General features: G+C 40.6%; 3 protein-coding genes, 1 long non-coding RNA gene and 1 other non-coding gene across 6 annotated transcripts; 4 read left to right on the top strand and 1 right to left on the bottom strand.

Annotated features, from left to right (window-relative positions):
* Positions 1 to 41,956: 41,956 nt before the first annotated feature.
* On the bottom strand, positions 41,957 to 74,124 carry Aldh7a1 (aldehyde dehydrogenase 7 family member A1). The gene is made up of 18 exons (XM_003477369.5): positions 73,888 to 74,124; positions 72,660 to 72,713; positions 72,080 to 72,145; positions 66,114 to 66,194; positions 65,499 to 65,622; positions 62,186 to 62,318; positions 61,416 to 61,460; positions 58,020 to 58,097; positions 56,589 to 56,686; positions 53,995 to 54,036; positions 51,906 to 52,000; positions 51,106 to 51,190; positions 50,328 to 50,434; positions 48,231 to 48,347; positions 47,139 to 47,236; positions 46,903 to 46,976; positions 43,736 to 43,811; positions 41,957 to 42,204 (listed from the first exon to the last, which is right to left on the bottom strand). The coding sequence occupies exons 1-18, from the start codon at positions 74,077 to 74,079 to the stop codon at positions 42,150 to 42,152; spliced, it is 1,620 nt and encodes a 539-aa protein (XP_003477417.1). The 5' UTR covers positions 74,080 to 74,124; the 3' UTR covers positions 41,957 to 42,149.
* Positions 74,125 to 74,234: 110 nt separating this feature from the next.
* LOC106025154 (uncharacterized) lies at positions 74,235 to 87,771 on the top strand. 2 transcript variants are annotated; one of them, XR_002788464.2, is made up of 4 exons: positions 74,235 to 74,423; positions 80,467 to 80,541; positions 84,659 to 84,771; positions 85,123 to 87,771. It is a non-coding gene; the product is annotated as an uncharacterized LOC106025154 (long non-coding RNA). The 2 variants fall into 2 exon arrangements; XR_010041693.1 differs by lacking the exon at positions 84,659 to 84,771 and having other exon boundaries at positions 74,271 to 74,423.
* Positions 87,772 to 88,091: 320 nt separating this feature from the next.
* Positions 88,092 to 88,230, top strand: LOC111753750 (small nucleolar RNA SNORA48). The gene has a single exon (XR_002788542.1). It is a non-coding gene; the product is annotated as a small nucleolar RNA SNORA48 (small nucleolar RNA).
* Positions 88,231 to 104,197: 15,967 nt separating this feature from the next.
* Phax (phosphorylated adaptor for RNA export) lies at positions 104,198 to 120,148 on the top strand. Its single transcript, XM_003477368.5, has 5 exons — positions 104,198 to 104,355; positions 107,007 to 107,620; positions 111,822 to 111,942; positions 116,870 to 116,953; positions 119,138 to 120,148. The coding sequence occupies exons 1-5, from the start codon at positions 104,260 to 104,262 to the stop codon at positions 119,405 to 119,407; spliced, it is 1,185 nt and encodes a 394-aa protein (XP_003477416.1). The 5' UTR covers positions 104,198 to 104,259; the 3' UTR covers positions 119,408 to 120,148.
* Positions 120,149 to 120,327: 179 nt separating this feature from the next.
* On the top strand, positions 120,328 to 129,074 carry Spmip10 (sperm microtubule inner protein 10). The gene is made up of 3 exons (XM_003477367.4): positions 120,328 to 122,530; positions 122,981 to 123,089; positions 125,590 to 129,074. Exons 1-3 carry the CDS (start codon positions 122,418 to 122,420, stop codon positions 125,797 to 125,799), a joined length of 432 nt encoding a protein of 143 aa, XP_003477415.2. The 5' UTR covers positions 120,328 to 122,417; the 3' UTR covers positions 125,800 to 129,074.
* Positions 129,075 to 144,179: the final 15,105 nt, after the last annotated feature.

The following is a 144,179-nucleotide window of genomic DNA, read 5'->3' as shown; positions in this document are numbered from 1 at the left end:
CATAATGAAAGACATGCATAGAGACTAGAGAAGATACAGATTTTAAAATAATAAAGGCAGTTAGAAAAGTGATGAACACTATAAACACCAAACATAAGAAAGAAATGGAATCCATGAAACAGATTAAAACAGATATCCAGGAGAGTGACAATTCCATTAAAAAAGAAAAAGAAAATTCCATTGAAAGTGTATTCAGAGTAATGTGCCAATGTGAGGGCAGAATCTTACTTATGGAAGACAGGATTGCAGTTAGTGAAGAAAAGAGTTCTTTAAAAGGAAGAGTTCTTATAAATAGCAAGGGACCATGAGAATCAATCCAGCAGCTGCTAGATATGCAAAGGAGAATAATGTAAGATTGATCAAAGTTAATGAAAAATCAGGAGATAGCACAAATGGCATAAAAACCTATTCACAGAAGTTATGGAAGAAAACTTCCCAAGCAGGGAAAAGGGATTTGACATACAGATAAGCAAGGCATATAAAACTCCAGTTAACCATGAACAAAAAAAAAACCTATAACAAGGCATATAAGAGTCAAGATATAAGACATCTGGGTTTGCATCAACACAAGAAGAGAATATTAAAAACTGTTAAAGAAAAGAAATGAATCACTTATAACAGGAATCCATATATGAAGGAAACCCATCAGAATCACAGCAGATTTCTAAAGACAAACCCTCAAGTCAAGGATGCTTGGAATGAAGTATTTCAAGTCCTAAAAGCAAACAAACTCCAACCTAGATTGTTGTATCTACAAAACTTATCTTTCAAAATTTATGGAAAAGTAAGATACTTGCATGACAAAAAACATGAGAAAATTCATGACCACAAAACACTTCAAAATGCTTGAAATATATTCTAGTAGTGCAGGCCAAGAGAACCAGGAGATCTTCCTCTGCCTGCCAAGCACCACCACCAGAAGGCCCTTTCTTCCATATGCTCAGTGCAGATCGAGGGAGACAGACAGATCCACCTCTGCCTGCTATTTGCTGTCACCAAAAGGCCACCCCTACAGGCAGCCAACATGGGCAGAAACCAGAAAAATCTGCCTTCACCTTCAGGGAGCTGCCCCCAGAAGGCTCCTTCCTGCAGACAGTCAGCAGGAGCAGGGACACACAGCCAGGTAAGCCCTGTAAATCTGTAGGCCACTTTTGGAGGCCCTTGTTCCCTCAGGCAGCAATCACCCACTAGAAGAATCAGACAAACACACTCCAGTGTGTCTGCCATCATGGGAGTCCCAGTGTAGACACACAGGCTGAGAAGCAGCCCTACCTCCATGCACCCCTGATCATCAGGGAAGCCCCAGTATAGCTGCACAGGTCTGGGGAAGGCTGCTCCACACTCTGCTACCTCTCTGTTAATCTGGGATTAGAAAAACCCAGATACCTGTCCCATCCATCTACACTGCCTAGGGGCAGCCAACATGGGAAGAGCCAGGGCCCCACAACCAACTTGTTGGGAGGAGCCCAGGAGAATATCAAGACAAAGGAGCAAAAGGCAAACTGAGACCTCTAGACACAATAAGTCTGGAAGATACGATCATGGAATAAAATGCAAGCCACACATCTGAAATCTCTGAGAGGATAGGAACTGAAGTAAGGAAACAACTTATGAGATTTTAAAAGCAGTAAAATCAGAAATAATGTCTCAGGTAAAAGAATAAATCACAAACATATTGAAAGAATCATTCAATGGGTCTAAAGAAGACAGAGACAATAAAGAGGAGCATAGGAAAATGATGGAAATCTTGAACGAATGTAGAAAGGAATTACAATGCATGAAACAGATTCAAAGAGAGATGCAGGAAATTAAAAATTCAATCAAAATCTGGCAAAACTGCCTGAAAGAGACTTTAAAATAGACTTTCAAATCTTGAAGACAGGATTGCAGCTAGTGATCATGAAAGAGAAGGTCTCTTAAAAATATCACAGAATCAGGAAATAACAACTCAATGTCTACAAGATGATGTAAAGAAGCACAACCTAAGAGTGATAGGTGTAGGTGAAGAATGAGGGTTCAACACAAACAAAATTAAAAGAATATTCACAGAAGTAATAGAAGAAAACTTCCCAAACATGGGAAATGGATCTGGAATGCAGATAAGTGAGGCATATAGGATTCCAACTAGTCATAACCAAAGTAAATCTACACTCAGACATATAATAATCAAGATCCCAGAAATTCAGCACAAGAATAGAACATTAAAAGCTGTTAGAGAAAAGAGACAGATCACCTATAAAGGAAAAACTAGTCAGAATCACAGCAGACTTATCAACACAAACCATCAAGTCAAAAAGAGTTTGGAGTGAAGAAACAACAACTTCCAGACCAGATTGATCTACCCTGTAAAATTATCTTTCAAAATTAATGGAAAAATAAGATACTTCCATGATAAAGAACAACTAAAGGAATTCATGACTACCAAACCAACCCTACAGAGGTGCTAAAGGATATTCTACAGAGAGATAAAGATGACCATGGTTCCAAAAACAGCAGCAGTGAAGGATCACCAAACAAGATAGGTAGTTGAATAAAAGGGAAAAGTGGAGGGCCAACCACAGGAGGACAGCAAGACAGAGACAAACCAATGTATGCTGGTTGTGACAATATAGATGGGCCTCAGGTCAGCAATAAAAAGCAACAAAGGGAGAATGGATCAAGAAACAAGATCTATCGGTATACTGCATACAAGAAACACCTTTAACTGGGAAGGAAATTCATAGACTGAAAAGGAGAGAAAATAATTGTTCCATGTGATAGGAGACAAAAAAAAAAAAAAAAGCAAGATAACTTGCCCATCAACCGCAGAATGGATAAGAAAGACTGATACTTTTACGCCATGGAAAGCTACTCAGCTATAAAGTAGAATAATCTCAAGGCTCCTGTAGGTAAATAGACACAACTGGAGATCATGTTCATGGTTGAAAGAGTTCAACTCATATGTGTGAACCCTAGCATAAGAAACAGAAGGAGTTAATGAGATCCAAAAGCAAAATAGTTCATGTAAGAGCAAAGGGGAGGAAATATCTGAGAGAGAAAGGTAGAAACTACTATCAATTTCTTATTGTCTTATCTTGAACTCTTGCATTGTTTACACAATTTTGTTAGGTTTGGCTTTGTTGTGTCTTGTTTTGTTAGGCTTTATGCTGTCAGATGGTAGGAGCAGCTATTTTGAATATAATGGAATATATTATGGTTTCCTATTATATTTCTTTGAAGTCTTCTAATGCTTTCATTCATTTGTTTGATTTGTTTTATTCTGTCTTGTTTAATTTTATTACGTGTGATGGTGTGAATAGCTATTTTGAAGAAAACAAGACATTATGATAGCCATTGCTGATTTACTATCATCTTGTTTTGAAGTCCTACCATGCTTTTGTTCTCCTGTTTTGACTGGTTGTATCTTGTTGTGATTTATTATGTGTGATGGTACAGACAATTTTTTTTTAGGAAAATGAGATATTATAGTAGCCTTTGTTTATTTCCTGTTATTTGGCTTTAAAGTCTTGTAATGCTTTGTGTGTGTGTGTGTGTGTGTGTGTGTGCGCGCGCGCGCGTGCCAGGGATCAAACTCACAACCTTGTGCTTACCAGGCAGGTGCTTAGGCCACTGAGCTAAATCCCCAGCTCAATGCTTTCATTCTTTTGAATGGTTTCATACTACATTGTTATGTTTGATATTATTGTATGTGAAGTTATTCTCAACTATTTCAAAGAAAAGAGACATTATGGTAGCTACTGTTGATGTCTGGTTGTCTTGTTAGGAAATGCTGTGTTGCTGGCATTGTTCTGTTCTGATTTGCTTTGTGCTGTTCTCTTTTGTTTATTCTCTTTAAAATTTAAAAAAAAAAACAAAATAAAAAATGCTCTGAAATATATTCTAGAAACAGATAACAAAGATTACAACTCTAAGAACCCCAACAGAAGGAATCTACCAGCAATTAAATAGTAAAGGGGGAAAAGAACCAACAACAGGAAAATAACATAACACAGATAAGTCAATAGCTATCAGTCATAACCATCAGTGTTCATGGTTTCAAGTCACTAATCAAAACAAATAGAGCAGTAGAATGGACTAAAAAGCAAGATCCAACAATATGCTACATACAAGAAATACATTTAATTCATAAATAAACACATACACTGAAAGTCAAAGGATGAAAAGCAATGCTCCATGGGATAGGAACCCAGAAAAAAGCAGGGATACCTATTCTATTTGCAGACAAAGTGAATCTCAAGCCAAGACTGATTAGAAAAGATGAAGAAGTTCACTGCATCTCTGTAAAGGGAACAATCCAAGAGCAAGAGATAAAAGTCAAATATGTATGAACCAAATACCAATGCAGTCAGCTATGCAAGACAAATATCAAATTTGCTAATTTGCATAAGGTGAGAATGAAATAGAGGACTTACTCTCCACTCAACAGTTGGCTCTACCTGCCACCTCTGGTGAGCTGACCTCTCTAGAGCAGCTGGATAAAAAGCAGATTTGTTGACACAGTCTAAGTCCAGGAAGAACAAAAGTGGATTGCTTTTGAATAAGAATGAAAAAAATTTTTAATGGTGGTATTATGGAAAATTCCAGGAAAAGGATTGAAGGTCAGATTGTTCTTGCCTCATAGTATTTGATCAGACTTATCAGAAATCTATTTATTTACCAAGGATGAACTCCAATAAACTGAACATGAATGCTTTTATAGAAAGCTTTTGAACAAGTATGGAATTAAGATAATTTCTCAGACTATCCCTTTCCAAACTTTAAAAACAGAATATAAAGCCTATGAACCCAACCTCCAACTCCAGAATACTTTCAACTTCTTCCTTACTGATGAAAGAATTAGGCGACTTTTGTACTTGCACATAGGAATACATTCTTGTCAAAGAAATAAAGTTCCAGTACCTATAAACCTTCTGGTCAAGCATTTATCAGAAGACATCAACAGCTCCCTAGGTGGGACTGTCTTAAACATCTCCAAAAGTGGTTTTCATAGTTCGTATGCACTGGTAGGATGCGAGCTGAAAACATCACTAAAAACGCTGTTGCTGTGGCACAGTCTTTCAAAAAAAATTGCCAGAGAAGTGGGAAAGTGTGAGACTCCTGTTCATGAAAATTGAGTTCATTTCCCTTCCCGACTTTTCCTCATTTGTCTCTTATCAAAATGAAAACAGCAAAATGTTAACATGTAAGCTGAAGAAAAAGACCCTAAGAGAAAAGAGGAAGAGCAAAAACTTTGTGAAAAATGAAAGGTGAAGAGGGAAAAAAAGTTAAAGGAAAAAGCTAAGAAGGCTACATCAGTCCTAACTAAAGGTGGCGTGGCACCTAAAACTAAAGGTGCTTACATGATAAGGAAGGAAAAGGGTAGAATTACTACAGATCTCATGGAAATTCAGAAGATCATGGATACCTACTTCAAAAACCTTTACTCTTGTAGGGTGGAAAACACAGAGGTAATGGACAGGTTTCTAGAAACATACGAATTACCAAAGCCCAGTCAAGAAGATATAACAATTTTTTATAATCCAATAATCAGCTACTGAAATTGAAAAGCTCAGGTTCTTATAGATTCTTGGCTGAATTCTATAGGAAATTTAGAGAAGATTTAATGCCAATACGCCTCAAACTTTTCAATGAAATTGAAAGGGAAGTAATTCCTCCTAACTCGTTCCTGAAGGCAAGTATTAATTTGATACCAAAACTAGAGAAAGACTCAACCAAAAAGGAGAACTATAAGCCAATCTCCCTAATGAACACTGATGCAAAAATCCTCAAAAACACATACTGGCAAACAATGCAGCAAATCATCAAGAAGATTATACATCATGAGTAGTGGGATTTATCCCAGAATGCAGGGATGGTTTAACATATGCAAATCAATAAATGTAACACACCATATTAACAGAGCTACAGACAAAAATCACATGATCATCTCAATAGATGCAGAAAAAGCTTTTGATAAAGTCCAACACTTATTCATGACAAAAACCCTACAGAAAATTGAAATAGATTAGATGATTTCTACTACAATGCGATAAGAGCCATCTATGATGGTTGGATGTGGTGGTGCACTCCTGCAATCCTAGCAGTCAGGAGACTGAGGCAGGAAGATCATTACAAGTTCAAGACCATCCTGGGCTACGAAAGTGAGCCCAAGCCCAGCCTGAACTGAATAGTGAGACCCTATCTCAAAAAGACCAAAAAAAAAAAAAAAAAGCCAGCTATGACAAACCAACAGCCAATGTTATACCAAATGAACAAAAACTGAAAGCTTTCACTTTAAAATCAGGAACAAGACAAAGATGTTCACTATTACCACACCTACTTAATATAGTTCTGGAAACATTAACCAGAGCAATTAGACAAGAGAGAGAAATAAAAGGAATAAAGACAGGAAAGGAAGAAATTAAATTATCACTATTTTCAGATGACTTGATACTCTACATAGAAGACCCCAAAAAATACACCAAAAGACTACTAACTAAAGAGTTAATAAGCAAATTCCAGCAGTTGTAGCTGGATACAAAGTCAGCACTCAAAAATCAATAGCATTCCTGTATGCAAATAACAAACTCATTGAGAGAGAAATTCTGGAAATAACACCTTTTACAATAGCATCCAAAACAATGAAATACTTAGGAATCAACCTAACAAAGAATGGAAATGAACTATATGTTGAAAGCTATAATACTCTAAAAAAAAAAGTTAAAGAGGATATCAGAAAATGGAAAGATATTTCTTCCTCTTTGTTAGGAAAAACCAACATTGTGAAAATGGCCATAGTCCCAAAACTGTTACACAGATTTAATGCAATTCCAATCAGAATCCCATTAACATACCTTACAGTTCTAGAGAAATGATTCCTAAAATTCATTTGGAAATAGAAAAGATCTTGAATAGCAAAGGCAGTTCTGGGCAACAGAGGCAAGACAGGAGGCATCCCAATTCCTGACTTGAAGTTATACTACAAAGCTACAGTGATAAAATAGGATTAATACTGGCAAAAAACAGACCTGAGGATCACAGAACAGATTAGAAGATACAGGCACAACTACAAAACACTCATCCACCTTATCTTTGACAAAGGAACTAAACATGTTCACTGGAAGACAGATAGCCTCTTTATTAAGTGTTGCTGGAAAAACTGGCTCTCCACATGCTGAAGGCTGAAACTAGACCCATGTCTATCATCATGCACTAAAGTCAAAATGAATCAAAGATCTAAATATTAAAACAGAAACAATCCACTGGAAGAAAAGGTAGGTAGAAATCTTGAAGACATGAGAGTAAGCAAAGAGTTCATGAACAGAATACAAACCACATGGGAAGTACTTCAAAGAATCAACAACTGGGATCTATTCTTATTAAAAAGTTTTTGTATTTCAAAAGAAATCACCAACACAATGAAAAGAAAGCCCACAGAATGGGAAAGAATTTTATCTAGCGGTCCCTCAGACAAAGGACTTATATTTAGAACATATAAAGAATTGAAAAACATCAGGCCCTCCAATTCGAAGACCCAATCCAAAAATGGGCATCTGAGATGAATATGTACTTCTCAGAGGAAGAAATACAAATGAAAAATAAATACACAAAGACATGCTCAGCATGGTCTTTTGAGAAATGCAAATTAAAATAATGTTGAGATTCCATCTCACTCCAAAAAGAATAGCTGCTATCAAGAAAATCAACTGACACTAAATGTTGATGGGGCTGTGGGGAAAATGGAACACTTCTTCAGTGCCAGTGGGAGTGCAGACTGGTGCAACCACTATGGAAATCAGTTTGGAGATTCCTCAAAAAACTAGAGTTGGAAGTTCCATTCAATCCAGCTGTTCCCCTCTTGAGTATTTTGCCAGAAAAACTGAAAAGGTCATGTCACAGTGATATATGTGTACCCATGTTAATAGCAGCACACTTTGTGATAGCTAAATCTTGGAAACAACCAAAATGCCCATCAGCTGCAGAATGGATAAAAAAATTGTGGTATTTTTATATAATGGGATACTATTCAGCTATAAAAAGGATGATCTTTGGGCCTTTATAGGTAAATGGAGGAAATTTAAGACCATATCTGTAAGTGAAATAAATCAAGCTCACATTTATAAATACCATATTGTTTCCCTAGTATAAAAAATAAAAATCTGCAACAGAATTAAGATCTTAAATATACAATAGATATTATAATAATGAAAGAGAAAGGAAGTGCTCAAAAGTACAAAACAACTAGGATGGGGAAAGGAAAAAAAGAAGAAAGGAAAAGATTACATGTATGTTGATAAGCATGTATGAATGTATGTATATACATGTATGCCAGGTAGATAACTATACTAGTAACCTTTGTTAGCTCATCAAAAAAAGTTTGTGCTGTTACTATTTGACTGATCAGTTTTATGCCTAGATATTGTAACCTGAGCAACAACTTCTAAGAAAACAACATGCAATATATTAACTAGTGTTAATTCCCTACATTTTTTGAAATTCCGTATCATTTCTATTTTTTTTTTTTTTGGCTTGCTTTTTTTTTTTTTTTTCTTTTTGAGACAGGGTCTCACTATACAGTTCAGGCTGGTCTTGAGCTCACTTTGTAGCCCAGGCTGGTCTCGAACTCGCAACAATCCTTCCACCTCAGTCTCCCAAGTGCTGGGATTACAGGCATGAGCCACCATGCCTGGCTTGTTTTGCTTTTTTGAAAAATTTAAAAAATTAAATATTAACAAACACGAAAAATCAAATGAGCACTAATACAATTGTAATGGGAGACCTCAATATATAATTGTCACAAATACATCATAGACAAAAAATTAACAAGGAAATATTAGACCTGAACTGAACTTTTTTTTTTCCTTTTTTATCGGTACCGGGGATTGAACTCAAGACTGCCTGCTTGCAAGGCAGGCGCTTATGCCGCTGAGCTAAATCCCTAGCCCCTGAACTGAACTTTTAAATAAATGAACTTAGTAGATGTCTACAGAGTGTTCCACCCCACAACATCAGAATATACGTTCTTCTCAGCTATACATGGAACATTCTGCAAAATAGACCACACACTAGCTCATAGAAAATTTTAAGTACATGGAAAGTAATTGAAGTTATCCCATGAATATTATTAGACCGTAGTGCAATGAAATTGGAAATCAATGGCAAAAGAAACCACAAGAACTTCATAAACACATGAAACTTAAACAACAACTCCAGAACTACCAATGGGTCACAGATAAAATTAAAGAAGAAATAAGACCATTTCTAGAATTAAATGATAATGCCAATAAGACATACAAGAACTTATGGGATATAATAAAACCAGTTTTACAAGGGCAATTTATAGCAGTGAATTCCCATATCAGGAACATGAGCAAGCTCAAATAAACAATTTAATGTTGAACCTCAAGCTTCTAGAAAAAGAAAAGCAAGTTTAAAACAAAGCTGGTACAATGAGGGAAAGTCTAACTATCAGCAAAAATTAATGCAATGCAAACTAAGAAAACAATACAAAGAGTGAATGAATTGATGAGTTGGTTCTTTCAAATATTAAATAAAATTGATAAACCTTTGGCCAACCTTATCAAACAAGGAAAGAAAAGTCTCAAATACATTCAATTAGGGATGAAAATCACAAAAGATCCTGTAGAAATCCAGAAGATTATCAATACCTACTTCAAGAAACTGTATTTTAATAAGATGGAAAACACAGAAGAAATGGATGGATTTGTAGATACACATTAGTTACTAAGGCTAAAAATCAAGAAGATATAAAAATTCTAAGTACGCCAATTTCAGTCAATGAAATTGAACAAGTAATTAAAAGCCTATGAAAAAAGAAAAGCCCAGGTCCTGATCAATTCACAGCTGAACTCTATAAGAAATTTAGGGAAGAACTAATGCTGTTATTTTTCAGTCTTTAATGATATTGAAAGAGAAGCAATATCCCCAAATTCATTCCTGGAAGCAAGAACCCCCCCCCCTTATACCAAAAGCAGAGAAGAGTCCAACCAAAAAACAGAACTGAACTATAAGCCAATCTCCCTAATGAATGTAGGTGCAAAATTCCTCAATAAGATACTAGCAAATAGAATGCATCAAATCATCAAGAAGATTATACACCATAACCAAGTGGATTCATCCAGGAATGCAAGGATGGTTCAACATATACAAATCAGTATATGTAATAAACCATATTAACAGCATGAAGGACAAAACCCACATGGATCATCTCAATAGATGCAGAAAAAGCATTTTACAAATTCTAACACATATTCATGATTTTTAAAAACCTATAGAAAGTTGAAATAGATGGTCTTTATCTCAATCTGATAAAAGCCATCTATGACAAACCAACAGTCAACATTATACTAAACAGACAAAAAGTGAAAGCTTTCACTCTAAAATTAAGAACAAGACAAGAACATTCACTGTCATCACTATTTTTCAATATAGTTTTGGAAACACTAGACAGAGCAATTAGACAAGGAAAAAATAAAAGGAATAAGGATAATAAAGTTAAGAAGTTAAATTACCATTTGTGAGTGATGTGATACTCTACACAGAAAGACCTCAAAAACTCCACCAAAAGACTTCTAGACTTAATAACCAAATTCAGTAGCATAACTGGATTCAAAGTCATCACCCAAAAATTAAATAGTCTTTCCATACATGCATAACAAACTCACTAAGAAAGAAATTAAGGAACCGGGAGAACATGGCGGACAGATAACAGCAACTACCGGAGGCTCTCTGAAAGGCTCGGCTCAGAAGTCAGGAATGATGCGGACTAAGGAGACATGAGCCGGTAGAGATATGCTCTGCTGACACAGGAACGAACTGGGCTGAGAGAAACCAACTTGGAATGCAGTCCTGGCGCTAAAATAGGAACAGAAAAGACTTGGTGTGGAGGCTGGACCCCGCGCCATTGGAAACCGCGATTTGGGTTTCCCACTGCTCGGCGGCTGGCTGCCTCCACAGCGGCTCAGCAAGGAGAGACGCACAGAAGTTCTGGGAACGGGAGTCTGAGAATGGAGTCGAAAACAGGACGGACAAGGAGGCGTACACTGACTTGTGGTGAGGTGAGTGAGAGAAACTGACACTCTACCACAGTTTGACTCCAGCAGAGGACTTTCTGGGCTCAGGCAGTCCTGTAAGAGCAGGGCGCGGTGGCGACTCCAGCCACACATTCCCCTCTCGGATGGGATTGGTGAAAAGTGCCTGGCCTGAGTGACGCTGCTGGCGGACTTGGTAGTCTGGCCTAACCCAAATCCCAGAGCCTGACGGTGGCCCGGAGGGGCGACTGACTCCCGCGTAGGCTGCCTCGTCCGTAACTCCCTGGTGCGCAGCGGTGGGCGGGAACAACTAGCCAGCGCAATTTGATCAGGCTGTGGCTGGCAGGCAGGGAAGCTGGGCCTCCTATGTAAACTTGCATATATATAAGGAACAGAGAATATGGGGAAGGGAAGCAACAAGAAAGGCTCCTCGGCCCCCAATTCTGAGAAACAGGCAATGGTGAACACCACACCAATAGACATTAAGCGCCATATAGAGAGCCTCATAGACCAATTCAGGAATGAAGTTATCAATGACCTGAAGCTAGAAGTATGCAGAATAGTTAGAGAAATGCTAAGCACCACCCAGGAAAAAACAGATGGTGGAATGGAAGAACAGAAAAAAAGGGCAGAATTGTTTGATGGAGAAAACAGAGAAAACATAGAGTACGTGAAGCAGGTTCAAAGGGACTATCAAGAAATTAAGAAGTCTATCCAAGACTGGCATAACAGCTTGAAAGAAACTAAGGACAGACTATCTGAACTGGAGGGCAGACTTGTAATATGGGAGAATGAAATGAAAAACTTCTTAAAAATAACAAAGAAACACAGCAATAATACAAAGACAAGAAGATGATAAGAGGAGCCATAACTTAAGGATTAAGAACATAAAAGAAGAAGTAGGGACACAAACAAGTGAACTACAAAAGCTACTCACAGAAATAATCCAGGAGAATTTTCCTAATTTAGCAAAAGGTAAAGATACTCAGATGTATGAGGCATACAGGACCCCAGCTACCTACAACCCTAACAGAGAAACACCCAGGCATATAATAATAAAAATTCCAGAAATTCAATACAAGAACAGAATATTAAAAGCTGTAAGAGACAAGAAACAGACCACTTACAAGGGAACACCCATCAGAATCACAGCAAATTTCTCTACACAAACCATCAAATCATGAAGAGCATGGGGGGAAATAATTCAAGCTTTGAAAGATAATAATCTCCAGCCAAGATTGAGATATCCTGCACAACTGTCCCTGGAAATTGATGGAAAAACAAGGTGCTTCCAGGATAAAGAGGAACTGGGGGAATTTGTAACCACCAATTCAACCCTACAGAAAGTATTGCAGGATATTCTAAAAAAAGAAAAAATACAAAGAACCCAGAAATAGTGGCGGGGAGGCCACAACGAATGGAGCAGAGAACAAAATGAAGAAGACAAACTGACAGCTACTGACAGAAAAAGAGCTCAACAGAAATGAGACAGAGAAGATTGGATGACAGGAACAGCTATTTTGGAGAAAATGACATCATAATAGGTAATACTGATTTAGTATCATCTTGTTTTGAAGTCTCATCTAGCTTTTGTTCTTCCGTCTCCAATGGTCTAAACAGGTTGTATCTTATTGGATTTTATTATGTACGATAGTATAAGCAAAAACCTTTTAAAGACAAGGAGATTATACAGAAACCATTGTTCATTTTCTGTTAGTCGATTCTAAATACTCTGTAATGCTGTCATTCTCTTAAATGGTTTTACATTGTTTTGATATACTTAATGCTACAGTATACGAAATTGTACTCAAGGACTTCAAGGAAAGAGTCAATATGGTAACTACTTTTGGGTCGGAATTATCTGGTGGTGAAACACTATTCTGCTTAAATGGTTATGTTTTGATCTGCGCTGTTTTGCTGTTATGCCCTCTTTTTTCTCAATCTCCACTCCATTATTTACTTTTTTATTTTTATCCGTTTAATTAAAGGGAAAAAAATAGCAGGATATAATATAGTAACCCACTTTGACTTTCTATTATCTCGATTTGAAGCCCTGTATTACTCTCACCATCTTGTTTTTGACTGATGTTCCCCTATTCTGTTTTGCTGGATAGTATCAGGTTCAAAAGTTTAGGCATCAGCTGTGAAGATAATGAGATTCATCATAATGCCCATTCTCGTTGACTTTTATCTACTTTTGAAGACCTACAATGTCTCCAATGTTTTGGTTTTGTCGGTTTTGTTCTTTACTGTTTTGTTCAATTGTATTATAACTAATGATATAGGCAATTCTATTAGAGATAGCGGGAGGCATTATGGTAACCATTGTTGATCACCTTGTATTATGTTTTTATATTATCTATTATGTCCACCCTTTCGACTTGACCGATTCTGTTCTGTTATGTCTCATTTGGTTTTACTCTCTTCCAAAAAAGCAATAAGAACCGTGGGAGCAATGAAACCCAAAATGTGTAATAGTCATTGTACAAAAGAGAGGAAAAGAAAGTGCTCTAAACTATATAACTGCATGTATATTTAAGTGTATAAGATAGAAAATGATATCACAGAGTTTTATTGGATCATTGAACAGAACTGTTTGCAGTATCATTGTTGGAATGTCCACTCTACAAGCTTTAATTTTGTGACTTGAACAATTATTTCTAAGATGGCAATATGTAATCCATTAACTAATGATTTCCTACTGTTCATTTTTTTCTTCTATAAATCTGTATAACTTGTACCCTTTCACTGTTTTTTTTCTTTTCTCCTTAAATAAAAAGAAAGAAAGAAAGAAAGAAAGAAAGAAAGAAAAAAGAAAGAAAGAAAGAAAGAAAGAAAGAAAGAAAGAAATTAAGGAAACAACACCTTTCATAGTAGTATTCAAAAAAATGAAATGCCTATGAATCACTCTAACAAAGAAAATAAAAGACCTCACATTGAAATCTACAGTACTCTGAAAAAGGAGATTGAAGAGGATATCATAAAGTCAAAAGATTGCTCCTGGGTAGAAGAAATATAAGTGAAAAACGCCATACAAGTTATACAGATTTAATAAATTCTGATCAAAATTCCAGCAGCATATCTCACAGAATTAGAGAAAACAATTCTCAAATTCATCTGGATCCAGAAGAGAGCTAGAAAAGCAGACAATTATGGGCAATGAAACCAGGTCGAGGAGCATCACAATCACTCACTTGAAAGTATAACACAAAGCTACTCTAGTAACAAGAGCACAGTACTGGCAAAACAAAACAAAACAAAACCAAAAAACCCTGAGGATCAACGGAACAGATTAGAAGATGCAGACACAACTCCAGACACACTCAGCCACCTTATCTTTGACCAAGGTGCCAAACACATTTACTAGAAGAAAGATATACCTTTAATAAATGGTGCTGGGATTGGTTTTTCACATGATGAAAATTAAAACTAGATCCCTATCTTTCACTGTGCCCTAAACTAAAATAAAAATGGACCAAAGATCCAAATATTAAAACAGAAACACTAATTCTGCTGGAGATAGAATAGGTGGAATTCTTGAAGATATAAGTGTAAGTAAAGACTGCATAAACAAAACCTCAGCCACACAGGAACCAGCACAAAAATCAACAGCTGGAATCTCATTCCACTGAAAAGCCCCTGCACACAAAGTGTAAAGAGGCAACACACAGTGTGCAAAAAAATTTTGCCAGCTATTCCTCAAAGGACTACTATCTAGAATATATAAAGAACTAAAAAATCAGATCCCCCAAATTTAAATATCCAATCCAAAGATGGACATATAAATGAATACAGACTTCTCAGATAAAGAAACAGAAACAGCTAATAAATATATGAAAAAATGTTCAACATCACCGATCATTTGAGAGATGGAAATTAAAACAGCACTGAGACTCCATCTCATCCCAGAAAGAATGGCTGCCATCAAGAAAGCAATCAGTAACAAATGCTGGAGGGGCTGTGCGGATAAAAGAGCCCTTGTCCATTGTTAGTGAGAGTGTAGATTGCTTCAACCACTGTGGAAATCAATGTGGGTATTCTTTTAAAAACTAGGACTAGAGGTTCCATTTAATATAACTATTCCTCTTCTTGATATCTTCCTAGAAGAATTAAAAGCATCATAACACAGCAATATATGCACACCCATGTTCGTTTGGTTTGGTTTTGTTTTTTGCACACCCATGTTTATAGCAGCAGTTTGTAATAGCTAAATCTTGGAAACAACCCAAATGCCCATCAACCAATGAGTGGATAAAGAAGGTGTGATTCTTTTATACAATGGAGAACTACTCAGCTATGAAGAAGGATAATCTTGAGACACTTCTAAGTAAAGGGATGCACCATGAAACCAATCTCTTAAGTGAAATAAATCAGACACATGTGTGAATAGTGCACTTTCGCTGGTATGAGTAACTGAAAGTGTAAATAAGGACTAAAACATAATAGATATTGTGAAATATGAAGAAAATACTCAAATGGGAAAAGAAACTGGTGGGGGGATAGGAGAAAGAGAAGAAGGGAAAAGAAAAAAATAAGAAAAGAAGGAAAAATGGAAACAAAGCTTTTGTAAATAGAGAGGGGAAGAGGCATTAAAGGGAGGGTAGAGGGATGGAAGAAAAGAAAAAGAATCAAGACACATCATGTACCACATAAACTTTCTATGATAAGTATGATCATTGTATTTACCTAAACCAATAAATTTAATTAAAAGTAATAATATAAAGACGGTAAGCAAAATATGACTAATCAGTGCATATAGGCAAGCTCCAATTTAAGAAATAAAGAACTCCACTGTCAAGGAAGTTCTTATTTATATAAACTAGGTAATAAAATTTATATCCTTTAAAATAAATCAGGGGAGAGAAATCAGCTTCTGTGACATAAACATAATAAGAGCAAAGAATTTAAGGGATAATTGCCTGCCTTAATCGCATGTGTGGGAGTGAAAAATAATAATAATAACTAAAGTTGGCATGTTAATTTCCCCCTTTGTTGCCAGCTGTCCTAACACAGGTATTTTGACAATAACATAAGGCATCTAATATATCACCATGTTAGTGTTGGTGGTACAGTAAATTGCCATCTTGATGTACTAGTATGTTATTTATATTTCCAAACCAAAGGGTAAGGGGAAAAAAGGGAAGTTCCCATGTTTATCAGGGGTTTGACATGGAGTAAATTAGCAAAGACAGTAACCTCAGCTGCAGATGTCATGAGATGCTGAACACTTCTAATTGGTACGACTTTCTACTGTCACCTCAATTAGACATAGATTTCTAATTCCAGTGTTTCCTTGCTTTTCAAAACTGCAAAGATTAAACCTACACACCTGTTATAATTAGTCTGGTTGCAAGTAATAACATACAAAATTATAACACCACAGACAGAAGATTATTCGCTTGTGTCAGATGGAACAGTCTATTTTCACATGGCCCCATCTCAAGCAAGGAGCCAGGAAAATGCTGATTTCATTACAGCCAGCCATGTGCACACTATGGCAGGGGGAGGATGGGCACTAGAGCAGGAAATGAGCTGTCTGTACCGCAAACCAAGCATCAGAAGTCAAGCCAGTCTGGTGGCACATGTCTGGGCTCCCAGCAGTCTGGGAGGCCGAAGCTGGAGGGCCACAAGTTTGAGTTTGACCTTGGTAGCTCAGGGACTTAGTGTGACCCTATTTTAAAAGATAAAAGGGGGTAAAAGGGTTGTGAATATAGCTCAATGCAAATTCCCTATACTAACATTACATACACACACACACACACACACACACACACGGTCACACACGCTTGGGCACACACAAATACTGCACCCTCTGCAAACCTTCCACTTACATCTTCATTTGCTTATTCAACAAATGTAACTGATTCTGTCACCAGCTAGCATGGATCCATAGTTCACTGATAATGGAAATTAAAACTGATGTGACGACATGAATTTACAGATAAAGGCTTTTCTTGAAAGTAAGAAGATGGGGGTGGGACTTCACCTCGAGACAAGTTAAAGGAGGCACCACCCTGACAGATTTGTGGGGAGCTGCTGAGCTAGTGATGGAGCTGAGAGCCTGAAGTGCCTGAGGAATACCCTGAGGACCCTGCGCACCCCAGAGAACAGGTGTTCCAGCCCTGGTAGCAAGAGGCCAGCTAATTAAGCAAAGGGATGTCACATGACAGACCGATACATCAACACACTGCGGAGGCTGAGCAGTTCCTTTCCTCCTATTTAGAGAGAGGGCTCCACCTGACCTCAGCTTCTGTATGTTGTCTCTTACCTTTATTTCTCCATCCTCTTGCTGTCCATCCCCCCAGGAATTTTGGGAGCTGCACAGGATGCAGCAGAAATTATGCTGATCTGTCAGTAAAGGGAAAAGGTCAGTTGTTATGGAACTGCTGAAGTGGGCTAGGATCTGGCTTATTGAAAATCCAAATATCAAGTTCAGTCATCCAAGTAGTGTAATCTTCTTTCTAGTTTTCCTCACAATCCAAAAAGTTATATTTGTAATTCCATTGAGACATTATTGGAATCCCAGCAAGTTAATTCCAATCTACCATCACCAATCCAACCCACGGTGAGAATAAAGACACCAAGACATGTTTCAACTTAAGGGCAGCCAATCCTAAACCCAATCTCATGAGGACACGTGAGCAAAGGCCTGGATCCTAGGTTTCTCCCAGCATTTATTACCTTGTGAAGAAAGGTGGCTCAGGGATGAGTGACAGTGAGGATAGTGGGGATTACTGAGTAACTTGACCTGGCTGGCCAGGTGCAAGAATGGCATCTCTGTAATTTGCAGAGATAAAGATATGCAGAAGGATCAATTTACATAACCCAATTAAGGTAGCAGTGGAATTGTTTTGGGGGCTATTGCTTTGATTTCTGATATGCAAACTCTTGTGTCCTGGGAAGTCATAGCCTCCTATCTTGAGACTGTATCCAGTTGACATTCCTGGAGCTATTTGCTCTAACATCTCGCCAGCTTGATCCTGTATTGTGGAGAGCACCATGTGAGGAAACAGGACTGTCTGATGGCTATAGACTGCACATTAGCACCTTGGCTAGCCTTATTTGCAATACTCAGAGCCAGTTGAAGACAGAAGGAAATACCCTAGCCAGCCTTTCACATATCAGTATAAGGAAATGAGTCTCCAAATAATCACAGCAATTGTTTTGGATTCAAAGGGAGTTACTGGAGTTGTGTCCCATACTGGTTGATCACTATCTATTCTGATTTTTGAGTACAGAAGAATTCTTATCATCTGAGGGGCAGTTCAGTACCTGTGAGATGTTCGTTTCTGCTTAGGTAACAGTCTTAGATTTTGGAGGCTTTGTTGGGATCTCAGGTGACCTGAGGTATAAGGCAGCAATGGTGAACCTCACAGAGCTTTTAATGATGACAAACAGCCTGTGTGGCATGCCTGCATAGGTTCACCACCACTGGTAGACAATGACTGGAGATTTTCAGGCATCCATTCCAGGACATCTGAGGCAGGAAGGTATAAATGCTCATGACTGAACATCTCTATAAATCTCTTATCTTCGTGCCCTCGGTTGTAAACGAGATTGAGATAGATCAGGTAAATTCTGCACTTATAATTTGGTATTACCAATTTTTGGACAATCTTCTAATGATTTTGATAGGACATTTTTTATCTAAACCATAACACCTGCTTTCCTGTCACAGGTCACAGGGGCAAAATGCCTGATATCCACAATTTAAGAAGTTTACTTGGGGTTGGGGATTTAGCTCAGTGGTATAACCTGGCAAGCACGAGGTCATGAGTTTGATCCCCAGTACCACCAAAAAAAAAAAAAAAAAAAAAAGTTTACTTTGGCTTCTGGTTTCAGGGAGCTCAGTCTCTGGTCACTGACTCCAGGGCAGAGACAGCATCATGCAAGGACATGATGGAGGATGTGGCTCAGGAAGCAGACAGAGAGAAATCTAGAGAGCCAGAGCCAGAGACACCAAGCACAATCAAAATACACAATGAATATTTAGTTTGGCTTTTTAAAAAAATCTATTACAATAAAAAATACATTTGTCATTAATTCCCTCAAAACAGTTCCTGCTGTTTCAAATACACATATCCCACCATTTTGGTCACTTTCTAAAGTGGCTTTGGAAGTCCTCTTCCTTGAGTATTTTTACAATCATAAGTATAGTATAGATCAGAAGTACAGTAAATGCTAATGCTGAGGACACTCATGAGAACATTACAGTATGTCCTCCTCCACCTTATTCACCAGACATGACACCGTGCAGCCCTAACACCAAGATGACCATGGAAGGAAACATTTTTAATTGATTCAGGATATCAAGGCAGTCACCACAAACTAACAAAAGACATTCAAGAAAAAGGACTTCCAGAAGTGCTTCAAAACGTGACAAGAATGATGTGATAAGTATGTTCAAAGCCAGAGAAGTATTCCAGGGGTCTAACAGCAGTATGTCTTTTACTGTAATGACTTTTGTAATTTAAAGATTCACCATATGTTTTCAATCACAGGGATGCGCCCCAGACTCACCCTCATGAGGTAACCACTCTGCCAGACTGTGCTTCCTCCCAGCAGTACATGAGTCTTGAAGTCATCAATGGGTCAATCCACTGACGACTACAGAACCCCTCCATCCCATCACCCTCCGCAAGTCCCGATTTCGAACATACAACATTTGGAGGCACATTTTAGATCTAAACTTTAGATCTACCTCTATGCAGAGATCTTAAAACCAATGTTTTAAGATAATAACAGAGACTGATACAAACCAGAGGCAGAGGTGCCAAGCTCTGTACTGTTTTTTGTTACCTACTGAGCATCTATAGGCACAAGTGGAAAACTCACTGGTTTGGTTTTGTTTTCATTTGTGTTTGTTTCTTTGTTTAGCAGCTTTTAAACTCTGAGTGCACCAAGAGGAGACATAAGTCATGATTTTTCATGAGTAACAGGTTAAGGGCCTAGGAATTTTTGTTCTCTGTTCCTCTGATGATGCCCAACAGTTTTATTTTGTTTTCCATCAACTTTATTCTTGGAGACACTATGGTGAGGGCTTCCTAGTTTTAATGACACACCTGATTTCTCAGGTAGATAAAACTGTTTGGAAGAGGGAAAGGTTAAGAAAGAACACATTTCACGCTATTAATGATAACCGGCCCAGTAGTGGACCTGCCCTCTCCCCACCAGTAAGGTGGTCTCTTACTGTCCACACTATTTCCCAAGCATCACATTAGATGCAGGAGAGATGAAATCTTGTTCTCATGGAGCTTTTATTCACTGCATGAAATCATAAAAGCATGCAGGTCAAAAGCTATCAGGTCAAAAAGACAGAGATGTCAAGCACAATGGTACACATCTGTAATCCCAGACACTCAGGAGGCTGGGGCAGGACAATCAAAGTTCAAGGTCAGCCTGAGAACCTGGCAAGATCCTGTCTCAAACAATTAAAAGAGGCTCAGTGGTAGAGCTCTAGTCTAGTTACATAGTGCTCTGGGTTCCCCAGCACAGAAAAAAAAAAAGAGACAAAGGAATTAATCTGAATTTCAGGTGTAGATGGTTAGAAAACCATAAACTGTAACCTTCCTTGCTGTTGTTATATGATGTACACAAGAGTAACGACCAAAGTAAGCCTAATATCTGCACTAATAACCCTGAAGTGAATTTGCTTAGTGATTATCGAAGCCAGGCTCCAGCTAGTGAAAGGCTGCTTAATACGGTAAGCAGGAGGTTAGCCAGGGCACTTTGCTAGTGGGAGAGAGCCTGTTCAGTTAAAAAGCTCCTTTTGTTTCTGAAAGCTACTGAAAAGCCAAGCCCTTCAAGTCATTTAAGAAACAGCTGACGGAACAATTATGCTTTCACAGACTTTAAAGAAACCATTTTATGGAGAAAAATCCTCTTAGTGGACAGAGAGGGTGGCCTATTGCCTAGGTTATTTATGCAGAAGCAAGACTGAGCAGATGTGGTAACTCCAGTCATTTGTCAGAGAGGCTCAGAGGTTGTAAACTTTGAGGGAGGACACACTTCCTGCCTGGGTCCAAAGTTCTGGGTGGCCTCAGTGCCCTCCTGGGAAGATTAAGCCTGCATAGTTCTGTGCTTTCCATGAACAGGAACAAAATGAAATCCCTCCAGGAGGAAGAGAGGCAAGGTGTTCATGAATAAGTCACAGTGAAATGTTGCAGCAGTCAAAATGTACAAACAGAAAATCAGCCGCGAGGTGCCAGATTTACCTGCGGTCACGGGAAATACTAGAATGATCCGTGATTGACCTGCAGCCCAAGTATATGACAGTAGGCAGGGGTAAGAAAAGACCTTGTCTTGGTCTGATTCTTTTTGTGTGGAGCCAACACATACTCATTGAGTTATTGCTGAGACATCTGTAGATCAGAAATTGTAGAGTGCTTCTTGATAGCTTTTCTCTAAAAGTTCTTTTCAATTCCAAGAAGTTAAAACCAGTTGGTCACTATTTTAGGCATCGGGAGTTTGAATTTAATTATGATAATAATGCATCACTTTTTAAAGCAGGAACAAGAAAAGAAAACTCAGAAGAGAGACCCTGTCTGAAAAACAAAATGAAATAAAACAAAACAAAAAAAGAAAGAAAAATCTTCAAGGAACCATGTTGCTTCCTCTCAAACACTTTGTTAACAGGTTCAGATTAAAGTTGTTCATACTGTGGAATGTGGTACAAAACAAACATCTGCTTCTCCAAGTCTGCAGTATCCAGTGAAAACAAGGGCATCCCTGAGACCCTTGCCCACTCAGAAAAGACCCCTGGCCCTCAAAAGTGCACGGCACACTGACTATGGGTGCGTCTCCCACATCCACAAGGTGCTACAGAGTCCACCTTCCCAGCTCCCTGCTCACCGTCTTCCTGTTGGCAGAAAACTCAAGTGGCCCCGCTGAATGAGAGCAAAGCTCTCCTCAGCCACTCGAGGTTTTCACAAGGAAAGTTGAACAACCTGAATATTCAGCGAATAACTTGCATTCCAAATAAAGAGGTTCAAACTCAATTAGCAGGAAAAAAAATGAAATTATTCACTACAATCCAACATCAAAACAGTTTCAGCCCAGGTTCATAGGTCTGTAGAGTGGCAGAGTCTGCCTTGCCAAAATATGTTACTTTGGCAGGACTATTTTGATCCGAAGGCAATCAAGAAGGAAAAAATATAACAAAAACGCTCTGCCCTTTCTGTTTGTCCTATCTGTCTTTAGGCTGAACATGAATTTGCAAAGATTTTACTCTCCTTTCTACCAGTAAAAACAAAAGTCAGTCACGGTAGACAGCTTTAGGCCCTTACAGTATTGTAAGAAGCTGCATCTCACACATTACTAACAAGCTTTCATACACCATTTATTTTCCACAGTTTCCTTCCCTAGAGACACAAGGTCCTGTTAGTCTTGTCACTTGTGTAAAAATCTATGGGTCCTTTGTTAAGATGCAACACTGCCAAAGCCCACACAACCTCAGAGTTACTCACCTCTGAGTGCTTCTACGAGTCACTGTGATGCTCATGCTAATAAAACCCTGTTAATTTTCCTTTTGTTAATCTGTCTATTGTCAGTCTGATTTGTAAGGCCCCAGTCTGAGATCTTAGGAGAGTAGCAAGAAAAACAATCTTTCTTCCCCTGAATGTCTCTCTCCAGAATCCTGGGCTCTGCCATCATCTGAGGCAGCTCTAGAGCCCCCCAGGTAATGTCAGTGACCCAGATAACCTGTGACCCAGCCTACGTCACTGATCCCAAACCCTGGATCTACCAAATAGGGGCTAACCCACACTGAGTGATCCCCAACACACTGTGTGCTCAAGAAATGAATCTTGAATCACTCCAGTGGCACAGTAACCCCATCAGTGCAGATTTCTAGGCCTCTGTTAATTAAAGGGATGCCCCAGGGATAGTCCCGGCTAAGCCCAGCTTCACACAGCAGGCAGAGCGCTCTAAGTACTTGCACCAGGGACGGGGTCTGCCTATTTACACACTCAACACTGCACTTGTACTTGCCTGCTTTAGGAAGAGGACTATGGTAACTAGGATTATTAACATTTTACAGCTGAGAGTACTGGGCCTTGGACGAGATGTGACTCCACCAAGAATTACATGGCTTAGCCCTGGAAATCCAACCCAGGTCTCTTGGCAGCACAGGTGCTGCAGAGTAAGAATCCTCTGAGCCAGGAAATAGAAAACAGAGCAGAGGCGCTTCAGAAGGAAGCTCATCTGAGGTCACGAGCTTGTTTGTCTGGATTCTATTCTCTTTTATCTGCATCACTTGGTGCAGGTATTTACATGTTCCATTCTGCCCACTGACTGCCGAAGGGTTTCCTGCCTCTTCCAGCCCTACAAGCTGTCCCACATGTCCAAAATCATCTCTTGCACCTCCTACTTTTTCCTCTAGAACTTTGTAACCTTTCCTCATTGGCTCCTTTCAGGAGGGGAGTACTTGTGTCTTTTATTAAGGGATAATTTATGGATAGCTGGGAAATGACAGCAGAATCCAAATGAATTCTCGATTGGCAGACAATCAGCATACAGAGGATGTTCCAGCCCGTGGGCAGAGCATGTTTCAAACAGATACCATGGTGGAGGCTGGTAGTTTTCTCTCCCCTACTATTTATTCTGTCCTCTCAACATGGTAGAACACCAAATTCTTTTTCTTTCAGTTCTTATTTTTATTAGTACATGTTTACAGTATATAATGGCCACATTCCTTGTGGGGAGCTGACACATTACACCCTTTCACATCCCCTTTCCCTGCCCTCCCTCCCCTACCTCCATCCCTTGATCCCCTTCTCTTTTAAAAAAGATCCATCTCCTACTTGCTATGATCTATCTTTTATTATGCTCTTTAGTTATATTTTGGATATCTCATATAAGAGAAGCCATGTGATATTTAAGTCTGAGTGTCTGTTTCACTTAACATTTTGGTCTCAAGGTGTTTCTGACTCCTCACAAATGATTCAAGTTTATTTTCTTTATGGCCGGGTGGTACTCCACTGGGCAAAAATGCCACATTTTCTTTATCCATTCATCTACTGATGGACATATAAGCTACTTCAAAGACTTAGCTATTATGAATTGTGCTGCTAGATACTTGAATATGCATGTATCACTGCAATATGATGTCTTTAGCTCTTTCAGGAAGATACCCAAAAGGCTATTGTGGTTAAATGGAATTTCTAGCTTCAGTTTTTTGAGAAATCTCCATGCTGATTTTCACAGCGGTTGTGCTAGTTTATACTCCCATTCTTTCCCCACAGTCTCGCCAGCATTTGTTATTCTTTGATTTCTTGATGATAACCACTTTGCAGAGATGGAATCTTAAGTTATTTTCATTTGCATTTGTCTATGACCAGAAACATGCGATCTATTTTATGTATTGGCCATTTGTACTTCTTCTGAAAAACATGTTTATCTCATTTACTCATTTTTGACTATATTTTACGGGGGGGTCTAATTTTAAGTTCTTTGTGTGTTCCAGATGTTAGACCTCTGTCTGAGGAATAGATGGCAAAAGTTTCTCCAATTCTGTAGGTTGTTTCTTCACCCTGTTGGCTCTTTCCTTTGCTGTCTGGAAGTTTTTAATGTGACATGATCCCCATTGTTGATTCTTGGTACTATTTCCTGTGCCATTGGAGTTCTGTTCAGTCTTTAGCTACACCATGTCTTCAAGAGTTTACCTATTTTAGCTTCTAATACATTAAGTACAGTGCTGCATTCCTGACTGAGTATGTGGCTTCCAAAAATAAATACTTATTTCTCAATCGCTCATTAGGCTTTTTACGCCATGTGACTAAGTTCTGCCAGAAGAGGTGAGTGGAGGTGACAAGTGCCACTTCCAGTCACACCCAGAGGCTCTGCCCTCCCGACTACAGGCTGAAACCAGGGCAAAGCAGTGAGTAATCCCTGACTGCACAGAGTCACAATGCAGAGAAGCCAAGGCTTCTCGTGAACTCTTTACACCTCGCCCGTGGTATAAGAAACTACCTCCACCTATTATTATTATTTGGGGTCTCCATTATAGCAGGTGAAATATGTCCTAAATAACACGAAGGCCCTGGACAGAAATTTAGTCTGTCTCATTCTTCTAAGTAAAAAGACTATTCTTTGCCTAGAAGGAGTAACTGGAGATTTGCCTAATTCATTGTTGCCGAAGAGTAAAGCCATCACATCCTTGAGCCAGAAGGGACTTGGAGGTCACTTAGCCTGGACTAAGTAGTATAGGGAAGATGATCTGAGCTGCGGCCCTCCTGTGGCTGATTAGGGGGCAGAGCCTCCACCTGAAGAGACTTAAACTGGACTCTTGTGCAAACTGAGTCCCAAATGCAGCACAAAGTTAATTTTGGCTCATGGGACACCAGTCATTCTCTGTTCATTAATTTATAATTAAGAAAGCTGGACAGAGAAATCATTATTTCTCTAAGGTCACTCGGTTTCTTAGAGACACCTAGAACATGGGTGACCCATCTCTGAGACCTATGCCCACAGCACCTCTCTATTCTGCCAGCTGAAGCTACAGGCATAGTGCTCCTTACACTCAGCAAATAAGCGGAAAGAGAACAGAAAATCAAACCCTAGCTTCATTCTGACACAAAAATCTGCATTTACAGAAAAAATATTCCTTATTTTTAATGAACCCAAGATGTGAGTCAGCTCTTTTTCATTTTTTTTATTTTAAGATAAACTCTTGATAAATCACTAAGTTGCCCAGAATAGGCTCAAACTTTCAAGCCTCCTGCCTCAATCTCCCAGAGTGCTAGGATTATTGGGGGTGTACCACCATGCTTGGCTCAGATTTCTCTCACTCTTTTGCACAATTCAGTCTGGCACACATTGGACAGTTGCGAAGATAAACTGTGTATTTCCAGATTTTGATGGTAGACCATAGTTACAGAGGAAAGCATCATCCTTCGTGGGAGATACACACTGAAGTATTTGGGAGGGAAGGGGCATCATATTCACAATAGAGTCAAATAGTTGGGGAGGGGCAAGTTCTGTATCTATTACTTGCAACTTTCCTGTAAGTTTGTGATGTCAAAATGAAAATTAAAAATATTGCAAAAGAAAAAGAGAAGAGTTATTAAGAAAAATAGCCAGGAAAGGAGTGCCTCTAAGAGCTTTACAACTTCAGGTACACTGTTCGCATTCACGAGGGCTGGGCCCAGCCACTGGGAGTCAAATCTCAATCCATCACTTAGCCACGGGGAAAGTAGCTCAACTTCTCTGTACCTCAGTTTCCTCTCCAATTAGAAGCAACTCAGTGTAGTGTCTGCTTCCTAGGGTTGTTATGAAAATTACCTGAGTCTATATTTGTTAAATGCTTCAGAAAGGGTCTGAAATACAGAGTTGGGCAAATGTAAATAAGGACAACAGAATGTCCAGTGGAGTTATCCAAAATGGTCAGGCCTCACACATTCTCACTGTGAGGAAGAGGGAGTGGGAGGAAAGTAAAAGGCTTGACCTACATGTATTAAATTTTAAAAACAAACCTCAATTATAGACAACATTTTTTCTCTTTGACACATCAGGGCTTATGGGTTTGCCTGAGGAGAATAACCCACAGAAGCCCTAGTGATGTGTGGAGAGAACACAAGGCTGGTAGGACAGTTAGCTGCCAACAGTGCTGCAAAGAAAAGCAGCTTGGCCAAAAATGGAAGGCCTTTACTTTAAAATCAGGCACAAGACAAGAACGTCCCTTCTCACTGCTCCTATTTAATATAGTACTGGAAATACTAGCCAGAGCAATTAGACAAGAAAGAGAAATACAAGGCATAAAGATAGGAAAAGAAGAAGTTAAACTATTGTTATTTACAGATGACATGATACTTTACATAGAAGACCCTCCAAACTCCATTGAAAGACTCCTAGATATAATAAATAAATTCAGCAATGTGGCTGGATACAAAATCAATACTCAAAAATCAAGAGCATTCTTATACACTAACAACAAAATCACAGAGAGAGAAATAAGAGAAGCCACACCCTTCACACTAGGAACCAAAAAAATGAAATATTTAGGAATTACTCTCATGAAAGAAGTGAAAGACCTATACAGGGAAAATTATAATACACTGAAAAATGAAATTGAAGATGATCTCAGAAAATAGAAAGACATCCCTTGCTCATGGATAGGAAGAATAAATATTGTGAAAATGGCCATTCTCCCAAAACTGTTATCCACATTCAGTGCAACCCCGATAAAAATACCATCAACATACCTCATAGATCTTAAGAAATAACTCCTAAAATTCATCTGGAGTGAGAAGAGACCCAGAATAGCAAGGACAATTCTAAGCAGCAAAGGCAAGGCAGGAGGCATCACAATCCCTGATTTGAAGTTATACTACAAAGTAACTGTAGTAAAATCAACATGGTACTGGAATCAAAACAGAGCTGAAGATCAATGGAATAAATTAGAAGATACAACCACAACTACAAACACACTCAACCACCTTATCTTTGATAAAGGAGCCAAACAGGTTCACTGGAAAAACGACAGTCTCTTTAATAAATGGTGTTGGAAAAACTGGCTCTCCATATGCTGAAAACTAAAATTAGACCCATGCCTATCACCATGTACTAAAATAAAATCTAAATGGATCAAAGATCTAAATATTAAAACAGAAACACTAAATCTATTGGAAGACAAATTGGATAAAAACCTTGAAGACATGGGAGTAGGTAGAGAATTCATGAACAGGACTCAAACTGCACAGGAAATACTTCCCAGAGTAAATAATTGGGATCACTTCTTATTAAAAAGTTTCTGCACATCAAAGAAATCTCCAGCATAGTGAAAAGAAAATCCACAAACTGGGAAAAAGTCTTAGTGAACTGCCCCTCAGACAAAGGACTTTTGTCTAAAACATATAAAGAACTAAAAAAAATCAGACCCCCAAAATTCAAAGACCCGATCAAAAATGGGCATCTGAGATGAATACACACTTCTCAGATGAAGAAATACAAACAGCAAATAAATACATGAAAAAATGTTCATCATCATTAGTCATCAGAAAAATGCAAAATAAAACCACACTGAGATTCCATCTCACTCCTGAAAGAATGGCCAGGATCAAGAAAACCACCAACAACAATTGCTGGAGAGACTGTGGGGAAAAAGGAACTCTCCTACACTGTTGGTGGGAGTGTAGACTGGTGCAACCATTGTGGAGGTCAGTCTGGAGATTTCTCAGAAAGCTAGGATTGGAAGCCCCACTTGACCCAGCTATTCCACTTCTAGGCATATTCCCAGAAGAACTGAAAACATCATACCAAGTGATGTAGGTGCACCCAATGTTTATAGCAGCACAATTTGTAATAGCCAGATCTTGGGAACAACCTAAGCGTCCATCAACTGAGGAATGGATAAAGAAGTTGTGGTATTTTTATACAATAGAGTACTACTCAGCTAATAAAGAATGATCACATTGAGATATTTATAAATAAATGGACACAGCTTGAGACCATACTCATAAGTGAAATAAATCAAACTCACATGTATGAACACCAAATAGTTTCCCTTGTGTAAGAAATGATAAGAATACATAAAAGTATGTAGTAATCATGATTCCCAATCATATTGGTTTGAAGCCATATAATGTTTTCACTCATTAATTGGAATGTTTTTAAACTGGGTTGTTCAATTTTATTGTCTATGATAGTACAAATAGCTATTTTGAAGAAAACAAGACATCATAATAGCTAGTGCTGATTTAATATCATCTTGTTTTGGAAGTCCCATCAAGCTGTTGTTTGTCTGTTTCCATTGGTTTTAACATGTTGTATCTTATTATATTTACTATATGCAATAGTATAAGCAAAATTTTTATAGGCAAAGAGATAATATAGAAACCGTTGTTTGGTTTCTGTTACCTGGTTCTAAAATACCCTGTAATTCTTTCATTCTCTTGAATGGCTTCACACTGTCTTGATATGTTTGAGCTATAGTATATGAAGTTATACTCAAATAATTCAAGGAAAGAGACACTATGCTGACTACTATTAAGTCAGGTTATCTGGTGGTGAAACACTATGATGCTTAAATCATTCGGTTGTGACCTGTGTTGTTCTATTACAATGTGCTCTTTTATCTCAATCTCCCCCCTTTTTAAAATTAATTTATTTTTTCTTATTTTTTTAATTAAGGAAAAACTAAATTTAAAAATAGCGGGATATATTATAGTAACTTTTTTGTTTTCCTATTAACCTGATTTGAACCCCGGTATTGCTCTCCCCATCTTGCTCTGTCTGATTTTACTATATTCTGTTTTGTTTGATAGTATCAACTTTGAGGGTATAGGCAACCACTTTGAAGGCAATAAAATTTACTATGATGCCCATTATGGTTTGACTATTATCTTCTTTTGAAGTCCTGTAAGGTCTCCAGTGTAGGTTTTATTGGTCTTGTTCTGTACTGTTTTGTTCAACTCTATTATACCTGATGATATAGGCAACTCTTTTTAAGATAGCAAGAGGCATAATGGTAACCACTTTTGATCACCTGGTACTCTATTTTTGCATCATGTATTATGTCCATCCTTCTGTTCTGATTCTGTTTTGTTTTGTCACATTTGGTTTTATTCTCTTCAAAAAAATTAATAAGAACTGTGGGAGTAATAAAACCCAAAAAGTGTAATTGTTATTGTAAAAAACAGAGGAAAAGAAAGTGGTCTAAAGGATATAACTGCATGTATATTTAAGTGTGTAGGATAGAAAACCATATTACTGAGTTTTTGTTGGATCATTGAACAAAACTGTCTGCAATCTCACTGTATGAATGTCCACTTTGTATGCTTTAATTTTGTAATTTGGACAACTATTTCTAAGATGACGATATGTAATCTATTAACTAGTGATTCCTTACTGTATATTTTTTTCTTGAAATTCTGTATTACTTGTATCCTTTTACTGCTTTGTTTTTTCTTCCTCCTTTCTTTTTTCTCTTTAAATAAAAAAAAAGTGCTCTACAGGACATAACTGCATGTGTGTTTTTCATATTACCAAGTTTTTGTTGGATAGTTGAACAGAAATGTTTGCAGTCTCGCTTTTGTAACTTGAGCAACTATTTGCAAGAGGACAATATGTGACTATCAACCAATGATTTCTTACTATTTTTTTTGAAATTATGTATTATTTCTACCCTTTCTGTTTTGTTTTGTTTTTGTTTTTTTCTTTAAATAAAAGAATACAGCCTTAAAAAAAAAAAGCAGCTCATAAAAGTGCAGCATCTGAGGGCTGGGGACGCAGCTCAGTTGGTGAAGCCCTTGGCTTCCATGCACAGAGCTGTGGGTTTCCTCTCCTCACCACACACACTCAAAGTGTGGCGCTAAGCTCACCCAGTCGGCTGAGGGAAACACGCCTAGAGGCCAGAATCAGTTCGACGCCTTTCCCCCAACAGACGTTTTCTCTGCCCAACAGCGACACCTACGGACTGTTTGATGTACCTAAATCTGCCAGATTCCTAAAACCCTGCGATTGGCAGATTATAAGGACTTGCAGCAGCAAAAGCAAACTGTGAGCAGCTGTTGGATCCATGTTTCTATTTTCAAGCCTAAACTAACTTGGAAAATATATATGCTCTGCAAAAACATATGCATAAAGTGGGAGGGATCCTATTTACAATAACTGAACTCATAAAACATACAGGAGTAAATTTAAAAGTTAAGACAGTGCCTGAAATAAGCTACAAAATTATGCATGGAACCCTAAATCTCTGAACAAATCAATATACACACCGCATGTATAAGTCATAGCCTGAAAAATGTTTCTAAATTTTTAATGAGATAACTAAGATATTTATAACTACAAAAATCAACATGGAAAAACCCCAGAGAAGATGCATTAGTCAGTTCTCGCCTTGCACTAGGCAGGATGCCCCAGGCACACTATTACTTTTATAGTTCTCTTTAATCTTTACAGTTGTCTGTGACAAGTATCACTGTTTCCATTTGATGGAAATGTGTTGGCTAAGCTGAGTAGCATCCATGTTTCTTACCTATGATGACACTCCACTTTAGAGGAATTATCTGGCCTTGATCTCAGCATTGATCCAGGTATTCTGCTCCCCACTGGCCAGTGGGCAGGTAAATTCCCTCAAAGGTATTAATTATCCATGTTATTGCTTGCTCCTTCCAAGAAAGTTTGAGTAATGAAACAAAAAGCCTAAGACAGTTGAAATTTTCTCATTCCAACAAGAAGGTTGATTATTACATGCTATCTGACCCATGGATAAGGAGACAAAGTCCTTAGCAGCATGCCATTTCAGCCTACAGACAGAGGAAATGGAGCAATGTTAGCAGGATCCACAGCAGCAGGGCTGACACAATGTGGTCATAAAATCATTGGTAATAGTTACTAAGGGCTAGCAGGAAGGAAGTGGGAAATGAATACCATGACCCTCTTCTGCTCTGATTTACTACCACTATTTACTAACACAGTCAAAAGTAAGCAGACCGAGGCTGGGGCACAGCTCAGTTGCAGACCATTTTCCTAACATATACGTGGCCCTGGAGTGATCCCCAGCACACAGGAACAAACATAGCCCAAATTAAACAGTTCTTAGTGATCAACCCCAAAGGACACAGTATAGGAGAGAAAATGTTGAAAGAAAAAACTGAGTGTGGCTAATAAGCCTTCTAAAACATTCCATCTGTGCTAAAGACAGAACTGGATTCTTTACCTTCCAAAAAGAAGCCAAACTATTATGGTCCACAGGCCAGTCCAAAGGCAGGCATGAGCCCATGTGCCTGAAATGCCAGCTATCTGGAGACTAAGGCAAACTTTGAGGCCAGTGTGATAACCTAACCTTGATCAACATAAAAATATAAAAAGGACTAGAGATTGAGCTCAGCACTGGAGCCTAGCATGAACAAGGATTTGGGTTTTTAAAAATGGGAAATAAGAAAGGTTAGATCACTTTCTGAAGGTCACATAAATAATGGTTATGAGATTCTAAAACAAATTTAATAAAAAGAATTTTAAAGGCTACAATAATTTATTCAGTACATGTGTAAACACACACACACACACACACCAATTAGTGAATCAGAGCACAGCCTAAAAACATACTGGTGTGAATTAGAATACATAATAAGCCTCACAAAGGAAGAAAAAACCCCATTTGTCAAATTAGCATTGAGGAGATTGCTTAAATATTTAAAGGGGAAATATTTAAAGGCGAAATTTAGACAAATCATAACATTTATTCAAATTCTAAATGGATTAAAGACTAAAATATCAATATACTACAAAATATTTATGAACTATTCCAATGGAAAAACAAAACTATTTCAAAATTTTATGTCCCGAATATCACCTGCAATCGATGTGGAGATAGTCTTTTCCTTTAATGGAAAGACTTTTTTTTCAAATTACTGTACCCCAGTCTTGGTTATGTTTCTCTTGTTGTTGAGACAAAACACTTGGTGCCCAAAGTGAAGCAAAAGAAGGTTTATTTAGCTTACAGTTTTTGGAGGTTTCAGTCCATACTAAGCTAGCTTCAAGGCAGAGTGGCATGGCTGAGGGATAACTGTTCACGGCAGCCACAAACAGAAATAACAAACAGGGTAAAAGAGGGAAATCATGCCTCTTTCCCACCTTACATTGTATGTCAGCTCCACCTCTGGCTGTGTGCAGCACTGATACCACCAATCCCAATGCTAGACAATGAACCAATCATAAATGCTATATTCAGCTGTGTCCATGATTGCATGAGGCTTGGTGGCATCAGAACACAAACCATAACAATCCCCAAAATAATCATTGCTAGGAAATTTCTACAGGATTTTTTCCAGCAAAAGAGCATAAAGGGAGAGGAAAATATGAGATCCAGAAATACAGAGGCTCTATTATAGGCAGACAGCATAGGGAAGCTAAAGTCTGGCCCTTGTGCTTCAGAACTGCAATCTCCAAGCTTTCTGGCACCATGCACTGGTTTCATGGGAGATTATTTTTCCACAGACTAGGAAGGGAGAAAGTATTTTAATAGTAATTCAAGAGTATTACATTTATTACATACTTTATTTCTATTATTACACAATGTATAATGTATAATGAAATCACTACACAATTCACAATAATGCACACTCGGTGGGAGCCCTAAGCTTGCTTCCCTGCAACGATACAGTTCTATCTGGGGGTGATGGAGGTAGTGACAACCAAAGTGTCTTGTGCATGTCCAGTCTACTCCATAATTTTGTTTTTCTAAGAAAACAGAAAACCCTACTTCACAAAGATAGGATGTTGGAAATTCAAGACTTTTCAGTGCCTTAGTGGCAGTCTCAGGATAATCTATCTTAACTTTAACACAAAAGCATAGGGGGCTTTGAAGTTGTCTCAGACACACTTTTAATTCCATCATTTGTAGTCACATGCCATTGAGCCTTTTCAAACAAGGACAGTCACTGAGTTTTTAATTCAATCCTTACCAACCCATAGGGCTTTTATGGTTGAGAAGTACTGTTAAACTCTTTTGAAAGCCAAGTGATCATAAACCTCCTAGTTTAAAAAAAAGGGGGGCCCTGTCTCAGTCTCTCTCAAATTTTCCACTAATATTTCAAACATCAAAAATCCCAGGCTTGGAGGTGACTGGCAAAGATAGTGGATAGATAACAACTGGCTACGGAGGCTCCCTGAGATAGTCAACTTAGAATACAACATAATATAGAGTGGGGAGCCCCAAACAGAGGGAGATGAATTCTCTCTTCCCAAGAGGAAATTAAGGTGAGAAGAAGCAACCAAACACACAGTCCTGGTGCTATGATTGGAACAGCTAAAGGTTCAGCGTTCCTGCCATTGCAGGCAACTTGCTGAGCTGTCCGAGGTCCCACCATGACTTGCCAAGCTGTCCAAGATCCCACTGCTTCAACTTACTGGAGGGAAGTTACACTGACGTTAGGGGTCTGTGAGCCGAATGGAGAGCTGAGTTGGCAGGGTGCCTGAATCGACCTGTGGTGAGTGACGGGAGTGGAGCCATTCCACAGAAAGGGAGGCTCCAGCAGATGACATTCTGGGACCAGGCAGGACTGGCAAGTACAAGGGGCAGCAGTGACTTCAGCCAGTTGTTCCCTTCCCGAACAGGATTGGTGGAGTGAGGCCTGGGTCACATGACCTGCTGAGACCCTATAGGTTATCCGAAATCAATTCCCTCTGGCAGTGGCACACACTGACCCAGGGAAGCCTCAGAAGTTTGACTGACCCAGAGGGGAGGCAGCACAAAGTAATAGAGTGCAGGCCACAGCAGCTTGACTGACCCAGAGGGAGGGGCCAGCATGCGCTGTCCCTGTCTGCAACTCACTAGCACACAGCAGTGTAATGGGTCATCTTGCCAGCATGATTCAGAAGAATTGTAACCAACAAAGAAAGAAACTGGGGCCTCCTGGAAGAAACAAAAAAGATGGGAAGAGGAAACAACAACAACAACAACAAAAAAAACCAACAGGTCCCAACCCTGAGAACACTGACCTAGGATAGGTAAATACAAAGGAGAATGAGAACAGCAAACATGCAATATCAGACACGGCGCCAGTGGACATAAAGAGATATATTCGGGACCTCATAGATGAGTTTAAAAGTGAAATATTTAGCCAAATAAAGCAAGATATAAGAAGATTAATAAAAGAGATAATAAGCACCCCTCAAGCAGACACAGATGGAAGAAGGAAGGAACTCAAAAAAGGAGAGAACTATTTGATGAAGAATATAAAAAAAATAGAATACATGAAGCAAATTCAAAGAGATCACCAGGAAATTAAAAGCTCTATGGAAAGATGGCAAATCAGCTTGAAAGAAACTAAGGACAGATTATCCAACCTGGAGGACAATTTTGCAATGTGGGAGTATGAAAGGGAAAACTTTTTAAAAATAACAAGGAAACAAGCAGTAACAATATAAAGGCTAGAAGATGACAAGAGGATCGACAACTTGAGAATAAAGAATGTGAATGAAGAATCAGGGGTACAAACAAAGGAACTACAAAAGTTATCCACAGAAATAATTAAGGAAAACTTTCCAAATATAGGAAAAGGAAATGATATTCTGATATATGAGGCATACAAAACTCCAGCCACCTACAACCAAAACAGAGCTACCCCTAGGCATATAATAATCAAGATCCCAGAAATTCAATATAAGAACAGAATATTAAAAGCTATTAGAGACAAGAAACAGATAACTACAGAGGAAGGCCCATCAGAATAATGGCAGACTTCTTGACACAAACCATCAAGTCAAGAAGAGCCTGGAGTGAAATATTCCAAGCCCTGAAAGAAAATAACCTCCATCCCTGATTGATATACCCTGCTAAACTGTCTCTAGAAATTAATGGAGAAACAAGATGCTTCCAAGGCAAAGAGGAACTGGGGAAATTCTCAACCACCAACCCAACTCTACAGAGAATACTGCAGGGCATGCTAGAGAGAGAGAAAAGTACTAGGATTTCAGGAACAGTGGCAGAGAGGCCTCAATGAATGGAGCAGAATACAGAATGAAGGGGACTGGGGATTTAGCTCTGTGACATAAGCACCTGCCTTGCAAGCGTGTGGTCATGAGTTCAATCCCTGGTACCCATAAAAAAAAGAGAGAACAGAATGAAGAAGATAAGCAGACAACTGATGGCAAAAAAAACAGCATAACAGAAATGAGGCAGAGAAGATTGGTTATAATCTCTGATATAGATGGCCTTGATACACTAAATTAAAAAAAAAAAAAAAGAACCACACGTGGAGTAGATCAGGAGGCAGGGTCCACCAAGATGCTATTTATAGGAAATACAATTAACATGAAAAAGAATACATGGATTGAAAATCAAATGTGAGAAAACAATGTCTATGTGACAGAGAACCAGAGAGTAATAGGGGCAACTAGACCAGTATTTGTGGATAGGTTGGAAAGACAGGCTTTAATAGATAAAGGAATACAATTAGAGATCAAGTCCAGGAGAGAGAAGGTTTGGAAACACTTAGGTAAATAGCAGGTTGCTCTCCCCACCCCAGTTTAAAACCAAGGGTCTTGGTCAGACCCAAAAATGCACAGTGTACCCTGGGGAAGTGAAAGGGGGAAGGGAGTCTTAAAAAAGATGGCAGAAGATATTCTTAATAGTATATCAAGATTTAAAACCAACATTACTCTCACCACTCTACTTAGATTTTATTCTATTTTTTCTGATAGATTTTATTCTGCCATAGTTTGTTTACTTGCATTAGATTTGAGGGCACAGACAGCTATCCCAAAAACATCAGGATATAGCACAGTAATCATCTTTAATTTCCTATTAACTTAATCTGGAGCCCTGTATGACTTACACTGTTTTATCATGACTGATCTTAGTTAAATCTGGTTTGATTGCTGTTTGATATCGACATTTTATTCAAAACTGATATGATTGATAGTATCAAGTCTGAGAGTATAGGCAACTACACTGAAGATGACAAGACTCTACGATACACATTCTGGTTTGATAACTGCCTGTTTTTGAAGTTCTATACTATATACAAAGTTGTGTTTTTATTAATATTGTTATATACTGATATATTCAATTATACTATGTCTGATGATGTAGCCAATTCTATTGGAGATAACAAGAGACAACACAGGAACCATGGTAGAACTCTTTGTACAATGGTCTTATATGTTTTTTTCACTTCATGTGTTTACAGGAATATATTTTGTTTTGTTTTGCTTTGTTTTGTTTCTCCCTCTAATATAGAAAGGATAGAAATACATGTTAAGATTCATACATGTGTAGAATCTATAAACAGTTTATGAGAACAGATCTTATGATACATGATGAAATGAACACATACTTTGAAGAAAAAGATACTAAAGTACCTAGTGCTGATCCTAGCGTGTCATAATGTGAAACCCAGCAAAAGTATTATTCTTTGTTCAGAGTGATATTAGCCTGCTTGGGTTTGTTCAATCTCAACATAATTGAAAATATGGGTAACTGCATGTATGTTTAAGTGTATAGGATTGACAACCATGCATGTTACTAAGTTTTTGTTGGACAGTTGAATGTTTGAATTCCCACTTTATATGTTCCACTTTTGTATCTTGAAAAACTATTTGTAAAACGACAATATGTAAACATCAACTAGTGATTTCTTATTTTTTTCTCTGAACGTATGTATTATTTCTACCTATTTTGTTTTGTTTAGTCTTTCTTTAAATAAAATTTTTAAAAAATCCCAGACTCCAGTCTTTTTCCATGAGTCAGCGTCATTTGCAGACTGTGATGGAAGAGAACAAGAAGTGAACAGGCAAGCCCTCCCTGCAAACCAGCACCACGCACAGCCTGTCACTGTCAGGGGACAGCCAGAACCCAGCCCATTCTGCCACACGGGCTGGGAAACAAGAAGAGCCAATACTACCCACCACCACCCACCACCCCCAAGTGACCAGCTGATCTGGAAAAACATGCTGCAATGATAGTTATTGAGGTGAAGTACAATTTGAGGCTCATTTGGAGTTTCTCTGACTTTACAGGTCTGGGGCTGGTATCTGATGATCATCTATTCAGAGGATAACAGTATGCATCCTTTGGGTATAACAGAGTGGCATCTATTGGGGATCTCTTTCTGAAGATGGTAGCCATTGTTAACTCTCTATTATCTTGAAGTCCTGTATCATTTCCATTGTTTTGTTGGATTGGGTTTGTTTTGATTTTGTTATATCCAATGGAATGGACAGCTCTTTCAAAAACAGCAAGATATATTTTGGTAGTTATTTTGAACTTACTATCGTCTTGTTTTCCAGTTCTTTACTGCATTCCACTGATTTGTTATTGGTTGTATTTTATTGTTTTGATTTTTACTGTCTGATGGTATCTGCAGCTACTTTGAACACGATGAGAGGTATTATGGTAACCATTGTTGATTTCATATTCTTTTGAAGTCCCATGTCACTTACACTGGTTTGTTTTGATTGGCTTTATTCTGTTTTACTTTACTTGGTTTTATTCTCTTTAAAATAAAAAGAAAACAAATCCCAGTGTTCATTCATCACCCCCATAGTTCCAATTTGGCTTTGAATGCAGCCACCTTATCTTCTGACTTGAACATAGTTGTCATTTTCACCTGAAGGAACAAATTGAGTTCACTGAACAGGTTAAATATGTCATACAACCAAGTTTAGGACCCATTTGAAGCCATTAAAATGTGCTGCCCACAGTGATTGCTTTTCTAAAAGCTCTGGCATGGCTCTCATAACTTAAAAAAAATAAACTCGAGCCAGTGAGCTACCTTAAGAAAGTTATCTCACTTCTTTGCAGAAGAGAAAATATGTGTACTCTGTACCCACTTTCTCATGGAACAGTGAACCTGTAATTTAAGTAGGGCTCTTATGCTTTCTTTAAATGCAGTTTTCTTTCTGTTGGTAGTCTTAAGAGTCTTCTGATGAAGTTCCTCAGTGATTTTGTGTTTTACTCATTTTGGCTAATTACCTGGTAGGTTTACCAAAACTGAGACACATGTGCAGTGTGAGAAAATGGTATGGCATTAATATGCGTAATTTTTGCTTTTGTGCATTGGTTAAAAAATAAATTAAAAAAGAAATACAGAGATAAAAAACAGAAGAAATTTTGGTAGATCAGGTGAGTGGGCACAAGTGGTAGGATAGAACATGAGGGAAAATGGGTCATATTTTAAAATAAACATTCTCTCTTCTCACTTGAATATTTAACTGGGTACAAGTATTATTGGGTTTTGAAAATACATATCAAAATTAATGCAAACTACAAGCCCAGTGCTGGCTTCATCACCCCCACAGTTCCAATTTTTGAATGAGGCCACTTTATCTGATGACATGAATATAGTTGTCATTCTCACCTGAAAAAACAGATTGAGTTCACTGAACAGGTTGAGCATGTCACACAATAGGCTTTGGGACACACTAGAGGGTCCCCATTGTTTGGGATCCATTGGTGGGCTTATAGTCCTGGACACCTGGGAGCCTAAGATCAGAGGATCACTTGAGCCCAGAATTTTGAGATTATCCCTAAGACACATAGCAAGACCCCATTTCAGAAAGGCAAACCAAACCAAACAAAAATGAACATGGAAAGCATTTAAAAAGAACACAGAGGGAAATATTAGTAACCTAACTTTCTAAACTTAAATTGGAAAAATTATTGAAAAATCAATAGGTTCGACTGTGTGAGAAATTCAAACTTTCAGTGCATCAAGACAAACAGTTTCTGGGGCTGATAAATAACAGCAGCCACTTAATCTTTTCGTGCATCTTCAACATTAAAAACCAACACCACAAATGAAACTGAGCTTGAGTGGTAATGCGGAAAGGACAGTAAGTGTGAAGAGGACAGAAACTGCAAAACAAGTGACCATTACAAATGTCTCCAGAAATCAGGCAAATAAAAAAGGGAGCCAGGACAAACAAATGGGTCGAGCCAGGTGTAAGATATCTGTGAGCATAGCAAATGAGGAGTCTCATCTAAAATATTAAAATTAAAAACAGTCCAAACCAACTTCCCAAGTTTGCAACCTTTCAGAGTGAAGTTATTCAGCCAGTGTTGGGGCAAGAGCCGGGGTGAAGCTTAGTCATACAGCATTTGCCAAGAATCCACAAGGCCCTGGATTCCACTCCCAGGAACGCAAACAACAAAAACAAAAAGCGCCCAGAAAGAACAGAACAAGGGTGTAGTCCTGGGTCATCTCAATATTCCCAAGAGACAGAACGTTACAGTGTTCCTTGGTTACAGAACAAGACAAATGAAGCTGGAGACTCGCTTAGAAAGGAATGGATTTAAGGAAAAGAACAGTTAGTGCTCATATTGTTTGATCAAGTTTGCATGGCTGTGTCTGGTAATCTGAACTATTTTGAAGATAAAAATATGCAATATAACAAACATTGTTAAATTCCTAACACCTTGTTTTGAAACCCTGTATCACTATTGTTTTTCTTTTGTTGTCATTTTTGTTGTTTGCTTTTCGATTTTTTTCACTTAAAAAAAAAAGGAATGGAAGATATTATACAATCCATCCCTGTTTCCTTTGAGAAAAAGGCCTCCTGCCCACTGTGTGAAGTCTTCACTGGGAGCACTAGGAACCAAGTCCTTCTAGCTATAGAACCGCAGGGCCTCTCTGTAGGCTCCACCTGACTGGGTGCTCTGTCCAGGGACAGGAGAAGTACAAGACTCTACGATTGCTAGGGTTTCATGTGGTGGCAAAGGCAAGCATACTCAATTCTTCACACACAAAAGGAGGCTGGAACTGTCGGTAGTGGTGCCACAACTTAGGAGGAACCACACAGCCATGCAAAGTTCCGTATAACCAGCAATATGATACCTAGCACCTTCAAATACACAGCTGGCTACACCTACAGGTGTATGTTTTTATTTTTATGGTTAAAAACATTGATAAGCAAAAGAACAAAGAGGTATAATTTGAAAAAAAAAGTCCTTCACAAAATAAAAATGGCCCATTACGCAATAAAGTGCTTCAAAAATAAAACAGGGTAAGAATTCCTACACATTGTGATGAAAAAGAAAATTTTAAAAAACACTTTTTAAATTAGTGCCCAAATGGCATGACTTTTTAACTGCTTACTTTTAGGAGTACAACTCTCAATACAAGATGATCAAGTCTATACAAAACTTGAAAATACGGAGGAAAAGTTGGCTTTCTGTAAGATCACTTCATAAAATATTTTAAAGTTGTCCTCAGTTCAATAATGGAGCAAATAAATACACACATATGTGTGCTAGAAGTGGAAGGGGGTCTGGAAATATAGGGTTCCAAGTAATCAGTTCTCCAATGTCACTTTCCTTTGTGTTTAATTTTTATGTTTTTTTTTAATTTAAAGAATCAATCCTAGAACGTACAGCCCTATTTTAATAAGCCTGTGTTGCTACTGTTTGCTTTAGTAATTTTAGGCACTATTGATTTTAATTACAGAAAACAAAGAACTGTTGTTTTTCACCTCCCCTCATCACCAGTTTCTCCCTCTGAACGTCCTTTCAATCGGTACGTCACAGATATCCAGCTTGCATTCATCGGTGACCACAACACAGTAGATAAACGCCATCCACAGCAGGCCACACGACATCATGAACACCTTTCCTTCCCTATGGCACTGACAGTTGTTTACTTTTTCATTTGCTTATTTCTCTGTGCCTTAACCCCAAACTCTTCATGAACTGCACAAATCACACATCCTGACGGCCTCTCCAAAGACCTTTGTCCAGTCTAACCTGACACCAGTTAAAGAGGTGGCAGCTGCTTCACAGCAGGAGAGCACAGTGCCAGGAAGACGGGGTTTCCAGGCAGAAGTGGTTCAAAAAAGTGCAGACTTCCAGCAAGGAGCCAGTCTCTCATCAAAGACCAAGGAGCTATCCCCAAGTTCTCTGTGAGCATGTGCTGCTGCAGCAGAGGAACACAGCTCAGCACAATTCCAAATGGAACAGCAGAAGCCTGAGAGCTAAAGAAAACGGTACAGGGCGCAAGAGGCGGCCAGGGGCGATGCACTGGAATTTTGCACAGGCATAGCTTCAGCTTCAATGGCCTTGGCAGGCAGCAGGTTCTGGACCAAGAGTGAAATCTGTGTTTATTCTATAAATCTCTTCCACACTTACACAGCCATCATGGGCCAGAGACATAACTGGTGGTAAACACCCTTTGTCATTTTAAACACAGCACAACATTCAATCCCAATATCGGTCCCTGGCGTCTAAGGACACATCTTTCTTTGGGTCACACTTTTTCTAATGCATGCCATAGAAAGCTAACATGAATCATTATTCAGCACGGAATCCCTTCTTGCCTCACAGGCACCCTTTATCTACTGCCAAGACTTCCATTTTTTCTCTACTCTGTTCTAAATTCCTAGTGTGGCACATACCTGTTCTAAAGTGGCTTCAACTTGTAAAAAAAAAAAAACATTTTAAAAAACAATTGGGGACAAAAATCCATCCACTCATTAATTTTCAGTAAACATTGTTAGGGTGGGAACATTTTTATTTTTTAAAAAATTAGTCTCCTGATTTAGTCAGCACTTGGGGGTCAGAGGAGATTAGCCACTGTCATATTCAAAATGATACATTTATTCAAGGCAAAGTTTACTATTCTTGGTCTTCGGGGTAGCTACAGAATTCCTACAAAACATTAAGAAATGTCAGCTGAAACACATTTACTCAAACTTGAGTCCTTGGGCTAGTGGAAGGTCCTTACTGTAGTTGATGGTACTGGAGGGGGAAAAAAAACAATATTAAATGACAGTACATGCATAAAATATATTCTTTCACACTGTTAAAATATATAGATCTTTTATATTAACAAGTTATAAGTTAGTGAAGAAAATAATGTAGGACACAAAATAATGTCAGTATGTATCCCATATCATAAAAGAGAACCACAGAAGTTTGGAGGGCGTGTATATATGTACATGTTACTCAAATTTTTTCACACAAGAAAAATGTTCTTTTGAGCAAGGTCTGTAACTTTATCTCTCTCAATGATCTGTATTGAATTAGCAGGGAAAACATAAACATTCCCATTTCAATAGAAAGAAAATATTTACAATTTAGAAAAAAGGGAAGCTTCCCTATTAACTCGTGACCTGCAAGACATCTCATTTTCTTTTGAGAGGAAAATGTCCCCACTAAATGGTTCAGAAAAGCCACAGCTAAGTGTATGCCAGTCTAGTCCTCCAGTACACAAGAAAAGTAAGTAGGACGGGGCAGATTTGGAAGCATGAGAAGCTAACAAAGAGCATGCACGTGTCAGGGATTGATACACCTCAGCTAACGTCCCTCAGACACACCTGAGGCTGTCAGGAGCTGAAGAACAGCCCAGGGTCGGACTGACAAGCAGCAGCAAGCTCGCTTCCGCCAGGTACATGTAGGCTCTCTGCCAAGTACTCTTTCTACATTACAGCACCCTGTGGAACTAACCCCACATACTGCGCTACTGCAAGCAACAAGTCCTGACCGAAACTTCCCAGAAGCAGCCTCTCCCGCTATGCATATGTGGGCAGTGACCTCATCCTTCTCTAGGGTCCCACACACTACGGAAGCTGGCCTCTCCCAATGTGCCAGGCTTCTCCCTCGGCTTCCACAGACCGCCCAGGTGGAAAGTACATTCAGGGAATGACAGAGACAGCTTCCTCCTCCTCCTCCTCCTGCTGGTGGACCTACATGTGTACTGCCCCTGCACTGTCGGCCAGATAAAAGTCACCGCCAAGGCAGTCTCAGGTAGGGTGCTGGGCACTGGCCGAAGCAGCACAAAATGCTAGAAAACTAATTCAGCTGGAGTACCCTTCTGTGAAATGTGTGGGATCAGAAGTGTTTCAGATTCCGGGGAAGTTGGAACATTTGCATAGCTATCAGATGTCTTGGGAATGGAACCCAAGTTTATCATGAAATTCATTTCTGTTGCATATGTACTCCACATACCTGCCCTGATGGTGCGCAACATTTTTAGTTCAGCTGCATTCTGACTCTGACCTGTCACATGGTCAGGTGGAAAATTACACATAAAGCACCATGTCAGGGCTCAAATAATTTGAGATTTGGGAGCATTTTTGGTTATGGATGCTCAATCTACCGTGCAAAATGGAGGGGGGAGAAACTGGATTCTCTGAGAGGAAATAGCTACCAAATGTTAGAAAAAATAAAGTCCAGTAAAACTACATGAAGACAAAACAGAAAGTACAAGAGGGTAACACATATTTCCACATCTCTAAGACCAAACCAGTTTCCCGAAGCCTGTGCATACCATGTGGATCTCCTCATGTACTGTTTCCACGCGTCGCTGCCAGACTCCCGGCCTCCACCAGTGTGCTTTTCCCCTCCTACAGAAACACAAAAGCATTGCACAGCTTTGTAGCAGGTTTTTACACCTTTGTGAACTTTTGCTTAGTATCACAAGGAGAGGGGCTGGGGATTTAGCTCAGTGGCATAAGCGCCTCCCTTGCAAGCAGGCAGTCGTGAGTTCGATCCCTGGTACCGATAAAAAAAAAAAAAAAAAAGGAAAAAGTATCACAAGGAGACCAGAACTACACAACCAGTTACTCTATATTTAGCTAAGTGTATTTCCTATACAAACAAATAAAAAACAGAAACCATAAATAAATGAAAAAAAGAAGTAAAAAAATCTAAGGAATTAAAAATAGAAATGTATCAAGAAACAGAAGAAACCCTTAAGTAAATATGTACATATAAAAATAAATTAAGGAGGCCACATCAGGAAGCAAGCCCAGTCTGGGAACCAGCACCATGCACAGGCTGCTGCTGGACTGGAATAGTCAGACCCCAGCCCCTTCCGGCACATGGGCTGGCAAAGAAGTACAATCGCTACCCCACCACCACCACCACCAGCGACTGGCTTATCCGGAGAAACACAGGCTGTGATGGCTGCCTGTCACGGTGCACTGGTGTTTCACTCACATTGAGGTCTAGGGCTAGTGGTCTGATCGTAGGTTTAGTGGATAGTGATAGCAATGTGACATCTAGGGGAATCTCCTGAGGGCTGCAACCACTGTTGATTCTTTGCAGTCTTGTTATGAAGTCCTATATCATTTTCATTGTTTTGTTGGGTTGGGTTTTATTTTCTTTTGTTTTGTTTGATTACATCAAATCCAATGGGCAATTGTTTCAACGATAGCAAGACATATTATGGTAACTTTGGATTTACTATAGGCTTGGTCTGAAGTACTTTACTGCGTTCATTGTTTTGTTTTTATTGCTTCTATTCTATTATATTCTATTCTGCTTGATTTTTTACTATGGCTGAAGTTATCTGCAGCTATTTTGAAAATACCAATAAGCATTATGGCAACTATTGTTGATTTCATAATGTTTTGAAGTCCTACATCTTTTACAGTGGTTTGTTTTGATTGGTTTCATTCTGTTTTATCCACTTTAAAAATCAAATAAAAAATAAATTAATTAAGTGCAAGTACAAGTTCATGTGTTTGATCCCTGCTACTAAAAAAAAAAGTGTACAAAAATTAATGTATTGAATGGAAATATCTAGACAGTTGGAAGACAATCTTATTTTTGTTTATGCTTATCTATTTTTTCTACTGTATACGTATATTCCCTACTGAAAAATGTTAAAAGCTATTTTAGTAAAAGTTTCCAGAAGATAATGACTCCTTAAACAAGAAAAGGATACTCTTTGAAAGCATGCCATCAAAATATAAGCAGTAAGTCTTAAGAGTTCTTTTTAATAATAGAAGTTAGAAAAATCAACAGAAGAAAAATTTTAGGAAATCTCCCACAAAGACAACTAAAGAGATGGAAAATGGAAAAGAATAGAAAATGAAATCAGATAATCAACTCTTTGGTAACAGTCTCATTTATGAATTTAAGACTCCACTTGGTTTAAACTGTTGTTACTGTAAATAGTGTGGCTTATGTTAAACATGTTTGCTCCTTCTGGGAATCTGGGATCTCGGTATATGCTAGACCGAAGGCGCCTCTGTGATCAGTCCTAGAAGAGCCTCGCCACACCATCCCAATCTGGCACTGGAGGAATTAAGCACACCTATGTAATTCCCTTGGAAAGAGCTCCTGCAAGTCCATGCGCCCTTTTCCCTGGACCTAGGTCCATGCAATGCTATGTCATAAACTGGGAAAATACAGCGAAAGCAAGAAGAAGGCTCAAGGAGTTAATCTAGAGGGTCAATAATGTCATTTATCAGAGACAGCAGTTACATTACATTATTTAGAAAAAAAAGATGTAAATTCAAAGGTAAGTTTACTTTTTTCTTCTAATAAGAACAGTCTAAAAGTAGCCGCTGGGAAAGAGGAGGAATAAAGTATGGGTGAACTGTTATTTCCATTGAAAGACTTTCTCAAAATTCTTAAAAACTAAGTATGAAAGCTTAAAGGAAGAATAGTCCATCAGACAGTGTAAGAAATGGGATAGAAATGCCCAGAAGCAACGGATGGACTCCCATGAATTCTGCTGCCCCCCCAGGAGGCAGGGCTGGGGCCTGACTAGAAATGGGAGCCTTTGTCAAATCCTCACACTGAAGCGGAACTGTAGAGTTTGATCTAAAAACATAAAATACTGCCACTCGTTATATAAACTCTTACAGGTAGTGTTACATGTTTATTGCTGGTCATAGTGGTGCGAATCTATAGTCCCATCTTTCTGGGCAACTGAGGCAAGACAATTGCCATTGTGAGCCCAGCCTGGGCAACTTAGTGAGACCCTGTCTTAAAATATAATAAAGGAAGGGCTGGGGATGTAGGTCAGTTCAAAGGCCCTGGGTTCAATCTCCAGTACTGCAAGAAACCAAATTAAACAACAACAAAAGTTTGTTTTGCTTTTATATTAAAAATAAAAGATAATCTCTTATTATACTTTGGATTTGTTTAAGCAAAATTGAATATAAGATTTTAGAATGAGTTTTTTTAAAATAAAAGCAACAACAAAAAAAACCTCTCACTAAGTTTAAGCATTAATAGCTCCTGGCTTATTGTTACAGAGAAGTACGGCCCAGCAAGAGAAATTGGAAAATGAATACTGCATTCAGTATGTCATCTAGTGAAAGACAATACATTTAAATTCATTATGCCCACTTTTCAAAGAAACATCAAAAATTTTATGTGAAGTTTTCCAGCCTCAAAGCATTTCTAAATCATTTTTGGGTTTTAGATTTTCAGCCTGGAAGACAAATACCACATTTCAGGGGTTCACACATCTCAGGTTAAGGGACCCTGTCTAATCTGCTACTGTATCTGAGCAGAAAATACAGGATTTTAGGCAACAACTTTAGTTGGAGCGTAAGCTCATGTAAGCATGTTAGGTGATGCAAGACTGATGCAGAATCTCAGCCATGGTTCCGTTTCTACACCACACTTCCCCTGATACCATCCCCTGATTTCTCTTTCCCTCTCAGCACAGAGGAGGAGAAACGATTCTCTACGTACCAAATGCTCCTCCGATTTCGGCCCCGTTGGTTGGAATGTTTACGTTTACAACTCCACAGTCCGATCCTTTAGGCCTAGGTGTAAACCAGAGGCACAGTGAGAGCAATGCACAGGAAACTGAAAGTGAAAACTCAACACCCAGACTCTGGGCTAAAAGAATGAATTCATCTTTTTTTTCAAATTCATTCAACACATAAATCCGACTTATACAAATGTTAAAATCAACAAAGCTGTACCCAAGCCAGCGGAAGATTCTGCCCAGATCTTTGGTAAAGATGCTACTGGAAAGTCCCTGTTTCACTTCATTATTCCATGCGAAGGCCTCTTCTTCATTCTAATAGGATGAATGTTGGAAGCCATTAGATGTTAGAACATTCACGCAAAAGCTCACTGATGTTAAATTCATTTCATGAGATACACAAATAATTTTAGCGAGCAAGTGAAAAGCAACAAGCAACATTTTTCTAATTCTATGTTTCTTTTAAATTTAGATCAGTTTTAAACTTTGGGAGTGTTTCCTCATAATTCCAGAAATAAAAGGCTAGTACATTTTTCCATTTAAACTACTAAATATTAATAATAGCTAATATTTGAGTCTTTAATATGTACAACACACAGAACTGTGACTGAATGTACACTTAGTTATTTAATCTACGACATGAGTTTTATACAATAACCAAATACAGATTTGCCAACTAAAGCCCAGAGAAACACACACTTTTCAGGACATGAATTATACTTGCTAGCACTATTTGTGAAACAGTGATACACAATTTAAGGCAAAGCATAAATAAGTGCAATCATGTAACCGCAACAAGGTACAATTACTGCTATTCTTTAGCTGCTCATAATGCTACATTCAATCCCTTCAATCTCACGATGAATCCTTAATATTTTGCTGCTGAGACCAGGGCCTCTCTCAGGCTGGGGAGCTGTCTTTTCCTGTTAAAACCATCCTGATATGGCCCGGAGGTAGTTTATAACTATGTGTCCATAGATTCCGTAAACATCTTCTGATTTGTCTCACATACATAGAATTTAGGCTATGGAAGCATCCAGGCCATGTGCCAGGAGATGCCAGCTCGATGGGTCACACGGTCCAGAGTGAGGTGACATGGGGGATGAGAACCATACACTCCACAAACCTTAGACACTATAGTTTTAAAGTCCTCCTTTCACATTCAAACTAAACCTCCAAATTTCTACTGTTCACAATGACTTTAAACCCTTCCTAAAGGAGAATCGACTGAAATCTAACAGATCTCCATAGTTTCCTAGTCTCGTCATTTATTTCAATCTTAGACTAGAGAAACAGAATTCGTTTCTACCTTAAACTTAATGACATAGAGAATGGGCGCAAACGTCTCTGTGTGAACAATGGGTGCATCGTGCATGAGACCGGTCACGATTGTGGGTTCCACATAATTTCCAGGGCGATCCATAACCTTAAGTGGAGAGATGAAATAAAAAGAATGAAAGCATTTCGTTTTCTAGGACTTGGGGTCAGAGGACACCATCTCTGCCTATACTTGACAAGAAAAAAAAAAAAAAAAAAAAAAAAAATATATATATATATATATATATACAGCATTTATAAGTCATCTCTTGAAAACAATATTTCATTTTGAATGAAAACTATCTCTTCCTCCTACTCATCCTAAATTGGTCAGAAAAAAACATGTTAAAGGGAGGAAAGTTTGAAGAGAGGTGTGCTGTGTGCCACAGCCCAGCTATAGCAAAGACAAAACACTGTTAAAAGTGGTTAATTTGGAAATAAGAAACCTCTATTCACTGTGTTGTAGACTGAACTGGGGCCTGCCTCAATTCCTATCCTGAAACCTTGGTACTCAGTGTGAGCACACTTGGAATAGTACCCTTAGGGAGGCAATTAAAGTCACTGGCTAAACTCATCACAGCAGGGCCGGTATCTTCCCCATCTTAGAAAGGTCACACAAGGGTGCAAGAAAGGACTAATGGCCACACTATGACCGGAAACCAGCCCTTAGCACCTTTATCTTGGAACTCCAGCCTCTGGAACTGGGGAAAAATACACTGTTGTTGTGTAAACTGCCTGAGCTGTGGTATTTTGACAGCAGACTAATGCACGTTGTATAAAACCAAAAACTCTAAGAAGATATACTACAGACACTCTCACAACCAGTCACAACGCAGCTGGGTTCCTAGGTCAGCTCCACTTAACATCTTTTTTTTTCCCCTTCTATGAAATGCAGCTAATGTCCACCACCAGCAGTTCTTGGTCCATCCACTCCCCAAGGAGCCTCTGAAGTCCTGCTCTCTTCCCCTGGGCTGTACACATATCCAGAGTCAACTGTATTTACTCTCAATCATGTGGATGGCAGCTGTATTTGTTACTGTAATACTACACTGCATTATGTAACTTAAATATTACACGAAGAATAAAGCTATTTCTATAAAAATGGGTCAAATGCATCAGAGAAACCACAATATAAGAAAGAGGAAAAAAAAAATCCAAGCACAGTGTACTCCTACAATCTCAGCTCTCTCGAGATTAGGTAGAAGAATCACGAGTTCTAATCCTGCTCCGGCAATTTAGCAAGACCTTGCCTCAAAATAAAAAATGAAAAAAAACAAGGTTAGGGATGTAGTTCAGTTCAAAGGTCCTGGGTTCAGTCGCCAGTACTCTCAACCCCCCCCCCCGCCTCCAAAAATGCACACACAAACTTGACAATTAGAGGTGGACGTGTCAACAATTAAGACTAGAGAGAAGACCTGCTGTGTTACAAGAGTCAAATCTCCATGAATATTAAATTAAGTGAAGTAAAACTATAGCCTTGTATTTTACAGGTACGGGTTTTATAGACAAATTCTTGCATGCCATGAAGAAAGCACCTTGAAGTGTTTCCCTGTCTGGGTACTGTGGTGCACTCCTATAATCTCAGGTACTTGGGAGGCTGAGATAGAAAGATGCTAAGTTCAAGGCCAGCCTGAGTAACTTGGCACACACAACACTTGCCTCAAAATTCAAAACATAAAGGGGAGAGGGGTGAGGAAGTTAATTAGCATTCCCCAAGTTCAATTTCCAGTACACTGGGGTATGATCACAAAAGTAGTTCTGTGGGCTAAATTAAAATAAAATGTTAATGGCATGTATTTTTGTGATTCCCGACCTTCACTGTCTAAAGTAGCCAATAAATATGGGAAGCAACAGTTCTGGACACAATGTCTTCTACTATGCTATGTCAAGGTCTCTGCTCCGTTAGAAGGTTCTAGGGACCCAACTCAAAAGCTAACATGCCTCTGAGACTCTTGTGCAATCTCCGAGAAACATTCCAGGAAAAACCCTTGTAAAAGAAACTGGGAGAAGAACAGCGTGAAATGGGGACCCGTCACCAACTTGCCCAGAGCCCTGCAAGGATCTACGGGAAGAAAGGACTGTCCCTCACCTTGCCCCCACAGACCACAGTGCCGCCTCCTTTCTTTGCTTCTTCCACTGCTCCGAGAAACTTGCTCACTGACTGCTTGCTGTGCAGAGGCCCATACAGCACATTAGCTGGGGAGACAAGCAAATCTCTTCACATTCACGAACACCAGCTTTCCACGGGAACTGTTCACCAGCCCTCCCCACAGTCTTCATTAAATGTGGAGGCTCAGTCTATTCATTACAGCGTGACCAGTGTCCGGGAGCATCAGTCTACAGCTGCTGCCCGATCAGGAGGAGAGACTGGCGCTGCCCTGTGTGGCCGCTGTAGGGCTGCTGGAAATACAAGGGAGAACAACCAGGGCAGGCCTGTGACGAGGGCAGCTGAGCAGAGCCAGCTGTGGGAAGAGCTGAGCGAAGGGTGCCTCCAGCAGTGCAGCATCTGATGCATTTTAAAAATAATCCCTCTGGGTCCTGTCAAAGGCAGCCACAGAGGTGGTAAAGTCGGTGAGGGGACAGCAGCCTTCTGAGAGGATGGGCTGGCCTGGACGAGGGCCTGAGTGATGGGCAGGAAAGCTCAGCTGTTGTCCCAGCCTCACCACCAGCACATGGCAGGCGCCCGGATCCTAATATCAGCTGTGTCACCCCAAATGCCTCACAGCCTGCTTCATGGGCTCTCAGACCTCTGCACTGTTTGTCCAGCTGTCCCGTGGCAATGATGCCGCCAAAAAGCAGAAGATCAAGAATGCTTTAACATCTGCTGTGGAAAAGGGCTATCTTCAAAAACAGAACCAGATACTCACGTTCCAGGGGGTCCCCGACACGGATCTGCGCATAAGCCTTTTTGAGTTTGCTTATGACTTCATCATGGATGCTTTCATGCAAAAACTAAGAGAAAGAAGAGACATTCATGGAACTAGCAGAGTAAATGCATCACTATTGAAATAATAATTTTCTTAATAGCGTTAATAGTTTTTGAAATACTGAAATCTCTGAAAACATAAAGCAAATAAAATCATGACTTTAGGGCTGGGGATTTAGCTCAGTGGCATAAGCACCTGCCTTGCAAGCAGGCAGTCATGAGTTCGATCCCGGTACCAGTAAAAAAAAGAAAAAAAAATCATGACTTTAATCATATAATTTCTATTTAACATTAACTACATGAAGATGTTAAAATCCTGAGTGTCAAGGAGACCACTGCTAGCATGGAGTGGGAGAAAAGGTAGAGTGCCTGGCTGACTAACAACTGCCGTGAGTACAAGAGCATAACGGGGGCACATTGCTGCAAACCGTATCCAGGAAACATATTTTTTTTTAGCAGTATTTGTACCACCTGCTTGTAAGAGACTTCACTAAAATGTGGAGTCTTGCCAGGGGTGATGCACATGCATAAGCTAAGCACTCTGGGAGGCTGAGGCAGGAAGAACACAAGCTCAAACTCAGCCTCTACAACTTAATGCAACCCCATTGCAAATTTAAAACAGAGAGGGGCACCAGGGATGCAGCTCAGTGTGGAGGCCCTCGATTCACTCCCCAGTACCCAGGAAGAAAAGAAAAAAGCAAGTTATATCTCAAACCCAGGACAATCTCCAGACACACTTACCAGTCTCCTCGCAGTGGTACACCTCTGGCCAGCGGTGCCCACAGCGGCAAAGAGGGCTGATGGAACAACTAAGTTGAGATCTGCATCCTCAAAAACTTAAAGAAGGACAAACACATGCCCATCAGTTTGGTGAAGCAGGCAGACATGGATTTGCTAGCTCTTAAGGAATGATACTTTTAGAAAGCAACAGAATGTCCAAAGTATCAGACAGTAAGCATGCTCCACACTCACTTCGAGGAAAGATGCACTTCTTTTTCCAGCAAATGTTATACAGGAACAGAGCACTGAGCTCTATGGGCGTCACCCAAATACACAGGTGAGCGGAGGCTCTCACACTGACCCTTCCATCTTTCGTCTCTCCCAGTTCCAATGCACAGCCATCAGCTCTGTATCCTTCCTGTGGGCTCTCTTTAGGTCACCATCCCTTCTGTCAGCACTACTTGCTCTTAGTGTCCATCTGGTGGCCCGTCCCACCTCGTTGGGCCCACAGACAATAAAAGATGACAGATTGCCCTCAGATTGTTGCCACCTAAAAATCCACGCCCTTTGGCAACCTCTTGAGCACTGACATGCGTAAGTCAATTCCTGTTGCACCCCACAGAAGCTTTTCCAAATACAGTTTCCCAAATCTTCGAAACTTTTTTTTTTTTCAGTGTTTGCAGACAGCGTCTCATTGTATGGTTCAGGCTGGCCTTGTATTCACTATGTAGCCAGGCAGGCCTTGAGCTGTTGGTGACCCTATCTCTACCTCCCTACTGCTGGAATTACAGGTGTGCAATGCCACCCCCAGCCAAGCACCTCTGCTTTCCGCTGCTGCCCCCACAATCTCACCCTGTAATTCATGGAAAAATCTGGGCACTCGTAAGCCCCCTCCGATCTGCATAGTCACTTCAAACTCCTCTCGACTTTTACCTACTCCTCTTCCTCTTTTGCCCTCAAGAAAAATATTAACATAATCTTTACAGGATTAACCCTGCTATTTACATTATCTGTAATTCCTTGTAGCTCACAAAAACTCGCTTGTTGTGTAACAGTTTCCTCCTGGGAATGATACAGCTGAAAAAGTGGTTTGTGCAAAGAGAGTTCTTTGGCATCCTCGTCACTTTTTACTTGTGTTGTTTCAACTCTTAAGCCTCAGTTTCTTCTTACAAGGGGGTACCAATGTTTGGGGAGCTTTCGTGTGCAAGTGATAAGGCAGGAAAAGCACTGTACCCCAAAACTGGGTTGCCAGGACACAGTGGTCAGTTGCTATCACCTGCCAGCCTATTGTCTCAGCGCCATTCCTTTAAACCTCAGAGTATAAGCTCAGAGTATAACCTCAGATAAGGCTGAGGGTCCTTTCCATGCATCTGTTGTAGGGAGTAAATGAAATAATGGGCTTGAACAGCTGAATACAGTATTATCTGGCAGATATCCACAGTTTACAAAGGACTAAATCTTCTAATGAAGTCTCAAGTTCATCTGGAACCATGTATTTTTAAAATCTAATGTCTGTTCCTTTTTATCACAAAATCTGTGCATCTATTAAATCTTAACCTACTAATTTCCATTACATTATCCAAAAGTTAAAGCTGACAGACCATCTCCTTTTGTGTCAAACTCAGACAACTGGGCAGGGGGAAAACCAATATAAACACTCAAGCCTACAGATGAATAAAAAAATGCTCCTGTATTATGTGTTCCTTCCCAATATAAGAGCTCCCAATATTCCACTAAATATCAATTAATATTGCTGAAATCTAAAGGAATTGACAAGTCACATTATGAGCTACTCTGCTATTCTAGGGAAATAGTTTTCAGAAAACAAGAGATGGAAAAACACAAAAAAATAATGCTACACTGCAGTCAACAGATGCCTCATACATAGGCCTAGATAATGTTTTCCAAACATGCATACTTTTCCATCTTAGTTTTCTCTACCTTAAGCCAAAACTTGTATCCTATCTGCTAAGTAAAATTCCTAAACATGGGAGTTAGGTCACAGGCATGCACAACATATAAAGCATGTGATCTAAGCGATTTTTATGTGTTTAAGATGGTTATTGAGAATATTATGAACAGAAAACAGAACTAAAGGGAGCGGCCTTACCAATAATGGCATTGTTTCCTCCAAGTTCCAGCAAACATTTCCCTTAAAAAAAAAAAAAAAAACACAAGTACAAATCAATTTCTATTTCCACATTTATTCTGCATTGTTACACAGCTTCAAATTATGGGATTATCCCTCAAAAATGGGATAAGCCCCTTATTTCTAAATTTATTTCTTGGTGTATAACGTAGCACGCCCTGCGTCAATGTCCAATTTCCTAATTTTGACAACTGTAGCACGGTTCTATGAGAAAGCATCTATGTTCTTAGGAAGCACAAGGAAACACTTACTAGCAAAACAACATCCTCAACTTACTTCACAGTTCAGCAAGAGGAGTACACCCTGTGTATGTGCACATGTGTGCATACAGTCACGTGTGCATATATGTTGCTGGACAGAGGGAAAATAATAAAGGAAATAGAGCAAAATGTAAGCAGTTGGTGAATCCAGTTATGGGGTATAAAGAATCCTTTGCTAGTATTGTAACCTTTAAGCTCTCAATTAGTTTCAAAGAAAAAACTACAAAGCAGGCCATCTATTGTGGAAAACAGTATGGCAACTCCCCCAGTATTACACACAGTATTACCTTATGACTAGAAATTCAATTTAAAGGTATATAAGCAAGAGTAGAGAAAACAGAGACTTGAACGGCTGTCTAGACACCAATGCATTTAGTTTTATTCATAAAAGTCAAAAGAGAAACATCTCAAGTTTCCATCCACCTTTGTATGGATAAAGAAAACACGATGTAGGCAGATAGGTGAATTATGCAACCTTAGCAGAGAAGAAAATTCTATCATGTGCTACACACAACATGGATGAACCCTGAAGATATTATGAAAAGTATAATAAACCAATCATAAAAAGAGAAATTATTGTAAGATCCCAACCACCTCTAACTTCTAAAGTGTCAAAATCCAATCAAGGGGCTGGGGATTTAGCTCAGCGGCATAAGCACCTGCCTTGCAAGCAGGCGGTCGTGAGTTCGATCCTTGGTAAAAAATGAAAAAGACAAAAAAAAAAATCCAATCAAGCTGGATAGTGGTTGCCAGGGAATGGGAAGGAATTAGCACTTAATGGGAATAGAGTTTCCGTTTAAAGTTCAAAGCTGAGGTGGCAGCTCATGTAAAGCTGCTTGCTTAGCCTGCACCCAAGCAAGGGTTGGGTTCAATGCCCAGCCCCCCAAAAAACCCAAAAGATGCGATTTGCTAGTAGGAGCAGTGACACCGGCGATACAGACCAACTTTGCGTGTTTATTACTGTACACCTGGAATGGCTATCCAAATCAGTCCCCATTTTTAAACCAATTATTTGCCTTTTATATTGTTCAGTTTTAAAAGTACTTCATATATTCTAAGCCTGAGTTCCTTATCAGATATAGGATTGCAAACTTTTTTGCCATTCTATGGGGTGCTCTAGTCACTTTTTTCCTGGTATTCTCCAGAGCACAAACGATTTTAGTTTAATGAAGTCCAGCTAATCTACCTATTTGTTGTTGCTGCCTAAGGTGTAGGCATCATATCTAAAAAACCATGGCCTAACCCATCCTACCCTGTTTTAATTTTTTAAAATTATTTGGTATTGTTAAGACACCAGCTCTCCCCAAGCGATCCACCAGTTCAGTGCAACCGCTATCAAAATGTCAGCTGCACCTGGTCCTCACGGCACGCACCTGCGATCCCAGCCCCCCAGGCGGCTGAGGCAGGAGAACAGCAAGTTCAAGCCCAGCATGGGCCACTTAATGGCTTAGTGAGACCCTACCTCAAAACTGAAAAACAACAAAAGGGTTGGAGATATTCTTCAGTGCGAAGGCCCTGGATTCAATCCCCAGTACACAAAAAGGAAAACCATGAGTCAAGAAGCAGATCATATGAACTATGATGATACAATTCTTTCAACCCTGTACTCATTGGCCTTAAACTGTGATTGTTTTCTTTCATATACTAAATAGAAAGAATATGAAAAACATTTTATATATATAAACATAAGGCAGTTAAGATAGTTTATATACCTGGTTTCTCTTGGTTCACTGAGTGGGAAGTTTGGTGCTAGTGATTTTCAGATAATGTTTCATGCCTATATCTCGTACTCTCAACAACTACTGTGGATATAACAAAATGCAATGTGTTGATGATTGTTGTTACTCTCCTACTAGCCTGTTTTGAAACTGTTTTGTTCTTACTTTTTTGTTTAAAATTTTAAAAAAGAAAAATGAGTCAAGAGACTTTCTAGAGAAAGAAAAAAATCTAAAAGGACTAGTGAACATTAAAATATAAAATAATCTCGAGTACATAAGTGAAAAATTCAAGTTAAAATATTAATTTCCACAAGATGAAATTCATGTGTCAATTCCATTATGAAAAATACATTTGCATATATTATAAGTTAAAAAAAAGGTGACTGGTGTAGGCTCTTTAAAACATATTTTAATTTTCCCAATCTAAATATGGGACTCCCCTAATAATCACCTAACCGCTGAACACACAGGATCAGTATCTCCATGGCAAGAGTAAAGAAAAACAAAGCCCTCCTGATACAACTTATACCCGTACTTCTGAAAGATTTGAGCACCTAGAGAGTAAGCTGCCACTTACCGAATCTCTCCTGTACCATCAGGGCCACCTGCTTTCCCACCTGAGTGCTTCCTGTGAAGGACAGCAGGTTCACCCGCTCATCTTTGGCCATTGCTGTGCTGCAGGGGACAGCAGGGGAAGAGACGCGGTCACACAAGCACAGAAACCCAGAGACAGCAGCACCTAGTAGTACCAGCAAGAAGGCACTCACCAGATCCTGGAAGGGGCTGTCAGTCAAGGCTACAAGGAAGGCCAGCGCACATGAGCGAGGAAAAACCACAAAAATGAAACGTAGTGGCCACAGTGGAAGCATGTGGCTAAACAGGCCAACCTGCTCTGAGTGACCTGCACACAGAAATCACCCACAGAAAGCAGCTCTCTAAAGGGAAAGTCCTACACGAACAGTGTGACCAGACAGTACAATCCCAGCGTTTCCTTGATGAACGTTCCAGCTGTTTTTCAGGCCCATAATCTTATACACATTCCCTTTAAGAATTAGAAAGCTAGGATGGCTGTCAGGAAATACCCTACAGTATTCTTCAAAGAAGCTGATTCATAAAGGAAGTCCTGGAATTTCCAGTTGCTCCTAAGGAATACAGATTGGTGCTATTGATTTGAACTTCTTTGTTTAGAGCTTTGTGCTTCAAAGGGTTCAATGTGAGCTGAGTGGTGCAGTCACAGCATCGCTCTAATGCAGGGCTGGACAAGCCACTTACATTACCCAAGGAGGTTTCGCCAGGTTCGACATGCAAACTTGAGTACCGATACTCAAGGTGGCCCTTGGTTATTGCGCTCCTGCATACACTACTGAGCTTTTCCAAGCCAACAACATGTAGGACTGGATGCCCACAGCACACCAACAGAGCATACAATACTTACGTTTTACATGACATTTACACAACACTTCGCCACATACTTAGCTTTGTGTTTTCTAATACATTCCCATCTGTATTAACACAGAGTAACTAATTGTTCTTTTTTGAGATTGTCCACTAAGCACAGCAGGATGGTAACAGTGTTAGAGAAAGATTAACACTATAGCAATGCCAGGACGGCTTGTAAGATTGGACTCTGAGGAAACCTCACCTCAAGTCTAGGCTGGTAAAATGACCTCAGCTTTCAAAACACAAAAGTGATGCTGCACAACAATAAATATTATAAAACTTAAGTTGGGGCTGAGGATGTAGCTCCGTGGTACAGTGCTTGCCTAGCATGTGAGAGGCCATGAGTTTAATCCCTAGAACTGCAAAAACAAAAAACAAAATTACTCATCCTGCCACAGAGGCTATACACTAAGCAAAAGACCAATCAAGTCTATAATAATGATGATGCCAAAAGGACATTCTCATCTTCTTAGTTGTAGGAAATTCTGTTGTTCTAGTAAAGAAGATTCTTGCAAATCAACCTGGGGCCCTTCAGCAGAAAGAAGATGTCCTCCATCTGTTCACCTACCCGATATCTGCTCCACCACATGCCAAGGAACAAATCGCTCCGGGCAGCTTGTTTTCCTCCAGAACCTTAGCGACTATCCTAGGAAGGAACAGGAAATTATCAGATAATAATTTTAAGGTTTTTTTAAATGAATAAATTCCAAAAACCTAAATCTCCTTTTTTCCTTCCCCTCATACCCTTCAGACATTCAGTGCTAGATTTCTCCTCACATACTAGAAATAGTTTTCAAACACTTACAGGCAGACAGAATTTTTCTGACTCTTAAGAAGAAAATACATAGGACATTAATAGAAGACAGAAAGCATTGCTCGAGTAGATCAAATGATCATTCAGTAGTTTCGTCCAAACTAGGAAGACGTCTGGTCCAAGATGGTAGACTAGGAGGAGTTGGAGATAAGTTCATAGGCTATTTTTTTGTTTTTTGTTTCTGTCCCCCACTACAATTCCATTGAATAGGAAATAAAATGAAAAAAGATTGAGATCTAGAAAGATAAGTATATTTACAGATAGACCCATCAGCCATCAAGACATTTGAACACAATGCAAAACCGAACTCAGAGAAGTGGTAAAAACGAAACTGAGAGGGAGGAGGTCCCCGAAACCTACATGGCACAGAGGGACAGAAAGGGCAGGGTCTGCTCTGTGCTACCCTGAGGTGACACAAAACTACTACTGTCTGCTGGCTTCGCATGAAGCCATTTTAGTCAGGAAATATCAGTAACCTCACGATTAAAACCTTGTAAATAAGCAAAGATAATTCTCTACCAACTTAAAACATTATAACTAAAATAAGACTACAGTTAAATACTACTCAACTGAGTTGTAAAAAAAAGAGGGGGGAGTTTCAAGTAATTCTAGTTTTCTAGTTCTTCCAAAGTGGATTCTTCCTTCCATTTTTGCCCAACAGGGCAAAATCAATCACTCCAACTTGCTGGTTATTTTTCCAATTTGTTTAACTTTCAAAAAGTCCCAAATCACAAATTCATCTCCATAGAAAAGACACCGTCCTCATACCTAATTAAGTTCCCCAACTGTCTTCCATAAATATCCTTTAGAGCTATCTTTTTGCCCTCTAATTTAGGATCCAACCGAGCATCACACCAAGCAGGTGTCACCCCTGAGAGCAGTTCCCAGGGGGTACAGTGCTTTCCACAGACTCCGCGTCCTCCCTGTCTGCATGGGTAGGTTACACTCCCTCTAAAGGCAAGGATCTGGTTTGCTGTGCTGAAAGGTAAAGGGTAACACACTCTTTCCCTGAATGCCCAAGAATCTAACCTTGAGTCAGCATCTCACTCTGTTCTCCAGGTCACCCATGAAAAGGGTGAGGGTGTGAAGTGTTCCTCAGACAACATGGCTTATGGTAGCAATGTCCTGACTGATCAGTTGCATCTGGACTAAGGTTGACGATCGGTGATTTACACTACAAATGGGAACCCCCACTCTTTGGCCTTCCCTGACTACAGTGACATTTACAACTGTAGGTCCTTTGTGGCACCTGAAAACTATGCTTATAGAATTCATACAAGAGATTTTTGGCTGCTGTGGGCACTTGGCTTTTAAGCCCAGATAACCCCAATGCCTGTGCAATGCAGAATCAGTCAGTCAGTCTCTCTCGCTCTCTCGCTCTCTCGCTCTCGCCCTCCTGTCTCCCCTTCTTGTGGGACTACTATGAAGACATGCAATGAAGACAAATACCTGATGCTGATGCTATCCTGGAAAAATATGCTCCTGTCCTATAGTCTCCTGAAGGGACACAGCCAGCGTACATGGCCCACAGTCATCTCATGAGGAAGAACTCGGGCGTAAATTTGAGAAGCCAGCCAGCATATACCACCCTCGGCTAATCTCAGCAAATCTGGCATCATGGTACTTACTGTCTTTGATTGCAAAAATTAAATACTGTTGATTTTCTTAAAAATATTAAGCAGAAAAAAAAAAAAAAAGGGGGGGGCTGGGGATTTAGCTCAGCGGCATAAGCGCCTGCCTTGCAAGCAGGAAGTCCTGAGTTCGATCCCTAGTACCGATAAAAAAAAAAAAAAGATATAAAAAAAAATATTAAGCAGAATGTATTAAACTCCCATGTAAACATTTTGAACTCTTCCAAATTGCTGGGGGTGGGAGTAGAACAAAGCAAAGCTAGTATCAGAAATAACAGCTGCTTAGTAACATGTCGCAGGTCAGCTCACGATGTCCACATTAGATGTCCTGCGGTTTTTAAAGTTTATTTTTTTAAATGCCTGAGGAATTTCATTTTTATGTGTTTTATTAATTTGACAAGTCCAGGTTTATAAGAGATCATTTCCTCAACACCACATACTTCTTTTGAATTAAATAATAACGGAGACTGCCCTCTCTAGGTCACTTTTCAGTTCATAAGTCACTACAGTATTCCTAAAGAATAAACTAAAATTAAGAACCCTCTGCCAGTCACAGTAGCACACTCCCAGCTACTAGAAAAGCTGAGGCAGGAGGATCACAAAGTCAAGTCTAGTCTGGGCAACAGAGCAAGACTCTGCCTCAAAATACAAATATAAAAAAGGGTGGAGACATAGCTCAGTGCAAAGACTCTGAGTTCAATCCCTGGTGGGGGGGGGGGGTCATTTTTACATAAAGACTACAACAAGCACCCATCACCATTCTCGAATCAGACTGCTGACCATGCATCCACTGGAATATCAAGGGTGCCTGCTAGCCTAACAGGGGAAGACACCCAATCTATGTAGGTTCCAAACTCCAGATTGATAGATTTGTAACACTGATTTTATCTTCATCAGAGCTATCAAGTTCACAAGTATGAATAAAATACTAGTAAGTTCTTAACCAAAACATGCAATATCTTTTCAAAAATGTTAGATACCTCAGTGGATTAGCATAATCAATTCTTTTTCTTTTTCTGTAGCACTGAGGATCAGACCCAGGCCCTCCCGCATATGAAGTAAGTACTGCACCATGAGCTACACCTTCAGTCCTGTTTGCTTTGTCAACAGTCTCATAGCAAAAGTAATTAATAAATAAATAAGCAAGTTGGATAGAAATCTATTCTCAAAACCATTGGCCTATAAACTAGTTATCAAATATAACTCCTAAACTGTTAGGATGTTTCTTATCCACTAGATATTTTTTATTTTCCAAGTGATAAGAAATGTCTAAGAGAGTTCAACATTTATGTTACCACCTGACATGTTTCCAGGGAGATAAATTAAATGATAGGGCTATGACAGAGCTGTGTAAACTGCAAAATGACCTAACAGTGTTACAACAACCAAAAGAGAAAGAGGTGACCCAAATTCCATACTTAAATACATGACACTTTCACATCAGACAAAACTCAAGGCCTATCAATCATTCTTTCAAGACCATGCCACAACCAGGAAGAAGAAAGCCACACATACTTACTTTGTGACAGCTACACTAATGAGGGAAGTCGTTGGGGCTCCTTTCCTGGAGGTAGTTGAAAAAAAAAAATGTAATGAGGAAAACCATAAATATCTTATATGAATAAGCAGAAGCAAAAGTCATTTTGATAAAAAGCTCTATCCAATTATGCAACAAAATCAGTCTAGTAACACAAAGAAATTCATCCTTCAGGTGATGTCCCTGGGACTCCAAGAACTACAAAACCTTCATGAATAAAAATGCTCGAAGACATGGTCAACTTACTGCTGCACTGAGCCCGGGGCCTCTTATGTTAACCTGTACTAGTTAGGAGTCCACCAAATAAAGTGGGGTTCTTATCAACTATACAACTAGCTACCTGCCCTAGAATGCTGCGAAGCACAGGTGCCTTTGGCAGCGTGGTGCCATCACTAATCCTTGCAGCTGTTTCTTTTATAGGTAGACACTGTGTATATTCAACTGAGGAAGTGGGGCACAGCCTCACTGAGGACTGAGCCCTGAGCCTATAAAAGGGACCCTGACACAAAGTTAGCATCAGAACTGAATAATACAGCAACCAGGAATGGAAACAGAGCTGGAGGGAGAGGGAAATTATTTTTTTTTAAAAAATCAATTCAGTGACAATGAAATATGCAAATATTTAAAATCAGCACTTCACCAATAACGTGTTAATTTGTTAACTGAAAGAGCAGGTATAGGAAACATTTCGATACATTTAAAATATTTTGGTAGTGCTCCTTACTCCTGGAGAGGAAAGTGAGCAGTCTTACCACAGGCAGACATTCCCAGCGACCAAGGCGATGGCATTGTTCCAACCATACACTGCCACTGGGAAATTGAATGCAGTGATGATTCCAACCAGGCCCACGGGATTCCACTGCTCAATGAGCACATGACCAGGCCCTGGAGAAGAGGGTGGGCAAGGGACATGCTCCAGCATGTGAATTTAATGCACATGAACCTATTAAATTAATTTAAATGTTATTAAACGTGGGTTTCCCATCTCAGGCTTCCATAAAGTCTTGAAATTTTTCTGTTTTGGAGCAGAAGTACATACATCAGACCAGAGGGGATTCTAGACGCTTTGTAATGGATCACTTTACATAGCTGTGGGAGATGCGTACTTCATGTAAAATAGAAGCCTTTCATACTATGGGATGTCATAAATCATGACACTCATGATGCTTCTGACCTTACAGGGACTGTGCAGACCAAGACAGTACCAGTCCCATCTGGGACACAAGGAAGCTTCAGAGAGGTGCCAAAAGACACCCTGAGAGATGTGATAGCACAAGACAAACCATGACCAGAATGCAGGATTCACGAGTCTTAAATCCACATTCCTTGTTGCCTCATGAAGCCCTGGGCCAACCTTTCTAAGTTCCAGCGGTTCATTTCTATGCTCGTGTTGACTGCATGATTACAAAAGCCTCATATTCTCTGTAAGAAAGCCAAGAATAGAGTCAGCCACACCTGTAATCCCAGCACCCGGGAGGCTGAAGCAGGGTTGCAAGTTAAAGGCTTGTCTGGGCTACAGAGTGAGTTCAAGGAATACCTGGACTACATAATGAGGCTCTGACTCAAATAACGACAACAGAAATAGAAATGTTTATATTTTAAAAACAAACTTCAAAGTCAACCCTAATTCTGTAAAGGCTTATTTTAATCAAAGGCAACTGGAGTAATAAGAACAACAGCAAAAGAAGGTGAGGGCTCCCACACCCTGGTTAAACCCACAGACCAAGTGCAAAGAGCACCCCATCCACCCACCTCTCCAGCCACACTCACACTGTTACCTAGGCCTGGGGTGTCCCCAGTTGCAGCACATCCCAGGCCCCGGTGGTCCATGTCTCCAGCCTCTCCTAGCTCCTCCCTGCCTCTTCCTCTGCCTGACCTCTCCATCCTACTGAGGTATCTTCCTTTGCTCCTAGCTCTTTGGTGTTTGTCAGGGCTCAGCACAAAGTGCAAACTCCTCAGGACCGTAAGTTCCTTCCTGAGGACCGTTCTCCCCAAAGGGGACCTTCCAGTGGCACTAAGCTAAGCTGGTTGCTCTTGCACTTTAAACTTTTACAGGCTTCTTGTTGGATGAAGCAATTCCAAGCTCCAGCCTCCATCCAACTCTGGTCTGTAAGGCCTTTCAGGCACATAGAGGCAAGCACAGGGCTGCTCACCATCCTGTTCCCCACCAATCAGAGCAACTGTGCAATATTACAACTACCTCCCACTCTAAGACATAAGCAACTTTAAGGCTGAGAACAACATCTCACTGACTAAGTGTCACCTATTAAACCTCCTGACATGGGCTGATATTTCATAAGCTTTTGCTAAGTTAATAAAGTCAGTTACCCCAAAGCCTCCACATAGATCACTAAGCTTTTCTTAAAGTGTGGCAGTAATTGAAAAAAAATTTAGTTGGTGATATAGGTCAACAAGTTACTTACTTCCCCACATTGGTTGTTTACTGACTTTTTAAAACTTGAAAACACTGTTGAAACTGTTCAATAGCAAAATTAATCTTGGATAGTGGCAATTACTCTTCTATATCTAATTAGGACATTAACAGTACATGTAAAGAGGTTTCTAGTCAGGTATCTGACCACATCTGTAATCTCAGAGGTAGGAGGATCCTAAATTCAAGGTCAGCCTGGGCCCTGAGCAAGACTATCTCAAACAGAAAAAATAAAATAAAAAGGTGAGGAACACAGCTCAGTGGTAGCACACAGGCCTCGCACATGTGAGGCCCTGGGTTCAATCCCCAGTACTGCCCAGTATCCCAAGAGAAAAATGCCTTGTGTGAGACATTTCTTCTCCTAGTTATAAACGTAAAATATTGTGGAAATTTTAGAAAACAGATGATAATAGTAACCTCAATAATCCCAGGACAGAGATGTTCCATCCACTCTGCAGATGCCCTTATCCCCATCAGCAAAACCGCCTTGGAGTATAAAGTTAGTCCCAGCAGCGCAGTTTGTGATAGAAAATTGAAATTGCCCCTAAATATCCACCATTTGAGAACTAGACTGCAATTCTTTATAACAAAGTAGCCATTTTTAAAAATGAAGGCCTGGGAGAAGCTCTGTGGTAGAACGCTTGCCTACCATTCATGAGGTCCTGGGTTCCAGCCCCCGCAGTGGAAATCAATAAAATAAAACAAATACGTAAAATAAAATCACGGGGGACACTACTTACTGTACTAATGGGAAACAATGTCTAAGATACATTAAATAGCAAAAATATAGAACATGCTATTGTTTAAAAAGAGAAAAAAAGACTCATATTCACCTACCTAAATAAAAGTTCTGAAAAGATACATGGAATGGGAAACATATTTCTATAAGTATGACAGAGTAGCCAGGGGTAGAAGGAATCTTTTGATCCTTTACCTTTAAATTCGTTCTAATTTTTTCACTATGCAAATGCCGTGTCTTCAAAAAATATAACTTAAAAATCAATAAATACTACATTCCCATAAAAGTGTGGAGTTAGAAAAAATCTTCATAAACATTATTTTTAGTACAATACTAATCATTTACCAAAATTAGCTACGTATTTTCCTTGTGATTTGGCACTTAAGTAATTTCTAATCTTTTAGATTTTGTTTTTGAGGCCAGGATTACCGCAAATTTGCAGTGACCTTCCTGCCTCAGCCTCCTGAGTGCTGGGATTATAGGTATGTACCACCATGCTTGACTACATTTTACATTTACTTAGATTCAAAAAAAAACAGTTTTAAATTTAAACCTTCTGAGTATATTTCTAAATTGTTCTCTAGATGGGTTAGAAGGGTATCTCAGTCATGGACTTCCACCACTGGGTCTTATGTTTAAAATAAACAACACAAAAGAGGTTCCCCACTATGCCAGAGGCACTGGTGTGCACCTGTAGTCTTAGCACTGGGACAAAAGTTCTTGATCTAATGTTTTCACTTATCTTCATTTGTACTTCTCAGAAAGACTGAAGTTATTTTCATATATTTACATCCTACTTATAATTCCTCTTTTGCAAACCATTGACAGCCCAAGGAGACAATGGAAATCTGTTGATCAGAGCACAAAACTCAGCTTAATTGACTGCATGGCTTACTTTCAGAAGGCAAGATAGGTCCGCCAATCATCCGCGATAAACCAACTGCATAATCACAAATATCCACGTACTCTTGAATTTCTCCCACACTTTCTGCTAAGATTTTCCCCATTTCCAAAGATACCTAAAATATAAAAAGCCAAGCAGAATTTTCTCAACAGGGTTCATATTTTAAACATTAAATTGAGGAGGCAAAAGCAAACACATTATTCTGTGTCTGTTTTCAGAAGGTAATAAACTAAGGAAAGCCTGTTCTTATTTTTCTGAAAAATTTTTATACCAGAGAATTGCTGGGCATGATGGTGAATGGCCATAATCCCAGCTACTCAGAGGCTGAGACAGAAGGCTGGCACACTCAAGCCTAGCAAGACCTTGTCTCACAATAAAAGGGGCTGGGCATACAACTCAGCACTCCTGGGTTCAAATCCCCAGCACCATCAACAAAACAGAAGAATTTTCATCCTTTTTTCCTACCCATCTCATTACTCTTCCCTCTAGAGAAAGGATTTTTAAAATTCATAAATTGAATTTAAAATTACAATCACATAAATGGAAATGCATGACAGTCTTATTCTCCACCCAATGGAATATGTATATACTACACAAATATTTTACCAAGTTTCCCAGTACTTGGATCTTCTCTCGCAAGGCATCACCAATCTGTCTTACTATTTCTCCTCGCTTTGGAGCAGGAACCTAAGAAAAGAATGAAATTTCATGTCTGATGCAATGTGCAAAACCACATTTACAACAGTGTTAGCTATGAAACTGCAGAGGAACAAGATACAATCACATCAAAGCAGACTCTTTTAATCATATTAAGGCTTCAGTTTGGCTAAATACTGGGCTGAAGTTAAAAAGGTATTCATTGAGCTACTGGGAGCTAGAGTGGAGAAAGGGTGACAAATAATGACAAACTGCCACCAGCACTATAAAGACAAAGGAGACCAAAATGGTACCGAAACACAGAAGAGCAAGGCTGAAGGGCAAATGGACAAACTACTTTACTTACATCTTTGGTAGCAAGTATCTCTAAGATGACATGAAAGCGAGAATCTGAAGAATGGAAAAAGTCAGCCACACGAATACCCTTCCCCAGGAAGAAGAAAAACACAGAAGATGGATCAGGAAAGCAAAAGGGGTTGGATAGGAAGGCCACTGCATCTAAAGCCAGAGACGTCTAAGGAATCAGAATCTATGAGTGTAATGTGAAAGCTTAAATGACTGTTATGTGGGAGGATAAGATGATTTGCTTTTATCTTTCAGCATCTCTGTCTAGAGAATAAATGGAAGAAAAAGCATATAAGCAGGGACATCAACTAAGAACATCCTATAGTAGCCTGGGCAAAAGAGTACAATGATGTCATCTTAACACTGCAGTGGTAATAAAGGAGGCCAAACGAGGATGTGGATGCATTTTGGAAACAGTATTGATGGCCACACTAACAACACAGATGCAAGAAACAGGAGACATGGAAACACTAGGATGACTCAGGTCTCTGACTTGAAAAGCAGACTACAGTACAATTGCTGGATGAAGACAATCTGGGGAGAAGTACTGTGCCTTTGGGGGAATAGAGCACACGGGCTGGGTCAAGTTAGATTTTGAAATGTAACTCACAAATGGAGATACACTTTCTCCAAAAGGGGCCATCATTCTCTTCTCTTTCCTCCTGTGCTTCTTCCTCCTCTCCTCCTTCTAAAGGAACCTTCCCCAGGCTGGACCCCAACTCCCCACCCCGCCTCATCACTCACCCCTGCAGCTCTGCTCCATGGCCCTTGACTTGACATTTCATTTGTTTTACTCCCTCTTCTTTCACAGCGCATCCCTGTCTTGACACAGCTGTTCTGAATGGCAATCTATTAATACTGACATTTCTGCCCTTTGACAAAGTTTCACTTAGTCACTAAATTCGACTTACTAAATTTGATTCATTTCTTAAGACGAAGTTGATATGTCCTCTTTTATCTTAATCTTTTTTTAAAAGAAAAAAATTTTTTAAAAAAACTAAGCTTATACATAAGTGTGAAAAAGTACAATATTCACTGTGTGCTGCTTCTTGTAGAGAAACCAGAACCCATGTAAATGTCCATCAGCACAGACAGGTTCATTATGGAACAGTCATAAAATAGACTACTCTAAAATTAGCAAGAAAGAGCACTGAAGATGATAATACAACGGAAAAGCACAGGATAATGTGTACGGTAAGTAGACTTTTGCTTCAGTTCGGAGGACTATACACCAAGATACCAATAGCGATCATTTCTAGGAGAGAAATCAAAACATTTGCATTCCCCACATTTTCTGCATCTGTAAATTTGCCATTTGTAGGACATATGCACTCTTTTGGAAAGAGGAAACAAAAATTTACATTGTGAAATGAGTTAGTGCAGATCCTATAGATTTCCCAGTAGAGGCTTGGGTCTAATACTATTTCAAGTGAATTCATCCAGCACATTTTATAAAGTTTACTCGAATTAGTTAACCTCAGCTAGGCGTGGTGGCACACACCTGTATTTCTAGCACTCGGGAGGCTGAAGCAGGAGGATCACTGTGAATTCAAGGCCAGCCTGTGCTACATAGTAAGACCCATGTCTCAAAAAAAAAAAAAAAATGGTTAACTTCAATCTGAATGACCAATATATTTGACCTTCTACCTTCCATTTTGTACATACTATTTTTTGAATAATTATTAGACATTTTCTATGTGCCAAATATGCTGATCCCTGGGACACTACTGCAGACAAAACAGTTATAATTCTTGCCCACTGAGGTTGATCTTCTAGTGGGGTATAGAAAACAGAAACAGAGGCTAAAACCAGAAGTGGTTTTAAGCTTACAGTTCAAAGCTAAGACCTGATGTGTGACTGGGGTTTGCTCAGTGAGGAGTTAAAGAAACCAGTGGAAGCCAGGTGCGGTGATGCACACCTGTGATACCAGCACTTGGGAGGCTGAGGCAGGAGGACTGCAAGTTGCAGTCCAGTCTAAACTACATAGCAAGACCTTGTCTCAAACAAACAAACAAAAAGCCAAACCGGTAGCACATGCCTATAATCTCAGCACGTGGGAGGCCGAGCCAGACAATCAGATTCAAAGCCAGCCTGTACTATGTAGTGAGTGCAAGGCCGGTCTGGACTGTATAACAACACCCTGCCAATTGAAAAGAACAAAAGAAATTTCTTCTCTGTAAATCTCTCAGTCCATGATACTCACTTATAGCAACAAAACAGGCTAAGACAAAAAGAGATGTAAGTCAAAGTGTCCAAGACGTGGTCACTGGTAACTGACCACTGACTCTCACCATCGATTATAGATTGGAGAGAGAATCACCTCTAGGGAATATCTATAACCAGGCACCACCCCAAACCACTCCAAGATGGTGTCTGTATTTTCTTCAGTCCCAAGTGAATCTTAGGAACACTGAGAGCTGAGGAAGTACGGGCTAGGGCTAGGGAAGAATTATGGGAGAAACAGGAACTATGGATGGCGGCCATGTTTCCAGGATGACCTTGACCGTCCTGGAAGCACTTGACCTCACCACACCCAGCCCCATCCTCCAGATGGACAATGGGTCCTCTCAACCTGCACACTTCACCTGTGAAGTCACATTTAGGAAGGCATCTAAACTGCCATGGGAAGACTAATCACACTGAGCAAGGTTTAGCCAAGACTTTGGAAGGCTGTGTGATGGAGCACAACTGTTGTTCCAGACACTGGGAGGCTGAAGCAGGAGGATCACTGAGCTCATGAGTTCAAGGCCAGTCTGGACAATATAGCAAGATTACACACACACACACACACACACACACACACACACAAACTACTAATTATCCAATTTTTTTTTCATAGTTGGGAGACATGGCCAGTAACAGCTCTGGTTCTCAAGGCAAGGAAGAGACTCCAACTATTACTCATCAGAGATGAAGAGGAGACAGGAATTACAGGAGCAAGCAACATTCTGGGCTGAAGAGAAGAAATGACGAGGTGGACAGAGGGACTGCCCAGGACTGAAGCCCAAGAGCGCTGAGCCGCATTTCCAGCCCTTTTATTTTAAAATGGTATCACCATATTGTCAATGCTGAGTTCCAGCTTGCAATCCTTCTTCCTCAGCCTCCCTAGAAGCTGGGATTGCAGGAACGCACCACCATACCCAGCAAAAATCTTTTTTTCTTGTTTTGGTGTGTGTGTTTTTATGATTCCACTGTGTAGCCCAGGCTGGCCTCAAAACTCACAAGCCTCTTGCCTCAGCCTTTAAATGCTAGAATTACAGGAATGAGGCATCACACCTCACCAGAAATCACTTTTTATAAACTACCTTTCCATATATTTACAGTTTATATTTCCTTCATGGAAGATAATGTTCCATCCTTAACCAGAATGAATTGATTAAACAGTGCTCTGTCCTCACACGGGAGGCCAGCCAGAAGGATGAGGTAGGCACAGGTAGTGGCCCTACCAGGTAGGATTGGTCTGGGACAGCTTACAGACCTGCAGGGCAGGAGCTCTGGCCTATTCTCATTCAAGGAAGAGGCCCTTCTTTAAGTGGCCAGTGCCCCAAGGAAACCCCTGTTTCTACTCTTGAATTTTAAACAGCAGTAGTCTTAATTGGCCCTACTTCTGTCACCCAGGAAAGCAAGCTGTCCCCACTTGGCACTCTCCGCTACTTAGAGACCTGAAAACATAATCAGCAGGAGATGGTCATAGATGCAAAAACAAGAGTCACTGCCAAAGTAGACCCTGAATGCAGAGACCGCATCAAGGAAAACGAAGCGTAGTATCCAGAAAGATAGCCACAGCAGGGACCATCACCTGGGCAAGACCAAAAGATTTCAAAGCTAGTTCATGATAGAAGCTTAATTCACACAAACTGCTTTCAAACATGTTTGTATTTACTCTAGGCAAATAAACACATACAATAAATATTTCTGGTCGCAAGACATGGGAAGTTGCAATACTATTCAAAACAATGTGTTTCAAAAAGTGAACCCTAGCGTAAATTATAATTTCATTAATAATGTAGCAGTATTGATCCATGAAATTTAACAAATGGGCCACACCAATGCAAAATGTCAGCAATGGGGGCAATTTGGACAGAGGGGCAATGGATCTATATTTACTATTCATTTTTCTGGGAACATAAAACTGCTCTAAAAAATAAAGTAGTAATTAGCCATGCACAACAGCACACAACTGTAATACCAGCTATCTGGGAGGCTGAGGCAGGAGTCTCACAAGCTCAAAGCCATCCCGAGTCACTTAATGAGTCCCTGTCTCAAAAATAAAACATACAAAGGGCTGGGGATATAGTTCAGTGACAAAGTACCTCTGGATTCAATCCCCAATACTGAAAAAAAAAAAAAAAAGAAGGATTTTAAAATTAAATGTATAGAAAACCAATAAATAACTTAAAAACTGTACAGTAACTTTTATATAAAGCTGATAGTCGGGTAATCATAAGTCACAAAATTTTCCACACAACTTACATATAAGTATGTATAAATCATTATTGCATTTACTTAACAAAATATATACTTAACTTTTATGACTAGGAACAAAGGTAACTTTGAAACAATAAATGATACTGCTTTAGACACTGTTCTCTACCCAGGTGGAGTGAACTATTCTTAGCACACTCTTAACTTGTAGTTTTTTGGTGAAGAATTTTTTTTTTTCGTATAATGGAACCCTAAGCTTCACATATTAAAGGAAGATGCTCTCTGTGCTTTGCAAGAGGAGGATTTGGACTAACAGCACTGCGTCCCACTCAGGGAAAGCCTGTTACCATTCTGCTCAGCCACATCCCCCGGCCCCCTCAAGTAGTGACTCAGAGAAAACACAGGTCCACAGTCCAAACCCTGCTCCTGCATGTGGGTTTAAAAGTGACCCGAGGCTTGTCATGTGCTGAGCTCTCCTGCGAGCACTTTAAATGATTAATTTCCTTACCCCTCACGACCAGCAGAGATGGGCTGGCCTCCTTTTGTATGACACTGCACTATGAGGGTGGAAGAGGAGAACCAAAATCCAGGCTATCCCTGCCGGCCTTGACTCTCCCTCATGCAGGAAGCAGCCCCTAGCTAGGAACAGGTCCACGTGGCTCAGCACAGTACCAGTCACAATTCTCGAATGTGCTCTTTTAAACCCTAGAGGAAACTCAGACCAAAGAAAGTGACCCTGCCCTAGCGAAGAGATACTGCAAGTGGTCCTTCTTGTGGCTGGCAAGTTAACGTGATTGTTACAAAGATACCATCTCCTGGTGTGACAGAAGGAAGAAGGGAAAAGCAAGTGTGTTAACACAGTTCCTACCATCCCCTACTTGCTCACTTATAACCTCGGCACGGACTCTTCATAGCGTGGGTCTACATACTACATTGGCACAGTTGAAATCTGTTTAAAAGTACTCACTGACTAAATGTCAGCTATGAAAAAGACATTTGCTTAGTGATCCAAAGGAGACACATCTGGGCCCCAAGAAGCTAATATTTCTGCAGGAGACACTGGCCTGCTTATCAAATGTTTTATTTATCTCATCACAACTGCAACAGGTGACTTTTGTGCTTCGGGCCACAAAGGCCATACTTACATCTGCCCAAATTTTCCAAGCTTCTTTCGCTTTCTTGACAGTTTCTTCATAGTCTGCCACACTGGCCTAAATCACATTCAGAGGAGGAAAGTAAGCGATGACCTTCTTCAAGAATACACTGACATTTTTTTGGAAAAAAAAATCTCCTAAGATTTATAGTTGAGAATGATGTCCATGGTCTTCTAAAAACTGGCTGTGATCCACCCAGTAAGAGAGGAAGGAATCCAGCTGTGCTTTAAAAACTGCCTCCCCTGGGAACACCTGCGCTTGCTATGTGTTGGTAACACAGATTTAGGGCTACAACCCAGACTTAGGAGTCAGAAACCCGACTACCCAAAACTCAGATGACAGCCTTAGATGGACCCCCTCCCAGTCCTCTCTGTGGTTCACCTTTTTAAGGTGCAATCACCCCTCCTCAAAGAGTAGTCAACCTTTTTTAGGCATGCTTAAATGTCAAAGGAAAAACAGACACTATTCTTTACATTTGTACTTTGGTATTGCTCTTGGCCTACCTAAGCAGGCTTCTGCCCCTAAAGAAAGGCTGTAAATTCCCTGAAGGCATTTTGAATTTTAAACTTACCTGCCTGACTCTCGCTATTGGCTCATTGTTAAAAGGACAATAGGTGGTAATAACCTTAAAACAAAAAGATGACCATCATTTACAGCAATCATAATCTCTTCCAAATTAAAAGACTAGATCAAATAGGTATAAGAAAATTCAATTTTCAATTCTCTCCTTAGTAAAAACCACTTTTTGTTAGATTGTTGCCATCTTAACATTAGATATATTCACAAAGGTTTTAGTGTAATCAGTTAATTCAGGTCTTTCTCCCTTAACGAACCATTGTTAAGAGCTTTCCTTGCTCAGCTCACTCTCTGGTCAGAAAATGAAGCAGCCAAGCCCAGACAAGTATGGAAAAGGCCTATGCCTACGCGACATAGAACCTGGAGAAATCTCAGGTTCAGTTAGAAAGGCAAAGGCAAAGTGAAGCTAAAAACGGCTTTAGGAGAAGGTATTTTGTCAAAGAATCTCATGTGCAGATACACCAATAAAAACTAGATAAACTATCAATTATACAGTTTGGGACAGTTAAAATCACCTGCATTTCCTACAGCCCCAGACAACCACAGATGTTCCCTCTAACAATTCAGTTAAGTATATAACACTCCTAACTGCGTTCAGTATTACATTTTCTTACAAAAACCTTCCTCCTGTATGCCATGCTCTTTAAAAATATGGGCGTAATAACTTTTATCTTTCAATCGCATTTATAAAAACATTTTTATTAAACAGTAACTTGGTGCCAGGCCTATGTTTAGCTCTGAGCAACAGAGAAATCTGAAAATCCCGTCCTCACTAAGTGCACAGACAGAATTTTGGCAAGCACAAGCTTCCAAATTCCAAAGGGTTTCTGAAAATGGGCAACACAAACGTATCCTGTAAAATATTACCTGTGGGGCATGGCACATTTTAAGGACTATAGTCTTATTAAGATTAATTGCATGGCGAAATGTGCGGCGTTTTTCACTGCGGACCCCAAAGGAGACTGTGCCATAAGGTTTTTTTTTTTTTTTTTTTTTTTTTTTTAAGTAAACTCCAATATGAAATCAATTATTCTTAGCACACAAGGGCCTAACCTGAAAAGTTTTGTAGTTGTTGTTCACGGTACGACAAACTTTAAAACTTCCCATCCCATGCAATCGCCTACTGCGATAGCGGGGAGTCCAGCAGGGAAGGGCGGGGCGGGCCCTCGAGTCTCCCGGACTAAAACTCCTCAGCTGCCGCGATTTCCCGCACGCACTCGTACCTCTCCCCGACCGCCCCAGCTTCCATTGTATACGCCCTCATTTTCCTCGCGGAGTCCCAGCTCTTTCAGCCAGGCATACTGAGGCTTTTGGATCAGCAGAGTGGACATGAAGGCGGCAGGCCTGTTGCAAGGTCCCGAGAACTTGCTGGGATTTGCAGCGCGCACACAGAGCGCGCGCACCACACGCCACATAACGAGCCCTGCCCGGGGGTGGGAGGAGCACCCCAGCCAGCAGCAGCTGAAATAGAAGAATCCCCTGAGCCGGACCAGGAGAGTTCATTGGACGGGCCGGCCCGCCCCCCAGTCGGGAGAGCCCATTGGACAGGCGGAGCCCCGCCCCCGGCTGGGAGAGCCTGTTGGACAGGCGGAGCCCCGCCCCCGGCCGGGAGAGCCTATTGGACAGGCGGAGCCCCGCCCCGGAACGCCCCTGCGCGCGTCAGCCCCCTTGGGGTCGTCCGCAGAAGTCTGAACCTGAGCGAGTCCTGCGGAGAACATGGAGTGGGGCCGGGAGGAAACGGGAGGACTGCTGCCCTCTGGTGAGACACCGAACCCTGGCGGGTACTAGAAATTCTTTTCAGCAAAGTGCTGTCTCTATAGTACAATGGGGCACAGCAGAACTTCTCAAAGTGTAACTAATACGCGTAGAGTCACCCGCTTAGTATTCAGTGTGCACTCTGAATCAGAGGTCTGAAAATCTGGCTTTTCTGTCTCAGGTGACGATAACATTGCTAGTCCCTGGAGTAATCAAGAAAGGCATTTTTTTAGTGGGAGGAGGAAAGAATCGTTTGTTTTCACTGTTTTTGGTAAATTACAAATTAAGTTTCTGAATAAATGAAAAATATTAAGTTATTGCACATCCTTCTAAACAACCTGCCTGGGTATATTCTGACTTTTGAAGAACAAAGGTAGTTTTGATCAACTTCCTCCTTCTGCAATATCTTTTCCACTCAACCCCACACTGTACCCTGGCCCACAACATCATGGCCTTCACTACATAAAGGAAATACTAGTATCTCCTTCCGCATTATTTGGACATGAGTTTTAAATACATTAATAGGTGCCTCTGTGATTCCCAACTATCTCCCCCAGCCCTCGTTTTAAGGATTGAACACGGGTCCTTGTGTATGCTGATTAAGCTCTCCACCACTGAGCTACTCCAGCCCTTTTTATTTATTTATTTTTTTTTTTTTTTTGTTATGAGATAGGATCAAGCAAAATTGCGGACGTGGCCTCAAACTTGCAGTGTTAGCTTCCTGACTAGCTGGTGCTACAGGCAGGAATCACTGCACCTAGCTCCAACCTGCTTTTTGAAAATATTCCTCACTACTTGCTTTGTGGGTCTCCACCCTAAAGCCAAAGTCCCCTTGTTTCTATACAAAGCCTATGCTTTTTTCCCACTCTCTGTGCCCTTATATTCTCTTCATTTGTACAACCCTTCCTTCCATGTTGCTTTCAGCCTTGACCTTTATCTGGCCCAACTTACATAGCATGGGATTGCAGCAAACATTAGATACACATCAGGTGCCTGCCAAAACTGCGGTAAATGAGGCTTCCATTTGTAAATGTTCCATTTGTAGATGTTGTATTTCCCTGGATAAGGGGACCATCTCTGACTCATCTGTGCATTGTCCCACATTTCCCTGTATTATACCAGGCTTACAGATACAGGAATGAAACCTTTGAACATGTCTAGGAAGTAATAAGGATAGATATCTTGTCTAGCGTTGACAATTTCTATCAATACGCAGTTATGGTCCATCTACCCCGGACTAATGTATTAATTTTCCTAATTATTATTTTTTCTCTGGTTTGATAAATTGAACCCAAGACCTTGTCACAGAGCTACACCCCCAGCTCCTTTTTAAAATATTTTGATACTGAGGCAGGGTTTCACAGAGTTGCCCAAGCTCAGCTTGAATTTGCAGTCCTGCTGTTCAGACTCCCAGAGTGCTAGGAGTGCAAGCACCCACCACCATGCCTAGCTAGTGTTCCTAATTTTAATGCTTGAACATTTTACCTTATTTCTGATCATTTTTTATTACTCAACAAGATTCTTAGGCAATGTTCAGTGGTGCATGTCTGTAATCACAGCTACTGGAGGAGCTGAGGCAGCAGGATTGTAAATTCAAGGTCACCTCATCTACTTGGTGAGATCTTGTCTCAAAATTAAAAAAGGGTGAGTGTATAGTAGTAGATTGCCCCTGGTTTCAATTCCCAGTGACACAAAAAGACAAAGATTCTTTGTACGCATATTCCTCTCCTTGCCTCCATTTGATTCAACAGAATGAAAAGTCATTTGCAATTCCACTTAAAGTTTTGGAGGAATATCTAAAGCTCTGGAAGAATGTTAGCTAGCTAGCTAGAAAATATCTTTCTAGACCAATTCAGGAAGAAGGCTCTGGCAACCACCCACTTTAAAAAGAGGATCTAAGGGCTGGGGATTTAGCTCACGGCATAAGCGCCCACCTGGCAAGTGACTTGAGTTCCCGGGTACCAAAAAAAAAAAGAAAGAAAAGAAAACAGAATCTATATCTCTCCTCCACCTCCATTATCCAAAATTCACTTGGTCCTGCCCAGTAAGAGTGCAGGAAAAATCAGAGCTGATAATGTTTTCCCCATTTGGTGCTCAGGATTAAAACTAGGGCACTGTATATGCTAAGCTACATCACCGCTTTCCCAGCCCCAGAAACAAGGTATTTTGATGAGCAGAGCAGAAAGAGATGGAATTAAGTGAATCATATATGAAAGTCCCTTTAGACACCAGAAAGTCCTGAACTCAGTACAATTTAAACCAGTTCTGTATTAAAAGTGGCAGAGTTTGCAAATGGCCAATTTGGCTTTGCTAATGACTTGTCATAGATGTCACAGTAAAATAATTAACTTATATAAACGAGTTCTTTGTCTCCCAAAGTTGAAGAATAAACTTGAAGATAAAAGGAGGAATTTAGGAGGGTGCTAATAACAAGAAAAAAGCTCTTGGTGGATACCCACCAAGAAGGGAAAGAAGTCCAACGTGCTTTTTTTTTCCTGGCATTACATAGGCAGAGTGAGAGGGATCCTTTCAATACAAATGGGTTCAAAAGAGTTGAAAAAGAAAATAGTTATCTTGCATTTCTAATGTTTTCTTGAGTCAGGTTGAAGTCCAGGTCCAGAGGTTAGGAAGGAGTTGTTAATTTAGCATGCTCTAATAAGTTGCTTTCCTAGGAGGAAAGGTATTTTTCTCTCTATTCTTATCTTAAACTTTTATCTTCTTTGTGTGTTTACTATTGCATCTCTAAGCATAGTTAAAATGCTTAACTAGCTGCTTAAATTTATTCTTTTATCTGACTCTACCACTGGGTTGCTGTACCTACCTACACATAATAACTGAACTACACTACTACAGTTGGGTACTAAGTAAGCATAGATAGGTTCCCATGACTTCTGCTTAAATAACCCCGTGAGCACTAGCTGTCCTTATTTTTCAAGGATTCGTGGCCAAAAAGTTTATACAGAGGTGTAAAATGAACAGGTCTGCTTGCCCCCAGGCAGCAATAAATTGGTAAAGTCTCTACCATCCAGGATAGCATTTCAGTCTGAAAGCTCAGGACCTGGTTTGTCCATGATGCAGCAGGGAGCAGCATTATTGCTGTGGGTAAACTGCTGCTATCAAGTTCTCAACAAATATGATGTTTAACCCAGAACACTGGGTTATCATTTTATAAGATTTTCTTTTTCTGTACTTGAGATTGAAGCCAGGGCCTTCACACTTAGTATATCCCCACCCCTTCTTAATTTTTTATTTTGAGTCAAGGTCCTGCTAAGTTACTAAAGTACCCAGGCTAGACTTGAATTTGTGATCTTCTGCATCAGCCTCAGAGAGCACTGGGATTATAGCTATGGGGAAATGTATCTTCTGAGAAGACTATGTATTTGTATTATCCAATTACTGCATTCTTTTTTTAAATCATAAGTTGTATTTACTGAGAAGCATTCAGAATGTCAACAAAACAACTGAAACTTTTTTGCAATTAGGGTGTTATTCATTTGACAGAACAATGATTTCTCATAAACTACATCAGCCAAAACTAAAGTTTAAAAAATAAACCTACTCTCCCTATATATAACAAGTGTGTGCTGTGCACTAAATTAAAGAACCTGCTTTAAATTTCCATGCCAGTTTACAACCCCTATACCATACCAGGCAAGGTTAGTGGCTACTGAAAATACCACCAGGATGGACCTCTCTAGAAACACTTCTGGTAGTGTGTTAACTATACAAAAAGGAAAAGAGTCACCATACAGCTTTAAAACAAATCTTACACAGCCTTACATTTCAATTCTTTCCTTTAAAAGAATGAGTTGCATACAGAGGGGTTAAGTGCTTTATAGACAAGACAAACAACTGTGCAGGACCAACTTACTCATCCTCATCCTTCTCATCTCCCTATCTTCCTCCTCCTCCTCTTTTTTCTTTTTCCTCATCTTCTTCCTCTTCCTTATTTTTCTTACTTTTTTCAGCCTTGACCACTCCCTTTTCGCTGTATCAAGTTTTCCTTTAGCAGGCAGCGAAGTCTTTTTTGTAGTTGTCCTTTAAGGCCGATGGCCTCCTGTTATCCAGTGGTTCCTAAATAGCTCTCCAGTCAAATGCATTCCGAGTCCTTCTTCCTCAAAAAAAGAAATGGATGAGACAGGCCAAAAACAGTGCCGAGAATTTATTTGAAAAGTGCGAGAGAAAGCAGTTCGGCAGAGCAAATTTGGGCAGAACAAGAGAAAAAGAAAATAAATGCAAAAATAAAGGAAATTGTATGGAAATGCAGCACGAACTATCATGAGGTCACAGGCGTGGCTCCCCGTGGCATCTCCCCTTTTTTTTGCCATCCGCATCTTGTGGGAGCTTGGGAGAAGTTGCACATATGGAGTCCTGAGAATTACTTGGCATTGTCCTGGGATCTTGAAATTGACAGGTCCCACTGGTTTCCACAGCCACCTGTGCCATGCCCTGTCTCCTGTCTCGTTTCCCTGACAGACATAAATCCCATCTTTATGGGGTGCTGGAGGAATAACGGTCTCTGTCTGCTGTAGCTTGTTTATGATGGAAAAGCTTGTATTCCTACCTACAGGCGATTCTGTGCTTTCCAGCTACCTTGGGGTACTGTGGCTCACTGGGTTGAAGAAAAACAATTCTATCACAAGACAATGAGGAGAGTTAGTGATGCTCAAGCTGCCCATCTCACAGGAGAAAGAAACTTTACTCTGAGCCCAGATGTGAGGAGCAGATCAGACTTCCACGCTTTCTGTAGAGAAGAATGCATGTTAGAGACTCTAAGAGCCATGGCCTCAGCAAGGTCTTGTTTACTTATCCATAGCAGCACTGGAGCTTTGCTTTTTGAGGAGAAATCTCAAGTCCTCTGAAGGTTCAGAGGACTAGCTTTTTCTTTTTGGATAATCTTGTTCTTTAGACTGTTCTAGTGGGATTAGCTTTAATCTAGAAAGATAAATCCAATAATCTATCTCTGTAGCCTTTGCTGCAGTGAATGTTGAAAAGGAGCCTTTCCATTTTGGCTTTAACTGGTCTGATGGTGTTCTCTGGGTTTTTACAAGTACTTTGTCTGCAGGGACAATGCTAGTCTGTCCCCAAGAACCAGGAGCTTCCAGGACACTGTTCCCATATTTGGATTCCTGTTGTACTTGGCTTAAATTGATGAGAAATTGAAAGAGCCCATCATCTCTGGCTTTGCTATCATTTCAGAGGATAGAAAAAGCTTTCCATGTAACATTTCAAGTGAGCTCAAACTTAGCCCAGTTTTGGACATGTTACGAACTCTGAGTACTATTGGTCACAAACGGAACCAGGACTCAGATGTCTCTTGGCAAAGTTTTGCCAGAGTTGTCTTTAGGATCTGGTTAGCGCCATCTTTTTAGAAGATTGAAGCTGCCAAGTGGAATGAAGATGATCTTTAATCCTGTGCCATTCCCTGAGTTATTTGAGAGGTTAAAAAAAGGACGGTGTCACTCTGGAGACAGTATTCCAAATCAGGGTATAATTTCTTTAGCACCTTGACTACTTCAGTACCCTTTTCTTAAAGTGTAGGAAAGGCTGTAATCCAGCCTGTGAAGGTGTCAATTAGCTCCAGCACTTGTTTAAATCTTCTATGTAGCGGCATATGGAAAAAGTCTACTTTCCGGTCCTCTCCAGGTTATATCACTCTCCTCTGCACAGGTTCCAGTAAAGGGGTGGTTTGGGCTTTCCCAGGTGGTAGACACAAAGTGGGCAAGCTTTACAGACTGTTAGGTGATTGTCGCTAGTCCTAGTCCCGTGAAAACTCTAACGACCATTTCCAACGCAGCATCTCTTCCCATGTGGAAGGAATCATGAAGTGTTTTTGAGCCTCCCATTGTATTCCTTGGTGTCATGGTTTATGTCTGTGGCCCCCAGGCCTCATGAGTTTCCATTGTGCATTTCTGATGGTTCATTGTCTAGTGCTTGGATTGATGGTGTCAGTGCTCCTCTCACAAAGGGGTGGAGCCAAGATGTGACCTAACGGCAGGAAGAAGGTGTGGTCTTGCTTTTTGCTGATTCCAGCTTGCTGTTTGCAGCCGCCATGAACTGTGGCCCAGCCATGCCCGCCTGCCTTGGAGCCAACTGAGTGTGGACTGAAACCTCCAAAAACTGTAAGAAATAAACCATTCCTTTCCCAGCTTGGGCTTCAGGTATTTCGTCTCAGCAATGAGTAAAAAGTAACCAAGACACTTGGTTTAAGACCAGTTTGTTTCCTAAATACCACGAGTCCCTTAACAATGCCTCATTATCCCAAGGTCCATTTATGCTCGTGGGGTGGAGTTTACATAGGTTTTAGTGGTTCCTCAGAAACTGAGAATAAGGCTAGAGTCTTAAGGGTCTGTAGAGTTGCCCACTTTGCCTCCCTGTCAGTCTTTTGATTTCCCAAGTAGACTTCCAATGTATCTTCCTGATGTCCTTTACAGTGTATGGCTATGAGCTCTCCAGGAAGATGAGCTGCCTCTAGGAGTTACAGAATTTCCTGTCTGTATCTTATACGTGATTGTTGTCTGTCAGTAAGCCTCTTTACTTCCAGGTTGCTGCATGAATATGTAGCACCAGATAGTCATATGTGGAGTCTATAGATGCTTAAACTTCTGTCTTTTCCTAATATCAATGCCCAGTTAAGTCACCAGCTCTGCCTTTTGAGCAGAGGTTCCTGGGGAGAAGAGATTTAACTTCAGCAACCTGCTGTGAGCTAATAGCTGCATAACCTGCCTTTCAGTGTCCTCAGACAAAGCTACTTCCATCAGTGATCATACTTCCTGAGGATCTTGAAGGGGCAGGTCATTGATGTCCTGCCTGTTTTCACAGTTCTGGAAGATCACTTGTTCACAAGAGTGGCTAACTTTGGGGCTTGTAGCCATAAAAGAAGCACAGTTAATAGTAGTGAAAGTTCTTATAATAACTCAGTGATGTCTGAGAGCATAGCCTGCCACTTGGTAAGCTGTTCTCCTGTTAATCACAAGTTACTTTTTGTCTCTAGAATAGACCTGAACTAATGGGGAGTTAGAGCTTTTGGTCTGTGTCCCATAGTTAGTTTTGTAGTTTCTTCTGTTAGTATAGTTGTTGCTGCTATCGCCCTCAGGTATAGTGTCCATCTAGCAGCTACTCCATCTAATTTCTTTGAAAACAGTGCCACTGAGTGGGGTTCTTCTTAGCTTTAGTTAAGATCCCCCAAAGCAATTCTTCCCTTTTCTGATACATAAAGGAGATTTTTTTGTTGGTTCTGTTTTTTAAATCAGGTATTCCCAGTGCTGGTCCCTGAGTAAAGGTATGCTTCATTTTTCTATAGGCATGATTTGTCACTTTTGTCCATTCTAGGAGCACAGACTTGGGGCCTTTTATTGCCTCATAATGGTTTTGCCATTTCTACAAAAGCTAGATTCTATAAAAGCCTGCCATTCCCAGGAAGGAAAGAAGCTGTCATTTGGTGTCAGGAAGCCCAAGATGACAGATAGCCTGGATCCAGTCCCAGGTATAAGAAAATATTGCAGACATTGACATTTTTGGAGGAATATCTGAGTCTTAATTCTTTGGAGACTTTATATCCCTTTTTAGCTAAAAAGTTAAGACTTTCTACAGTGTTATATTTAGATAGTTCCAGAATTGGGTTGCAAACTAGAATGTCATTTACATAGTTTTTGTTCTAGTTTTTGTTCTAGTTTTAGATTCCTCAAGACTTTTTCTAGTGTCCAAGAGAAAAGGTAAGAGCTATCTCTAAACCCCTGTGGGAAAACTGTCCAAGTGTATTATTGTTTTTGTCTTATAATGGGATTTTCCCATCAAAGGCAAATAGAAACTGAGAGTCAGGATGAAAGGGAATGGAGAAAAATGCATCTTTTAAATCTAAAACTGAGGACCAACTGGTATTACATGCAATTGAGGAAATAATTATATATGGATGCCACTAGAGAATGGGCAAAGGTGTTGTGCTATCCTACATTCTCCTGAGGGCTTATTGCAGGGAGAGTGGGAGTATTAAAAGGGGACTGAGAAGGTTTCAAAATGCTGTATTTGAGAAATTTGCTTATGAGAAGCTGGAGGCCTTTTTGTATCTCTTCCTTGATTGGATACTGTTTTGAATTAGGAAATCAGCTGGGGTTGTTTTGTCTTATAATTACTGGTATAACTGAATTTGCCCTACCAGGTATTCTCCTTCCCTGTGTAATATAACTTACGTGTTGGCTAATTTGGTCAGGGAGATCTGGGGTAGCCCCAGCAGGTAAAATCTGTTTTGGCTATAGAATTATCCCCAATTTTGAGGCTGCAGGACTCACAGGTTTGTTAATGGTGGTCACAGTAATCCACTGGCAGTAAGCCAGCTCTACTGGGATGCATGCTCAGCAATTTTGATAAATTCAAATGTGTTGGAGATTATGGGGTTAAAATGAGGAAAAGAAAACTCCAGATATTTTGTGGATTGAAATGTCCTGTCCTTGAGATCAGAAAGACAGTGGAGGGAACACTTGACCTACAGATAGCAAACAGGGTAAGGAATATAGTTGCCAGGAACCCAGGGTATCCAGATCAGTTTCCATATACTGATTCCTGGTACAAGAGGTTCAAGTGTCTCTCCCCTGGCTTAAACTATATATTTGGAGTCTTTCTGAATGGGTGCTGGTAATTCATGAGAGGCCACCTAATGCACAGCTACCTATATAGCCTCCATCCTCAGAAGAGGAATCTTTGATTCCTTTCACATAGTCTCTGCCTCTGCCTTATTGGACATACCAACATTGACCTCTCTGGAGACCTGTGGCAGAGCAGGTAGAGCCAAATTCCAGGAACACTGAGTTGTACTTGGCAGGACTCCATATGAGAGGGAACGTGGGCCATATGCCAGTGGATAAAAGTGTACCACCCACTATGGAGGAAGTGTCACCCTCCTTCCCAGTTTCCCTTTTGCCTTTCCAGGAAACAGAAGTTTCCTGGACCTCGAGGGGCAATTCAGACCATTTTCATTTACATCCCCTTCAGCTCTAGAGACCATTGTAACTGGAAAACTCAAAATCTCCCATTCTCTGAGCAGCCATGTGCTCTGATTAACTTGGTAGAATCAAATTTAAGACTCACCACTCCAACTGGATTGATTTTCAGCAGTTGTTCTAACCTCTATCTCAGAAGAGAGATAGAGAATATGGAAGAAGGCAGAAGGTTGTGTAAAGTCTGAAGGGCCAGGAACAGCACAGGAAGTTATGGATAGACGGAGATGTGTTCTGACCCAGGAAGCACCAAATTGGAATCTCAACGCAGACAATGGGATTAAAAGTTTGAATGGTCACCATGCAGCTTTGTTGACAGGACTTCATGCAGCAGCCTTCCAGCCCCAAAGGGTGGCAGAGGTACACCAGGCAACCAACCCATGAGAGCCCTTCTGCTTTCCTTGAGTGCCTGCGGGAAGCTTATCACAAGCGCACACCATATAACCCCCTACAGGCTGGAAATGCTTGCATGGTGAACATGTCTTTTGTTACTCAATGTCTGATGTTCGCTGTAAACTGCAAAGATTATATGGGTTTGCTGAAATGACTATAGCTCAGTTATTAGAAGTGGCTCAGGAGGTTTATAACAATAGAGAAGACAAAGTGGAAAGCTCAAGAGGAACAAATGAGGGTGATATTAGCAACTCACAAGAAGGAAGCACAGCCAGGGACAGGAAGTAAGAAAGGGGATGGGAAATGGTCCAAACAGGGAGAGAGATGTGTTGCATTAGACCCAAAGCAATGTGCCTACTGCGAGGAGATGGAACACCATAAGTGGGAGTGCTCGAAGTTGCTAAAGAAAGAGAAAAAGGAAGTGTTTATGGTGGATGCAGGGGAAGTTTCAGACTGACAGGATCAGGGTCCTTGTCTCTTGGCCCCAGGGAACCCATGTTAACTGTAACTGTTGGGGGAAAGCCTCTTCAATTCCTGGTGGATATGGGAGCTGACGTATCCATAGTTACTCAGGCAGTGGCCCTACTTCTAAACAAGAAAATAAATGTGCAGGGCGCAACTGGCCGAACCTCTTCTTACTTCTTTTTGTGAACCTCAGCAGGTCTGGCTTAGACAACAGTGGTTAGTCCTCTTCTGTGCTTATGCGTGACTGCCCTTTCCCCATTCTGGGCTGAGACTTACTTCACAAGCTGCAAGTTCAAATTTCTTTCACCCCTCAGAAATCACCCTAAATACCAAAAAAGAGCTTCCATCTGCTGAAGCTCATGTTTTGGTTGTAACCTTTCCCTTACAGGAAGAATACTGCCTCGTGGAGCTAGATAAAAGGGAACCCTCATTGGAGGGCCCTGATTTCCCTTCTTGGACTCAGCAATTTGCACTGGTTTGGGCAGAAGACAACTCCCCCAGGTTTGACAGCCCATTTGCTTCCTGTAGTGGTAGAATTGGTGGACAATGCACTTAAGAGAGTATCTTATGACAATAGAGACATGAAAGAAGATTAAATCCCATGTACAGAGTTACTTGCAGAAATATTAAAAGAATTTCAGACATCTTGGAATACACCTTTCCTACTGGTTCAAAAACTCAGGACCAAAGAATGCAGACCAGTACAAGATCTTAGGGCTGTCAACAATGTAGTTACTACTCTTTACTCTATAGTTCCAAATTCCTATACCCAGTTTAGCCTGCTCCCACCTAGATGAACTTGGTATACTATATTAGATTTGAGAAATGCCTTCTTTTGTATTCTTTTTTCAGCAGGTTCCCAAGAAATATATGCTGCTGAGCGTGAGCAACCTGAAGGAGGACAGAAATGTCAGTTAACCTGGACAAGGCTGCCCCAGGGATTCAAGAACTCACTGACAATATTTGGGGAAGCACTGTCCAGGGACCTTATGCCTTTCAGACAAGAAAGCCATGAAGTCTCCCTATTACAGTATGTAGATGACTTGCTTTTGGCCACTGAAATGTGGCCAAGAAAGGATGAAGAAGTTGCTGGGATTACTCCAAGAAAAGGGATATCAAGTTTTGAAGAAAAAGGCTCAAATTTGTATGCAGACTGTTAAATTTCTGGGATTTATGTTGAATAATGGAACATGGGCCTTGTTGACTTCACAGAGTCAGGCCATCCAAGGCCTGAGGGTACCTGTTACTAAGAAGGAATTCAGGGAATTCCTAGTGACTGTAGGATACTGTCAGCTTTGGATCCCTAATTTTGCAGCTATTGCCAAACCTCTGCATGAGGCCTTAAGAGAAGGAAATACTCCCTCATTGGAATAGAATCCTGAATAGCAGGTGGCCTTTGAGAAAACTGGTAAGCACCCCTGCCCTAGCACTGCCTGACATCACAAAACCTTTCCAGTTATTCCTTCATGAGAATAAAAGTATTGCTCAGGGTGTCCTACCACAAATTTTGGGACCTGTGACAGACTTGTCAAAAGGCTGGACCCAGTGACAGCAGGATGGCCCTCCTGACTGTGCTCCACTGCTGCCACAGTGATATTAGTGAAAGAAGCAGACAAATTGACACAAGGGCAGAATTTGATTGAGTTTGTACCACACACAGTAGAGAGTTGGCTAAGAGGACCTGGTGGTAAATGACTCTTGGGAACCAAATTAGCCAAGTATCAGGGGGCTTTGTTAGAGGATCCTAAACTCACAATTAGGGACATTCAAGCCATCAACTTGCCTTTCTCTTGCCTTCCTCTCTTAGAGTCACCTGAGCATGATTGCACTGATGTCATCCAGATGGATGGCCAGATCAGCTTGGCCAGATCTACAAGACACCCCCCTTTAGGGACCCCAACTTGACTTTATTTTCTGATGGTAGCAGCATGGTAATTGATGGGGTCCAAAGGGCAGGAGTGGCAGTTGTCATCTTGGATCAACTGTCTGGTTAGAGGCATTGCCTCCCAGGACCTCAGCACAATGGGCCAAGGAGGAAGTCTCTGGAGGAAGGGTGAGACAAAAAGGTGAATATTTATACTGATTCTTGTTACCCATTTGCTACTCTATACATGCATGTTGCCATATTGATGGAGGAAGGAAAAGACATTAAAAACTCCCAAGAGATTTTGAACCTGTTACAAGCTGTCTAGTTGCCCTCTAAGCTGGCAGTGATGTATTGTCCAGGATGTCAAAGGGACAAACCTGTGGAGGCTCAAGTATGATGGACAGCCTGACACAGCTGCTGAACAAGTGGCCTTGGGCCAGGAGCCTTGTTCAGCTCATGTTTTAGTGGCCCCCTTATTAAACCACTCTACCATTCAAAAGAGGAACTTAAATGAGCAAAGACGGGGGGGGGGCACTGAAGAAAATTGGTGGCAGGTTTTGCCAGGATGGAAGGTTTTTCTCCCTGAGATGCTGGGACATTATGTAACACAAGACCTATGTAACACAAGCTGCACCAACCTGGGAAAGATGGTCATTTCGAATTTGCTTGGTTATTATTTCTTTGTACTGAGACTTTGGATTTTGTGTGCCTTGGTAGCTGCTCGTTGTGAAGCCTGTGCCCATAACAACTCAGTTGTGCAGCCTCAACAGCCGGGCATCCAGAGGTAAGGGACTTTGCCATTTGAAGATGTTAAGATTGATTTTACTGAGCTGAAACTCACAAGTGGAAACAAAAGGTTCCTATAAGTATTGATCAGGTTGAATGGAGGCATTTCCCACTAGGACTAAAACATCTAGGGAAGTTATTGGAGCCACGATGGATTTGATTATACCCCAGTATTGGCTCCTCATAATGGCAGGCTCAGATAATGGGTCCACTTTTTTGGGTCAAGTAACCCAGGGTCTTCCAAAAGCCTTAGGGCTTGTCTGGAAGCCACTAAAGCTTGTCAACCTCAGAGTTCAGACCGGGTAGAGAGACAAAACTGAATCTAAAGAACATCTTAGCAAAACTCTGCCAAGAAACAGTGAAGGACCAGAAATTTAAAGGTTAAAAACAAGATGCTGTTTCTCAGCTAGAAACAGCACTGGGCCTCATGACTTAGTCCAAACTCAGCCCCGAGGGAGGATCAAAAAGAAAACATCTGTAACTGTGATAATGCTCGGACTGCACTGTGCCAGGGAACTCAGAGACGCTAATCAGGGTTATAAAATATGTCAAACCCGAACCATACAGGGACCAGGTGTCCTAAAGATAAGCTGTGCAAAACAAGACAGTTAATCAACTCTGACCCGCTAGTTACCCCTAGTTACCCGCTAGTTACCAATCACAAATAGACGGACTGCTGACTATCCCACTCTAACTGCTATGATTGGCTTCTGTATCAAACGCTTGCTTTGCAGTTTTTTTCCCCTTAAAAGCACCTGCCTCACCTACACTCGGGGCCCTCTGTTCCCGCTTGTTCGGAGGACCCCCTGCGCGCGGAATAATAAAGACCCCTTTGTTCTTGCATGAGAGTTAAGTCCTTGAGGTCTCCTTCATGACGCCAGTCTTACAACAGGAGCTAATTGGGTGATAATGCTTCCTATGGCACTCCTAAGATCACAGAGTACCCATACTGGTATGGGCTCATTCCCTCTGAGATAATGTTTAGGAGGCCTCCTCCACTTGTGCAGTGCTTACATCAACAAATGAAAGCACTGAATCAGATACTGTCAACAAACTGTGTTGCTGTGACATTCTCTTCCTATACATTCTCCGGTCCATGGGTTCTCTTCTCTGCATGTAAAGTACAAGAAAACCTGGTGACAAGGTCTTAGTTAAATCTTAGAAAGACCCCCCCTGGCAATGGGCAAAGAGACACCTCATGAGTGGTGTTATTCTTGTATCAGTCAGGGGCAGAGTAGCAGTCCTTTGTTCATCCTGGCTTGATGCCTGGTTGGTGGCCAGAGCTGTTTCATGCTTAGGACACATGATTTAAAAAAAAAAAATCTTGGAAAGAGGAGTCCCTCCAAGTATGATGGGAGGTCCTCATGAGGTCATAATAACCACACACACTGCTTTAAAACTTGCAGGTTGCATGGCTTGAATCTGTCACTCTAAGGTTAAGAAGTGGATGATTGTAGGCACCATCACCGCCCAGGACCTCACGGCCACTTGAACCCTGTCTACCATGACACTCTCAGAGACAAGACACTCACAAGAACAAGGGGACATATCCCAACAAATACGGGAAGGCCTACTCCAATGAGACAGCTCCCTTCAAGGTCATACTGAGGAGAAACATACCTAATGCCCTGCCCTCTTCACCCTGGAAGCTGATGCGTCAACACATGAAAACTGAGCAGCAACCATGTACTGGAATATCAGTAGCCTCAATGTATTGCTATTCTATTGAATTCTTGGTCCCCTTCCTCCCGTTAGTCTTGGTGTTTGCTGTTGCACTCGACTGTGTCCCCAGAGGATTGGGGAATTCCCAAAAACATTGTTTTTGTTCTTTGATATCTAATTGTAGTTATTGTAGTAAGTACTCTCAACTGTTTAAAATGATTTTCCTATTACTAACCTGTTTAAACCTTTTGAGACCGCCTCTAAGAATGACAACCCAGGCTTCACCTTTCCTGCTCCTCATCTTACTGATGATGTTTGATGATATCATGTCATAGATAAACCAAGTCACCCCCGAGGAACTTGGGGAACATCTCTGTAATTACACCACTGAGTGCCCACAAGTGAACTCTATTGGACTTAAACAAGCTCTAATAGCAGAACAGTGTCTCCCTTGTGACCAACAATCTGTTATCCCCATATACTATTTTTGGAACCCCCACTGGTGATGAGACAGAGGGTCTACGGACAGCTTCTCTGCATGTAAAGTACAAGAAAAAGCCCTCATTAGGGATAACCCAAGTGGTGACATGGACCCAGTAGTAGCCCATGGATTATCTATGTGTCCAAAGGTATAAAAGGGAAATTGTAACAATGAAAGTAATGTGTACTGTCCAACCTGGGACTGTGAGACCATAGGACCCTGGAGAGGATGGTATGATGAGTTGGACCCAGCAATTAGAACAAAAAGCCCAAATCCTTTGACCCATTGGTAGACCCAGAATGACAGCTCTATCCAGGTATATAGAGAAAAGGAGAAGGTTGCAAAACTGAGTACATACACAGTTCTGTTTGCAGATTAGAATCATCCTCAAGGATATTAATAATCCAGTATGGGCAATGGGGCTCTGTTGGGGCATTCAGCTGTGCTTGCACAGAATAGGGTGATGGACAGAACCAGGAATCCTTATCTACCTATCAAGGGCAAAAGTAATGTCTTGGACACCTGCTGTCCCTTTTCCTGCACTCTCCCATGAGTTGATGGTCCTGAAGGCCTGAGAACCAAGGTTTTGCCTAAGGCCTCCCAGAAAGGTAAAATCTCATCCCTGATAGATACTCAGGTTGGTCTAGACAAGGCAAGTGCAAAGTCCAGGATTTACCAGATGCTTAACAAGATTCACCAACTTCTAAATATGTCAGACCCCATTGCAAAGCACTGTTGGATGTGGATAAGGCCAAGTCTACTCTCTTTTGAAGCAATAGCTTCCTCAGCCGTAGTTATACGCAGGCAAACACTCTGCTCCCTAAGAGAAGAACTACCTTTACTCATGATAGAAACTGTTTATGGATAGAGATTTTGTGTGAGACAGGTTGACAACCAGGTTGCATGCAACCAGACCAGGTCACAGGATTCCATCTACCACACACCTCAGGTTCTGATTTTTTGGTACTAATGGATGATTCAAATACCTAGACCATAGACAAAAATTTACTCTGATGCACCCTTGTCTCCTGATGATGCTTATCCCAAGACTAACAACTATCCAGGGAGGACCCAATGACCAACGTCTATTGGTTGACCACCAGGCATGACACAGGCAGGCTGCTGTCTTGGCAATATGGCTGGGGCGAGCATAGCCAGGGCACTAGGGATGAGTGCAGAAGCAATAGCTCATTCCAAAACAGGTCTCCAGAGCGTCACTAAATAACCCACAGCATAGAACAGAGTATGACAGGGTTGCAGCAAATAGTTAAACAGCTTCATAACCAGGTGAACTCTCTGACAGAAGTAGTTCTACAGAACAGAAGAGGACTTAAACTACTTTTCATGGAATGGAAGAGTTTTGCTGCTCTAGGAGAAGAGTGTTGCTTCTGTGCAAGAAACTCAGGGATGATCATAGAAACTCTAGACAAATTAGAATGAGAAGCAAAGGAATGAGAAAAATTGTATTATGGCACTCAAGGATGGAGCTGGAACCCAGGACTAGCCTGTATCCTTACAGGAATGGCACGGCCAATAATCATCATAATATTGGTCCTCAGTTTTGAGCCATTCCTGATTAATTGGGTAAGAGAGCGGATTCAAAGCAGTGTAAATCAGGTATACATGATGATATTAGCTAACACTTACCCGTCAGCCCAACTGTAAACCACACATTATGAAGGACTATATATCCTAGAGAGGAAAAATAGGGGGGAATGTGAGGGTGTTTTTATCCCTCACTATTTGATTTCTTTTCTCTGCCTTTTTTTCTCCTGAAATCCCCCAAACCCTAGTCTTGAAAACTTTGTTTACTTTATGGCCTATAAATTATAGTTTAGATGCTTAATTAGCAGTTGGACCCCAGACAGTGAGCAAACTTTGACTAAGTCCCCAAAAGCTTCCTCTTCTCCCTAATGGGGCATAAAAACTATGGAACATAAAACAAATGGGTTTATCTCAAGGCACCAAATTTCCTGGTGCCCACATTTTGTGTGTCAATTAACCAAATGCGTAAGAAGGTCTTGTAACATTCCTAAGCAATATAGTGCTGCAAACAGGTGGTATCCATGGAAATCTCCTGATCTTGTGACCTCATACAGGGGTATACAACAAAAGGAAATAAAGGAATCAAGGCCAGCCAGCCAGTAGCCAGCAATTTCAATGACCAAAGCTGACTGATTTCAAAATAAACATCACTTGTTTCTGAAATCTCGGTGTTCCACGGGTAACTTTCTAGAACACACCACAACATATCCAGACCTTAGAATCATTTACTGACATCATTTACTACAGAAGAAAATTTTTTGTTTTGTTTTGTTTGGTCTTTTTGGTCTTTCACTATTCAGTTGGTGATGGCCTTGAACTCACTTTGTAGCCCATGCTGCCCTCCAGTTCACAACAATCCATCTTCCACAGCCTCTGAGTACTGGGATTACAGGCATCCACCACCATGCCTGGTTTACAGAAGAAAATCCTTTGTCACCATATCAGGACCCATTGACTCCTTTGAGATAAGAGGCCTGGCTATCTGTGGCCCACCTAGTCCAAACTCAAGAGGTGATGGCAGAGCCTTCCCAAGCAGAGTTCAGTAACCACCTTGTTGGAACCCCTGCTGGCTCAACTTGTATTTAGTCTCAGCCTCTCAATGAATTAGCTGGTATTTCAAGTCCCTTGATGAGTCTACTTAACAAGAGTGAAACCATGTGGGAAAAACATCTCTTGCATTTACTCTGATGGAAAAAGTACTAAAAACTTGGATGGTGCTGTTTTTATATACTCTCTGTTAATTTTAGTTAGTTTTTAAATGTTAAATGTTGTTCTATTCATCAGGCATAGGTCATTAACTTATGCACATTTAAAAAGGAAATCACAAAGCCTGGGTAACAGTGGCCTCAGGCAGGCTCTTGGACTAGAGAACAGAGTTGCTGCTGCTCAGTTCTGGCCAACAGCCTTAAGCATTTTTTTTAATGAAAAAAATGATGATGATATAGAATTTCAAAACAAAATAATAGGTTAATATCTTGCATGTTGTTATCTTCAAAGTAGTTGCTCAGATTACAAGACAGGCATGAAAAAAATTATCAAACAAAGCACAAACCATTTTTTTGATGAACTAATTATTGTAACCCAAATAATGAATTCAGTCATCCAAGTATTGTAATCTTCTCTCTAGTCTTCCTCACAATCCAAGAAGTTACACTTATAATCCTATTGAGACGTTATAGGAATCTCAGCAGGTTAATTCCAATCTACCATCACCAAAGCAATCCATGGCGAGAGTAAAGACACAAAGACATATTCCAAGTTAAGGGCAGTCAAGGGGTCCTAAATCCAATCCTCGTGAGGACATGAAGATAAAGGCCTTGACTCTAGGCCTCTCCCAACATTTATTATCTTGTGAAGAAGGGGGGTGACTCAGGGATGAGTGATAGTGAAGATGGGGGGAATTACGTGAGTAACTTGAGCTGGCTGGCCAGGTGCAAGATTGGCATCTCTGTAAATTGCACAGATAAAGATATGCAGAAGAGTCAATTTACATAACACAAGGTAGCAGTGGAGTTCTTTTGGGGGGCTATGGCTTTGGTTTCTGATATGCAAACTCTTACGCCCTGGGGAGTCATAGCCTCTTGAAGCTTGTACCCAGTTGACGTTCCCGTAGCTATTTGTTCTAACATGTGGCAAGCTCAATCCTGTACTGTAGAGAACACCTGCGAGGAAACGACTATCTGATGGCTATAGATTTTGCATATTAGCACCTTGGCTAGCCTTATTTGCAATGCTCAGAGCCAATTTAAAGAGAGAAGAAAATACCCTAGCCAGCCTTTTACATATCAGTATAAGGAAATGAGTCTCCAAGTAATCAAAGTCACAGTAATTGTTTTGGATTCAAAGGGAGTACTGGATTTGTCTCCCACACTAATAGAGATTAATAGTATAATTATAGTAGTATAATAAAATAGTAGTATATATATATATTTTTTTTTCTCTTTTTTCTTTTGTCCTTTCCCCCATCCCAGGTATTCTTTCTTTTTGAGTAGTTTCTTCCTCTTTCACATTCACAATATATTCTACATTTTGGATTTTACATACTCTTTCAGATTTTTACACTAGGGAGATAATATTATATTTAATATGTGAGCCTGATTTATTTCACTTATGAATACCTATTTATTTACCTATAAAAATCTCAAGCCTTCTCTATAGCTGAGTAGTACTCCATTATATAAAAACATCACATCTTTTTTATCCATTCTACGGTTGATGGGCATTTAGGTTGTTTACAAGATTTAGCTATTACAAATTGTGCTGCTATAAATGTGCACACAAATATTGCTGTGGTATGATGTTTTCAGTTTTTCTGGAAAAATACCCAGAATGGACTAATTTTCTTTTCTTGCATTCATGTCACTCCCTCCACCCTCTCCCTGCCAACTTGGCAAGACAGTCACACCCCACTAGGATGGGAGCAGACCTCTGTTGTCTCCTGCAAACCCCAGGCTCCCGGCCATATTCACCCATATGTGCATGGGACACAGCCCTGGTCCTCAGGTTTGTAGCTTCAGCAAAGGTTGCATGAGTTCTTATAAAACATAGTACAAAAACAAAGTTTTTTTTTTCATACATGGAGAAAGAAAAAGGCTTCTCTCTCTGGTTTTTTATAAGCCCATATACTTTCCAAAATCAGAGGCTTACCTCATAAGATCAGTTACTAAAAAAGAAAAAAGGGAGCTAGAGGGGTAAAAAAAACATGGCTGTGCCATGAAAAAGCTATGCATCATCATGCAAAAAAGATGAAATGGTGGCTGGCCACATGGCAAGGCAATATGGTCATATGGCAAGGTAATATGGTGGCACCACCAACCAAAACACAAACTAAAAAAAGGCATTTACAAACTAGAGTAAGTACAATCCAGGCTAGTTTAGCAAAATTTTTTGTGACTAGCTGTACCAAAGTTATTTTGGCTGACCATGCCAAAATGTTTTCTGATGTGGTCAACAAAATGTTATCAGATTGTTTCTTTAGAAATGGATTGTCAATCAAAAGGACTCCAGGTCCTTATGCTTCAAGCAATTGGACAATACTGGTCAAAAATGGTGCCAAAAATTTACTTGAAAAGTGAAGTGTAAATGAGTATGGAAGAAACCAGCTCTGCAGAGCAAGATTATAGAACAAGACAAAAAGAAGTTGAAAGCAAAAACAGAAAAAAAAAAAAGTACACCCTATATCTAGGAAATGCAGGGTGAGCTACTGTGAGAAGACATAAGAGTGGACTCCCTATGATGTCTTGTCTCTCTCATGGGAGCCTGAGAAATTTCACATATGGAGTTCTGGGAATTATTTGTTGCTGTCCTGGGATCTTGTAATTGGTAGGTCTCATCCATTTCTCCAGGCACCTTTGCCATACCCTATCTCCTATCATTCCTTTTGTGGGTTGCTGGTCACCTGCAGTCCTACTATTCCACATCTCTCCCAGTTTTTGAACAGAATTATTACACATCTCTCCCAGTTTCTGCAGTAGTATTATTTTATGCCTCTCCAGGTTTTTTTTTTTTTTTTTTTTTTTGCTATGAAAACCAGTGGAGAAGTCAGTCCCTTTCTGTGAGACAGCAGTGATTGTGGGCTAGGGTAACCTCTTCCTGTGAGCCAGCAGAGGCCATGTGTCTCAGTAAGAGAACCAAGAAATAGCCAACCCCTTCCTGTGAGCTAGGCAGTACACGGGCTGGAAGTCAAGAAATGCTGAGCCCCACCAAGTCCCCATAAGCAATCAGCTGAATTGGAGAAACAAATGCTGAGATGATAGCCACTGAACTATAAAAATAACTTATGCCTATATTGTTTGATTGACTTTGCAGGCCTTTAACCAATATTCCGAGCATCTATTTAGAGGATAACAATATGCAATATAGCAACTGTAGAGGATTTCCTTTTGAAAGTGGTAGCCATTGTTAATTTCCTATTATCTTGCTTTAAAGTCCTGTATCATTTTCATTGTTTTGTTTTGTTTGACTTTATTATATCTGGTGGTGAATATGCAGCTAGTTTGAAGATAACAAGAGGCATTATGGTAGGCATTGTTAATTTCCTATTACTTTGTTTTGAAGTCCTGTATCTTTTTCCTGTTCTGTTTTGATTGGCTTTATGCTGTTTTATTTTGTTTGGTTTTACTCTCTTTAAAAGAAAAAAAAGAAAGAAAACCGATGGATAGGCAAGGATGCTCACAGAACAAAATACGAAGGCTGAAAGAGGCCTGTTTAGGAGGAACATAGGTTCTTATTTCTCTCTGTAATAGGCCTTATCTGCCTTTTCCATGTCTTCACTGATAGGGTTTTCAGCGTGATAAAAGGGAGAGTATAAACTTAAAAACAGCCTTTATTCTAAGGACATGGAGTGAACTCCATGACCGCCAGGGCCTGGGTTTCTCTGCTGGAAACATGGGGCATGGGACCTGCATATAATTTCCAATTGGGGTGCTGCTTAGGGTGGCATTGCTGATGCTCGAGCAGCTGATTAGGACTTTTTTGTGCCACTGGTAGAAGGAAAAGGAAGTTGTCACAGGGGAAGCGGGGAGTGACCTAAAGGTAAACATCCCTTGGTCCCGCCTCCTACTGCGGTAATAGCGTATCTAGGGCAAAATCCTTTCATTCACATTTTCCTTTTTTTTTTAACAGGTATGGATTTCCACCTCTGAACACTTCTTAGAAAACTTTGAGTTGATGGAACATCTGAGTGTTTCTTCTTGTGCTCCTCCTGGCAAGTGTGCACACGGAATGCATGTGATGACATTTCATCTCTCTGCTTCATAGAATCTCCTTTGCCCATGTTTATTTTTCTTCAGTAAGGCAGAGTTGCCCAGTTCTATCTGGCTGTCACTGGGCCCAGTGCTGTCTCTATGGAGCTCAATGTACTGCAGTGACTTTTTTTTCTTATTTCCAATAAGCACTCTCCTAACTTCTTTTTGTCTGAGATTTCATTTTTTGACTTCAGGAGACAATGAGCCAGATTTACATAGTTTGTATGAAGTTAACTGTTTTACATTTGGAGGGCCCACCAAGATCTGAGACTGATAGGATGCAAGAGATTGGGGAGTATTGTCTTTTCATCTTTTTTCTCCGTTTATCATTTGTGAATCATGATTGCCTATGATATTTCCTTTTCAACTTTGCATAATGCTGGTTTGTAGCTATGTCTACCATGTCTGTGAGAAAATTTATCTTCTGAGAAAACTAGATATTCACATCATCTAATTACTACATTCTTTCTAGGATGACAAAACTACTTAGCTGATTGTTTAATGATCCCAGAATCAAAATAAGAGCCCAGCATGTAATGCCATCAGGTTAAGGCAGCCTTTTCTGTATCTAAAATAATCTATAGATTCAAAGTAATTTCAATCAATATATTAGAATTAGCAGGTCAAACCTGAAGTTTAAGTAGACTTGCAAAGGATCTAGAATAACCAAAACAGTGTATAACAAATACATTTATCCAGGTGTGGTGGTAACACCTATAATCCCAGGACTCTAGAAAGCTGAGGCAGAGGATCTCAAGTTTAAATTGAGGTTGGGTAACATGGCAACTACATGATACAGTGCCTCAAAAAAATGCAAATGGCTGGGATTCCCAGTGGAGAAGTGTCGATGTCCGCTCCCGGCCGGCAGGAAGGACACACGACAAAGTCTGGTAGTGGACAACCTTTTCTTTTTATTTTCCTTCTCCGTACAGCCTGCCCTGGGTTCTCCCAGCTGAAGCCTCCTCTGGTCCGCTCCCCGCGGCTCCTTTTGTGCTTCAGTCTGCCCCAAAGCCTCTACCGGTCCGCTCTCCGCGGCTCCTTTTGGGCTTCTACTTCCGGGCTTCTACCTGGCTTCTTCTTCCGCCCAGGGGTGGCACCGGTATATATACGGGTACAGTGTCCAATCATGTTAAAGTAAGCAAGGCAAGCTGATTGGCTAACATCATCAGTTGCCAGGCAGACTATATTGTTGAGCGGGTTGTTTACGCGGTAAGCAGGAAACTAACATATTCGATGGGAGGGGTAATCTACCTCAGGCTTTGCTCTTTACCACAGGCCGCACATCCGCCGCGCAAGGCGAGCTATCACAGACGCGGCTCCCAACATCTCCCCCTATTTTATTTTTTATGAATGTGCGCATCGTAGCCCTTCCTGGACTGGGTGCAGAGGCTTATGCCCTATGTGTAGGCCCACCGTAGGTCCTTGGCTTAGACCCTGGTTGGCCATGCCATGGTCTGCCAAGGCCCTGAGGCCCTCGTCCTTTTTCTAGGGCCAGGCACAAACTGGACGGAACCTGGATGCACACAAGCTTGCACTCATTTCCTCTCCGTAAAGAAATCCCCTCGGAGAGAAATTTAGACCTGGGCAGCATCTAACAGTCCAGCGGCTTACGTGCAGGATGGGGTAGGGCCTGGCTTAGGTCGAGTCGTGCTGGGGAGGCACGCTCTTACCCGTCATTGAAATTTTATGAACAAAAGAAACGTTTGTACTGTATGTAACAATTAATTTAAGGGACTAGAGATCTAAAGATAGAATCTAAAACCTCTAAAATTTATAGAGAAAGGCATACAGAAAACAACTTTGATATGGGAGACTGTTTTATGCATTACAGAATGCTTAACTGTAACTTGTTCTTTAACCCTAGAAATCAGCAAGTTGTGAAAATTAAAAACTCTTTAAGTGGGGTCTGGGGATTTAGCTCAGCAGCATAAGCGCCTGCTTTGCAAGCAGGCAGTCGTGAGTTCGATCCCCGGTACCGATAAAAAGGAAAAAGACAAAAAAAAAAAAACAAACCCTCTTTAAGTGGTGGTTCATCGCTATAATCCCAGCACCCTGAGAGGTTCAGGCAGGAGAATCATAAGTTCAAGTCCACTCTGGGCAATTTAGGGAGCCCTTCTTTCAAAATATAAAATAAAAATGGTTGGGGATGTAGCTCAGTGCAAAAGTCCCAGGTTAAAACCAGTACTGCACAAAGAAAAAAAAAAAAAAAAACTCTAGAGACTGCTGACATCCCATCACGAAGAGAAAATAACCCCTAACTAAGAACCACTATGTTACTCGAAGTATTCTTAGGACACAAAAAGCATCAATCATAAAGAAGAAAATTGATAAATTAGACTTTGTTAACATTAAAACCTTGTACTTCTTGATGTATATTAAGAACATGAAAAGATAACCCACTGTTATGGTTTGTGTCTAGATGTCCCACAATGAGAAAGTATTATGTCATACAATAACATACGATAAAGGGTATGTTCCTAAACTGTGTAATACTGTGGTTTGTATTCCCCAAAAGCTCCATGTACTCATAGGTGGGGCTTTCTCTGAGTTGGCTGAATATAGAGTGTGTGATTGATTTATGGTGCAATGCTAGGATTCAGGGTTGGCACCACCCTAGTCCAGGTAAACTAGATAGAACACAAAAGGGGCAAGAAAAAAGCTGTTAAGGTCCCTTGCTTGCTTTGTTACTCTGTACTTACCACGAACAGTTTGTTCTCTGTGATGTCAGTATGCAGGTGAGCCACCTCCCTTGGAGTCAGCTGATTAGGGACTGAAATTCCTACAAACCGAGGTAAATAAACTTTTCCTCCCTTAACTTGTGGGTATTGGGTAATCTCAGCAGTGAAAAAAGTACTAAGACACAGGTATTACAAATACATGTATGCAAAGCCATGACCCAGAACACAGAGGCACAGAGGTTTGGAGGCAAAAATCAGCTTTATTTGTACTGGCAGTCCCATCTGGGATCATTCCCAAAGAAGTTGTGCCCAAAGGTTCAGGGAGAGATGTTTTCATGGGGTTGCACAGTGGAAGTACAGAGGCAGAGTGACCTGTCTTTTCAGGATGATTCTTACAATGTGCACCATAGTAACTGGTAGTTTCTGGGAAAGAGAAGCCATAGGAACCTTAACAGAAACCAAAGTAAACTGAAGGTTACCTGAGCAACAATAACTATCAGAAACTGAAGTATACTGGCTGGGGTGAATTGGGGAGCATTTTCTGCTACAGTATAAATAATGTTTGCAATTTAATAATAATAAAAAAGAAATCTTTTAAAAACTGAGTAAAAAATTTGAGCAGACTCTTCATCAAAGGAGGGTTAGAAATGTCAAAGAAGCACAATAAAGTGAGGGAGTCTAAGGCCTACATTCACCTAAACATAAATGCCCTTAATAACAAAGCCCTTATATTTCCAGAAAACGCCTCCAGACCTTTCTCTAATGATTCTTACAGTTCAAAATCACTTTTAATTTTTCACATATTTTAACTTGTTCTTTCTAAATAGTTAACAGGACTAAATTTTCAAGATTTAAAGGTTTTACTTTATGTATTATGTACCAACTCCCCATGAGGAATATAATTACTCTGTGTGTGTGTGTGTGTGTGTGTGTGTGTGTGTGTGTTGCCAGACAAGTATTCTATCACTGAGCTACATCCTATCTTTTAAATTGCCCAAGCTGGCCTCAAACTTGCAATCCTCTTTAGTTTCCCAGATTGTTAGGTTTACAGGTGTGTACCACCATGCCCAGCTTTTGGCTTTGTTTTGCAATGGTAGAGTTTGAACCTGGGTCCTCCTGCACAGTGAGGAAGCACTCTGCAACTAAGCTACACCCCAGCTCCTGCCTTGCTTTTAGAGAAACTCTTGCAAAACCAACCAGCAACTCAGATCTCTACCAACTCCTTCTGAAGGCTGTGCCCTTGATAATTATTTCCCCACTAGGCTCCACTTCTTAAAGCATTCACTGCATCTCTGCACCAGCACATTGAGAACTTAGCTCACCACACAGACACTTTGGAGAACATTCTCAGATCACATGCAAATCATAGCAGACCCGGATGAGAACTCATAACATAGATTCTCTTGGTTCTCAGGTCTTCAGATTCAAATTTGAACTATGTTCCTGAATCTCTTCCATCTCAAGCTTGCAAATGACAGATTATGAGAATTTTCAGTCTTTATAACTACACAGTCTAAGTCTCATGATGAAGCTGGATCTAGCTCTTGGGTCATTGTTTTAGGGCAACAAGGATTCTAGCCTGCAAAACACCAAACAGCAAGTAGTAGGGAATGGCAAAATATATATTTATTAGAAATAATAAAATAGCTGTCAGCTGACTACAGTGGAGTAGTCATTAGGCCGACCCCATGAAAGTTTAGACTCAGGGGTTTTTATATAGTTTTGGGGACTGGTGTATGTGACAGAAAGCACAGATGCTCCTGGATTTAGATAGGCCTTTGATATTTAGAGTGCAAATTGTTTTGTTTGAATCTTACTTCCTCCAAGGTCTCTCTGCTTAGGTTAAGGACCTGTTTTTTATCTCTTGTATTCCATTAGACCCTAATAGTCCATTTTGGTATGCTAATTCACTTAAGCCCCAACTTACAATTTAAGTTAACTATTCAGGACCTGTGCCCTATCTCCTGGCTTCAGTGATCAACCTCTCTATATAATAAATCTCAAAGTATATCCTATTGATGTTTTTTCTCTGGAAAACTCTAATACAAATGACTATAAATTTAAAAATTGACCAAAAAAAAGACCAACCAAACCAAGTGCTGAATCAACTAAACTTTCATTTATTGCAAACGGTATCAGCATTTGGGAAATTTCTGACAGTTTTCATAAAGTTATACTAAGTGAAAGAAGCCACAGATTATTACATATGGAATAATTTCACATATATTCTATACAGGAAATGGAAAAACTTTGGTTCCCAAAATCCAAGGAATTAGGAGAGATGACTGATAGCCTAGGGACAGGAGAGAACTATTTAGTACAATCTGAGTGTTTCCTTTTATTGTTGATTTGTTTCATTTTTTGTGGAATTGAACCCAAAGTGTTCTCACTGAGCTACATCCCAGGCCTTTTTAATTTTGAAACAGGGTTTCAGGCTGGCTCTGAATTTGAGGTCCTCCTGAGCTACTTAGGATTATAGCAGTACACTACTGTGCCTGGCTTGACATTATTCTTTATCATAATTGCCATGGTGGTTACATGCTTTTTTCATATACACTCAACTCAGTAAGCTGGACAGATAAAGCTTGTAAATTATACTTCAGTAAGTTTTTTTTTTTCCTTTTGCATATTGGAAATAGAACATGAGTAATTTTAAAAATACTTAGGAATAACTAGAACAAAAAAGATTAAAAATATATATTAAAACTATTAAAATATATTTTTAAACTATTAATGTATATTAAAACATTGCTGCAAGAAGTGAAATAAAAATCTAAATAGAGAGCTATACCATGCACATTGAGACTCAACACTGCTAAAAGTTTTCTCCAAATTGATCTGCAGATGAAGCAAAATCTAAGTATAATCTTCCTAGATTTTTCTAAATAAAAATACTTATTTTAAAATTATTTATTTATTGGGGTTGAACCCAGAAAGAACTGAGGTGTTCCTGTAGTGATTAAATGGTAAAAACTCTTCCGACCCAATCTTGCACAACATGCACTGGGCGGTTATGGTGTTACCAGAAAACCAGGTCCTGACAGGGCCAGTTCTTTAAACAAGGAACTCACAACACATTTGATTGTGTTTGAGAAAAGATTTCAGATAAGACACATAGGCTGTAGTACAGAGTGTAAGCAGAATTTGCTGCAAATTGGTAGGCTTCCTAAGATTAACTGGGTCTCTTAATAGTCTTTCCTTTCTCCAAGGTCACTGTTCCTTGTACGAAAAAAAAATGGACTTTGTTGACCTACTTCTGAGAGGAGTTGCCCCTCACTACTCTTAGGTATGTGCTACATCACCCTTTAGTTTGTTTTGAGATCTTGAGTTTCTCTAATCCTTTACCCATAGTCTGAATTTTATATGGATCCTAGATCTTCTCAGCACACTTAGGAGAGGTTACATTCTTTTGAGCTAAAGTTTGAAACCACATTTGTGTTGGTTTTATCTATAGCCAACAATTAGTAAAAGAAAAAATAGTGGTGTCTTCTTTGCTTTTACCCAGCCCCCAACCATCTCCTCTAGTAGTGAGAATTAGAAAAATCACAAGGTAACAATAACAAGTATTCATTTCTCTCAAGGAGTCCTGACTCACTTTTTCTGAAAGTTAACTTTATACATTCTTACGCAAAATTTAACTGTGTTTCAGAGTAAATGATACTTGTCAATTTGTAACTTTTTAAAAACAAGTATTGCTAAAAGATCAATAGGACCCAGGCAACCCAGAAGAAAAAATGCCTGAGACACCTACATTTGCTGCCCACTCTTCGCACATCTCCAAGCCTTTATGACACCAACCTCTCACTCCGAATTTGTGATTTCTTGCTTAGAAAGTTGCCTGTTTTTTTTCCCCCCTCCTTAAATTTTTGTAAGACATGTTTTCAAATCATGTTTACATTCCTTATGTGGAGTTGGTACATGTACATAACACTTCTTTTTTCTTTAAAGTTGGGGGGGGGGGGTACCAGGAATTGAACTCTGCCTCATGCTCACCAAGCAGGCGCTAAGCCACTATGTTAAATACCCAGACATTTTTTACAAGTTTTTCGAGACTCACACTGTAGTTCAGCCTGGCCTCGAACTCATGAAAATCCTACCTTGGCCTCCCGAGTGATGGGAACCCAACACCATAGCACAATTTCCTTTTTTTTAAACCCCTTTTCCCTCTTAGATTCCCCCTCCATCTTTTGATATCCCCTTCTCATTTAAAAAGTCTACTTTTTATTTACCTATTTTGCTCTTTGTTTGTAACTAAGAGAAACCAAACAATATTTAAGTTTGCCTGTCCACTTTATTTCAACAGTGTCCACTTTATTTCAACTTGGATACACTCCTGTTGTTCTTATTCTGATCCCAACGAATTCTTTTATCTCACATCGACTGCCCTCCACCTGGCCATTCTAACTGGGCAGTTTCCAGCCCTTTGGTTTTTAATTTTAGACAGGGCCTCACTAAACTGTCCAGGTCAGCCTGGAACTTGCCATGCTTCACCCTCAGTCTCCCCAGTAGCTGGGATCACAGATATGTGCACCGCCTGACTTGGAAGTGTATCTCAAAATGTATACCTAAGTGCAAAGGACCTAGAATAGCCAAAGCAATCTCAAAAAGAAGTTAGACTTACAACACCTGAATTCAATGTTTATTGTAAGCTACAGTCATTAAGTGTAATATTAGCCCTAAGATAGACAAATTAATGGAACTGCAATAGTGTGCAAACATACGCTCACACTTACATGTTCAAGTGGAATTTTTGTTTTGGTGCTGCGGACGGAAGTCAGAGCCGCATGCACAAGAAACAAGGATCACAACCAGCCCCCAATAAATAATATCGGTCACTTTTCCGGTGCATGAAGTACGCCGGCTGGACACCCGAGGAAATGACTGTGAATACAGTAGACTTAGTAGCGGGGAACACAGAGATAAAACAGCTCTAAAACTATGGGTACTGAGCAGAAAAACACGACAGGCCTGACATTAAAGGCAGATATATAGGATTTTTTTCCTTAGCATAGTTGAGAAAGCCAAATTGGGTCTCTCCGTGAAGGCATTTGCCTAAAAACCAAAATCACCCAACACACCCACGTCGAAGCGGGAGCCAGAGCGGCGGCGCAGATGGCCCTGTAATCTCCACGGCTCCGAGGCTCAGGCCAGATAACAGATGTGAGGCCGGCCCTGGGCAACTTAGCCCTGCCCCAAACTAAATGGGCCTAGTTTAAACTTCCCAAAGAATAAAAAAAGGAGACATTTTTCAGGGGGGGCGTAGGGAGAAGGCCCTTTCCGCAGCACTACCATGGGCTGAGCAGCGTCCCGAAGGGCAGAAGAGCAACGCAGCAAACTCAGCAGGCGGACACCGGGCGGGGGCCGCGCGCTGACCGCCGGTCGCGAGGGGTCGCCCCGAGGACCGCGGCGGGCGGGAGTCTCCGGAATGAAGGCGCCGGACGCAGTGGGGCGGAGGCCGAGGGCAGAGCGTGCAGCCGAGTGGCTCCCAAGCACCCGCAGACGGTACACAAACTGAATCTCATACAACTTTTGAAAAAAAGACTGCTGAAGGCCCAGGGCGCTCACTACAACTGCGCAGTAAGACTTCCCGCCCCGCCAGAAGCGCTCACCTATCCCCCGGAAGTTTTCGCTCATCCGCCGGAAGTGCCCGCCCTCGTGTGCCGGAAGTGCCCGCCCCAGCCTGCCGGAAGTTTTCTTGTGACCGGCGCGCCGTGCAGTGGGAAGATGGCGTTGGAAGCCGGTGATATGGAAGATGGGCAGCTTTCTGACTCAGATTCCGACATGACGGTCGCACCTAGCGACAGGCCACTGCAAGTGCCGGTGAGCGTAAAGGGTGAGCGGGTGGCCGGGCGCGCGCAGAGCCCCAGCCCCGAGGCACCCGCGTGTGGCGGGAAGGGCGCGCCCGGCGACTGGGCGGCGGAAAGGGCGGGTGAGCCCGAGGGCGACTGAGAGTGAGGCGGAGTCCGCGAGCCCTGGGGCCACCTGGGCGCGGGCGTGCAGCGGTCTCGGCGTCTCTCTGCGCGCATTGCTGTTCGTCCTAAACCCACCAACTTCCCACTCCAGGGCCTCGGGGTTTGGAAAAACGAATCTTACCAAAAATGAATCTGGAGGGAGACAAAGCCTGAAAAGGCCTCTGGTGCTGATTTTCTTTTAGTGCAGATGGGTAAACTGAGGCCTAGGAAAAAAGCTCGTCTCTCGCCCGGAGTGACCTGGCGTTTCATATTCTCGACATACTTAGCTTTGTAGCGCGGTACCACGGCGTTAGGTTTTATTTTTGTTTATTTGTTTAGTTTTGTCCTTTTGAGGCAGGATTTCACTATGTGATTCAGGCTGGCCTTGAGCTCACTCTGTAGCCGAGGCTGCTCTCGAATTCGCAACGGTCCTCCTGTCTCAGCCTCCTGAGTTACTCGGTAAGATTACAGGTCTGGCTTTTGCTTCCCAGTTTTCTAAATGTGAATTTGTTGTGTCCCCGTGAAAAGTAGCAACCACGTGGACAGAGCTTTAGTGCTAGGCTGCCTCTGTTCCAGTCCTGGTGCGGCACGCTCTGACCTGCCTGCCAGTTCTGGTGTGGCCTGATCTGCAGGTTTGGAATGGTGATCGCGCATTGGACAGCGAATTGTAGCAGCTGTCACCATTTAAGACAAGGAGACCATCCCGTGACTTGAGTAACTCCCCACCCTCGTTTGTAGTGTATAACAGGAATTTAACAAATACTTGGTTTTGTGTTTACAAAGAGCAAAAGTCAAGAGCAAAGTTACAGTTGGGAGGAGTAAGCTCAAGTATTCTGTTGCATAATAGTATGACTATAGTTAAGAATGTATGATTTGAGGTAATTAGAAAAGAGGTTTTTTAGGTTTTTGTTTGGCACTGTACCATTAAGCTCCATTCCCAGCCCTTTTCGTTTGAGATAGTGTCTTGCTGAGTTGCTCAGGAAGGACTCACACTTCCGATCCTCAGCCTTCCTCAGTGCTGGGATTACAAGCATGCATTACTTCACCGCGCTGTGAGGATTTTTGCCACAAAGACATGTTCAAGGTGATGGTAGATGAAAGAATCAAATCATCACCTTGAGACCAAAGCAGCATTCAGAAACATCTCTAAGTTCTCATATTTGTTTCAATTTCCCCAGAGTCACAAGCTGCTTGCCTGTTGGTCAACTCCTGCAAGCTGTCTGCTTGAAAGACACTCCTGAGCCCAGTTCCAACTTCCTTGCTCAACTGTAGAAGCCCCCAAGTCGTAAGAGATAGGGCCATTTGGTCCTCATACCAGCAGTCCCTCTTGGGTTTTAATCCCAATAAAACCTGTCCTGGGCTGTGAAACTGGATTCTTTTTCCTAATATTAGATATGCTAATTACTCTGATTTGATCATCACAATATATCCCATATCAAAGCAATACATCCCCTGAATCTGTTCACTTACTCTGTGGCAATTAAAGCAAAGCTGACTTCTTTTGGATATAAATGTCTTTGGAAATTAACTCTGGAATATTTTGTAGAATTTCCTTCTCTTTCAAATTGGTTATATAAATTGACCCACAACTTGGTTAATGCAGTGAAATCTTCAGTTTTAAAAGTAGTAAGTAGGAGGAACAGGGAGCAGGAAATCAGTAGCTGGGTTGGTGCTCACTTCTAATCCTAGCATCTTGGAAGGCTGATACAGAAAGATTGCAAGTTTGAGGCCAGCCTGAACAGTCAGCAATTTATGCCTTGTCTCTAAATAAAACTAATTAAAAGGGCTGGGAATGTGGTTCAGTGTGGAGGCCCTAGGTTCAGTCTGCACCACACAAAAAGTATGTCAGGCTGAAGATGGTAGAGCACTTGCCTTGTGTGCAGAAGTCCTCAGGGTCAGTCCCCAGCACTGCAAAGAAAGAAGGAAAAGCAAGACAGAAAGGACAATGATATCACCAGGATGAAGCAGAAAGATGACAAGTTTGAAGCTATCCTGGGTAATTTAATGAGACCTTGTCTCAAAACGAAAGAAAGGGCTAGCCCTGGAGCTCAGTGCTCCCTAGGTTTAATCCCCTGTGCTGCAGTTTTTAAAAAAGTGTAAAATGTCAGGCATTCGACTCTTTAGGAGTTCACCTCATACCTAAAAGTATCTGATGTGTCTAAATTTTTCTTTCAGTGCTGAAGATCGAACCCAAGGCCTCATGTGTACTAGGCAAGTAAGAGGCTTTATAGAATTGTTTCAGCTGTAGAGATAAAAATGTGTTTGCCAAGGATATACCTCAGTGGCACAGTGCCTGCCTGGCAAGGTCCTGAGTTTGATTCCTGGTACCAAAAAAAAAAAAAAAAAAATTGCTACAACTTTCATGTATGAACTGGAATGATTTCAGAGATGTCCTTGGAGATGAAGTGTGTTCCAGAATGCTCCAGTGCATCTCAGACTTTTTTATTATTAATCACTCATTTTGGGTGTAATGGTTATGTTTTGTGGAATTGACTGTTGTCTTTCACTTGTCACTTGTAGAAAATACTTGGTGGAGACAGTGCTGTGAGGGCCTTCCAGAATCCTGCAGCAGCTTATCTACCAGTGTCACATTATCGGATTGTTAAAAGCGTGGATTCAAGCGAAGAGAGTTTCTCTGATTCCGATGACGACAGCTCTCTTTGGAAACGAAAGCGACAGAAATGTCTTAATCCCTCTCCCAAACCTGAGCCTTTTCAGTTTGACCAGAGCAGTCAGAAACCACCTGTCGCTGGGGGAAAGAAGGTTAACAACATATGGGGTGCTGTGCTGCAAGAACAGAATCAAGATGCAGTGGCCACCGAACTGGGTATTTTGGGAATGGAGGGCAATATTGACAAAAGCAGACAGTCTGAGACCTATAATTATTTGCTGGCTAAGAAACTTAAGAGGGAATCTGAAGAATACACGAAAGAATTAGACAAAGAGTTAGATGAATATATGCATGGAGACAAAAAGCCAGGATCAAAAGAAGAGGAAAATGGTCAAGGTCATCTCAAACGGAAACGACCTGTAAGAGACAGACTTGGGGCCCGACTGGAGATGAACTATAAGGGCAGGTATGAGATTACAGAGGAGGACTCTCAGGAAAAAGTGGCTGACGAAATTTCTTTTAGGTAAGTAGTTAAATTTTACCTACAAAGGAGCATCTGACCAAATGTCTTATATTTACACAGAATAAATAGATACCAGATACATTAATGATGTTCCTTTTAGAGTTCTCTGTTTCTTGTTTTTGTCTTAGGGAATTAACACTAGGCTTATTTGGTTATATGAATACACTTGTGGGCTAGGGATTTAACTCAGCTGCATAAGCATCTGCCTGGCGAGCAAGAAGTTGTGAATTTGATTCTCAGTACAAAAGAAAAAAATTGGAAAAAAAAAGAGGCTTGGTAGAATAATTTGCATGCTCATGAACTTTTAAGTAACTACATTTAGTGCCATAAAGCTTTTTATACAAAACAATCTTTTGTTATAATAATGGTCACATTCATCACAGGGAATTTGTACCTATACATAACATATATGGATTCTTCTTTTTTCTCCATTCCCTTCACCTCCCTTTAACCCTTCTTCCACTCCTTTACAAAAGCTTCATACCATTTATTTCTTCTACTCTCTTTTTCTTTTCCCTTTGCCTTTCCTTCTCTTTCCCCTACTCCCTCGCATGTTGTTCCCATTTGAACATTTTCTTCCTACTTCCCAATATTGGTTATCCATTTTAGTCCTTATTAATTAACACTTTTGGTTTCTCACACAAAATACAATATTTAAACATGTACTTGACTTATTTCACTTAAAAGTGTGGTCTTAAGGTATATCCATTTATCTAAAAATGTCTCATTTGCCCCTTTTTATGGCAGAGTAGTATTCTGTTGTATGTGAAAACCACATTTCTCTAGCCATTCACCTATTGATGTGCATCTAGGCAGTTTCTAAGATTTAGCTGTTATAAAAGCTGCCACTATAAACATGGGTCTGCATATATCACTGTGGTATGATGCTTTTAACTCAAGAAGATAGCAAAAAGGGGATTAGCTAGGTCAAATGAAACCTCTAGTTTTATTTTTTTAAGGACCCTCTGTACTGGCTGTACTAGTTTACACTCCCACTAACAGTGAAGAAGTTCCTTTTTCCCCATCCCTCACCAGCATTTTGGGTGATAGTGGGGGCACTGAGACTTACAGTCTAGTGTCACTGTGTAGTCCAGGATTGTCTTCAATTCACTTTGTAACCAAGGCTGTCCTTGAACATGCGACAGTCCTCTGGCCTCAGCCTCCCAAGTGCTGGACTTACAGGTGTATACCATCTTGCCCAAATCACCAGCATTTTTTACTGGCTGATTTCTTTCATTGTTTTGTTTGTTTATTTAGTTTTACAGTGTCTCACTATGTAGTTCAGGCTGAGCTGGACTTACTGTGTAGCCTAGGCTGGACTTATACTCCAGTGAGCCTCCTGCCTCAGCCTCCCAATGCTGGGATTACAAGTGTGTGCCACCACGTCCAGAGGTTGATTTCTTGATAATAGCCACTCTTTAGCACGTTTTTAAAAATATTTTCAAGCACTTGTGACTTAAATAATGGTAGTGAGGTATATTTTATGTGTGATAATATTCACTTGTTTTCAAGTGTTGATTTTAATTTAAAAAAAATAAACAAAACTATAAAGCCAATCAAAAGTAAACAGTGAAAGTGATAAAAGACTTCAAAACAAGATAATAGGAAATCAAACAGTGGCTACCATATGCCTCTCATTATCTTTGAAGTAGCTGCCCGTGCTGCCAGATACAATAATATCAAAACAAAACAGAATAAAACCATACAAAACAATGAAAACAATACAGGATTTTAAAACAAGATAATAGGGAATTAGCAATGGCTAGCATCTTCAGAGGGAGAGCCTCCATAGTTGCTTATTGCATACTGTTACACTCCAAGTAGATGCTCAGACCATCGACCTTAGGCCAGCAAAATCGGTCAACACTGAATGCTACAAGCGGTCCATTTTTCTGTTTTTGTTTTGTTTTTAACTTCAGTAGCTCTCATCTCAGCCTGTGTTTCTCCGGATCAGCTGATTGCGTGGGGCGGGAAGGCACCTCAGCTCTTCTTTAACTCACAGGAAGAGGTTGGCTTGTTTCTCCTCCCCACACCCTGTGACTGCTGCCTGACACCAAACTTTTCTGTCACTCAGATCTCTTGTGTCCATCTGCCTACTTAGAATGAATCCCTGTTCTCATCCCCGGACAACTACTCATCTCCTTTCTGTCTGTACAGATTGACATTTTCTGGACAAATGAAATCATGTAGCATGTGGTTTTGTGCCAGCTTCTTCATTTGTGAAATGTTTTTGAGATTGGTTGATGTTAAGCTGTATTAGTACTTGAGTCCTTATTATGGGTATAGATATGTATATAAGGTTTGATTGAAAAATAATGGTGAATGTCTAAACGTTAAAAAAATGTATTACAGTAAGATATTGCCACTAATTGCCCTGAAAATAGTCCCTCTTGCTTCACGTTTTTCACGTTGATCTTGCCACTTTGTGAAACAGCTCTGGAAGGTTTCTTTTATGTCTTCAGTTGCACTGGTGACTTTGGAGAAGTGAAAAAGCACAGGTCCAGAGCTGGTAAATCAGGTGAATGAAGACCCGTGCTAATGTTTTTACAGGAGCCTGCCTTTCATTGGCTGGCGCTGGCATTCACCATGTGTTTTTGTTTGTTTCTGTTTGGGTTTTGGGGGATTTTTTCGTTTTGAGGCAGGGTTTCACTATGTAGTTCAGGTGGGCCTTGAACTCACTTTGTGCCACTACTCCAAGCTTCTCCGTGTTGATAAATGAGCCCTCCCAAAGACATTCTGAAAAGAGGACTTCCCGAGCTGCTTCAGAACGTGGCAAAACTAATAGTACAAGTGTGGTTGAAACGAGAGGGATTTCCCTTAGGAAGAGTAATGTCAATGTGTCTTGTTATAATAAATTTTTAAAATGTAAATAAAAGGCTGCAAGTCATGGCACACGCCTGTAATCCCAGCACTTGGGAGGCCGAGGCAAGAGAATTGCTGCAAGTTTAAGGCCAGCCTGGGCTTAAACTAACATAGTGAGTTCAGGACCTATCTGAACTGCATGGCAGTAGTAGTGTCCTTTTTTTTTACTTTTTTACTTATTGTGAATACTGCTATTACAAACCTCTGCATGCACAGCGGTGAACATACATTTTCATTTCTTTTGGGTAAATACCTACCTAAGTGAAATTGCTTGGTAGATGGTAAATTTACAAATCATTTCTTTTTTCACAAGTTCGGCTTTATGATTATTCTTTTAGTCACTTGTTAGAAGTTGGAAACAAGCTAGGCATAGTGCTGCACACCTGTAATACCAGCATTTGGGAGGCTGAGGCAGGAAGATCACAAGTTTGAGGCTACTTGGAATACAGAGTGAGAACTTCTCTCTGAAAACCAGAAAATCCAAAACAACAAAAGCAGGTTGAAAGCAAAATGTGTCCAAGTAAAATGTCAGGTTATTTCCTTCTGGGAACCATTGGGGCCCAGTAGTTAAGTGGCTTGCTCAGCATCACAGAGTTAATTGTCAGACCATAGTCCAGAGCTCCTTCCACAGTAACTCACTGCCTTGAGAAGACAAAAGGTTCTAACTGGAGGACTGGTTAGGGTTCTGCACTGCACTTTGCCTTTATTTCTGGAGAGGGTGGTCTCTGACTCCATTGAAGAGTTACTTAAGCTTCCTGTGTTTTGACTCATAACATTGAGAGAATTGACCCCATGCATGAGATTCCTAGCATTGTATCTGCTGAAACTGTAATAAATCAATGGTAAATATTAGCTATTTCTATTTTTGTTTTGAGTTAGCCTGTAAGGGGAGTCCATTTTAAAGCTTTCAGACATCTGTGGAATTAAGAAAGCTTTTAGGAATAATAATTGAAAGCATAGCATTTGCTACTTGTTTGGACACATGAGAATTGAAAACATAGTATATGTTATTTGATGTAACAGGAGCAATTTAGTTTTACCTTTCTTACATTTAGGTTTGCATCCACCTTGCTGAATATGCACATTTATTTTGAAATTTGCCATAATCTAAAAAGGCAGTGCGGCGGTCGAGTACAAGAGTCGAGATAGAACTTAAGGTTAATATCTCCTTGCATGACTGAAGATCAGGGTGTTTCCATGTCAGTGATTCTGGGGTTAATTATTGAAGAATTTAGAAAAGCAGACATTATTACAGTAAGATTTTGATCTAGTTGAATAGTATAAGGAATAATACAATAACAAATAAGAGGTTAATTTTGTTTCATTTGTTCCTAATCAGGTTACAGGAACCCAAGAAAGATCTGATTGCCCGAGTAGTGAGGATAATTGGGAACAAAAAGGCAATTGAACTTCTGATGGAAACTGCTGAAGTTGAGCAAAATGGTGGCCTTTTTGTAATGGTAAGGCTGCTTCACCAGTTTGTTGTTTTTGTGTTATTTATCAAGTGTTTTTTTTTTTAATAAAATGAACTTGGTTGACCTCTTTATCATAATTATTACTGTGTCCCAGATTCTAAAAAAACAATATGAACAGTGAGAATTGAATGTAAATGTTCCGTAGTGTACCCAGTGCTGAAGTGTGCGCCAGTTTAAAAAAAAAAAATAGATAAATTGCAGCTTGTTAGTGTACAGTCCACAACATATCTCTTACCTGATTCGTTAAAATTTATCGAAAATTTTAGAACAGTCTCCAAGGATCATAGAAGCTTAGATTTTGAGCATGTAAGTTTTAGAGTTTGATGTGCTGAGTAACATTTATTAAAATGTTTTGACCACTTAGAGTTGTCTCCAGTTTACTCAGCAGTAAAATGGAAGTTAATCCTGTGTTGTCTGATGAGATAAGGCAGTGCGCACGGAATATGTAGCAGCCTGGCATGGCGGCACAATCTAGAGCTGAGGAGGGATGATTGCAAGTTCAAACCGACACTGTCTCGAAATAAGAGGCCAAAGGTATAGCTCAGGTGTTGGTTCCAAAAAAAAAAATGCTTACGCTTTGTGTGGTGATGCATGCCTGTAATCTCAACACTGAAAAGGCTGGGGCAGGAAGATACGGTTTGTTCAAGGCCAGGCTGGACTAACAAGAGCCTCCCCCCTGCCCAAAACACGCAAAGTGCTTAGGACAGTATCTAGTTCTTAGTGGCAGTGAACAGAACTGTTCATTTAGGGTTCATTTAATTCATGTGTTACTTAAAAACGGACCAACTCCTCCCCCAAGACAACTCTTGTTACCATTTAAAGCACAGATAGAAGATAGATACACTGTTTATCCATGTAGATTGAATTTTGGTGGGTAGTGGGCATGAAAAGGAGAAAAGTGGGGAAAGATTCCTGGAGTCAGAGCAGTGACAGAACAGAGATTGAGAGACACTGTTTACACAGGTTGCCTAGTAACAGGATTGACTCCAGCCAGGATGGACCACAGACCTGACACAGCTGTCACCTCAGAATGAGGATAAGTGTGACCAGCCTCCTTTCCCTCGAGTACTCATCCTTTGTAATGTGCCGGTCACAGTACAAAAGAGGAGGTCAGTGCTACGTGGCACAAGTGGAAAACGAAAACAGCAGGTTAGAATTAATAACACTGGCTGGAGAAACTGCCTGTGATAGTTGACAGCAAAACAAATCATATTAATTAAGGATGGACTGATGTACCCATTTGTGTCACTACTAAGGTACTTCGATTTTCACTTAGTTGAACACTTAAAGATCCATTAATATTTTAATGTAATGAAATTTTATATTTCTGTGAGCTAATGCAAATATACTGAATGTTGACAAGATGCAAATTCAGATTCACTTTTTTTTTTTTAACCTGGTACTGGGGATCCAACTCACGACTGCACACTTGTAAGGCAGGCGCTTGTGCCGCTGAGCTAAATCCCCAGCCCCCAGATTCACTTTTTTTAATTTGTATCCGAGAACAGGATCTTGCTGTGCAGTTCAGGCTGGTTGAATTCACTGTTGAAATCCCAGCTGGCCTCAAACTCACAACAACCCTCTTGCCTCAGCCTCTAGTGCTGGGTTACGGTTATGTGTCACCACATCTGGCTTTTCTCCTTTAAAGATGATCTTGGCTGTGAAGCGCAGGCTAGCATTGAACCCCCATCCTCCTTACCTCCACCTTCTGAGTGCTGGAATTACACGCATGTATCACCATGCCAGTCTCAGAAGTTTTATATACTGCTCCTTAAATTGATAAAAACCTTGAAGGTACCCTTGGTTCTTCCTTTTCTCACATTCTAATCCATTGGAAGATCTGCTGGTTTCCATTCCTTTCTCCACTGCTGTCCCTGAGTTCTAACACACGTTCTCTCTCACCTCAATTAGTGTGTAACAGCCTCTTAGTACCACAGTCTGTTCTCAACACAGCAGCTGGAATGAAGTGGGTATCTTGGCTATTCAGCCCTCCAAAGGCTGTCTTGTTAACAGCAAAACCCAAATTTGTAAAGATATAAATCATATATGCCCCACTAGGGCCTACCCCACATTACCTCTCCTACCTTACTACAGTCTACACGTAAACACTGTGCTTCTACCACTCAATAAATAATTGTTCAAAGAACATATCAAGAGAAAGCCAGTTTAACTGGGCATTGTGGTGCATGCTTGTAGTCCTAGCACTCGAGAGGTGTAGAGGCAGGGAGGTTCACAGTTTAAATACAGTCTGACCAAAAGAGAGGTCTTTTCCCAAAACAAAACAAAATCACCGTAGCTCCAAAGTCTCAATCTGTTTAACATGGAAAGGTGTGTATAATGATTATTTAATGAAAAAACAGAGATATAGGCCACTTCATACATTAAAATTCTTTTGAGGGATGGAAGAATAAAATACATGAAGAAAAAGTTTTAAAAATGTTCTCAAGACTTGGCATGGTGGCACACACCTGTAATGATAGCTTCTTGGGAGGTTGAGGCAAGAGATTCTAAGTTTGGGCCAGACTGGGCAACTTTGTAAGACTTGGTCTCAAACAAAAAGAACTAGAGATAGAACTCAGTGGTGAGTACTTGCCTAACATGTGTTAGGTTCAGTCCCCAGTACCACAGCTTTTAAAGTTGACAGGCTAAAAAGTTGTTTTCAAGTTATATATTCACTGACTTTTTAAAAATTCAGCTGTTTGAATAATTAGTGTATTCACATAGTTAAAAATCAAAAGTACCAGGTGCTGATAGTGAGGGAGAAGTGGGAGTCGTTTATTTGAAAGGGGAGTTATTTAAAAGTTTTCAGAGATATTTCAAAATGTGGTGAATATAATAACACTGTGCACATCAGTCAGTTCACATAGAGGCAGGGAATGTAGCTCAGTTACCGAGCACTTTTCTAGTTTGTGGAGAGCCTGCCCAGCCCGGCAGATAGTGTAATTTTTTTTTTTTGTCTGTTTCGTTTTTATTGGTACCGGGGATCGAACTCATGACTGCCTGCTTGCAAGGCAGGCGCTTATGCCGCTGAGCTAAATCCCCAGCCCCTAGATAGTGTAATTTTTGTTGTGTGTTTATTACCACAGTAAAAACACAAGCAATAAAGCAGTATGTAATAAAAATCAACCCTCCCACTCCTATCTTCCAGCTACTCAGACTATTCCACAAGCTTTTCACAAATGGTAATGTGTTACATATGTTACTCTGTCCCTTGCTTATTTTTCAGATACAGATATTATCGCATATCTGTATATAAAGAGCCTGTTTATTGTTTTTTACAATTGGCAATCTGGAAGTACCATAATTATTTATTTCTTTATATTTTTTTATACATACACAGACTCATTTGATTTTACATTTCAGAATTTACCTTCCTGCTAAAATTTATGAGTAACCTCAAAATCAAAACTAATTGTGCTTTCTGTTATTCACAGATGTGCAGAATGACAAAAGTTTGTCCAATGTACACAATCCCAGATGAAGTTGAACAAAGCAACACTCTGCCATGTTTCAGTTCTCATTGTTTAAACAAGTACCCTTTCCAAAGTCTTATTAGTGTCATGTTTTTCACATTTTTGTACTTTATTTTTCTGGTGATTTAGCTGTTTAAAATATCCCCCCAGTGGTCATGCTGAAGTGCTGGCTAGCATTTCTAAATATAAGAAGACTAATGTGTTAGGGAGAAAATATGTGTTAGGTAAGCTTCATTTAGGCATGAGTAATTGCTGTTTGCTATGAGTTCAATGTTAATGAGTCTCTCTATTTCTTTCTGTATTTATAGTTACACTTTGGTGGTGCTCGGCATTGAGTCTAGGGCCTCAGTCTGAGCGTGAAGTGTACCACTGAGTGACAATCTTAGCCCCAACCGTGTTTTAAATAAGATGCCTTTGTTTTTCATTCATTTTTGGTTTTTGTGATGCTAGAGATTGAACTTAATGGCAGTTAAATGCTGAGCTACATCCCCAGCCCTTGTTTTAGTTTTTACTTTGAGACAAGCTCTCCCTAAATTGTCCAAGACGGCCTTGAACAATTTCAAAATCCTCCTGCGTCACTCTGTATGAGCTGCAATAAGCATGTGTTGTCATGCTGCCTTTTCAAGTGCCTTTAAATACAAATTAATGTAAGACAAAGTTACACGTTGCTCTGTTAATAGGTTGTGACCAGAGACCTGTACACACCTAACCCTGCGTTTCTCCTACAGCAGTGCTTTAGAACATAACTGTAAGGAATAATGAGAAGAGACTGTATTTGCATATATCCTGGGATCTTTGATTTATTTGAAATAAATAGATCATGGTACAGGGTGTGAGGTAGGAATCGTACTCAGGGTTTCCCAGATGGCTTAGTAGCTCCTGGGAACACCAACTGTTGAACAGTCCATTTCATCTTCTGTGGTTTAAGCCATTCTTCTACATCAGACTAAACTCCCATGTAAATGTGACTTTTTTCTGGATTTCCTATACTGTCACATTGATCACTTGAGTTTTATTTCATTACAATTCTTTTAATTATTGAAGCTTTATTATATTTTAATATGTAACAGAAGACTGGCATACCTGTAATTCCAGGTCACAGAAGGCTAAAGTAGGAGGAGGGTGGCTGTGAGCTCCAAGCCAGCCTGGAATGCTGAGACCCTATCACCAGAGTAAAAATCTAATAAATTGTTCCTGATTTGGCCAGGTGGCAGATAAAAATCAGATAATCTGGGTATTTCTTCTATCTTCTTAAATCTGTCTCTCCTGAAATCCGCCTTGCTCATTCATGGGAAGTCTTCTGTGGTTTGGGGCCTGAGGATGTAGCTGTTGTAGAATACGTGGCTAACATGCAAGAGGCCAGGGGTTCCGTCCCCAGCACTGCCAAAAATAAAAACAAACAATGTTGATGTAGTTCATTGTTCTGTTCCCTTTTATAGAATGGTAGTCGGAGAAGAACACCAGGTGGAGTTTTTCTGAATCTACTGAAAAACACTCCTAGTATCAGTGAAGAACAAATTAAGGTATGATACTACTGCCCTTAGCTTTTTAATATCCCATACTGATTTGACTTTCATAAAGCTTCAAGTTTCATTTCATGATTATCCTGACTCTTTCTTTGTCTCTCTCTTTTTTTTTTTCTTTTTTTTTTTTAAATTTGAGACGGGATCTCACTATGTATTTCAGGCCCATGCAGCCTTGGAAAAAATAGTGAATGATCACAAGTCTTGTAGCATTTAAAAATACAGATTTGGAGAAATAAATGAAGTCAGACTTTGTACCTCCACATTAGCTCTGTAATCTTCTACCTCATTTTTTCAATTTGAAAACAAAGGTGATACACTACACCTACCTCATAAGATGTTTGTGAGCATGAAATTAGTTAATGTGTGTGAAAAACTCTTAGCATAGTGTCTGGTACCAGAAGTGCTCACTTGGTAAATGGTAACCAGCCTGATTGTCCTGGTAGTCACCTTTAGTCTTCCATATCTTTTTTCCCAGAAGCGCCACCTTCTCCACCGCCAGCCCACTCTCATTTCTTTAGCAGGTGCTTTTACTTTCTCCTTTCTGGAGCGGGTGGTGACCCGAGATTGAACTCAGACCTCATGCTTGCCAGGCAGGCCCTTATGCCACTGAGCTAAATCCCTGGCCTTACTTTCTCTTATCAAAGCACTTATACCCTGAAACTTTCTCTGTTCGTGCTTCTGCTAACGCTCTGCCCTCCTGTAGTGACTTCATGTGCACAGGAGGAGCAAGTCCCCTGTGTCTCACCATCTGTAATAGTGCTCCTGATTTTTTATTTTACTTGTAGTAGTGCGCGTCTACAGTGTGTGATGATTACCTTGCTCTTGTGGGGTTCGTACATATGCACAGGACATCTTAATTGCTTTCTTCATCCCTTTCCCTCCCGTCTTCATCTCCTGGTCCCTTTCCCATCTGAAATATGCATAGGCTGTATGGAACACTGCATGAATTTGCGTGTCATTCATGTGCAGAAGCCACCCCAGTCTTCTGTGTATTGTTCCAGTTCCAGTACTGTATGTGTGCTGCTGGATCAAACACCATAGTGCTTTTTATAAACAAGGGATTTGCACTGAGTGCACTTTAGAAAATATGATTGGGACTGGCTTGGCTACAACTTTTAGGGTCCTTTTCCAGGAAATAACTCAGGAATGTGTCCTGCCTCTACCAACTTCTTTGTTATAACTTTGAGCCATGTCTGTCTTATTGTAGACAGTGTGGCCCTTGCTGTAACCCTGACCTAGGTTCCATTTTCTTGTACTCTCTTAACTCCACTCACCTATTTTACCAAAGTTCCCATGTTGTTTTATGTTTTTCCATGTCTCTATTATAACAGAAATATATTTTCAATTAGCATAAGTCTCATTCACTGTGCTTTTGCCCCTCAGATATTTGGCAATGTCTGGAAATATTTTTGGTTGTAAGTATGTCTTACTAAAGCAAGTAGACGCCTCATATGCTGCCAGGCTTGGCACAATGTGGACAAAAGATAAAGATACATACAACAAAGAATTATCTTCTACTGGAAGAATCTTCTGTTTTCATGCTATAAAGTCCCTTTTTGGCATTTTTGTATTCTATTGCTGACTATATTTCTATACGTATGATACAAGATTTTGAATGTAACTCACCTCACCGGCACAGCACCTGCTTGCTAAGTGTAAGGTTGTGAGTTGTATTCCCAATACCAGGAAGAAAAGTTTTGACCAAGATTCACACTCATGTTAATTTCAGAAAGAGCTAGAATTTTTCTTGCATTGTATAGGTGACACGATTATTTATTCATACAATTCAAATATGGCTTGGTTTCTTAGCATCACAACCACATATATTTATGATGACATTTTAAAGTTAGTAAATCTTTATTCCAAAGACTTTCTTGTGTGATCAACTACATTTTATTTAAACCCTGAATAAGTGATTTTCCTTATTATATCTTTTCTTTTCAAAAACTTTCACCTATGTTGAACACGACCATAAACTAAACCATAAACCCAACACTAGGCTGGGTTTGAATCATAGCTTCAGTCTTTACTCACAGTAGGTACTTATGTAATATGTTTGACTTTGAGTTAGTAGCATAATTGCTTGTTTTTATAAGAAATAGGGATGATAATTGTAAAGGGCATGGCTAATAGCAAACTTGATGGTAGTTCTTTTTTGCTGAAGTTACTCTTTTATTCCAGGATATTTTCTACATTGAAAATCAAAAGGAATATGAAAATAAAAAAGCTGCTAGGAAGAGGAGAACACAGATAATGGGAAAAAAGATGAAACAAGCCATTAAAAATCTGAATTTTCAAGAAGATGATGATACCTCAAGGGAAACTTTTGCAAGTGATACCAATGAGGCCCTGGCCTCTCTTGATGAACCACAGGAAGGGCATGGGGAAACCAAGTTGGACGTGGAGGAAGCTATAGAGGTTGATCATTCTCATGATTTGGACATCTTTTAAGTATATTTTGGACATTTTGAGGAATAAACGTTTCTAAAGTAGCATTGTGATAACCTTTCTACTGACAAAGCTCTGTTTTATTTTGCACTGATAAACATGAGAATCTAGAGAAGAGGAAACTTCATTGTTTTGAATACATGTGGGAAATGAATGCAACTAATTTAAAGATGGCTCATGTCTGACACAGTACTTAAAAGTATGTGGCACAGTGTTTAATTTCTCAGTCTGTTGCATGGCTAATATGAGCATTACTAGTTACTAATCATTTTTTTCCAGATCATTATAATGTGCCATTCAAAAGTTCATTTCTTTTTCTGATACATCTTTGTGGTGAGTTTCACTTTGGTTTCAAAACATTCCGATGAAAGGTCCTAATGGGACACACAGATTGTTATGCTGTTAACACATTTGGATTTCTGTAATATAAGAACTCTTAGGCAGTTTTAAGGAGACTAAACATAGGCATATACTGACAGATCCTACCCAGTTAATTATTTGTCCAGAAATAAATGTCAGAGGCTTTTCAAAGAAGTATTGCTTTATAGCTTTTTAGCTTTTTATTAGTTAACTGGATAATAAATAATTCAGTAATTATAAATTGTACATTTGTTGTAAACTAACCTTGAAGTCTTTTAGTATTCCCTCAGAGTAGTCATTTAAGTTGGATCATGAAGAGAGAAGTGGTTATTGGTTGCTTTTTATTTATAAAGAATGAAAAAATAAAACCTTTGGCAGCCCTTACTGAGCATTGATGGCTTTATTTACTTAATTGTCTTTGGTGCTACTTTAAAGCAGTGGTGGCGAATGTTTAAGAGACCCAGTGCTCAGACTACAACCCAAAACCCACTTACATGCTACAGTGCACTAGCACTGCAATTAAACCTGAATAGTGAGGTTTTAGTTTTAAAAAAGAGTTCCCCAAGGGGTTGGGGATTTAGCTCAGCGGCATAAGTGCCTGCCTTGCAAGCAGGCAGTCATGAGTTCTATTCCTGGTACCGACAAAAAGGGAAAAGACAAAAAAAAAGAGTTCCCCAGTGCTCGGGTCCTGGGCAGCTTGGCTCGCGTGCTGCCAGCACCATGTCCCGTCTGCAACACACAGCCCATAGCGTTGCTGCCGCTGCGTTGGGACCTGCTGACTGCACAGCGTGTGCTCTGCTGTTGAGCTGCTTACCCTGGCCCCAACTTCTTTTCTCCTTGTGGTGCTGGGGATTGAGCCCAGGGCCTTGCATATGCTAGGCAAGTGCCCAACTTTTTAAAATCTCAAATATTGTTTAATATGATTGCTTTAACCAAGGGAAGAAGCGTACTTTAAATAGGTAAGTGTATATTGTCCTTGTGTGGGTTTTAGTTGTTGGGGTTTTTTTTTTTTGCTACTAAGGATTGAGTCCACTGAGCTGTGTCCACAGCCTGCTGTGTTTTGCTTTTCTGTTCTTGGACAAGACAGTCTCACTTAGCTGCCCAGCCCAGCCTCAAACTTGGCAGTCCTCCTGCTTCAGCCTCCTGTAGAGTTGGGATTCAGCCCTGTGCTGTCACACCTGGCTCATTACATAAGATTTTTTTTTCTCCTTGTGGTTAGGATGGAACCCGGAAGCACCATACATGCTACACGTGTCTGTACCACAGAGCTATCTTCAGTCCTGTGAGGTGATTTTAAAGCTGCATTGCATTGGAGAAGATAAACATGTATTGCTACTTTCTCCAGTTCCCTTTTTAAAGGGCACAAATTCCTGAGGGTACTTTCTGTTCATTCAGATTGTCCCTCTTAAACTGGGAATGGTGACCTACAGCTGTAAGCCCAGCTACTTAGGAGGCTGAGGCTAGAGGATTGCAAGTTTGAATGCAGCCTGGGCAACTTAGACTCTGTCAGAATAAAATAAAAAAGACTGAATAGTTAACTGGATAATAAATCCAGTTAGTGGTGGGTCAGCACTCCCTGGGTTCAAGCCCTAACATTGCAACAAGGGGAAAGAAAGATTACCTCTTTTGCCTACTTTCTTAGTTCATTTTTTTTTTCAGTTGTTTAATATTTGAAACTGTTGTATAGAAAGCAGTGCTTAGTTTTTTAAGGTTCTTTAAGTTTTTCATGTTAAAATTAGTTCTAAGAGAGCCAGGCATGTTGGTGCATGCCGTAATCCCAGCAGTTGGAAGGGTGAAACAGGATTCCCACGAGTCTGAGATCAGGCTGGGCTACATAGCAAGACCCTGTCTCAAAAAAATTTTTTGAAGAGTTATTAGCTACAGTGACACATGTCTTGTAAATAAGCCCAGTAGTACTAGAAAGCTGAGGCAGAAGGGTCACAAATTCAAGGCCAACCTGAGCAATTTAATGGTGCATTGAGACTATCTCAAAAAAACAAGAGTTGTAATTCTGTACAGATTGCCTGAGTTCAGTCTTTAAAACTACAAAAAATAAAACGCTTTATAATCAAAATAGTCTGCAGTATAACAAAAGAAAATGGGTCAAATTGGTTTGGATTTAAGCAAATTTGATTTTCTTCAAGTATCTATTAGGTGATAATGTGCAGTTTATAAAAAGTATATACCATGATGTGCAATATATAAAGAGCAAAATAAACCAGAAGCAAAGAATATGAAGTGCTTATTTGTGAACATTTAGTCAAACATTTTTGTAGTATGTGGCAAATTTCCAGTGTGCAAGCATTCTCATTTTTTAATTGCTCACACTAAATAATTTTGTCAAGAAAGGAAATTAAAAACCATACTGAAGCCAGGCATGATGGCACACAATTCTAATCCCAGCTCTTAGGAAGCTGAGGCAGAAGGATTGCTGCAAGTTCGAGGCCAGCCTGGGCTACAAAGTGAGTTCAAAGCCATCCTAACCTGCATAGCAAAATTCTGTCTCCAAAAAGACTCAAAAACAAGTACTGAAAATACGTCTGAGCCCACTTTTAACTGCTGAGGTAACCGCTGAGGGTTGCTGTGAAGTTAGCAATACATTGTTACATCAGTGGTAGTGCTTTCATCTTTAGAACAGTGACCTGGGTTCTAGATGTGCATTCTGTCTCTGCTGGCAATGATGGCTTCGGGAAAAGACACTTGCCCTCCCTTCCCTAAACTGGCCAACAACTGCTCCGATGAGAATTCCCATAAGCCTGCCAATAAGTGAGGACTGAAAGGGTTCCGGAGTGGGGGTGGGGGAGGTCCATTTGTTTTTCAGGCTGGGGACTGTATAGAGGAGTTGCTGCTTAACATTTACAGAAAACTTAATGTTCCAGAGGGAAAAAATGTAGTACGTGTGCGAGATCGCAGGTCTGCCCAAGTGTAGAGTTTATAAATTGAGAAGGCAGATTAGTTGCTGGCTATTAGTAACTGGCCAGAGATTTCCTTATATCAAGGGTCAACTGATAATGCACTGCCTCTCCCTGCAAAAAGATCACACTGACACTGTGCAAACGGCATGCATTTGGAGGTAGATCCCCAGCCTCAGCTCCATCTTGTCAGGCAGGCCTCCGCATCACAGTCCTGGATCCAAACTCTGGATGTGCAGTGCCTCCCTTTCTCAGGGTGATGCTAGAACAGCTGCTTACTCAAAAGCATCCTCTCTCCTCGCAGGTATGAAGAGATTCATTTGCCACGGTTTTCACTCAGGCAAGGGATGATTCCAACACGTTACATAATGCCGTGGAAAGAAAACATGGAATTCAGGAATGTGAACATGAAGGTATTTTCCCATAAATCTCCTTGGTCTTAAAACCTGTACCTTTAGTCTATGAGCTGACACAAAAACTTTACTTTCATAACAATTTGCAAGTATATGTTAACTGTACCCAATAACACAAATGCAAACTTTAGGTACTCCAGCAAAGTTGAGAACCTTCACACCATGCTGACTTCGGTGATGCAGCCTGCAGATGTAGGTGCCATGCAGAGTCAGGTCACAGTTCGTGGTGCTGCCTATTCAAGCAGGACCCCATAGGAACATCCAGGCTGGACTCACAGGATACTTCCCATTCTGGGCTCCTAATTAGGTTTTTTATTTGTTGGTTTTTTTGGTACCAGGAGTTGAACGCAGGACCTAGCACTTGCCAGGAAGGTGCTTATGCCCCTGAAATATATCCCCAGCCCTTCCTAATTAGTTCTTTAAAAGATATTTTCCAAATTCAGATTGACGGTTTACTTATGATATGATAGATTGTTTCTTCAAAGGGGAATAAAATATATGGTCATAATTAGCTATGAGGAAATTTCAAGTTAGGAGTCCTAGAAAAAAATGGGTTTTTGTTAAATTATTTGTAAATTTCAGTTGTGTAAGTGGTTAATATCAAAGGAAAATGCATTTTTCCAAGACATTGTAAAATATAAATATATAAAGTGTGATAAAATACACTTCAATGATTCTCATACTTTTTTTTTTTGAGACAGGGTCTCACTGCAGTTCGGGCTGGACTCAAACTCACTGTGTCTGCTGGGCTGTATCTGGCAGCGAGCCTCCTGCCCAGAGGCTCCCGAGTGCTGGGATTACAATGTCACCACACCTGGCTGCGATTGTTCTCCTATAAAACCCACAAGTGAGCCTGGCATGGTGATACATGCTGTAATCCTAGTGCTCTGGGCAAGAGTTTCACACATTCAAATGCAGCCTAGCCCCCTCACAAGTTGGTGAGACCCTGTCACGGAGTAAAAAATACAAAGGGCTGGAGTTGTAGTTTACCATGAAGACCCAGGGTTCAACTCCCTAGTACCTCAAAAAATAAAAAATACACAGTGTTATACAATACACAAAGCTGTATTTACTGCAGGATGATTCCTGTGTGTGTGTGTGTGTGTGTGTGTGTGTGTGTGTGTGTGTGGTCTGCATTTTGCTTTGTTTTTGAGATAAGGTCTCACTATGTGGGTTGAGCCTGAACTCACTATATCACCCAGTCTGCCTTGAATTCATACTGATAATCCTGTCTCAGCCTTGACAGTGTTGTAGTTTCAGGTATTTGCCACCAAACCCAGCAATATTGCTTTTATTTTTTCTGTGTGTGTGAGTACTCAGCAAGCAACACCACTAAACTGTACCCCTGGACTGGTCTTGTTCTTTACAACTGTGATTCAGCATAATTTTCAAAACTGTTTCACTTTGCACTTTAAAGTGTTCCTTACAGACTGGGCATGGTGCCACATGCTGTAATGCCAGCACTCTGGGAGCCTGAGGCAGGAGGATTACAAGTTTGAGCCTAGCGCAGGCAACTCAGTGACTTAACAAGACTCGGTCTCAAGACTTTTAAAAAGGGTTAGGGGTTGGCTTAGTGTGAAGGCCCTGGTTTCAGTCTCCAGGACTGCAGAGTACATAGCTATATACATACATACCGTCATACATACGTAAAAATTTAAAAATAAAGTGTTGCCGACAATTTAAAAAATACTATTAATGACTAATGTAGAGAACATTTTACCTTGCAGCTACCATGAAAATCAAAGAATCAAATGAAGTGAATGTGCCCACACTGAATAAATGCTGGTACATTCTAGCTTAATACTCTTGTCTCATTTATCCTCCCAGTTTTACCATAAGAGGGATTTTAAAAGCCCATATTTAACAACAGTACAGTGACACAGTACACTAGAATAGACCTGCCCCGCAGCCAGGCCAGAGCACCCTAGCCAGGCCCAGCTGTGCCGAAGCACTAAGTCAGGAAACGCCAAGAGCTGCTACTTCGCCATAATGGTGGCATTTCTGTCTATATCTCAATTTAATGCCTGAAATCAGCAAAAGCTTCCTCACTCACAGGTGGGCTTTTCTTTCTTCCATGCTGTAGATTGAACCAGGGGCCTCTCTCATGCTGGCAAGTGCTTTGCCACTGAGCTACATCACGACTGCACACACTGGTCTTTTGTCTAACACTCTAAGACTCCTTCAGCATCCAATTGCATGGGTCACCTTTGTCACTGCAGTCCACACTGAACACAGGACTTGCTTTATCTTAATGTCCATCAGATAGTTACAAAGCCTTTTTGGGGGAGGGTGGGGTCTCACTATGTACCCTCAGACTTCCTGGGTAGCCCAGGCTGGCCTGGAGCCCACAGTCCTCCTGCCTCAGCCTTCCACATGCGGCAGTGACAGGCATGTGGCTCGGCACCGGCTGAAACGGCCACCTTAATCTAACAGAAGTGATGTCTGAGTGATGCAGCATTAAACTGAAGGCGTTGCTTTGTTTTGTTTTGTTTTTTCTTAGCAAGCAAAAGTATCTGGGATCTACAGTGGCCCACTAGAAGAATCTCTGTTCCTGAATTGCAGAGAAAGGCTTTGCCACGGGGAAGATCGTAAAATTGTCTTCAAGAAAATCCCACCAGAGATAAAAATTGCAGATATGCCTTTGCATTCACCTCTCTCCAGATACCAAAGTACTGTGATTTCTCACGGCTTCAGGAGGCGGCTGGTCTGATGAACACAGAAGGCAATAAAGCCGGGCGGGCCCTAGAGCTCAGCAGAACACCTGTGTCAGTGTGTAAGAAACCTTGGGCTCCATCTCCAGTACCACAGACAGATAATGAATTAAAAATGAAGTGATTCAGTATTTCAGTAAATGTTCAAGTTCGTGGTCCATTTGCATTTCCCCTAAGTTCTACACATTTAACAATCTTAAGTTGAGAGCATCATTTGTAGACTACGGAAGCTTTGGAAAGGACGGAGGCTCTGAGTCGGCTGAGGTGAAGTGGGAGAGCAAGGAAAACTGCTTTCGCTGATGCTAATTTCACGCCAAGGAGATGAACACAGCCGGGCCCAGTCCCACTGCCTCATCTCGCCCGGCTGTCTGTCTGTCTGTCTGTTTATTCTACCATTCAGCCCCGCCCATACTCTGTTTCAGATCAGCCTCAAGATACGGAGTTATGTTTGCTACCTTGCCGACCGCCTCTACCACCCTTCTCGCTGACCCACCCCTCGCACTCACATCTCTAAAACTCTGGACCACAAGCATTAATCACCATGATGACTACAAGTGTTTGGCAGACAGCTCTGTCACACCACACGTGACTTCAGCTGTGAGAGGTGTACTTTCTGTGTTGTTCAGTGTGCCTGAGGGCCAGTTTCCTACAGCACAAAAATGATTCACATAATTGAACAACATACAAGCATCCTATGCAAACACCACAACCACTGTAGAAGAAAGTACGGTGATTCCTTAAGAAATTAAATGTAGAGGGCTGGGATTTAGCTCAGCGGCATAAGCACCTGCCTTGCAAGCGTGTGGTCATGAGTTGATCCCCAGTACCGATAAAAAAGAAATTAAATGTAGAATTATCACATGACTCAGTAACTTCATTCCTGAGCTATGTACTCAAAATATTAAAAGCAGAGACTTAAATACTTGTATACCTGTATTTACAGCAGCAGTGTGCACAATAGTAAAAAAGTTGAAGCAACCAAATGATACCAATTGCTGAAGACAAACAAAACATGGTATATGCATGTGATGCTGTATTATTGAGCCATAAAAAGGAGTGATCTGATTTGTGCGGCAACATGGAAAAACCTTGAAGTTATGATGCTAAATAAAATAACCCATACACCCCATTTTTATACCCTGTAACACATGCAGTAGAAAGTGGTTCTCTGCAAGCCAGGCAGAGGGCTCTGGCCAGGACGATGCTACTGACATCTTGCTCCTGGGCTTTTGGGCCTCCAAAGCTGTGAGCACAAATGTCTGTGGTTTACGCCACCTGCCTGGGCATTTTGTTCCAGCCTGAGCAGACAAGGCACCACGTCTGGTGTGCGGATTCGGATCACCTTTGGAGCCCATTTCTCAGCCTGAAGAACTATTCTACTTCTTTCAAAGCATGTCTACTAGCAACAAATTCAATATTGCTTATCTGGGGCATTTTTTTTTTTCATTTAAAGAGAAAAACAAAACAAAGCAGTAAAAGGGTACAAGTAATACAGAATTTCAAGAAAAAAATATACAGTAAGAAATCACTAGTTAAGATTACATATTGTCATCTTAGAAACAGTTGTCCAAATTACAAAATTAAAGCATACAAAGTGGACATTCATACAGTGAGGTAGCAGACAGTTCTGTTCAATGAGCCAATAAAAACTCAGTAATACGGTTTTCTATCCTACACACCTAAATACACATGCACTTATATCCTTTAGATCACTTTCTTTTCCTCTCTTTTTTACAATAACAATTATACTTTTTGGGTTTTATTACTCCCACAGTTCTTATTACTTTTTTTTTTTGAAGAGAAAAAAAAAAAACCAAATGTGACAAAGCAAAACAGAGTCAGAACACAAGGATGGACATAGTATATGATGCAAAAACAGAATACCAGGTGATCAACAATGGTTACCATTATGCCTCTTGCTATCTTAAAAAGAGTTGCCTATATCATCAGGTATAGTAGAATTGAACAAAACAGTACAGAACAAGACCAATAAAACCTACATTGGAGACCTTACAGGACTTCAAAAGAAGATAATAGTCAAACCAAAATGGGCATTATAGTAAATCTTACTGCCTTGAAAGTGGTTGCCTATACCCTCAAACTTGATACTATCAAACAAAACAGAATAGAGTAAAATCAGTCAGAACAAGATGGGGAGAGATTTACAGGGGTTCAAATCAGGTTAATGGGAAAACAAAAAAATTACTATAATATATCCCGCTATTTTTTTAATTTAGTTTTCCTTTAATTATAAAAAATAAGAAAAAATAAATTTTTTTTAAAAAAAAGGAAAAAAAGGGGAGATTGAGATAAAAGAGGACATAGCAACAGAACAACACAGGTCAGAACCAAACAATTTAAGCATCATTGTGTTTCACCACCAGATAACCTGACATAATAGTAGTCACCATAGTGTCTGTTTCCTTGAAATATTTGAGTATAACTTCATATATTATAGCATCAAACATATTAAGACATTGTGAAGCCATTCAAGAGAATAAAAGTATTACCGGGTATTTAGAACCAGCTAACAGAAAACGAACAACGGTTTCTATATTATCTCTTTGCCTATAAAAAGTTTTGTTTATACTATCGCATATAGTAAAATATATTAAGATACAACATGTTAAAACCAATGGAAACACGAACAACAGCTTGGCGGGACTTCAAAACAAGATATTAAATCAGCACTAGCTATTGTGATGCCTTGTTTTCTTCAAAATAGCTATTCGTACTATCACAGACAATAAAATTGAACAACCCTATCTGGGACATTTGTATATCACTGTTTTTTGGAAAGAAGTTCTGATGGGTATTGGATGTTTGTTTATTTGCACACTTCAAAAAGTGTACCACACTCTTGTGGCCGCCGTTTCTTTTCTGCAGAGGCAGCACTTAATATTAACCTGTGTTCCTGTTGTCAGTGTCTCATTACTCCTTGCTAATCCTCATCTCTGACCTTTAGCATTTTTATTACGTAACCCTTTGCGGGCTCTTTAGGTTTATCCTATTTGGAGCTTGTTGTGCTTCTAGAACAAGGACTTAGAAGCTAGACCTGAAGACAGCAGTGGGAAACTGAAAGCCGATCTCGAGCTTCTTTCCTGGTGCTCCCTGCCCAGCCTTCTGATTAAAGCTCCTTTCCCCGCTTGTCTCCCTGAGTAGTGATGTGAAAAGGGCGACTGAGCCTGGTCTGTTGGGACACCAGAGTTGGCGATTCTGCCCTGATGTTCTGGTAGCCCTTCTTGGAAGTAAAGGCTGTTTCTGGATAAATTCAGCAAGCTGCCAGCCAGTGGTGTTCACTTTCCTTCTGCTCCTTTCTCTCCTCTCCCCATCCTCCCCCCCAGGCATGCTGAGAGCAAGGAGACATTTTATGACCCCAGTTCTCTTGGGCAAACTAGCCGGCCTACAGGTTGTACGCACTGTAACTCCATGAGGCTCGGAGGCTCCTACCAACTTTCAAGACTGCAGCCTTCCATGTTTCTGGTTTTTGTTCTGTTTTAGTTTTTGAGGCAGAATCTTCCTGAGTCACCCAGAATGGGCTCCAGGAGTCCTCGTGTAGTGCCTTGTTTTTCAGAGTAACCTGAAGCTTTCACTGCCCTCCACATCACTGAAAACAGGTCAGTTCCTGTGGAAAGAAATTAGGACCAACTGACTGTGTGGCCTGTTTATCCTTCCAGTAAAAGTCCCCTTGCCCTGGCTCTGGAGCATAAAGGGAGGACAATGGCTACTTCTTTCCAAGGACACCATCCCTCTAGAAGCCAAGGAGTCAGTGGAGGAAAAGACAGCATCCTGGTCCTCCTCTCCAAGCGTGGACAGACCTCCTGAGGCCCTGGTGCTCTGAGTAGCTCTGTGCCCAAGACGGCACTTCTATTTCATGGGCTGGGACTGGGAGAAAGGGGACTCCAAAGCTCTCGGCCTCACTTGCCTAGAACTAGCATTCTGCCCCTTGTGAAGACAGCCTTCTGACCAGGGACTGAGGGAGGGAGCCGTGTATTTTTTTAAGACCTTAAAAACAAAATAATATGAAAAATGGATCCCACAACTCTTAGATGGCACAAAGAAGACTAATCTAAGATCAGTTAGAATTAGTGAAACATAAAAAGAAAGCACAAATAACATGAAAAACCTGAAATAATAGCAGAAAACTTTGCAAATACGGGGAAAGAATTTAACATACAGAAAACGGATGCCTATGGGACCCCAAATAGTCACAAGCAGAAAAGAACTTTTCTGATACATCATAGACAAAATCCTAGAAGTACAACACAGAGAGAAACTTCAAAGCTATTAGAAAAAAACAACAAATCACTGATAGAGATCAACCCATTAGAATGATAGCAGACTTGCCAGGCATGGTGATACACACCTGTAATCTCAACGTTCGGGAGGCTGAGACAGGAGGATCCCTCCAAGTCTGAGGCCAGTGCAGGCTACATAGGGAGTTCAAGGCCAGTCTGAACTACAGGGAGACTTTCTGCTTTCTGTCTCTATGCAATGAGCAGCTAGCTCTTCTGTGCCCTGGTCCATGGCCATGCCATTCTGCTTTAGAGCTGGCCAGCGATGGACTGAAATGTGAGCCAAAATAAACCTCTCCTCCTCAAGTTACAAGTGTCAGGTTTTCTGTCTCAGCAAAGAGAAAGTGGCTAAGACATGTCATTCTATCCCCACCTCAGTCCAAGACTAGAGAAATAACTGGCATTCCCATAGATGGAGTATTTTGTACATTTAATTTGAGGAATAAAAAGCTGGTAGTCCTGAGTGTCTAAAAACTGTTAGGATAAGTGGAATATTTCTACTGCATGTAATCTCTTAACCCTACCTTATCTCTGAAAGAGACCTGAGCCGTTTAACCCACTTGTCAAGAGTGAGATGTCACAGGACTCTGATGCTGCTAAGAAACTTTCTAGTACTTTTCCCCCTTTTGAAAACAAAGGCAAATTTGGCTGATAATAAGACAATTTCCAGCAAGGTCTTTGGCTAAGTTTTGAGATAGTCTTTCATGTCGCTCAGTTAAAAAAAAAAAAAAAAAAAGCTTCAGGACATCACAAAACGCCTGAGCCCTCTATGAAGAATCACCTTGTGCTTTGGGAGTTGATCCCAGTTGGGCTCTGTGTGTTTCTGGGATGAAATGGCAGGGAGGGGTCTTGAAAAGTTGAAGTAAACCAGGCACAGCAGTTCGTTCTTGCCCCGTGGAAACCCGAGGCTCCATTTTTCATATTTGGAGGTGTGGGTGTGGCGGAGGTGTCTGTGTGACAGATGGATGTGACAGTGCCCCTTGATGGCGCTTCAGTGGGAAGTCCAGAGATCACAGACAACATGCCTTCAGGATGGATCAGTGCAAATTCTGCTTGGACCTCTTGTCCAATTTGGATTTTTAGTTTTGTTTGTTTGTCTTTTGGTATTGGGAATCAAACTCAGGAGTCCTCTACTATGAGGCAATATCCTCAGATTTTTTTTTTTTGAGACTAGATTTTTGCTATGTAGATTGGGCTGATTTTGAACTCACTGTGTAACCCAGGCTGGACTCAAACTTGCGAGTAATCCTCCTGCCTCAGCCTCCTGAGTGCTGGGATAATAAATGTGTGCCATGCTTAGCCTTATTTTTATTATTTTAATTTTCACTTAATGTTTCGTGGTACTAGGGGGAGAATCCAGGGACACTTTACATTGAACCACTTTCCTGGTCTTTCAAAAAAATTTTTTTGAGCCAGAGTCTTGCTATGCAGTTCAGGATAGCCTTCCATTCATTATGTAGTCCAGCCTGGCCTGGAACTCATAACCAACCTCCTGGCTCTGCCTCCTGAGTTACAGACACGTGCCACCATGCCCAGCGTTTTGATTTTTATTTTGAAGACAGTGTCTCATGAAGTTGCCCGGATTTGGCCTTGAACTTCAGTCCTCCTGTCTCAGCCTCCCAAGTAACTGGGATTACAGGTGTGCAGCATCACACCTTGCAGTTCTGACATGATGTCACTCCTACATGTGCTCCCCTGTACCCCATCTAAGGCTGCCCTCATCAGAGGTCAAAGCAGTGCTGCTGCCTAATCTTGGACCGCAATACCGTGAGTGACATAAACTTTTTTGTGTGCTACTGGGCTTGAACCCAGGAGCATCCTACCACTGAGCTACATCCCAGCTCTTGTTATTTTTTTATGTTGATGTAGGGTCTTATTAACTAGCCCAAACCAGCCTGGAATTTCCAATCTTTCTCCTCACTCTGCAAAACAGCCTACAGGCTTGCACTGTCATGCTTGGCTCAAATACATTGTTATAGTAACAAAACCCAGACTAAAACAGAGCCAGGCATGTTAAGTGCACACCTGCAGTCTCAGCATTTAGAAGGCTGAGGCAGGAGGATTGCAAATTTGAGACAGCGAGAGCTACCTAGCAAGACCCTGTCTCAAAAAAAGGACGAACATGTAAGCTTTCTTGGAGACCTGTCTCAGGGACAGCCTTATTATCCTGTAATGTCAATTTATGTCCTTCTAAGCAATGTTCCTGGGGTTTCTGTGACCCTCTGCATTTACTCTCCTGCCTGTAATTCTCTCTCAGTTGTTCCTTGACTGATTTCATGTGCTCATGGTAAACTAATTTGTAACACTGGTCTACTCTGTTCAGAGCTCCCCTCCTCATTACGGTCAGCTCAGGGTGATAACTTTCTTTACAAGAGCGCAGAACGTTACCCAGGTGTGGTGCCCCCCTGTGATCCCAGCAGTCTGGGACGCTGGAGCAGGAGGACTGAAAGTTCAAGTCCCGCCTTAGTGATCTAATAAGACACTGACTCAGAAAATTAAAACAAGGCCAGGGATGTTGCTCAGTGTGACGGCCCTAGATTTAACCCCCAGTGTAAAAACATGGAGACAGACCCGAATCTGATGGTGAATCTCCGCATACAGTGAGAACATTAGCCATCACTTTTGATCCTGGTGGGCTGAGGCGCTCCCCTAACAGGGCTTTTGCTCGGGAAGGTGGAGAGCAGCAGAATCCAGCTGGGTGCTGTGCATCTCAGTGCGTGCCCCGGGCTCTGGGTAAGGGGTCAGGAGCCAGCAAGGCTCCTCTGGATTCATGCGAACGTGCACTTATCAGCAGGAAGGAAGGGCCCCTGGCCCTGGGTAGAAGCTGCTCATTGTGTTAGGATGCTCTCCTCCCTCCCTTCTGCCCGCACAGTTCCGACTCGGACACGAAGGCCAGTCCTCTGCGGAATCTGCTTCTCAGGCTGTCTCCTCCTTCACCCGCCTCAGCCAGACGTCGCCATGCCCTGCCTGACAATCCCCGTCCTGGTCAGAAGAGGTCTCTGTTGCCTCGCTGAAATGTTTTGTTTTGTTTTTGTGTGTACCAGCTTCCCAGGAAGAAAGTGATTGTTTTATACTGTAAACATGTACCAATAAAAAAAAAAAAAGAGATGTTTTAAATAGAGGAAAACTTTTTTTCCAAGATAGTATATACCTGTCAGATTATAAGAGTCAGATATAAAAACTGAGCCAGGCTTGGGCGCACGCATCGGTAATCCCAGCATAGAGGAGTGTGAGGTTTGTCTGAGCATTAGAAACCCTGTGTCAAACTAAAAAATAAAAAGACTGGGGGTGTAGCCTAGTGTGAAGGCCCTGGGTTCAATCTCCAGCACCAGAAATGGAGGGAGAGGAAAAAGACAGTAAAAAAGAAGCAAAAATATCATCAATCTTTGAAAGAAAAAAGAGAAAATAAGAGCAAATACACTTAAGCAGGAAAACTTAACCTTTTCAAGAACAAATTAAAAAGCACACCTCACTTTCAACTCTATGTAAACATGGAATTTTGGAGTTCGATTTACCTAGCTTCAAACTCTGAGTCTAATGCTGTTTGTGTGACCTCAAGCAAGCCCCACACACCAAGATGTGGCTCTTTCTTGGTTTCTCACCTGAAGAAGAGGGCACTGACAGTGAATTCACAGCCCTGTTGTGAATAATCTGTAGGTGATGGGTGTGAAGGCTTAGCTTGGCGATACTGATATAATCCGCTTGTCTTTAGGCCTGGAGTGGGCATGTGGGCTGAACTGCAAGTTTCAATTTCCTATACCAGGGTTAACTTGCCAGGCAGCTTTTTCCAAAAGGAAGAATACAGTGAATGCAAAAAATAAAAAGTCTCAAAGATGGGAAGAATGTTTTTCACCTACAGTGTTGGTTTCAAATGTAATCCCTAAGAGAAAACCACAAAATTCGCATCTGGTTTTTTTTTTTTTAAGACTGGAATTTGTGTAACTCCGAACCACGTTTTAAGTCCATCACCAGAGCCTCAAGCTACGGGATGAGCACCTTATCTCCCCCGCTTTTTCCATCTTTTTGGAAAGTTTCTGTTTACTTTGACTTACTTGTTTCTAAAAGTTATTTCACATTGGTAAATACCACCAGTGCGTGGCATCTCCGTGTTCTCCTGCCTCTGGGTGTCAGGAATCACTTTAGATTTCTTTCCCTCCACCCTGCTCCAAGCCTTTCAGTCATCCCTGGCCTTTGTAGGTAGACGGTGGTATTTTTTTCAGCTCTGCCTTTATCTCATTTGCCCTAAGGAACTGCCGTCCTGCTTGCACTAGGTCTGTTACGATGACTTCCTATGTTGTTCCCTGCCCTCTCTCTCAACTTTCCCAAGAATAAATTGGGTCAGCTCTGCCAACACGGCATTCTCTTACAGAGTGAGCTTATGTGACCCCTTTCTCCTACTCAAAATCATTCATGAAAAGTGAAAATAAACTGGGCATAGTAACACAGGCTGTAATCCCAGCAGTTAGGAGGCTGAGGCAGGAGGACTGCTGCAAGTTCAAGACCAGCCTGGACTACATAGTGAGTTCAAGCCCAGCCTGAACTATAAGGCAAGACTCCTTCTCAAAAAACAAAGTGAAAGTGGAAGAGTTGTGGTAATGGATGTGCAACAATGTGAATGCCACTGATTGCACACTGAAAATGGTTCAAGTGATAAATTTTGTTATTTATGTGTAACACTCCAAAAAAATTCAAATGCAGCATGTTATGTAATATAATGTTACATAGAGATCTCCAACACCCCGGCCTCATCAACCTTCACTCACACAGCATCTGATAATACTGGACAGGGAAGGCTGGGCAAACGGTGTTCTAAATGCACATGATATTTACACACACACACACACACACACACACACACACACACATGCTCCTTTCTTTTCTTTTTCTTTTTTAGACAAAGCGTCACTATGTAGCTCAGGCTGCCTCAGATTTGCTATGGCACAGGTGACACCAAACTCACAGCCCTCCTCCCCCAAGCTCTGAGATTACAGGTGTCTCCGCCACGCTTACTGTGCTGCTCGCCTGCACCTGCTGTGCTTTTCCTGGATTTAGCCCTTCTGCTTTTTTACCCAGTGTAGTAGAGGCAACCACATGCGGGCCTTCTCGCCCCTGCAGCCCCAGCTCACTTGTGTTCGGTCCCTGAAGCATTCCGCTTCTCTCTCCTGTGCGAGAAGCTGTCCTCCCTTTCTGTGGGCTGACGCCTCCTGCCAAGCCCCACCCCATCCAAGCGGGCTGCCTGCACTTGGTTGCAACATTTTTATTTGCTAGGTTTTGGAAATGTGAGTTTTCCTGCCTTTATCATTTCATTAACTACTATATTCCAGGCTTTGAAGTTTTAGGAGGTATGTTAAAAAATTTGGTGAATGTTAATTTTTAAAAATCTGTAACAGTGTAAGACACAATGCCATTAATCACCACACCATCCCCTTTTCAATCCAAACACACTTTTTCCATCATTCTGGCCACGTTTGAAGCAATTCTGGAAATCCTCTTTCATGCGTGTTGTTAGTTATGCTATCATGGCTGCCTAAAGTCCTGAGTCGATTCAAAACGTCTCCCTTTCATGGTCATTTTGACTGTGGGGAAGAATTAGATGTTGCATCATACCAGATCCAGTGACTGAGGTGGAGGAGGACTCGGCATGATGTTCTGACCAGCCTGCTTTTCGGTCAGAGGCCACGTGTCCTCACATCCACCGCAGTTATTATCAAACCTCATCAAGACAGGAAAGGGACTTACACAACCGCTCTAGAAAGTGGCAGCAGGGTTGGGTGTTTCAGAGAAGGGCATTTTGAAAGGGACTCATAGCAATGTGTCTTTTATTGTTATAAGTTCTGAAAAAATAGGGACCAGGTATATAGCTCAGGGGCACAGTGCCTGACCGGCAAGCATGAGGTCCTGAGTTTGTCGATACAAAAAAAAAGTAAGCAGGTCATTGTATATTTTACTCACACTTCATATGCTCATTATGGGGCCAAACCATAATAGATTCATAGCCAATCTGCCTTATATTTCTAGAGCAACCTATAGAAAGGAACATTTTGTATCTTTAATTCTACCCATTTCTTGAGCCTTTTACCACTGGATGGTCTAAGGCCATAATTTCAAAAATTATTATAAAATAATTCCATGTTTATGCTTTATTTTTTATAGTGCTGAGGCTCAGCCCCAGAGCTTTGCACACGCTCAGTAAACTTGCACCACTGAGCTCTACCCCAGCACCTATGTACCGTCTCCTGAAGGAGCCACTGCAGAGCGGTATCTCACCCTCCCGGAAGGCACAGCTGCCCAGGATACAGCTTTGTTTCCAACACTGCAAACAGTTATGACTATATCAATGTCTCCCTAAGTCAGGTGGATCTTCATGGCAATCCTCATCTGAGTTAGTAACCGGCTATGGACGCCTTAGCCTGAGGAGTCACTTTTACTTTGAAGAAAAGTTTAACTCTTCAATAACAAGAAAGCAAAACTACAAAACAGAGATCTGTGCCCCTGATCTACTGTAAATATTTGAAACATTCTACTTACAAAGACCTAGAACCATCTCTATCAGCCAGCATGAGTTTTTCTATGGAACAGAGAAGGGATCAGGCTGGGGATTTAGCTCAATGGTTCAAACACTTGCCTGGAAAGGTGAGGTCATGAGTTTGATCCCCAGAACAGAAAAAAAAAAAAAAAAGGAATGAATCAAGAGGAGCTAGATTTTCAGACTTGTAATTTTTTTTTTTTTTTTTTGTCTTTTTCCTTTTAATCGGTACCGGGGATCGAACTCACGACTGCCTGCTTACAAGGCAGACTTTTAATTTTTAATGACTGATAGATGAGTTTATGCTAGCAACTGAATGTATGTAAACAGCCATAAGCCTAAGTGTTGCTGGATTTTTAATTTTTAGTTTTGTTCACACGCATTTGCAGTACGTAATGATTACGCTCGTCTTGGGGAGCTGGCACCTGCCCGCTTTCCTGCTTTTTACCTCGTCTTGCCCTCCTCTCTGCTCCACCCCAGCTCTTGGTGCCCTTTCCATTTGCAAAATGTCCATCTTCCTGTTTCCTATTATCTGTTATTGTGCTAATTTATTTATAGTTTGAGTTCCTCATATAAGAGAAATCATGTGATATTTAAGCTTGTGTGTCTAGCTTATCTCATTTAGTGGATTTTGGGGGCATGTTTGTTGTTTGGTTTGGTTTGGTTTTGGGTTTTAGACAGGGTCTCGCTATGTAATTGAGGCTGGCTATGACCTCATTATGTATCCAGGATGGCCTCAAACTCATGGTGATACTCCTGCCCCAGTCTCCTGATCCTGGGATTACAGGTGTGTACCCCCGTGCCTGGCAACTGTGTGTGTGTGTTTTATCAGTGCTTCCATATTCACTCATACGTTCTTGAGCCCACATTAGGCACCAAGTGCTTAATTTGGGGACCAGTAAGACATTTTGTTCTGTAGCGGTTCTCAAAACTTCTTGTACATCAGAATCACTTGAAAAGTTTATTTATTTTTTATCTATTTATTTATTTTGTGTTTCTGGGGTCTGGGCCCAGAGCTTTTGCATTGAGCTATAAATCCAGACATTCTGTTTTTTATTGTTATAAATTCTGAAAAATCTTTTATTTTGAGCCAGGTCTTGCTAAATTGCTAGACCGGGGTGGGATTTAATTTGGAATCCTGTTGCACCTTCCCAGGGCACTGGGGTTACATGTGTACACCCATCTTGGGGAATTTATCAAAAGACAGATTTATGATCCTAACTTTTTCCTACACATTAGGCTTGCACAGTGTCCAAAACCTGTGGTCTGCAGAGCCAACATACTTCTAGAAAAAGCGAGTCTCAGATAAACAGTTCAGCACCTGCCAGCAGGATTAGTAATGCTCCTATTTCACTGGCTCAGGCTAAACACATCAGTGTCTATTCCAACTGAGACATACTAATGCTATCCAGTGTCTCAATTATTATGATCACCACCTCTTACTAAAAAGCTGTCTTTTGAAAATGCAATAGTATAAAAACAGAAGATCCATTCCCTACTATCCAGTGCAGTGTTCAGCCCTCTGGCCTGGAGTCTGATGGTCAGAGAATGTATTGCAGGGAGAAAAAGAGGTGAATTTTATACAAATACCTTAAGGTTAGTTGCTTGCACAGGATACAAAAAACATTTACCAAATAGAAAAATTTAAATTTTGGACTATATTACAATGAAAAATTTGTCAATGTAGGATTCCAATTAGACAGTGAGAAAAATGGTCACAGGAAGAAAAGATGGCAGAGCCGTGAGCTCCAGCAGCCCAGCTTCTCCAGGAGTGTGTGGAGCTGGTGGACAGTGGCTCGGAGAGGAGCCAGAGTGAGGGGAGAGTACACGGGAACAAGAGAACCAACAGAGGAGAAGAAAACAGGAGCGTGGGACCACTCCACAGAAGAGAAGCCGCGCTGCTCTGGATGGTGGCTACCGGGCAGGACAGTGAGGCTAACAACTTCTCTGCTCACGGAGAACTGCATGGGGGCCAGGGGAACCTTGTGCAGCTGGAGACAGCAGGAAGAATGCGAGACTGCTTCACAAGCAGCCTCCAGAGGTGACTGTTGTGAGTGACTGCAGTACAAGTGCCCCAGGACACTGCCACATGGACCGGGAGCTGGTGGGGACGCCCTTGTAGGGGAGGGCTGAGTGTTTGCACCTCAGTAAGTCCCACAACAGCCCCTGTGGCTTCACACTGCTGAGTTCCCAGAGAGGGTGAGGAAAGGACCATCCCAGAAGACTGCTGGCAGATGAACAGGCTGGGGGAGCCTCGCAGAAAGGCAGGACCTGGTGCTCACAGACTGGGTTCCTGCCTACAGACCCGTTTCCGCCTGAGTTACACTAGACTGGAAGCTCACGTCGGTGCCATGTTCCCGCTGCTAAAGGGAGACCCCAAACAGGGTCACATGGTACGTCATTTCTCAACTCCCCCACTAGCTATCACTGTAAGGGGTTTGAGTTGATTGCACAGGAATAAACCTGACTCAGTGGACCATTTAGTGCCAGTGAACTTATCTGCCAGACCCATTATCACATCCAGGGAGACGGACAGCAAGAGCTGCTAACCCAAGAACGCAGACTGGGTCAGACTCTGCAAGAATGCCTGCAGCCCGGCAGAAGGAGTCCTGAGTCCGAGCTCACCCCAGCTCTGCAGTGAAAGAATCAGGGGTGTAACGGGTTGAGAACTCTTAGTCTGTCCAAGAAGTTACTTGACACATGCAGGGTCTCACTGGAATAGCTCAACTGTGTTCCTACTGGGCATCTTACTGGTGTAGGGTTTTGCTTCCTAAGTTATTTAGTATGATATTCTGTCATGGTTTCCTGTGCATGTTAGGTTGCTCTTCCTGTGTATTTGTTCACTCATTGCCTCTGACTTAATAGGTGTGTAGGTTCTCTTATGGTGTCAGCCCTTTAGTTTCTTTACCTCAAACGCCCGAAGCAAGATTATTAATGTGTATCTTTACTCTTTTTCCAAACACATAAACTCCTAAATTTTAAAATGTATTATAATTAGCCCCTCATAGCCACCCTGTGGCTTCCTAGCATAATTCCTCAATCTTCTCCATCCTAAGCCTTTGGCTTCTCCATGTCTTACCTAGCTTATTGTCCTATTTATAAGCATGTTCTGATAGTTGCACAGCTTTTCTCAATCACAAAATGACTATTTTCCCTCATATCTCACCCTTGCCCCCTCAAAATACCCTCTGAAAACTCTCAGTACTAAACCTTTAACTCAGCTGAAACAGACTAAAATCAGAACCCACATCAACATCTTCTCCTCTGCTGGTCTCTCTTTCAAACCTCCCGGTTAGTGGATACCCCCTTCTCCCCACCCACATCACCAGCCTCCCTGCAGAGGAAACACAGACAGCACACGGCTGTGGTGTGCATAGAGCCTAGCAGAGGGGACAAGAGCACCGGCGAGGACTGTCATATGGAAGTGCTGTAAAATTGAATCTGTGGATGCTGTGAGGAGGCAATTCTCTCAGCAAAACAGGCACAGACTCAAAATCACTTTAAGTAGCAGGAGTAAAAGCTAGCAATGCACATAGAAAGCTGGAAATTATTCACAGAGAGGAAACATCTTACTAAATTTCTCCCCACTTCTCCATTTTCCTACCCATCATAACCTCCTGACAAAAAGGGAGGAGAAAAAAAGACCATATACAATTTTTAATATATATGCATGTATATGCAAGGAGAATGGAGAAACAGTAAAGTAGAAAATCTCTCCCGCGAGGCAAAGCCAGGGATCACAGAGGGAGAAGAAAACCAAGTCCAGGGAGCAGAAACCTGTGAGAAGTTCTTAAAAGGAATGAATAATGTAGATGAGTTCAAATAGAAAGTGACCAAATGTTCGCAGCAGTCACATTCAACATGCCCACGGTGAAACTGGGGGAAACAGATAGAAAACAGAATGAGCTAAATAGTTCGAAATTTGAACAACAAATTCAACAAGGATGTAGAATCCTCAAAAACATGTCAGACAGAAATACCTGGAAAAAAAAGTGTAGAATTGATACATCACAGAAATGACTAATGTAAAGACAGAGCATCTGAGACTGAGGACAAGACAGTGAATACACAAAGAGCTTAAAGAAAGAAAATAAGAGAAGAAGAGAAGATTATCAAGCAGGCCCTAGAAGAAAACAGGAGGCCCAATCTAAGGCTAATCAGAGTTAGAGGAAATTTAGACGATGGTACAGATTGATTCGCTAACGTGCTTTCAGAAATTATGGAAAAGGGCCAGGGATTTAGCTCAGTGGTGCAAGTGCCAGCCTGGCAAAGCCAAGGTCTGAGTTTCATTCCCAGTACTAAAATGGAAAGAAAGAAAGAAAGAAAGAAAGAAAGAAAGAAAGAAAGAAAGAAAGGAAGACAAACTAAACAAAAGAAATTATGGAGGAAAACTTCCCAAATATAACAAAGATTTTAAAAATACAAATAAATAACAGTTATAGAACACCAAACAATTATGATGAAAGGAGAGGGTTCACCAAGACACCTCCTCATTAAATTCACAGATATCCCAGAAACAAACAAACAAAACTCAGAATTTTAAAGGTATCCAGCAGTAGGTCAGGGAAATCATATACAAAGGTAAACAAATTCAAATCACAGCACACTTCTCAGAGCAAACCCTGGAGGCCAGAAGAGCTCTCAGAAATGACCAGTGAGGTATCTCAAGGCCTAACACCAAATAACTTCCAACCCAGATTAACTTATTCAACAAAACTGTCCTTCAAAATAAATGAAAAAGTAAGATATTTCCATGAAAAAGACCAGCTCAGAAGATATAGGAGGGCTAAAAGCTCCAGAACATTCTCAACAGACAGTGAATTGGGTACATCTAATAACTCACAGGAAACTATTAAGTCAATCGATAAATAGCAACAAAAAACATCAGAAAAAGGAAAACAAAATGATATACCAATAGAGAAAGACAATGACAGTAAATAATCAACATATCTCAGTAATATCTCTCAATATTAATGGCCTCAACTCTCTAATCAAAAGATGCAGACAAGAAGACTAGATTGAAAAAAAAAAAAACCAGAATCCAAAAATCTGTTGCATTCAAGAAATTCATCTAATCCAAAAGATATTTATAGACTAATAATTAAAGCATGAAAAACAGGACTCCCAAAACAAGCAGAGGTAGCAATACTAACATCAAACATTGTAAATTTCAAGTTAATACTGACTAGAAAAGATGAAGAAGGTTGCCACATATTAGTTAATGGAGCAGTTTAACCAGAAGAGATAACATTGATAAACATATGTACACCAAATACTAGAGCACCGATCTCCACAAAACAAAAACTGCTGAAATCAAAAGATTAAATGAACATTAACACAATCATAGTAGGATATTTCAACACTCCACTTTTGCAGAGACAGATTAATTAAACAAAAAAATTAAAAATTTCAGAGTTGAGCTATACCCATGAACATATAGGTTTTTTCCCCAAGTCCATTTTATTTCAAGGATAAAAGTTTTTTAAAAAACTACAAAAAAGTTTTAAAACATATCAATCAGGGAGCAACAATGCCACATACATTGCAGATTGTCATCCACAAATCATTCACCCAGAGCACAAAACATCTGCATTCAGTTGTCCAAGCACTACCAGCACAAATCTTTCTCTTCAGGAAACTCAAGAGAAATCAATAGTATAACTATCTTAACTATTATACATATACATACATATATATATATATATATATATATATATATGTATGTATTCTTTCAGCTTCCCAAACTAATAAAACAGTAGGATGTTTACACATGAGAACATTAATGAGTATGTTCTCAAGATGCATTGGTTCACACATACCTATAAAAGTCTCCAGTTTATCCTTCTTTATAGCTGAATAGTACTCTATTGTATTAAAAATACCACATCTTTTTTATCCATTCCTCAGCTAATGGACACTTAGGTTGTTTCCAAGATCTGTCTGTTACAAATTGTGCTGCTATAAACATGGGTGCACATACATCATGGTGATATGATGTTTTTAATTCTTTTGGGAAGATACACAGAAGGGGAATAACTGGGTCAAATGGAAACTCTAATCCAATTGGCTTCCTATGTTTATCTGTGAGTCTGTCCTAGGCCTCGGCCCCTTGCCTGGCGATGGGAACTGATTCATAGTAAGTGAACCTCTATGAATCACTGGTCCTGGCTGAGGCCTGTAGTGGCCTGTGAGGCTAGAGATACCTCAAAGGGCAAGATAAGCCACAGCTGCAGACACTCTGGCTCCAACCCCAATTAACAAGGTAGAGACTGCAGCTGCAAAGATTACTCCTGCAGTCTCACTTCTACCATGTCTTCATGATACGACAGTGCTACTGAATTGACTTGATGCATTATTTGGAGACGTCCTTGAAGTGATTCCCAAGGTCCTGCTCATTTCCTTCCCCTTCCTCAGTTTCTCTGCCTTTTGTCCTTGGTCGTAATATCAGTGGACTGATCCAGAGAATTCTTTGTCTTAACCCTCGGAGTTGTGAGCTTAAATAAAGTGTTTTGACCTCCCGGAGCCCTAAAAAATCATATAATTTGTCTCTTTTTATTTAACCTCTACCATACATTCGTTTGGGAGCTTGGGGATCTAGGTCAGGACTCGATGATGCTCCCTGTCTTCTCTGTGTTGCCCAGGATTACCTTTCTATTCTAGGTCTCTTCTGGTTCCAGATGAATTTTCAGATTGTTTTCTAATTCTGTGAGATATACTATTGGAATTTTGATTGGGATTGCATTGCATCTGTATAATAGTTCTGGAAGCATATCTCTATATCTCTTCTTCCTACCCAAAAGTATCTCAAAATCTAATATTCTAATATTCTAATTCTATTTTCTAGTATCCTCTTCAATCTGATTTTTCAGAATACTGTAGTTTTCAATGTAGAGGTATTTTACATCATTCATTAGGTTGATTCCTAGATTCACTCTTTTGGATGCTATTGTAAAAGGTATCATTTCCCTGATTTTCCTCTCCTGCTAATTGTTTGCAGGATGGGTTCCTGGATGGAAGGATTCCTTCTGTTTGGATTCGTGGAGCTGTAGTCCTTATCATCTCTTTCTGGAATGTCCCTCAGGACATTTTGGAGTGCTGGTTTGGTGGTCATAAATTTCCTCAGATGTTCTTTGTCATGGAAGTATCTGATTTCCCCATCAATTTTGAAAGATAGTTTTGTGGGGTACGTCAATCTGATTTGAAGGTTGTTTTCCTTTAGACCTTGGAGTACTTCACTCCAAGCTCTCTTTGATTTGAGAGTTTGTGCTAAGAAGTTAGCTGTAACTCTGATGGGCTTTCTTTTATAGGTGATTTGTTTCTTTTTTCCAACAGCTTCCAATTCTTGTTGAATTTCTGCAGTCTTGACTATGATACACTGATTATAGATTTTTTTTGATCATTGCTAACTGGAGTTCAATATGCCTCATTGATCTGTACATCAAATTCTTTTTCTCCTCCAGGAAAGTTTTCTGTCATGATGTCTGTGAACACTTTTTAATGTCATTTGTGGTATCTCTCGCTTGTTCATTGACTTCAATTAATCTTAAGTTATTCTCCT

Source organism: Cavia porcellus, unplaced genomic scaffold, assembly GCF_034190915.1.
Source record: "Cavia porcellus strain 051 isolate PalLab524CR breed Dunkin Hartley unplaced genomic scaffold, mCavPor4.1 scaffold_21, whole genome shotgun sequence".
NCBI lineage: Eukaryota > Metazoa > Chordata > Mammalia > Rodentia > Caviidae > Cavia > Cavia porcellus.
The sequence above is the reverse complement of the archived record's forward strand: the minus strand, read 5'-3'. Positions and strand labels throughout refer to the sequence as shown.

What these genes read in the sequence shown, in the direction of transcription:
- Aldh7a1 (XM_003477369.5), bottom strand. Translation starts at nt 74,079, where the DNA reads ATGTGGCGTGTGGTGCGCGCGCTCTGTGTGCGCGCTGCAAATCCCAGC. An exon ending in GCTGGGAATGTCTGCCTGTG is followed by an intron (nt 61,461 to 62,185) that starts GTAAGACTGCTC and finishes AACTACCTCCAG; the next exon opens with GAAAGGAGCCCCAACGACTT. An exon ending in AGGAAACAATGCCATTATTG is followed by an intron (nt 52,001 to 53,994) that starts GTAAGGCCGCTC and finishes TCCTTCTTTAAG; the next exon opens with TTTTTGAGGATGCAGATCTC.
- Phax (XM_003477368.5), top strand. Translation starts at nt 104,260, where the DNA reads ATGGCGTTGGAAGCCGGTGATATGGAAGATGGGCAGCTTTCTGACTCA. An exon ending in ATGGTGGCCTTTTTGTAATG is followed by an intron (nt 111,943 to 116,869) that starts GTAAGGCTGCTT and finishes TCCCTTTTATAG; the next exon opens with AATGGTAGTCGGAGAAGAAC. An exon ending in TCAGTGAAGAACAAATTAAG is followed by an intron (nt 116,954 to 119,137) that starts GTATGATACTAC and finishes CTTTTATTCCAG; the next exon opens with GATATTTTCTACATTGAAAA.
- Spmip10 (XM_003477367.4), top strand. Translation starts at nt 122,418, where the DNA reads ATGTGCATTCTGTCTCTGCTGGCAATGATGGCTTCGGGAAAAGACACT. An exon ending in TCCCATAAGCCTGCCAATAA is followed by an intron (nt 122,531 to 122,980) that starts GTGAGGACTGAA and finishes CTCTCCTCGCAG; the next exon opens with GTATGAAGAGATTCATTTGC. An exon ending in TCAGGAATGTGAACATGAAG is followed by an intron (nt 123,090 to 125,589) that starts GTATTTTCCCAT and finishes GTTTTTTCTTAG; the next exon opens with CAAGCAAAAGTATCTGGGAT.